This window comes from Cervus canadensis, chromosome 2, assembly GCF_019320065.1.
Source record: "Cervus canadensis isolate Bull #8, Minnesota chromosome 2, ASM1932006v1, whole genome shotgun sequence".
Lineage (NCBI taxonomy): Eukaryota > Metazoa > Chordata > Mammalia > Artiodactyla > Cervidae > Cervus > Cervus canadensis.
In genome coordinates, this window is record NC_057387.1 from 112011967 (window position 1) to 112153360 (window position 141394).

General features: G+C 49.8%; 2 protein-coding genes and 1 non-coding gene across 8 annotated transcripts; 2 read left to right on the plus strand and 1 right to left on the minus strand.

Moving 5' to 3' along the window:
* Nucleotides 1–28375: 28375 nt before the first annotated feature.
* Nucleotides 28376–90099, plus strand: TRAF3IP1 (TRAF3 interacting protein 1). Of its 6 annotated transcripts, XM_043462155.1 has the most exons (18): nt 28376–28638; nt 32005–32073; nt 32453–32614; nt 34340–34483; nt 34578–34958; nt 37195–37266; nt 38284–38359; nt 40963–41064; nt 48131–48193; nt 50435–50455; nt 51465–51582; nt 51987–52070; nt 56249–56372; nt 56580–56616; nt 59024–59100; nt 86976–87199; nt 88261–88422; nt 89764–90099. In XM_043462155.1, exons 1-18 carry the CDS (start codon nt 28516–28518, stop codon nt 89765–89767), a joined length of 2043 nt encoding a protein of 680 aa, XP_043318090.1. In that variant the 5' UTR covers nt 28376–28515; the 3' UTR covers nt 89768–90099. The 6 variants fall into 6 exon arrangements, with proteins under 6 accessions (XP_043318090.1, XP_043318091.1, XP_043318087.1 ...); XM_043462156.1 differs by lacking the exon at nt 59024–59100; XM_043462153.1 differs by having other exon boundaries at nt 28377–28638; nt 88261–90099.
* On the minus strand, nt 46779–46885 carry LOC122437436. The gene has a single exon (XR_006268263.1). It is a non-coding gene; the product is annotated as a U6 spliceosomal RNA (small nuclear RNA).
* An 18554-nt stretch (nt 90100–108653) lies between the features above and the next one.
* ASB1 (ankyrin repeat and SOCS box containing 1) lies at nt 108654–132256 on the plus strand. Its single transcript, XM_043462159.1, has 5 exons — nt 108654–108829; nt 112831–112972; nt 114824–115126; nt 125052–125437; nt 126632–132256. The coding sequence occupies exons 1-5, from the start codon at nt 108790–108792 to the stop codon at nt 126757–126759; spliced, it is 999 nt and encodes a 332-aa protein (XP_043318094.1). The 5' UTR covers nt 108654–108789; the 3' UTR covers nt 126760–132256.
* The last annotated feature ends 9138 nt before the right edge of the window (nt 132257–141394 follow it).

The following is a 141394-nucleotide window of genomic DNA, read 5'->3' on the forward strand; positions in this document are numbered from 1 at the left end:
ACCCTCCCAGTTCAGTTCAGTTCAGTCGCTCAGTCGTGTCTGACTCTTTTAGACCTCATGGGCTGCAGCATACCAGGCTTCCTTGTCCTTCACCATCTCCCTGAGCTTGCTGAAACTCATGTCTGTTGAGTCCGTGATGCCATCCAACCATCTCATCCCCTGTCATCCCCTTCTCCTCCTGCCTTCAATCTTTCCCAGCATCAGGGTCTTTTCCAATGAGTCAGTTCTTCGCACCCTCCCAACCCCCTTTAAATACTGAGAGGCTTGCAATGGTGGGGGAGTTGGGGGTGAGGATGGCTGGAGTGCATGCCCCGCCTGTGGACGCCCACCCACCACTAGTCCACACAGCCATGCCGCCCACAGTGCCTCTCCTGGATGGCAGGACCCCTGCCTTCTGCTGAGCCTCTGCCTGTAAGTTTTCTGTCTGTAAACTGGGGTGGCGACTCACCCTGCGTTACCTGCCATGTTGGCCTTTGCTCACCTGCTTCTCCTTGGTGCACGGGGTAGAAAACACACCACTAGTGCCCAGACCAAACCTCTGAGGAAGAAACAAAGGGTTGGCTAGACCACTCTCTCGGGATGGCCAACATCCCCTCTGGAGGTGGGGATGGGTCACCTGGCTGAGTTGTCAAGCCAGGAGCCCAGGGGTCTTAGCTGTGGACAGCAGCAGCCTTGGGGCACACGGCGGTCCCATTGTGAAAGAGATCCTCAGCGGGAGAGGGCTGCTGTGGGCCCATCTCCCGGCTCCACCCCAACAGATCAAGGGCTGCAAGGGAGGAGGAAGGGGAAATAGGAGACTCCCACCCCAGGACAGTACTGAGGCTTTTGAGGCCCCGTGATGCAGGGAGAAGACCACGCATTGGGGGATCTATGTGGGTGCTCAGTAAAGAGGTGGGGTCCCCCTGGCGTGGCTGTCAGCAGCACCCCAGACTCTCAGGAAGCTGGGAGGGAGAACCAACACTGGTGCTGCAGGGCAAAGCAGAGGGCAGGGGACGGGGCCCTTCCAGGACCCCTGTCCTGGAGTCGGCGGCCTGGACAGACACACCTTCCCACCTCTGTCTCGGAGCAGGAGCTCAAGGAAGTCTGGCACAGCGCCCCCCTCCAACTGGGGGAGCCCCTGAGACCTTAAGATCAACTAGGACACCCCACCAAGGCCGTGGGCTCCCTGACGGATCCCGTGGGAATCCAGAAAGAACCCCTGACTGTGCCTTCTGGAGTCAGAAAACACCAAGTGATTTAACATGATGGGGCCTCCAAGTGGGCGGACGTCCTTGGCTTTGGTCCTCCAGGCCAGAGGCAGTGCCGGGGTGGAATGGTCATCCCAGATCTCTGCCTGAGATCGGGAAGGGGAGCAGAGAGAGGGAGGCCCTGCCACCTCCCAACCACGTGGCTGTGGCTTGGCAACAGAGGGTGCTAAGTAGGGAAGTGATGGCTGGCCAAGCCGTACCCACGGAAGGCTGAAGATCTAGGAGAATGACCGAGGTGCCCGTGGCAGGAGTAGGGAAGCACTCTTGGAAAGAAAGCGTGTAGATGGGGGCGGGTGATGGTGAAGGGGGATTAACAAGCCGACTAGGAGAAAGGGACTGGTGGAAGATGGGGGACCAAGAGAGCTGAGCCTGTCACCCTCACCTCTGTGGCCCACCGGGCACAAAGCTCCTTGCCCCGCTGAAGGCCTCGAGAGTGAAGCTAAGGGCTGGCATGCCACAAGCCGACTACATGGAAAGCCATTCCTGATGGGAACGCTGGTGGCTGTAGGGTCCACCCTGCCAGACTAGTTCCGGCCTGGCCTGTCTACACCCTGTCTGAGTCCTTCAAACCAGAAGATGAGGGCCGAGGTCCTGGCCCTCTTCTCCCTTCAGGAGGGATTGTGGACTGCTTTTCATCTACACTGGAAAGGGTGGGGATCCCAGGCCCAGGGGCCCAGATGGTGCCCAGGAAAGGTCACCGTGGTATCCGCTGTCCTGGTGGGACAACTGAGCTGGACTTGCACTTATCCAGTGGGCGGCAGGAGGCAGGAGACAGGAGAGGGCCAGCTCACCAGTTCCTCACTTCTCACCCTCCGATGGGCAGAAATCCTAGGCCTGGTTTTTGATTCAGCGAGTTCCAGAGAGGTTCACGGGCTGAGCACATGAACCTGCTGACCGGTTCGTGTGTCCCACGTGGCTCAGCGGGAAGCAGAGGTCGCCATGGAAACACCTCACTTGCATTCTCCTCCCTCTTCCTCCACACTCACGCTCTAGAATTGCACCTCCTGATGAAGTGTTATTTCTTGACACCATATGTGTCAAGGGACACATTAGAGACTTGAAACTAAGACCCTGGAGACTGAAAATGGTTCTAGAGAGCAGGCCCTCAGAGTTTCATTCTGAGTCGGACTGCCCATCTGTCTCCAAGCCACAGAGGCCCTGTTCCTAGGGTTAACCCTGCAACAGGGTTCAGCCATGGCTCATTTTGTATGGCCAAGAATGGGTGTTTTAGTTTTGAGCTAAAAACGGTTTTCATTTTTTAAAGGGAAAAGGAAGGGGAAAATAAAAAATCAAAGACAATGCTACAGTGCTCACATGAGCCTGGATCATTTACTCTCTGGCTATTTACAGGAAGTTTGCTAACTGCTGCTAATAACCAACCAGGCAAGAGCATTGCAATTCCTCAGGTGTTCACCTGTGGTCAATTGTAATGGACGCAGGCAGAGAGCAAGGCATTCAGAGATCAGGCAGAGGTGGCGCTTTGTCCGCGGGGCGATGCTATTCATTATGGAGAAGGCAGGCGCCTTCTGTTGGTGCTGGAGACCCTGGAAAAAGAAAAAGTTCACTGCCAACTCGACAAGCTCTGTGAAGCTAAGGCCTCCTTTACAGTCCAGCAGGTTCATGCCTCCCAGAGCCACAGGGTGGACTGGTAGAATTCATGTCTAGATGTTGATTATGAAGTTACCTCCCTTGGACTGCAAAGAGATCAAACCAGTAAGGAAATCAACTCTGAATATTCACTGGAAGGACCAATGCTGGAGATGAAGCTCCAATCCTTTGGCCACCTGATGCGAAGAGCCAACTCATCAGAAAAGACCCTGATGCTGGGAAAGATTGAGGGCAGGAGGAGAAGAGGGCAACAGAGGATGAGATGGTTGTATTTCCTCACTGGTTCAATGGACAAGAGTTTGAGCAAACTCCAGTAGATAGTGAAGGACAGAGAAGCCTGGTGTGCTGCGGTCTATGAGGTCGCGAAGAGTCAGACACGACTTAGCGATTGAATGGTAACAACAAGAGAGCTACAAAGGAGACCATGAGTCACAGCCTGGACAGGTCCCCTCTGTCAAGGTCAGGAGTTACATCCCTATGGAATGATCCTGGGTCATGGGTGGGGGCAACTAGGTAGATGAGCTGGATTTCTCTCTTTTTTTCTTTTAACATGACTTGCATTTGGCTGAGCCGTTCTTAGCCATGGTACACAGAATCTTTGCTGCCCCATGGGGATCTTTCGTTTCAGCGCACAGACTCTAACTGTGGTGGGCTCCAGATTGTGTGGGCTCAGTAGTTACAATACTTAGGCTTAATTACTCTGTGGCATGTGGGATCTTAGTTCCCTGACCAGGGATTGAACGTGCGTCCCCTGCATTGTAAGGCGGATTCTCAACCACCGGACCACCAGGGATGTCTCGAGCTGAGTTTCAAAGCCCCGAGTCCCCAGCAGCCTCCTCACTGTCAGAAACAATCCCTTCCCCCTTCCAGAGAACAGACTGTCCTTGATGGATGCCTCACCTGGAGCAGCAGCCCTGCGAAATGATGCTTGTTCTCCTCAAGACCTAGTCTTTGATTCCAGGCCTTTGGGGCGGCTCAGATGTCAGCACTGAAGCTGCACAGGGGAGATAAGCCCTGCCCTGCTGAGAACCAGCCCATGTGCCGAAAGAATTCAGCAGGCCTGGCTGACACCCACCCACAGGACCGAAGGTCACGTGACGGTGGGTCTTCAGAGTGTTGCAAGGGGAGGAATACAAGGCTAGGTTCGTGGCTGGAGAAGAATTCACTGGCGTGGGGCAGCCTTCTGTGGTTTAAAACTTAATGTTTTGGCAAGAACACCTGCAACTGGTTCTAATCATTTCTTGGGATGACTCCAGTGGTGTGCTGGTAAAAGGTTAACAACCAGGTCCCTGGAGGGGAAAGTTTGTCCTGGTGCAAATATCCCCACTGTGGCCAATTTCCAGCTGCTAACAGAACTCTGTTATGACAGGGGCAAGGCCTACCCAGGCCAACCTGCGAAGGGAAAAGGCCCACCATGGATTAGTCCGGTACAGCTCACAGAAGTGTTTTAGAAAATGGAGTGAATTCGCTCAGTTGCCAGTAGAAATGGGTCTTCCAAAGCTTAACACCTGAAAGGCTCTTTTTCAGACTCTATTTAGAAGACTTAAAGGAGAGGCGATGGTTAGGGACAGTTTGAGCACAGAGGACTCTGCTCCATGTTATATGGTAGCCGGGGTGGGAGGGGAGTCTGGGGAGAACATATGGGTGTTAGCTGAGTCCCTCTGCTGTCCACCTGAGACGACCACAACATTGTTAATTGGCTACACCCAACAGAAAGCTCATTAAAAAGACTGTGAAAGAGAGGCAACTGCTGTCCAATAATCTCAATAAAGTGTTCATCGTGAAAACACTTCTCTGGGCTGTCGAGACCACTGGCTTCTTGTCAGAGGAGTGTGTCCTGAGTCCGTTCATGCTGGACTTGACATCGTGGCTCTCGAGATGCTGCTTGGGGCGGGGCCAGGCCAGGCCTCAGTCATGGCGCTCCTGCTCTGCACGGCCGTGAACCCCACCGTCAGCAGAGCAGGCCGCTCGTGTGTGTGTCCCTGAGTGAGGGCCCAGTGTGTCAGTAGGCCTCCAGTGAAGGAGGGACGGCTGCCTGCGCCCCTGTCTCACCCCCTGGGAGTGACCCCTGCCCCCTGCCTCTCACAGCTGAGCCTGGAAAGCTAGAAGTCTGGGCTGGACTCACCGTTCCCGCCCCCCATGGACTCCAGCCCTCAGGGTCAAAGGTCAGGAGGAGGTCACCGGAAAGTCTCAGTGTCCCTGACAGATATTTTTCCTCAGTTAAATCTGTGTTTTTTCTCATTATAAAAATTCTTCTTATATATAAATGTTGATTATCTAGAATTTAACTTTTATGTATACAAATATATGTGACATGGAGTGGAGTGAATGCCTATTATAGCATATATGAAAGACACTGAAAAGTCTAAAAAAGGAAGCTAATATTGCCCCATTCCACAACCCAGAGGAAAATCACTTAAAAGTCTGGATGTTCCTTTTTGGTTTTCTTCTATGTGCACATTCACACACACAAATATTGGCCTGTGACATTGAGACTTGCACTTTATTGAAAGAATAAGGACTTACCTTCCAGATGAGCTGCACAAGTTAGTAGCCTGTGACTGTGCTTGTGTGAGTGTGTACACAGGAGAACACCAAAAAGGAACATCCAAACTTTACAGTGATTTTTCTCTGGGTTGTGGAATATGGGCAATAGTTTTCTTTTTTATACTTTTCAGGGTCCTTCATATGTACTAAAGTAAGCATTCATTGCATGTTACATATATTTGTATACACAAATTATAAATTATAGACAATCTACCTTTATACATATAGTGTCACTTTAAAATGGCTTGCTTTGTAACTCCAATAGAGAATTGGGACCAGAGCAGTAAAAAGTCAAGATGACTGAATTCTTCATATTGTGAAGTTGCTACTTTTATTTGACTTCTTTCCCCAGTTTTTGTCTTCAATAATCACACAAACATGGGCTTCATGCAATTTTGAGCAAAGATTTACCTTGTCCAAACCTTTGCAGAAATCATACATAGTCTACAGAGGCAGAGTCAGATGACGGAACAATGAACAAACCTCAGAAAACAATGTGACAGACATAAATCAGGTGCAGCCATGAGGACAACACACAGACCACAGAAATAGGAGCGGTGGGCTCTCAGGCGGGACTGAGCACACCTCACATCTGGGGCTCTTAAGAGTCAGGCGAAGACACGAATGCCACGGGAGGTAAGAGACTAAAATGAAATGATGACCTTGGCTGCCTCTGAGAAACCAGAGAAAGTAGAGGTGGCAACATTGCAAAGAGACAAAGCAGGATTTGGGCTTCTGGGGCATGTATCTTATATTGAATACGTGTAACCATATGACGCATACATGTCAATGGGGAGCACAGGGAGGGAAAGCATGGAAGGAACATAATTCGGTCTGGTGGATAGAGAGTGGCTTCCTCACTGACTTTCCAACTTTTGTTTTGCTTGTACAAACAAACAGGGGATGCTAATTCCTGTGCTGTCTTTCTCATCTGGGTTTAAAAAATAAAAACCAATCTTCTAAGCATGTTTGCTTAAAGACCATCATCTTGCACTATTTATAATAGCCAAGATGTGGAAGCAACTTAAGTGTCAATCAGCAGATGAATGGGTAAAGTTGTGAGTAGTTGTGAATACTACTCAGCCACAAAAGAGAATGAAATAAAACCATTTGCAGCAACATGGATGGGACTAGAGATGATCATACTAAATGAAGTAAGTCAGAGAAAGGCAAATGTCATATGATATCACTCCCATGTGGAATCTAAAAAAATGATACAAATGAACTTATTAACAAAACACAAACAGACATAGAAACCAAACTTGTGGTTACCAGAAGGGAAACATAGGGAGGGATAAATTAGGAGTTTGGAATTATCAGATACACACACTACTATATATAAAAGAGATAAACAACAAGAACCTATTGTATAGCACAGGGAACTCTACTCAATATCTTGTAATAACCTATAATGGGAAAGAATCTAAAAAAGAAAATATATGCAATTATATGTATATATACACATATGTGTACATATATACATATATGTCACTTTACTGTACACCTGAAACTAACACATCACTGGAAATCAACTCTCAGTTCAGTTCAGTTCAGTTGCTCAGTCGTGTCCAACTCTTAGCGACCCCATGAGCTGCAGCACGCCAGGCCTCCCTGTCCATCATCAACTCCCAGAGCTTACTCAAACTCAGGTCTATTGAGTCGGTGATGCCATCCAACCATCTCATCCTCTGGGTCCCCTTCTCCTCCTGCCCTCAATCTTTCCTAGCATCAGGGTCTTTTCCAATGAGTCAGCTCTTCACATGAGGTGGCCAAACTATTGAGTTTCAGCTTCAGCATCAGTCCTTCCAGTGAACACCCAGGACTGATCTCCTTCAGGATGGACTGGTTGGATCTCCTTGCAGTCCAAGGGACTCTCAAGAGTCTTCTCCAACTCCACGGTTCAAAAGCATCAATTCTTTGGTGCTCAGCTTTCTTTATAGTCCAACTCTCACATCCATACATGACTACTAGCAAAACCATAGCTTTGACTAGACGGACCTATGTTGGCAAAGTAATGTCTCCGCTTTTTAATATGCTGTCTAGGTTGGTCATAGCTTTTCTTTCAGGGAGCAAGAGTATTTTAATTCCATGGCTGCAGTCACCATCTGCAGTGATTTTGGAGCCCCCCCAAAATAGTCTCTCACTGTTTCCATTGTTTCCCCATCTCTTTGCCATGACGTGATGGGACCAGATGCCATGATCTTACTTTTCTGAATGTTGAGTTTTAGGCCCACTTTTTCACTCTCCTCTTTCACTTTCATCAAGAGACTCTTTAGTTCTTCTTCACTTTCTGCCATAAGGGTGATGTCATCTGCATATCTGAGGTTATCGATAGAGTTGATAAATCAACTCTACTTCAATTAAAAAATGACTATGCATCTGTCATGAGTGAGATTTTGGGGATCGAAGGCAGAGATCTGGCAAGAGGCTCCTCCTGGAGCAGATTCAGGGTAGAGTGGTGAGCTCTCGGGGGTGGGTGGGGGCTCACCCCTGCCCCTGTGTACCACCTGCTCACAGCTAGACCCCCGAGGCTTCAGCGTGCCTCTGGGTCACTCTGCAGCCCCTTCCTCCTCTGACACCCGCAGGCCTGTGTTTGAACATGTGCTGCCTGCTCATGTTCTTCTATCCATGAAGATGGCCCTGGGTGTCCTCTGGGTGGGGACATCAAGCCCAGAAAAGCCATGGTCGGAGCTGGGTGTGCGCTGACTTGAATCCTGGACATCGCCTCGTGCAGGAAGTCTCCACCACCTCCAGCTCTCACCTCTGCCTGTCCTCTCTCGGGGACACTGTGCCCATGCCCACCACCTGTCCCTGATTTCCTCTCCTGCCCTCCTCTCCATCCTCACCTGTCAGGACTCCAGGGTTCTTCTCACACTCAGAACTGATGTCCAACTGTCCCATTCGGGAAAGATTTGATGAGACTCCTGCTGGGGGGCTTTTTTATGTGAGGGACAAAGTTCGTGCCAGCTCAGTCTCTAGGTCTAAGAGTGTTCTCAAATCTGTTTGAAGCTCGCTCCCTGTTTTTCCAAGGACGAGCTCCACTTCGTCCTACCAAAGCTTCTTGCTTTGTTTCTATTGAACTCTTTTGTCTCCAATCTTCCCCTCAGTATTCCCCTTCCTCCCCTTAATATTCAGGTCACCAAGGTTTCAGGCCACATCTGCATCAGCCCAGCGATGAACTCTCCTCTATTCACCCTTGCTACTACTGCTAAGTCACTTCAGTCGTGTCCGACTCTGTGCGACTCCATCCCTGGGATTCTCCAGGCAAGAACACTGGAGTGGGTTGCCATTTCCTTCTCCAATGCATAAAAGTGAAAAGTGAAAGTGAAGTCGCTCAGTCATGGTCGACTCTTCACGACCCCATGGACTGCAGCCTACCAGGCTCCTCCGTCCATGGGATTTTCCAGGCAAGAGTACTGGGGTGGGCTGCCATTGCCTTCTCCGCTATGCTCCCTTAGCCGGCCAATAAAGGAGCTCCCTGAAGGCTTGTACGTGGAGCTCCTGTTACTGGGAATTGTCCTTCCAGGTCCTCGGAGGGTTCTCAGGCTAAGCCAAGTGATTCCTGGAAGAAACATGTCCATCCCCGGTAGCTCTGGGCCTCTAGCTGCATGGCCTAGTGAGGTGTGTGTGTGTGTGTTTGTGAGTGTGTATGCCTATCACCTGGGACTAGCATCTTTCACCAGCATCAAAAGACTGACCCATTTTCCGCAACCACCTTCTTGCAGCTGACGAAGCCTTTGTTCGGTTTGTGTGGGAGACCTGAAAGCCATCTCCAGCAGGCCAAGCTGGTTTTCAGAGAAGTGCTGGCGGCTTAGCAGGTAGGAAGGAAGCTTGGCCATGGCTCTTCTGTAAAGCTCACTTCCTTTCTTTCTGGAAAATTGATAAGACTCTGGTTTCCTCTTTCTCAGTGATAATGTAAGCCCTCTCTTTAGACATGAAGTTGACAGGGCACAGTGGAAATACCCTGAAAACATCACTTCTTGCTGGTACCTGAGATTCAGGCCTGTGAACGCCCCCATTCTTGGTGGTGGTGGACACTTCGCAGGCACCAGGCTCAGCTCTTGCACACGGCAGAGAGCCTCAAGGAAAGACAAGCCCAATGCACTCAACATTTGCTGAGAGCCTACTAAGACCCAGAAAGTGGAATTGGCTTTAGTCCGTTCGTGAAATTTCATTGCATTTACAGTAAGAACAGTTGCTTTAACTCTTCAACTACTCCATGCACGTGGGCCCGCCAGGAGTCTCAGCCGGACCTGGCCTCACTTAACGGCCTGGTTCAACCATGCGGCCCTGCTTTCTTCTAGCAGCTGGCATTATGACTCCTCTTACCTGTCTCACATCTCGAACAGCTGTTGGGCACATACAAGATTCATCTGTTTCGATTGAACAAAGCAGAAGGACAAGACTAACGTTTAAACCATTAGCTGTATCCTGCCTTTCTGAAGGAACACATCACCCCTGGATCTCTGTCTCGGCTTTTTCTTGGCTGTGCAGTGAATATTGTGGGAATTAATATGAATGTTATTTTCCCGTTTCTCTGGCTGTTTTTGTCCTTACAGTGTTGATTTGATTTGTAGGTGAGCACATCAGAAGGAAGGGCATATCAAACCTTGTTTAGAAGGTGGTAAACAGGCTTGTTTGGGGGGATCAGAGACCAGCACGATGGACAAAGTCAAGGAGAAAGACAGGCTGGTGGGGAGGAGGTCAGGCAGGATGGGGGAGGGGCTAAGGGCCTCTGAAGTCTGATCATCAAAATGATCCCCAGGGGGATTTCCCTGGTGGTCCAGTGGTCAAGATTCCACGCTTTCGATGCAGGAGGCATGGGTTTGATCCCTGGTTGAAGAATGAAGATCCCACATGCCACAGGGCTCAGCCATAAAAAAAGGAACCCTAGAAAGTGGCCCGAGAAAAGGGTTGGATAAACGGGCTGTGCGGAGCAGTGGAGGTGGGAGTTGAAGGTCTCTCAGGAGATGCCACCCGAGCAGCTTTGGTTTGCTTTTATTTTTTATCTTATCCTGCAAATGTTTGTTGTGTATACTGTGCAGAATGGTGGCTTGAGTTTCATAGTGCATGTGGCCGAAAAGTCCGGAGTGACCAACTCTCCACCGAGTGGCCTGTGAGATTCCTCAAGGGATGGTGCAAGGGTGGGGGCCAGCTCTGGCTCCTGGTGTTGTTAGCTGAGCTTCAGCAGAGGCTGACTGGTCCAGCCTCGGTGGGCAGGCGCTCGTGTGGCTGGGCCCAGGCCGTCCTATTTCCTGCCACTGTGGCTGACTTCTGAATGGCCAGTGGCAGGGGCATGTTGATTTCAACTGGTCAAACTGTTTGTCTGCCTGGGTGGTTATTGCCTGTTCCTGCTGGGTGTTTTCTGGTGGGTGTCTGCGTGGGAGACAAAGATCATGTCATGACACTCACCAGGGTCGATTGACACACATGCCCTTCCACATAACTCCTTGCCCTCAATCTTTGAATCCTTCCAGGCCCAGACTACTGGCAGCCAAGACTTTAGTCACTGTCCATGGGTTTGCATACAGTCAGGTCACTTCCCTCTCTACACAAAATGAATGACTAAGTGTGCTGCGGTGGGCAGGATCATGACCTTTAAAGACGTTCACGTCCTTATCCCTAGAACCTCTGAATATGTTCATGGCCAAAGGGACTGTGCAGATGTCTTAAGCCAAAGATTTTTTCCCAAGCATGAATTTGATTTTATTTATTCTTTTAACCTTTTTATTTTATATGGGAGCATAGCTGATTAACAGTGTTGTGATAGCTGCAGGTGAACGGTGAAGGGACTCAGCAGTAAGTATATATGTATCCATTCTCCCCAAAACTCCCCTCTCATCCAGGCTGGCACACACCAGTTGAGGATTTTGAGATGAGAAGGAGATCTCGAGTTATCTGTGCAGGCTCAATTTAATCATGTGCGTGCACGCTAAGTCACTTCAGTCATGTCCAGCTCCTCGTGTCTGTAGCCCTCCAAGCTCCTCTCTCCGTGGGATTCTCCATGCAAGAATACTGGAGTGGGTTGCCATGCCCTCCTCCAGGGGATCTTCCCAATCCAGGGATCAAACAAGGGATCAATGTAGTGTCTCCTACACCGGCAGGCAGATTCTTTACCACCAAGCCACCTGGGAAGCACCAACTTAATCATCAGTTCAGTTCAGTCGCTCAGTCGTCTCCGACTCTTTGCGACCCCATGAATTGCAGCGCGCCAGGCCTCCCTGTCCATCACGAACTCCCAGAGTTTACTCAAACTCATGCCCATTCAGTCGGTGATGCCATCCAATCACCTCATCCTCTGTCATCCCCTTCGCCTCCTGCCCCCAATCCCTCCCAGCATCAGGGTCTTTTCCAATGAGTCAACTCTTCACATGAGGTGGCCAAAGTATTGGAGTTTCAGCTTCAGCATCAGTCCTTCCAATGAACACCCAGGACTGATCTCCTTCAGGATGGACTGGTTGGATCTCCTTGCAGTCCAAGGGACTCTCAAGAGTCTTCTCCAACTCCACAGTTCAAAAGCATCAGTTCTTGGGTGCTCAGCTTTCTTTATAGTCCAACTCTCACATCCATACATGACCCCTGGAAGAACCATAGCCTTGACCAGATGGACCTTTGTTGGCAAAGTAATGTCTCTGCTTTTTAATACGCTGTCTAGGTTGGTCATAACTTTCCTTCCAAGGAGTAAGCGTCTTTTAATTTCATGGCTGCAGTCACCATCTGCAGTGATTTTGGAGCCCCCCAAAATAAAGTCTGTCACTGTTTCCACTGTCTCCCCATCTAGTTCCCATGACGTGATGGGACCAGATGCCATGATCTTACTTTTCTGAATGTTGAGCTTTAGGCCAACTTTTTCACTCTCCTCTTTTACTTTCATCAAGAGGCTTTTTAGTTCCTCTTCACTTTCTGCCATAAGGGTGGTGTCATCTGCATATTTGAGGTTATTGATATTTCTCCCAGCAATCTCAATTCCAGCTTGTGCTTCTTCCAGCCCAACGTTTCTCATGATGTACTCTGCATATAAGTTAAATAAGCAAGGTGACAATATACAGTCTTGACGTACTCCTTTTCCTATTTGGAACCAGTCTGTTGTTCCATGTCCAGTTCTAACTGTTGCTTCCTGACCTGCATACAGGTTTCTCAAGAGGCAGGTCAGGTGGTCTTGTATTCCCATCTCCTTCAGAATTTTCCACAGTTTATTGTGATCCACACAGTCAAAGGCTTTGGCATAGTCATAGGTGTCCTTAAAAGTTAGAAGTGGAGGCAGGAGAGTCAAAGTCAGAGAAGGTGTGACGATGGAAGCAGAGGTTGAAATGATGTGATGGCTGGAAAGGAGTCACTAGCCAACAGGCCCAGGTGGCTTCTGGAAGCTGGAAAAGTCAAGGAAATGGATTCCCCCGAGTCTCCAGAAAGAACACAGCCCTGACAGCACCTGGATTTTAGTTCAACGAGACCCATTTTGGATTCCTAACCTCTGGGATTGTATGATGCTAAACTTACATTGCTTTAAAGTTTGTGGGAATTTATCACAGCAGCAACAGTGAACGAACGCATCAAGTGTCTCCTGCCTGGGAGACTGGGATGACTTCCTTTCACCTGTGCCTTTCAGAGACAACTGAGTGAGGCTGGAGTGTGGCAGCTGCTATTCTCAGGCACCTTTTGCCAACCCGTTCCTGTTGGAAACGCAGCTCCCATCCTCCTTTGTGGATGGAGCCATCCCAACCCAACATGGTCATAAGTGGAGGTAAGGTATGGCAATGGGGACAAGAGCGGTGGGTGATGTGAGGGTCTGGCTTTAGGTGGTTTACTTTAAAAAGAATTATTTAAAAAATTTATTTATGTGTTTGTTTAGCTGCATCAGGTCTTAGTTGCATCACGGGGGATCTTTTGTTGGGGCACACGGACTTTCAGTTGTGGAATGCGGGCTCAGTAGTTGCGACACACAAACTTACTTGCCCTGCAGCTTTGTTCCCTGACCAGGGGTCGAACTCAAGTCTCCTGTACGGCAAGGCAGATTCTTAATGACTGGATGACCAGGGAAGCTCTTTGTGTGGTTTCCTTCCGTCTGCTGGCCTTGCTTGTGCCCTCTCCTGAAGTACCACTTTCTTCTTCCGGGGTTTGCTGTTGGCTGTGCCTGACCGTGTGACTCAGAGGGTCTGGGGGAGCCCAGCTCTAGTGGCCTGGTGACCACTTGGCATTTCGTGGTCAGGCGCTCCATCTCTGCTGGGGTACAGAGGCATGCCGGCAACCATTGGTTTTGGCTGCAGGTAGTGTGTGGTCATGCTCCAGAACCCTAGGCTTCTGTGATCCTCCTTCAGGGGCTTGTCATAATGTTACCACAGGCTTAGTCCATCCTAAAGGAAATCAGTCCTGAATATTCATTGGAAGGACTGATGCTGAAGCTGAAGCTCCAATACTTTGGCCACCTGAGGCGAAGAACTGACTCATTGGAAAAACCCCTGATGCTGGGAAAGATTGAAGGCAGGAGGAAAAGGGGACGACAAAAGATGAGATGGTTGGATGGCATCACCGACTCAATGGATATGAGTTTGGGTAAACTCTGGGAGCTGGTGATGGACAGGGAGGCCTGCTGCGCTGCAGTCCACGGGGTCGCAAAGAGTCGGACACGACTGAGTGACTGAACTGAACTGAGTGCTTTAAAGGAACACGGCCTCTTTTCCCAGCATAGGTATCTCTATAACCATAGAACCTTCCAGATTGTATGGAGTAAGTGGTAGGGATGTTTATACCACAGCCTGCGTCTGCTAGAATTTTTTCAGTTCTGGGACCCACTCAGAGGTGTGCCGAGACTTTTCCCAGAGCCACTTGGTAAAATGTTGTTGCTTAGTCATGTCCAACTCTTTGCGACGCTAAAGACTGCAGCACACCAGCCTCCCCTGTCCTTCACTAACTCCCAGTTTGTCCAAGTTCATGTCCATTGAATTGGTGATGCCATCCAACCTCTCATCCTCTGTCACCCCTTCTCCTGCCTTCAATCTTTCCAAGCATCAGGGTCTTTCCTGATGAGTCGACTCTGCATCAGGTGGCCAAATTATTGGAGCTTTGGCATCAGTCCTTCCAATGAATATTCAGGGTTGATTTCCTTAGAATTGATTAGTTTGATCTCCTTGCTGTCAAGGGACTCTCAAGAGTTCTTCTCTAGAACCACAATTCAAAACATCGATTCTTCAGCGATCAGCCTTCTTTATAGTCCAACTCTCATATCCATCCATGACTACTGGAAAAACCGTAGCTTTGACTAAACGGACCTTTGTCAGCAAATATATTTAGGCATTATTCCTACGTGTGGCCCGTGCTGCCTCCAGCATCCAAAGAGGCTACCAGGCATTGTGCATCCTTCTTAGTGGTGCAGAGTACGAGATGTAGTATTTGCCCTTTCTTTTGGAGCAGGCGTTTGCTATGCTCCAAAGCACTGGACTCTTAAATGTTGGCGTTTCAGTATCCAGAATCATCCCACGATTTCTCCTCCACCCTCTGCAGCAGATAGATCTTACCAGTCTCTGATGTATTTTCCTCTTGTTCATCCAGCTTAATTAATATAATTTCATCAATATGCTGGACCAATATGATGTCATGCTGAGTGCCCAGACAGTCCAGACTACACAGTCCAGCCCATGTAGGCAGAGGGAAAAGAGTTAACATAACCCTGGGGCAAGACCACCAGTGTGTCCTCTTGTCCATCTTAATGAATGCAAACTGCCTCTGGTCCTCCTTTTCAAAAGGGATGGAAAAGCGTGGACCATGGGTTTGAGACTGTGCTGACCTGCTCTAGCAAAGACTCCGTGACTGGGGCTGCTGCTTGCTTGGTTTGCAGTCGTCCACTGTCATTGTCCGGGATCCATCTGAATTTTATAGGAGCTAGACTGATGAATGGATATGTGATGGGAAAATGATCCATTTTAAGAGCGGGGTAGAACCCGTTCATACAACCCCCTTCACTCGCACCAGTATACAGTGTCATTTGGGCTTACCCTTGTGGCTCAGTTTGGGGGGGGCCGTATCGGGGCTCCCAGGCAGCCTTCCTCACTGCTGTGGCTCTTATTCCACAGTATAGACCTGGCCAACATGTGGGTTATCCCACCTGGTAATATGTCCATTTCAACTGTGCATTTAAGGGCTTGGGAAATGATGACCAGCTGGGTCAATAGATTCAGAGGAACTCACAAAATCTGAACAAACCTAAACCTAACCTAAGCAAACCTTGGTCTGGACTCTGCTTATCACCAACCCTGAATGCCCTCATTCTAATAGGGGTCAAGATGGTGCTTCAGGTCCCCTGGCCCTGTGTATATCCTCCCCCGGTATAACATTGCCTAGATGAGTGGATTTAGATCAGTATGGAGAAACACTGCTCAGGACTGCAACTGTATACAGTGGCAGTGACAGGAATCTGGGCTTTCCATCAGTCAGTGGGGTCCAAGTCTGAAAAGTAAGGGGCTGAGGCATTTCGTTGGGGCAGATACTCTAAACCTCTGGGTTGTCTTTCTTTGATTGCTTAAACCTCGTTGGCTGCCCGTCCATCTGGCCCCCAGGAACGCTGTGCTCTGTTAGCCGTTTCCATAGCTGTCTGCATGTCAGCTCCTCCTGGCTACCACCCCAACTCTGCCGCTCTTGACTGTAATTGTATCTGCCTTGTTTCTGATCTTTAAGCACTGCTACTTGGCTTCTATTGTTCTGAGAACCCATCATCCCCTTTGTTAGCAGGGAGCCCAGACTTAGAACAGCATCTCCTGCCACAACTGAGTGCATGCCTCACCAGTCATTGCTGCGGTAAAAGAAGTGATGCAGGGGACTACCCCGGTGGTCCAGTGGCTAGGACCCCACACTCCCAATGCAAGAGACCCGGGTTTGATCCCTGGTTAGACAAAGCTATGACAAACCTAGACAGCATACTAAAAAGCAGAGACACCGTTTTGCTAACAGATAAACGTCCAGTCAAAGCCACGGTTTTTCCAGTAGTCATGTGTGGATATGAGAGTTGGACCATAAAGAAGGCTGAGTGCCAAAGAATTGATGCTTTCAAACTGTGGTGCTAGAGAAGACTCTTGAGAGTCCCTTGGATAGCAAGGAGATCAAACTAATCAATCCTAAAGGAAACAAACCCTGAATATTCATTGGAAGGACTGATGCTGAAGCTGAAGCTCCAATCCTTTGGCCACCTGATGTGAAGAGCTGACTCAATGGAAAAGACCCTGATGCTGGGAAAGATTGAAGGCAGGAGAAGATGCGGATGACAGAGAATGAGATGGTTGGATGGTATCACTGACTCAATGGACATGATTTTGACCAAATTCCGGAAGATAGTGAAGGACAGGGAGGCCTGGCGTGCTGCAGTCCATGGGGTCGCAAAGAGTCAGACACGACGAGCGACTGAGCAGCAGCAGGGAACCAGAGACCGCATGCCACAGCTAAGAGTTTGCATACTGCAGCCTAAAGATCTCGCATGCCTCAACTAAGAGTCGGTACAGCCAAAATAAATAAACTAATTAATTAAAAAAAACAGTGTTCCTCCAGGACCTTCCATGGAAACAAGTCAGCTGGTGGGTTTGCTGGCCTTACTTTATCGAATCTAGCAGGACTACTTCTCTGAGCTCTTCGACCCTTTCCTCTACCATCTCCTGTGGCAGGGTTGGTGGTTTTCCTTCACTTAGTGAAGGCCACGGCTTTGGGTAAGCTTTCAAGAACCATACGAATAGCTAAAATGGTTGGTTCCATCTCCCAGGGCCCTTGCCAGGGTCATAAATCCTATGTTGGGAAAGTCTTCCCATCTTGATCAACTCTCCCTCATCCAGCTTTTCATTCTGTCCCCTGATGACCAAGCATGCTGGGATGAGTCCCATGCACGGTCTCCAGGCTCTGCTGGGTCCTGCCGCTCCTGTGGGGTCCAGCCTCTTGCTTCCTTAGCGGGCCCAGCAGGCCCAGATGGGAGATGTTGTGACTTGACCCTAGTGAGTGGTCTGGGGCCAGCAGGGGGCTAATGGGGAAGACCCTGAGAAAGTCGTGTGTTGTCTTGCTTGATGTGAAGGGACCTCTGTGTCGTCTTTGAGCGAAGGGAAAACTCTAGCCCTTGGCAGGGACGAGTGCACCACTTCTGGAAGACCAGAAGATTCCGGGGGCATGCAGGATTTTAGATATTTGAGCACATCAATCCAGATGTCTTCGTCTTCAAAATCTCAGTCCCGTTCCTTCCCAAATCGGATGCTTCCTCTTGGCACACCAGACTTCCTGGAGTTGAGAAACAAACCTTCTCTGGAGCTGCACTGCCTTTAAAATGATTTTTGAACCAGAGCCTCGGCTATTTCTGACCTTTGGCTTCAAGAGACAAGAGTTTTAGTTTCTCTACAGCTTGCCAAGCAGGTCCTCTGACTCTCAGCCCGGGGCTTCACGATCTTTATCCACTGTCCTGGCAACCCCTGGCAACCACCAACAGATAGGGGGGTCCTTTCAAGTACTGCAGATAACGCCCCCTGCTGGACTCCCATCCCTCCAGCGCTGCGGTGATTTCTCACAGGGCATCACTTCTGCACCAGATGCTCAGCTCTCCCTCTTATGAAAATTGTGACCATTTCAGTTCAGCTGGCCAGTTTGACTCAGCTTCAAACTCTCAGGTTACGAGCCACTTCCTCAGGCACCTGACAGCAACTATATTAGGCGGCGGTCCCCGGAAAAGTGGGTCTGTATCCCCAACTCTCACGTGGACGCCCTGGAGTCCTCCCAAGGAGTGAGGTTAAGCCCTTTTGGTTAAGTCTCCCCAGAGAGGAAGTCAGCCGGGAGCCATAAGGACCAACAGTCCTGCGGAGCAGGCTTTGGGTGGCCGTCCACAGCGTCCACGTCCGTGGGTCCGGACTTTGGCTCCGTTCAGCCGAGACTCACCGTGCACAGCGAGGAGACAGTGGAACCGGCTCCTGCCTTGTGTTCTAGTGTGGAGGAGACACTGTACACCCAAGCTACACAGTTCTCACTGAAGCACCGCCCGGAGGAAGCTGACGGGTATCTGCATGCCCCCTGGCAAGGCACCGTGGAATGCAGGTCCGAGGAGGCTCCCCGAGAAGGGACCCACAAGCCAATGAGAGACCACAGGTCATGCGGGAGTGGTAGGCTGGCATAGTTCCGGGGGAAAACTCTAAAGGCTTTATATCAAGCCTTTATAAAAGGCTTTATATAATTCAGACAGAAGCTGTGCGCTTCAACTCCTCCGTCAGGTGTAGTTGGTAAGCTCTGTGGAGGGCTGGGCATGGGGAGGAGGTGGCGGCGCCCCCCCCCCCCCAGCTTGGCACCTGCCCGCCTGCCCTCCTGTGACACCTACCCTGGCAGGAAGCCCCGAGTCACATGTGTGCCGTCCTTGCGCTTTTGGGCATACAGAGACAGACTCTGGACACTAGTTAACCAGACTTTTCTGGAAAGGGCTTGCTGGGGACTCTGGCAGCAGCTGATTCCTGCCCTTCGTTTGAGAACCAGCCCTCCCCTGGGCAGATAAGATGGCAGCCATGAACCCCCACTCCAGGAAGGCGCCCCCGTTATTCTGTGTGTGTCTTCATGGATTCAAGGTCTCTCCGTCAGCTCCCTTGTGGGAATATCGGTGGAATCCTGGCTCTGCCTGGACTCTCCTGTGGGGCGTTTCTAAAAGGGTTTGTCTTTAGGGATAATTATCGGAACAGGTGTTTGAACTTGAACGTGAAAAAAGTTGCTCAGCCGTGTCCGACTCTTTGTGACCCCCATGGACTATATAGTCCATGGAATTCTCCAGGCCAGAATACTAGAGTGGGTAGCCTTTCCCTTCTCCAGGGGGTCTTCCTGACCCAGGGATGGAACCCAGGTCTCCTGCATTGCAGGTGGATTCTTTACCAGCTGAGCCACAAGGGAAGCCTGTGTTTGAACTTATTTGGTTTCAATCCCTTACTTTCCTGGTGAAATAGAGAAGGATTTAAAAAGCCAGAGTGGATGAAAATCACAGTGCTGGTTACAGGTAAAGTGGCAGCTGGTCACTGCTGATTTGGGGAACTCACCACAGGACCAAGTAAACACCAGTCTCATCGTGACCCTGATGGACATGGTTCCATGTGAACGGGGTAGAAGAGGCCATCCAGGGCATTTACCAACAAGGCATCAATACTGTGCTTCCCCCTAAGAGGGGGCCTCCTCCAACAAATTTTAACTTTTGTTTTTTATTGAAAAGCTATTATTTATTGAGAAATACGTCTAAATCACAACAAAGTACAAAGAAGCAGAGGAAATGTCCCATGACCTCAACTCTGAGATCACGTCTGAAACGTTGAAACTGCTGGACTTATTCACACACTCACACAGGAGACACTTAACATTACTAAGATCATATGGTCTACATAACACATTACTTTGACTTTTTCGTTTAAAATTGTGCTATAATCAAACCATATTATTTAGAGCCCTTAGGAAAGAGCCATTTTACTAACAGTATAATCTATTCAGCATTTGGCAAATAGGTATTGAGTACTGTGTATGTCTGACAGTGTGGAAGTAAGTGTAGGGATTCAGGGCTGGGCAAATCGACCTGTCTCAAGGAACTGAGTTTCTGGGGGTGATTGTGTGGGAGAGAAGACAGAAAACAAAAAGGCAGATATGAATAAAAAGTCACTTCCAGAGAGCAGTAAGTACTTTGAAGAAAATCAAGATAAGCGGCTGGAGAGTTCACATGTGGTTTACTTTTTTTTTTTTTTGGCCATGCCATGTGGCCTGGGAGATCTGAGTTCCCCAACCAAGGATGGAACCCGTGCCCCTGCATTGGAAGTGCACAGTCTCAACCACTGGATCGCCAGGGAAGTCCCAGATGTGGTTTGCTTTCGCCATCTCTGAGACCCAGACAATGGCAAGGATGCCACCATGTGAATATCTGGGGCATCACTGTTATTCAACAGAAAGGATCTGCAAGTTACCAAGGTCCTGGGGCAGAAATGATCTTAGTAAGTTTAGGAACAGATAACAGGTTTTGTCTTCCAAGTTCAATTGGAGAGGAGGGGACAATGCCTTCTAGGCAGGCCCCTCGGGTTTCACAGAATGATGTCAGTTACCTTGAGGTCTCAATGTTGGAGTACACAGCGAGACGCCTGGCTAGCCATACAGAGTGATGCCCGCTCTTCTGAGCCTGTCGGGGCCCCAGGCCTGGGGAGGCTGTCCCCAGGCTCCAGCCACTTCTCCTCTCCTGGTACCTGCCTCCTGGCCTGCCCCTCTGGCTGACCTACATTCTGGGCTCTTCTCGGATGTGCAGCTCAGGGGTGTGCCTCTCTACCTCTGTGGGCCTTTGTCTCTAGGAATGTTTGCCTCTCTCAGGCAAGGGGAGGTGGGGCTGGAAGCCACCTGGCTTTGTGGACTTTCTCTCCCGGGGTGAGTCATGGCCACGGCTATCTCATTCATTCTTTCAGACACTGCTGATTTCAGAAGCATCTCCTGCCAGGCTTTTATGTTTCAAACACTTTCTCAGCTGTTATTTTCTCGAGTTATTGATATTTAATCAATTATCTTTTGTTATGAGTGACACTTTAAAAAAAAATGTTCCCTGCCCTTTTTCTCTAATCCTTTCATGACTCTGAGGAGCTTAGAGGGAATTCAGGTTACAGACAGCCCCCCACCCCTGCAGCCAGCTCCCAGAACTGGGGGCTCCAGTTGGCCTCCCACCCCCTCCTCCTGCCTCCCCTACTCCTGAGGCCCTGGTTCCAGGTGTCTTTCTTGTTGTTGTTCAGGAGTCCTCAGCTGCATCGCTAGCCCTGCTTCCCCAGGGCCGGCCTGCCTTTGGGGTGGGGCGGGCGGTGTGGACTTGCCTAGGGACAGCGTTAAGGACACGACCCACAGGGACTCACGTACCCTCCACAGCCAGCTCCCCCGGGACAGGCCCTCAGTCGAGTGAGGCGAGCCTGCCTTCTGGTCTCAGACCTCCTCAGATCTCACGCCCTCTCCTGTGGCCCCACAGGAAGCAGCGGGACCTGTGACCTCAGGCCTCTAGGAGGCCTCCTCAGCCTGGAAGGCCACTTGCTATCCCCAGGCTGTGGGAGAAACTGGAGCCAGGACTCCGCCTTGGGTGGCACTGGCCGGGCTCCTCGGGGGACCCGCGGGGCCAGAGGGCTCGCCACCGCCCCGCCCGCCCCCCACTCCTCAGACCACTCGGTAACGGGCCACAGCAGCCCTGCCTGCTCCGGGGCCCAGAGGAGGGCTCCGCCCGGCGTGGACTTTCTGGGCATCAGGCTGGGGAGACTTGGGGTCAGAGAGCTCCCTGAGTGCCCCCTTTGCCCCCTGCTCAGGCCAAGCACAGCCGGGGTTCAAAGCTCAGAGGAGGGGGCTCCCAGTTTGGCCACGGGGAGCACATAGGGGAGAGGCTGGGCCACGCTGTGCCAGGGATGCCCCTTCCCTCTCTCCCTAACACCTCAGAGCATGGGACCAATCTTCGTGAACTAAGGGCCCAGCCAGGAAGAAATGCACAGCTTCACAATGGCTTCCCCCTTAATAACAGACTTTCAGGGGGGACCCCCGAGGTGGGGCCAGGTGGTGGGTGGGGAAGGGGAAGGAAGGGGGTGAATACTGTTCTTCACTGTCATGTGAATTATTAGCATCAGTGTGGGTGAGGATGCTCAGAAATGAGGAGGCGGTTTGGGAAACTATTTTATTCTTCTTCAAGGGGCTTGATGGACTGTTTAAGAAGGAAGGTTTGTTTTGGGGAAGCACAGTATGTGTGTGATAAAGATGATGTGGACAATCAGAAGGACAGCAGGAATCTGGGAGCCCTGGACGGAGCCTAGTTCACAGTGAACACCATCACCCAAGGGACCAAAGTGCCGAATGCTGCAGGGACTGCTCTGCTGAGGCTCTGGGATTAAAGTTTGGATTGAAGAACCCAGACTCCGGGAAGTGTACGGCTGGGAGAGCGGGAATGGAAGGGAAGACAACAGCTGCCTTGGGTAGAGAGTGGGGTTTCCTGGGAGACAGGGAGATTTGATAAGGCAGGTTTCAGAGGATGGAAGCGTCCTGGCAAAGGGGGGACCTGGAAGTTGTAAAGCAGGGTTAATAACCAAGGGCCACCCAGGAGGAAATCTCTCTGAGAGTGTGGTTCTCCAGGAACTTTCTTCCCCATGGACCATGGAGTACTTCTACACGTGCAGTGTTATTGATTGCCTTCCCTGGAGGGCTGTCAACTCTTAGGCTTCTCTCAGCCTCTCAGTAAAATCGCTAACAGCCAGCCCACTTGCAAAAATCTCCAGCATCTAGATAGCCCTCAGCACATAGCAGTTATTTAATAAATGCCTAAATGACATTTGATGGGCTCTCTTCACCAGATATATATCAATGTCCAATAAGTACATGAAAAGTGCTCAGAATCAGTAATCACTAGATAAATGCAAAATAAAATCACAATAAGATACCATTACATACACACTAGAATCACTAGAATTAAAAGGACGGACATCAGGTGTTGCGAGGGACAAGGGGTAACTGAAAATCCCATATGTTGCTGTGTGTATGTGCATGTGTGCTTAGTCATGTCGGGCTCTGTGACCCCATGGACTGTGGCCCGCCAGGCTCCTCTATCCATGGAGTTTTCCGGGCAAGAACACTGGAGTGGGTTGCCATTTCCTACTCCAGGGAACCTTCCTGACCCAGGGATCGAATCCACGTCTCTTGCGTCTCCTGCATTGGCAGGCAGGTTCTTGACCATTGGCACAACCTGGGAAGCCCATCTGTTGCTGATGGGAATGAAAACTGGTGCAGCTCCTTTAAAAACAGTATGGTAGTATTTTGAAAGGTTAAGCATATTCTTCATGCACATGTGTGCGCATGCGCGCACACACATATACACACACACACACACACACACACACACACACCATATAGGCCAGCAATCCTATTCCTAGGTATTTATCCAAGAGAAACGAAAACTATGTTTATGCAAAGACTTGTATGTGAATGATCTTCGTAGTGTTAGTCACAAAAATAAAAAGCTACAAGTAACTCAAATGTCCATCAACTGGTGAACAGATAACTAAATTGTACTATGGAATTCTACTCAAAAGGAATGACATATGAATGAATCTCAAAACATTATAAGAGAAAGAATTAAACACAAAAGACTATGTACTGCCTGATTCTATTTATATGAAACTCTAGAAAAGGCAGGGCTTCCCAGGTGGCACAGTGGTAAAGAATCTGCCTGCCAATGCAGGAGATGCAGGAGACTAGGGTTCCATCCATAAGCAGGGAAGATCACCTAGACAGGAAATGGCAACCTGCTCCATTCTTGCCTGGAAAATTCCATGGACAGAAGAGCCGGGGGGTGGGGGGCAGTGGGAGGGCTACAGTCTAGGCAGTCGCAGAGTCAGAGATGACTCAGCACACTAGAAAAGGCATGGGCTTTTTAAAAAAAAAATTATTTATTTCTTCTTGAAGGATAATTGCTTTAGAGAATTTTGTTGTTTTCTGTCAAACCTCAACATGAATCAGCCACAGGTATACATATATCCCCTCCCTTCTGACCCTCCCTCCCACCTCCCTCCCCATCCCACCCCTCTAGGTTGATACAGAGCCCCTGTTTGAGTTTCCTGAGCCATACAGCAAATTCCCATTGGCTATTTATTTTACATATGGTAATGTCAGTTTCCATGGTACTCTTTCCATATATCTTACCCTCTTCTCCCCTCTCCCCATGTCTACAAGTCTATTCTCTATGTCTGTTTTTCCACTGTTGCCCTGTGAATAAATTCTTCAGTACCACTTTTCTAGATTCCATTTACATGCATTCAGACTTCAGTTGCTCAGTCATGTCGGACTCTCTGCGACCACATGGACTGCAACATGCCAGGCCTCCCTGTTCATCACTAACTTCCGAAGTTTACTCAAACTTGTGTCCATTGAGTTGATGATGCCATCCAACCATCTCATCCTCTGTCATTCCCTTCTCTTCCCGCCTACAATCTTTCCCAGCATCAGGGTCTTTTCAAATGAGTCACTTCTCATCAGGTGGCCAAAGTATTAGAGTTTCAGCTTCAACACCAGTCCTTCCAGTGAATATTCAGGACTGATTTCCTTTAGGATGGACTGGTTGCAGTCCAAGGGACCCTCAAGAGTCTTCTCCAACAACACAGTTCAAAAGCATCAATTCTTCGGCACTCAGCTTTCTTCATAGACCGACTCTCACATCCATACATGACCACTGGAAAAACCATAGCCTTGACTAGACAGACCTTTGTTGGCAAAGTAATGTCTCTGCTTTTTAATATGCTGTCTAGGTTGGTCATAGCTTTTCTTCCAAGGAGCAAGGGTCTTTTAATTTCATGGCTGCAGTCACCATCTGCAGTGATTTTGGAGCCCCCCAAAATAAAGTCAGCCACTGTTTCCCCATCTGTTTGCTGTGAAGTGATGGGACTGGATGCCATGATCTTAGTTTTCTGAATGTTGAGCTTTAAACCAACTTTTTCACTCTCCTCTTTCACTTTCATCAAGAGGCTCTTTAGTTTTTCTTCACTTTCTGCCATAAGGATGGTGTCACCTGCATATCTGAGGTTATTGACATTTCTCCTGGCAAGCTTGATTCCAACTTGTACTTCATCCAGCCCCGTGTTTCTCATGATGTACTCTGTATATAAGTTAAATAAGCAGGGTGACAATATACAGTCTTGACGTACTCCTTTCCCTATTTGGAACCAGTCTGTTTTTCCATGTTCAGTTCTAACTACTGCTTCCTGACCTGCATACAGATCTCTCAAGAGGCAGGTCAGGTGGTCTGGTATTCCCATCTCTTTCAGAATTTTCCAGTTTACTGTGATCCACACAGTCAAAGGTTTTGGCATAGTCAATAAAGCAGAAATAGATGTTTTTCTGGAACTCTCTTACTTTTTCAATAATCCAGTGGATGTTGGCAATTTGATCTCTGGTTCCTCTGCCTTTTCTAAAACCAGCTTGAACATCTGGAAGTTCATGGTTCACATACTGTTGAAGCCTGGCTTGGAGAATTTTGAGCATTACTTTACTAGCGTGTGAGATGAGTGCAATTGTGCAGCAGTTTGAGCACTCTTTGGCATTGCCTTTCTTTGGGATTGGAATGAAAACTGACCTTTTCCAGTCCTGCGGCCACTGCTGAGTTTTCCAAATTTGCTGACATATTGAGTGCAGCACTTTCACAGCCTCACCTTCTAGGATTTGAAATAGCTCAACTGGAATTCCATCACCTCCACTAGCTTTGTTTGTAGTAGTGCTTCCTAAGGCCCACTTGACTTTGCATTCCAGGATGTCTAGCTCTAAGTGAGCTATCTGGGTCGTGAAGATCTTTTTTGTATAGTAGTCTGTGTAGTCTTGCCACCTTTTCTTAATATCTTCTGCTTCTGTTAGGTCCACAATATTTCTGTCCTTTATTGAGTCCATCTTTGCATGAAATATTCCCTTGGTATTTCTCATTTTCTTGAAGAGATCTCTAGTCTTTCCGATTCTATTGTTTTCCTCTATTTCTTTGCACTGATCACTGAGGAAGGCTTTCTTATCTCTCCTTGCTATTCTTTGGAACTCTGCATTCACATGGGTATATGTTTCGTTTTCTCCTTTGCCTTTCATGTCTCTTCTTTTCACAGCTATTTGTAAGGCCTCCTCAGACAGCCATTTTGCTTTTTTGCATTTCCTTTTCTTGGGGATGGTCTTGCTCTCTGTCTCCTGTACAATGTCACGAACCTCCGGCCATAGTTCATCAGGCACTCTATTAGATCTAGTCCCTTAAATCTATTTCTCACTTCCACTGTATAATTGTAAGGTATTTAATTTAGGTCATACCTGAATGATCTAGTGGTTTTCCCTACTTTCTTCAATTTAAGTCTGAATTTGGCAATAAGGCGTTCATGATCTGAGCCACAGTCAGTTCCCAGTCTTGTTTTTGCTGACTGTATAGGGTTTCTTCATCTTTGGCTGCAAAGAATATAACCAGTCTTATTTCGGTATTGATCATCTGGTGATGTCCACATGTAGAGTCTTCTCTTGTGTTGTTGGAAAAAGGTGTTTGCTATGACCAGTGCATTGTCTTCACAAAACTCTGTTAGCCTTTGCCCTGCTTCATTCCATATGCCAAGGTCAAATTTGCCTGTTACTCCAGGTGTTTCTTGACTTCCTACTTTGCATTCCAGTCCCCTATAATGAAAAGAACATCTTTTTTGGGTATTAGCTCTAGAATATAATATTATCTTTCTCTTTCTGACTTCACTGTGTTTAATAGGTTCTAGTTTCATCCACCTCATTAGAACGGACTCAAATGTGTTCTGTTTTATGGCTGAGTAATATTCTATTGTGTATATGTACCACATCTTTATCCATTCATCTTTTGATGGGCATGGTTATAATGACAATTGCAGTTGCCTGGGGTTCATGGGGGAGGAGATGAAGGGCAAAAGGGCAGGAGAAAATGTTTTAGGGTGCTGGAAATGTTCTGTATCTTGGTTGTGGTGGTGGTGGTGATAGAACAACTGTATATAATTACCAAAATGCATCAGGTTCTACATGTAAAATGGGTGAATTTTATTGAATGTCAATAATAATCAGATATGAATTTTAAGTTAAAAACGCCACATCTAGATACATCATGAGCAAAGAACACAAAGTATGGAGCACTTCGAAAATGGCAAAAATGAATGTAAATAAAAACTATAAAGGTTTCCATCATGCTTAATCGCTCAGTCGTGTTGGACTCTTTGTGACCCAATGGACTGCAGCCCACCAAGCTTCCCTGTCCATGTGGATGCTCCAGGCCAGACTACTGGAGTGGGTTGCCATGTCCTCTTCCAGCGATCTTCCAAACCCAGGGATCGAACCCAGGTCTCCCGCATTGCAGGCGTTATTTACCATCTGAGACACCAGGGAGGCCCAAAGGTATCCAGGAGGAGAACTAAAGAGAGGCCACAAAGCGTGGGAAGGACCTACTGCGAGCCTGTGCTCGGTGGGTGGAAGACACATGGGACACAACCACAAACACTCGGCAGAACACGGGCGTGGCTTCCTGCTGGTTACACAGCCCTGGCACATCATTTGGTCCTCACCTCCCTGGGAGCTAGGTAGGCTGGCACGGATTCCCCTGCTTTATAGAAACAGAGGCTCAGAGAAAGGGAGTTACTCGCTCAGTTCATTACCGTCGCTCAGTCGTGTCCGACTCTTTGCGACCCCATGGACTGCAGCGCGCCAGGCCTCCCTGTCCATCACCAATTCCCGGAGCTTGCTCAAACCCATGCCCATCGAGTCGGTGATGCCATCTAACCATCTCATCCTCTGTCGTCCCCTTCTCCTCCCACCTTCGATCTTTCCCAGCATCAGGGTCTTTTCAAGTGAGTCAGTTCTTCGCATCAGGTGGCCAAAATATTGGAGTTTCAGCTTCAGTCCTTCCAATGAACACCCAGGACTGATCTCCTTTAGGATGGACTGGTTGATCTCCTTGCAGTCCAAGGGACTCTCAAGAGTCTTCTCCAACACCACACTTCAAAAGCATCGATTCTTCCGCGCTCAGTTTTCTTCACAGTCCAACTCTCACATCCATACATGACTACTGGAAAAACCATAGCTTCGAGTCGACGAACTTTTGTTGGCAAAGTAATGTCTCTGCTAGCAGAGACATTAATATTCGCTCAGGAAGCCGTATTAAGTAGCACACAGGAAAGGGCATGCGTCGTTCGAGAGAACTTAGTCCAGTCCACCTTAAACCTGAGAAACAGGTCCCGGGAATCCTGGAAGCGCTGCGGCCGGCGCCCAGTCCTCCCGCCGTCTCCTCAGTCTCGCCGGGAGAAGCATCTTCCTCTAGCGGCGGCTGAGAGGGTCGGGGCCTGAGCGCTGTCACTCCGCCGGCACGTAGCCCCACCCGCGTCGGCGCCGCCGCGTGCGCGCGCAGCCGGGCAGGGGGCGGGGCCCCGCGGCGCGTCCGTTGCTAAGGCCGCGCCGCCCCTGGCGACCGAGGGCCGCGGCCCGGCGCACGCGCCTGGGCGGACTCCGGTGCACTGTGGGATGGGAACCCGAGCGGCGCGTCGAGGCCGGAGCGGGCGGCGGCGGCGGCGGCGGCGGGGCCGGCGGCGGCCGGGGAGCGGGGCTTAGGCTCTGCGGCTGACGGGGCGCGGCCATGAACGCGGCGGTGGTAAAGCGGACGCAGGAGGCTCTGGGCAAGGTGATCCGGAGGCCGCCGCTGACGGAGAAGCTGCTGAACAAGCCCCCGTTCCGCTACCTGCACGACATCATCACGGAGGTGAGCGCCGGGCCGGGATCGGAACAGCGGTGTGGGCCGGGTCCCCGTGCGCGGACCGGGTGCGGGCTGGGGTGCGGGCTAGGGTGCAGGTCCGGGGGTCGGGGCCCATGTGGAGTGTCGGGGTGCGGGCCGGGAACCGGGATGCGGATCGGCGGTCGGTGTTGGGGTGGGAATCGGAGAGCGGGGGCTGGGGGATTCGGACCAAAGCTGGCGTCGGGATCGGACCTCGCGTCGCCGAGCACTGCCCTTGCCCGAGGATCCCGGCCTCAGGCGGACGGATGACCCGCTGGGCCACCGTTCCCGGTAGTGTCCCGGCTCCTGGGGAGCATTCTTATGTCTTCCGTCCTGCCCCACTCTTCTTAGAGCAGATCTTCCATTCAGCCTGGCAGGGCTGTTTCTGTGACTTTTCCCCCCTTGCAGTGTCTGGCACATGGAGAGTGCTTACAAATCCCAGAAGAAGGACATTATTTTTTTGTTAGCGCCCCACCCAAGTTTCCCTCCACCTGCTCCTGCTGTGGTCACCTCATTGTTGTTGTTCCGTCGCTAAGTCCTGTCCGACTCTTCGCAATGCCATGGACTGCATGCAGCACCGCCAGGCTTCCCGGTCCTTCACCATCTCCCTGAGCTTGCTCAAACTCATGTCCGTTGAGTTGGTGATGCCATCCAACCATCTCATCCTCTGTCATCCCCTTCTCCTCCAGCCTTCAATCTTTCCCAGCATCAGGGTCATTTCCAATGAGTCAGCTCTTCCCCATATTAGATGTTTAATCAATGCCTGTGGGTGGATTTATTGAAGGTGGTTGTTGGGGGACTTGGAAGGATGTAACTGTAAAAGAGCAGGGCTGTATTTGCTGATGGATGGCAGAGCATGCCTTGAGATTAGTTGTCTCACTCTCTTGCCCGCTGGCTGGTGGGTTCCTGAGTGATGGAGACTTGTTTGTTGGCACGTCCCGGGCACGGTACACAGAAGGTGCGCAGCAAACACTCACTGCTGAGTGGAGTCAGTCCAGTGTCAGCGCCCATTTCCATGGTGCACCCAAGTGTGGTGTTGCCCTTGGGAACCCAGGCATGCTCTCCGGACTTCAGGAATCAGGTTCAACTTGCAGTTGTCCTGGGCTCCTACTCTTGCCCATGTTGGTCCTTAAACTTCACTTCTCAATCCTTCCAACAGGTTTGGCATCTTAGTCTTCCACAAACTGTGCTTTACTTGTCTTTGCTCTCTTAACTTAGCTTATGATGCGGACCTCTCTGTGCTCATAAGCTGTGCTTAAAACTCTCAAAACTGACCCACATCCCCAGGGCTATCTTGACTGGCCTCTTTGTTCTCCTCCTAAGCTAGTGCAGCACCTAGACTGCCCTGGACAGTGTCTGGGGAAGGGACAGGGCTCTGTAGGGAGCCTCTGGGGGGAGCCAGGCCTTGAGTGGCATCTTCGTGTGAAATGGGTAGGTGGTGTCCTCTGACCCAGGAGGGATCCAATCACTTAGCCAGGTGGTGAGTGGCTGACCGCACCAGTTGCTGCCCCAGCCTGACACTTTGATTTTCTGTGTTAGTCCTGTTTTCTCACTGAAACCAGAAAGCCAGGAAAGAGGCTGGGGGGCCCTGCCTCTTTCTGTGGGTCCTGGTGTGGGCTTATGGTGGCTGCTGTCCCCACCTCCTGCAAAGTTGGAGGGGGGAGGAGAGTTCAGGCAGCAATCGACTCCGTTGCCAGGTAGCCAGACTGTGGGGAAGGAGTTCCGTGTTCCCCATCAGGATCTACTGGTCTGCTTTTTTGCTAATCTAAGGTCAAAAGTATTGTCTCTACCTGTGTAAAGAAAAGTATGTTAATTGTCACTTATTTGATAAAGATGTTAGAACAGTTGACATATATATGGAAAGCGTTTTCAAATAATACATGCTGATTCTCTTAGCAAAATTCTTTACTGCTCCTGAGTATTGTGTTCAAATTGCCATATTTTAGAATTTTAGTTACTGCTAAGCTAACTCTGTATCTTTCATAAATTGAAGCATTGATCCTGTGAAATTAATGCCTCTTGTTGCTGGAAATGATTGCTCGCAAGTTTACACTGTCAGCACACTAGAAAAATCTCAAAAGGAGCAAGATGAAGAAGTTCTAGGAATATTAGATGCTTTTAATATTCTACTTCATACACGAAAGCCTGGCGTGCTGCAGTCGTGGGGTTGCAACTTAATGACTGAACAACAACAACTCTTATGTGCTACCTGTCTTATTAGGGAAAATAACAGCACAGCTGTTGAGCAGTTTGAGGAGTATAAGCTGGCTAGTTGTAGCTTGGTCTTAAAGAAGGAACTTGGTATTAGTGTGGCACTGTCTTTTCTTTTTTTTTTTTCCTAAAAGCATGTCTTATAGTAATAAGTAGTCTTTATAAACGCCAGGACACACACTTATAGGTATACTCATCCTTACTACATACAAGGGTAGTCTGATATTTTCCGATCTGTTTTATTTTTAAAAATAGGCTTACTGCTACCCATTACATTGACTTTATAGTGACCTGCCACAAGAGAACCTCTGGTATGAGAGGACCCAGGGCCCTGGTGTGTCTGGGGGTGGGAAGGGGCAGAAAGCATCACCACCCCCAAACCTGACTAAGGGGTAGCTGGAAGGTGCAGGTTGACTGGGGAGAGGGAGTGGTGAAGGCACCAAAAAAAAGTGATGTGGCAACAGACCACCCCCCAGCCCCACTGGTCCCAGGAAGCGATTGATGCAGTGGTGCGGAGAAACCCAGGCCGGCAAGTCCCCTTTCTTCCCCAGATCCTTGCTCTCCACTGCTCTGAGTGACCCTCAAAAGATGCCTGTTTCTGCTTTTGGACCTCTTGGGGCCTCCTTGTGGTCCTGAGGCTGAGTCCGTATTTCCTGATGGCTTCGAAGGCCATCTGGGTCAGGCCCTTGCTGGCTCCCTGGCCTCAGGCCTATCCTGTCGAAGGCCATCTGCCCCTTGAATGGACCCGCTTGGCCGAGGACCTTGTGGGACTGTTTGTCTGGCCTGGCATGTGCTCCCCCATATCTGCTCTGGTCTCAGCTTGAATAGGCTTTGCTCCAGGAAGTGCTCCTGGACACTGCGGGCCCTCCTACACTTGCATCAGGGGAGATCCTGTGCCCACTTAGCGCCCTGCAGGTCCGTTGTGTTTACGTGTCCTCGCAGCCAAATTGACTTCGTGAAGATCAGGCGGACTCTGCCTGGGACAAGGCCCCCGCACGTGGCAGACGCTGGAACAAGTGTCATGTCAGTGGACGGATGACGTCTGGGTGTGAACAGAGCCTGGTGCCAGCGTGGGGCGGTGGGTGCAGCTGAGCCCCAGGCTGTCCTAGGGTGCTGACCGTGGCCTTGCCTTTTCTTTTGAAGGTGATCAGGATGACGGGCTTCATGAAGGGCCTCTACACAGACATCGAGATGAAGTCTGACAACGTCAAGGTAGGTGGGAGGCGTTCTCCCCACGGACTTCAGAAGCTGTTGCTCCTGGGCTGACCTGGGACTGGAGCACAAGGCTGGTGGCTCCAGGAGTGCCCCGTGCCCTCCTCACCTCAGCTTCCTCCAGCAGCTGCATAGCACGTTATGTCAGCCTTCAGAAATGCAGCTAGTGTCCCAGAGGGGGGTGCCAGCCCATCACAAAGCTTTACTAAACTTTTATTTGGTGGTGGTGGTTATAGAGAGTCAGGAGTTCTAAATCGGACACGCAGCTAAAAATAGCTTTTTGTCCAAACAGGAAATTAGGCCTGTTGAACATCCTTAGGATAGTGCAAGCTCTTTTTCAAATATTTTAATATCTGTCTTTCAAATGGAAATCTTTCAGGATAAAGATGCAAAAATTAGCTTCCTGCAGAAGGCCATAGATGTGGTGGTCATTGTCTCTGGAGAGCCGCTGTCAGCGAAACCGGCTCGGATCGTGGCGGGGCACGAGCCCGAAAGGACTAACGAGCTGCTGCAGAGAATCGGAAAGTGCTGTCTCAGCAAGGTAGCGCCACCTGCCCCGGAGCTGGGAGCTGTGCACCCCTGGGAGGGAGGGCGACCAGGTGGGGTAGGCAGGCCACCGGCAGGCAGGCCAGCCCGGGCAGTGCGCAGCGTTGGAGGAGGGGGTTTAACCCTGTCCCTGCTGTCTGATCCCCCCTCTCCTGGAGCCTGGGGGTTACAGCCATGGTTTAAAGCTCCGTAGTGAACAGATGATGGAGAAGCCAGTGGCACCCACTCCAGTACTCTTGCCTGGAAAATCCCAGGGATGGGGGAGCCTGGTGGGCTGATGTCTATGGGGTCGCACAGAGTCGGACACGACTGAAGTGACAGCAGCAGCAGCAGCAGTGAACAGATGAACAAGTGCTGCGCGCGGGTTCCCTGAACTGTCGGTGTGCCCTGGGGTGCCCCAGGCACCCTGCCGGGGGTACATGGCTGGAGGCTGCATGTCCAGCCTTCCTCCTCTTGGGCCACCTTTCAGGGCCCGTGAGTGTTTCCAGCTCAGGTGGCGGGGGTGGCCAGAGGAGCTGCTTTCCTCCGTCTGTGGGGTTTACTGGGGGTGTTCCTGTTCTCTACTGGCCTTTACAGCCCTGCTCCGCTTCCTGTCCTCCCCTCTCTCTCCCTGGAGGGGTGTGTGAGGAGCTCTGCTGCCTTCCGAGAAACCCAGAAGCCCTCGTGCGGGGGCTGGATTTCCTGGGGTCCTCACCACCGGCTGGAATCTGGGCCTCTCTGGCCTTGCTGTCCCTCTGGGGCCATTGGAGGAGGTCTTCCCCCCGCCCCGGGTCCTCCTCCTTCCTGGGATCTGAGTAGCTCCCAGTGGAGCAGAGCTGGACCTTTGTCAGGGGCATGGCGAATACAGCCCTTGATGGGCTGGAGGCTGGGGGCTCGCCTTCCACGCCCTGAGGTGGGAGAGGCGGGTTCCAGCCCACACAGCAGGCAGGGAGTGGGGAGTGGGGTCAGACTGGCTCCTGGGGCCGCAGGAGACTCCCGCCCGGTGGGTCCAAGGCTTGGCGACTCAGCTGCCCCAGATCCTGCTCGACGCCCCCTTTCCAGAAGCGGATCTGACCAGTGATTCCCGCCGAATCCTCCTGGCGCCTCACGAAGCCCCGCCCCTCCGGTCCTCGCCCTCTTCACGCTGCTGGTTTCTCAGGGCCAACCGAGCTGCCTCCCCGGCAGCCTGTGGGGTCGGCTGCTCCTCCCGGGGTCCCCGTCACGCCCCCCCGGCACGCTGCACCGACTTGGCTGTTGTGTTTGGCCGTCTCGCTGGTGCGCAGCGTGGCCTTGGCCCTTGGTCTAGTGCCCAGCGTGCTACGGCACTCAGCGCAGGCTTGCGGAGAGAGGAAGTGTGTGGGCGAGGGGGACTCCGGGGGCAGTCAGGGGCGCTGCCTGGGGGATTTTGGCGTCTGATGGGGCTCCAGTGAGATGGTCGCTTAGGCCGGGCTCTGTGACCCTGTGAGAGGTGTGGGGCAGCTTCGACGCCCTTGACAGCACACATGGCCACGCTTGGGTGGAGGGAAGTGGGGTGCGCTTAGCTTGAGTGGACTCTGGTGTTAAGGATTGGAAATGCTGGAGGGGACAGTTCTAGGCGATGCCCTACGTGGTCTGTGATAAAATTCATTTTCTTTAGGAGACAAAGAGTCCGTTTAATGAGCAGTCTTTGCTGACACTCAAGTGTATTACACGAACTCATTTCATTGCAACCTTGCATTTTATCTCCTCCCGTTGGGACCAGCTCTCCAGTGATGACGCGGTGAAGAGGGTGTTGGCCGGAGAGAAGGGGGATGTGAAAGGACGGCCCTCACTGACGTCCAGACCCCAGGAACTGGATAATAAGAACGTGAGGGAAGACGAGTCCAGGGTCCGGAAAGACAAAGAGGTGAATGCAGGTTACGTGTGTCTAAAATAGCGGGGCCTTTTGTGGTTCAGGTAGAGAATTTATAAGTGACGCTGTTATTTGGCTTTTTTCCCAGGATAGAGGAAATTCTGAAATAAACGAGAGAAGTACAAGCAGAGATCAGAAACAGAAAGAGGAATTAAAAGAAGAAAGCAAGCCCCGGGAGAAGGAAAGGGACAAGGACAAGGCCAAGGAGAACGAGCGGGACAGGCACAAAGAGCCGGAGCGAGACAGGCACCGCGAAGGGGACCGCGAGCGTGCCAAGAACCGGGCGCGAACGGACAGGGAGAGGGAGCGGGACCGCGGCCCCCGGGAGCGCGACAAGGACGCGGAGCGCCGGAGCGATGGCGGGAAGGAGAAGGAGCGGGAGCGGGAGCGGGAGCGGGAGCGGCGGCGGCTGCGCAACGGGGAGCCCGAGCGGAGCCGTGAGGGCGAGCGCAACCGGCCCGAGAAGAAGGTGCGCGCCTGGGGCGGGGGGGGGCCCTCCGCCGCCTGCCCGCCTGCAGAGGGCACGGGCTCCTCTCTAAGACTCATACCGCTTTTCGCTGCCGTGTGACAAGGAAACGGCATTCGTTATGTCGCCCAACCTAAAACCACGGCCAGCCCACCACGGCCAGCCCGAAGCCCTCCAGAACCCAAGGGCGCTGTCTGCCGTGCGCACGCGTGTCGGGGTGTTTTCTGGCCGTCGGGGAGCGGCGGACCTCGTGGCCTCGTGATCGGTGTTCCGAGGCCGCCCTCCGTGTGGGGGGCTCTCCCCGGGCCGTGGGCCTGGCCCCCAGCGTTCAGGGTGAGGGCCGCTTTCTAAGTCTCAGAGGCATTAGCTGCTGAGTACAGTGAGACCCCAGCATACTGAATTCCTGCTCAATTCAAGTTCTCCGGTAAATTTAGGATTTTCCAGAAAATTCGTTTGGTTTCAGGCAGTGTGTGTGTTTTTTTTTTTCCCCCTAGGTGTTCAGGTTATTTTGGAGTCTCTGTAGATAGGGTAAGCCTCCTGTTAGGGCTGGCATCGTGGACTCTGGTTCTTGGGGGACATTGCATAACTGTAAAGTGTCCTGGAACCGCCCTGGAAATTCTCCAGCCACTGGGAAGGAGAAAGCTGAGGTCTGGACCAGTTCAAGGTCCACCGGAGGGGTTGGCAGGTGGCGAGGGGCCAGGCTGAGCCCCTCTGTCCTGCCTCGATGGCCATCTGGTTTTGTGAGTTGGCATCCCCAGGGTGTGGCTCTGGGAGGTGAGCAGGCTCCTGGGACCAGCCCAGCGCCGGGCCTGGAAGCTGGTCTTTTTGGTGGTTCTGTTGGTAATGTTAGCACACCGCCTGGAACCTTGGGGTCCTCCCAGGAATGTCCAGAAGTCAGGTAGCCCGCCATGCTGTGTGTGTCATAAAAAGCGAGACACCCCCCCATTTTTGCCTCTGTTTAAATGGGGTCTAAGGAAAGTCTTTTCCTCTGACCTGGCTTTTTGTGGCGCTCAAACATTCTCGTGCATTTTGCTGTACAAGGCAGCCCCTGGCTGGGCACCACCTCTGCCGTCTGGGCCTTCAGACCCGGGGTCCCCCCTGTGATGTGCCCCGGGGTTGCTGGTGGTGTGCCTGCTGCTAGGGGTGGACTCCCGGGCCGTGCTGGACAGTGAGTGAGCTTCTGAGACAGGGTGATGGGACCGATCCTGCTCCCAGCTGGTCGTCCTTGGCCCGAGTGGGTGTGCACAGACCTGTCATGGTGATCCTGCTGGCCTGGCTCCTCTGTGTCTGTCTGGGGCTCCTCTGTGGAGCAGGGTTTGGGGGGGGCAGGCAGCATTCTCCCCCGGGAGTCCCCCAGAGGCCCGAGCTCCAAGGCTTCTGTGAGGGCAGCTCTGGGAGGAGGAGATGGCTCTCACTCAGGTCCTGCTGGGTGGTCTGATTGGATCCCTTGACGTAGAAGAGACGCTGGTGAGATGTTCTTAGCCTGTGAACCCCCAAGTGTGTCCTTGTGTGACAGTGGAGGTGTGAGGTTGGAGTGGCCACATCGGGGTGCTTCCTCCTTGTGTGTCTGTGGGCAGCTGAGTGCTGTGGGTGGGGGACCCGGGCACGGAGCCTGGCCCACACAGGAACTGCTTTGGATGCAGTCTGCCGCTTCATAATGAAGTCGTGAGGACACTGAATTGTTGAAATATTGAGCAGGCACCCATCGCTTTTCACAGAGGAAAATCTCAGCAGCTGTGTCCCTCCTCCTTCTGTTGACACGTGTCTGAGAGTTGACTTAAGCGCGAGGCTTCCTAAGGTGTTGCTTTAACCTCTTACAGTTTTCACGTCATGTTTGTCTTGAGAGTGCATTCCTGTTGCAGAGTCTGAAGCCTTTGCTCCATCGGGAAGTGAGAGTGGTTTCTTCTTGGAAGCTGGGATGTTGCCCTGGGTGTCGGAGCTCCTGTCCGCACCAGATCCCCTGTGTGTCCCTGGAACGTTTGCGGGAAGCTTGGCCTGGCAGAGTGACTGGGGTCCGGGAGATGCTGCTCCCTGCCGTTGCCCCCTGGGCCCTGCCTCTGAAGCCCGTGGCCTCCTGGCTGCCCCGCCACCGCTGGGGGTCGGGGCTGGGGCATGGTGCTGGTGCTCCCGTGTGAGGGTTTTGTCTTGCTGTCTGTCAGCCTTAGAGAAAGCGTCTTGATGCTTTTTTAGATGTTATGGACTTGAGTAATTCTACAGTTTGAATTTTTTTTTTTTACAGTCATCAAGCTCAGGAGAGATGTCTAAAAAGTTATCAGATGGATCTTTTAAAGACCCCAAAGCCGAAACAGAGGTAAAATTTGAAAAGTAACTACAAGAGATGTAAACCCCTAGCTGTGCTGAAACAGGACATGCCGTGCCGTGGTCCTCCCCGGAGTCCGGAGCCTCACCGCGGGGGCCCACGTTTGTTCTGTTGTAAGAGGAACGGTGTCGGTGGTTTCCTGCCTGTGGAGTAGATGGGGCGTGTACATCCTCTGGGTTTCTGGGGCAGGCTCCAGGGCCTCCTCGTACCTTTGTTTAACAAGTGTGACGGGCGGCGTGCAGAGGGACCGGGTCATGGTGTGGGAGTAGGTGGGGTGGCTCTTCAGGTCAGTGTGGGGGGATTAAGTCACCAGGCAGACGGGGACGGAGGGCTGGCTGGAGGGGCCTGTCCTGCTGCGCCTGGCCCTGGGGGACCCTGCACCAGGCTCCCCGTGGATGGGGTACGGTCCAGGCCGTGCCTCCTGGGGGTGTTTAGACTCCCCCTGACTTCATCATCCACACTGCATCTCAGAAAGTGTATCCGGGCAGCCACAGGGAAGATGGACAGGTGTGGAGTGGACGCCGCGGGGCTGGTTAGAGGTCCACATGGCAGCTTGAGAGAGGGGTCGGGTGGGGAACTGCACCAGCGGCCAGCGGGGCAGCCTGTGCTGTCTCCTGTTTACACAACGTTGAGTAGGCTTGCACTCTCAGAGTTGTTCACAAGCACACTGAAATAATCAAGCTTGTATCGACAGAGGTTGAGTCCTCATAAACTCAGCTGATAAGACAGAGATTCTCAAGGGATGGTCAGTAGGTGGCTGACCTTTTTAGGGCTGTACAAAAAATGAGGAATTCTGCGTTTAGAATGAAGGAGGTTTCAGCTTCCTTCTGATCCCCACTCTCAGGTCCTGCCTCACTGATTGCCTTCAGCTCACCTCTCAGAGCATCTGGGTGTTGCCATGTTTCCTATTGGCTTTTTCCTTGAGCTTGAATAATAAATCTGCTCACGATGCATGATGTTGCTGTGTGGGGCATCAATTAATTTTTTTTTCCTTTTTTTTTTTTAAAGACTGAAATTTCCACTAGAGCATCCAGGTCAGTGACAACAAAGACGTCAAAGCGGCGATCCAAGAATTCAGTGGAAGGTACTGCACGGTTTATCATATAATGTATCTGAAAGTATTAGACTCTTGGCCTTAACCACAGCATCCACTAGGGAAAAGCTTTTGTGGATAGAAAGCAGTTTTGCCTTTGGAAGGCATGAACAGAGACTGCAATAATGATGCAGATGTGTGGCTTTCATACCCGCACGCACGTGTGTGCACCTGCACACGTGTGAGCTCACGACACCAGGGACAGAGGACACTCTTTGCTGGAGAGCTGTGTTCTGATCTAAAAGATATGATTCAGTGTTATTTTTCCAGAAGTATCTGTTAGTCTTCTGTGTCTCTCTGGCTCTTCTGAATGGGTAGGCTAGTTTCGTCCTGATACAGGGTGGACATGGAGAGCATCCTGCCCTTAGACAGGTGGTGTTTATGGGCTGTCTAAAACAGTGTTTAAAACAAGAGCAGAAATTGTACCTAGGGGTCATGCTGAAAGCTGGAGCTGACGCAGACGAGCCTGGCCTGGGTTTGCCCGAGGGTGGTGCCTTATGACAGACCAGGGAAAGAGTGCCAGTCTGTCCAGGGCGGGGAGGGACAGATGGAGGCTGGCAGTGCTGGGGACTTTGAGTGGAAGCATGGAGTAACTTTGAATGAGCAGTAGTGGTTCCTGAAAAAGTCATCTTTTTCCTAAGTTGTAAAACTTAAAAGTAAGTGTAGTAACGATGTAGTAGTTGAAATTCTTCACTGAGACGTTAAACTTAGATGGTACGTTTCAGTCTTTGACATTGATAAAAGCGTTAGTGAACGTTTTTGTGCCAGGAACTTCGTCTGTCTTTCGGGCCATCTCTGTGGGACAGGTTCCCAGGTGTGAGTCCTGGCACAGGGGCCAGCATGGACATCCTGAGGCTTCAGCTGCGGTGGGCACTGTCCCTGCCCTCTCCCCCACACCTTCTCCCAGGGTTTGTTTTGAGCCCTTGCTGATTTCCATAGATGGAGTCTGAGTGTTCTTAATTTGTGTGCTCCCTTAATGTTACAGACATCTGCCAATTTTGGGGGGCTTCCCTGATAGCCCAGTTGGTAAAGAATTCGCCATTTCCTGGGTTGGGAAGATCTGCTGGAGAAAGGTTAGGCTACCCACTTCAGTATTCGGGCCTAGAGAATTCCATGCACTGTATAGTTGCCAATTTTTAAATAATTATTTGTTTCTTGTATCTTTTCAGTTTTTTAATTCTAAATATGTTTGGTTTCTGACTTGCCTAGGTGTTTAATTTTTATGCACTGGAATTTTTATGTACCACCAGTCTTTTTTTTTGTGTGGTTTGTCCAGAGATTTGAGAGATGAAGATTTGTGTTTTCTCATGTGTCTTAATATTTATACTTTTTGATTATCTCTTTAATTCATGATATAAAACGAGGCTCTGAATTTGTTTTTTCATAATCACTCACCAGGTGTTCCAGGGTCACTTCCTGACTAATTATACCTTCTCTCCTGCTCTGTGCTCTCCCCGCAGGCCTTTTGGAGTCTGGAGCCTGGTGTTTTTGTTTTTGTTTTACTCTACTGTTTTCTGTTTCACTGTCAGTTCCCTGTCATTTTTCTTCTCAAAAAAAAAAAAAAGAAAAAATTGCAAAGCCATTTTATTTGCTTATTGTTGCAGAGACATTTTCCAGTCACTTGAGTTCCATGAGTCAGAGATTCCCACCTCCCACGAAACAGACTTGTCAGGAGGCGCCTGCACTTGGGTGAAGCCTAGGTTTTGTTCTTGGGAAGCCTGGATCCTGCTGCTTTCAAGTTAGATGGGGGTTCCCTCTCCAGAAACGTGTGTGCGGTACTTGGGTGTGTCTGCCAGTCAGGGATCGCTCAGTTGTTTTGTTTTCAGATTTCTGGAAATGGTATCATTCTTCTCCTCATTAATTTTTTGGTGATCATTGTTGGAATATACATAGAAGCTTTATTGATTTTTGTGGCTGTCTCTTCAATCTAGCCTGTAGTGAATCTTGATGCAGAGTTGTTGCATTGGTTCTTCTCATTTTCTAAGCTGACGGTCATGTCATCTGCTTTTCTTTTCTAATAACCCAGGATGTTTGCATCTGAGTTGATCAGTAAGCTTGTACTGTAAGGTTCCTTTTATTTGGTCTTTAAGAGATTTGGTTATCAGAGATTTGCTGGCTTTATGACATTAAGCTCTGCTGAGCTGTTGACAAACTGGTGAACTCTTTTTCTTCCCTGCCCACTCGCCGAGCGCGGACCTGATAACCCCAGGTCCTCACCCAGCATAGTTGGCACTGCCCTCTCTTGTAACGGGTCGCATTCGGGCAAGTGTCTGGCGCCCAGGAGGTGTGAGAGACACAGGCGTTCTGTGTTCCTGCTGAGAAGAGAAGCCTTGAGTTTACTAGAAGCGTGGGGGTGGGGAGAGTATCACGTTTGTTAGACATACTGAGAATCCGAAAGTCATTCCAGAATCTCTAGAGGATCCAAAAAGCATTCTGCCTAAGAATATGAGAGTTTGTTTTTTTGCTTATTCTTAACTGGTGAATTGTAGCAAAGTGAAGCACTTTCAGCTAGTGAATGCATTTTAATTTCATTTGTTCAATAATATGCAGCATTACCAATTAATACATATTTTCATTGTGCAATTTCATGTCAGGAAGAAGGGACTCTAGAACCAGTGAAAACAGTCTTTCCCCTGAAAAAGAACATAACTCTTCCTACAGTAAAGCTAAGAAGGAGCATACCGTGAAACAGTTCGGTAAGACTGAGTGAGCCCCAGGGGAGGCTGAGAGTGCGCGCTGGCGAGCTGAGACCTTTAGCTGCCGGATCCTCTGCTTGGTCATGGAGCAGACGGAGCCCTGTGGCTGCTGCAGCGGAGATGCACCTGCTTGGCTCTGGGAGGGGCCCTGGCGCTGGAGCACTGCCCTCGGGCGGCCGGGGCGGAGCGGGGCAGAGGGGCCGCCCACCCAGGGGTCTGAGCCACAGGGGGCCTCCACACCCCTCAAGTGAAGGTTCCCTGCCACGGCTCAGGCCCTGGCCCGTGATCCACTGGAGCCTTCCGTTGTTCTGCAAATGTTTGTGGGGTCCTTGTGCTCATGGAGAGTATGCTTTAGAGGGAGAAGACAGATAAGAAGGAGAGGTCAGGCGTATATCTTCTGTTAGATAATAAGGAGAGGTCAGGTGTATACCCTCTGTTAGATAATAAGGAGAAGTCAGGGTGTACACCTTCTATTAGATAATACAAAGAGGTCAGGGTGTACACTCTCTATTAGATACTAAGGAGAGGTCAGGTGTACACCCTCTATTAGATAATAAGGAGAGGTCAGGTGTATACCCTCTATCAGATAATGAGGAGAGGTCAGGTGTACACCCTCTATTAGATAATAAGGAGAGGTCAGAGTATATACCCTCTGTTAGATAATAAGGAGAGGTCAGGGTATATACTCTCTGTTAGATAATGAGGAGAGGTCAGGGTGTACACCCTCTATTAGATAATAAGAAGAGGTCAGGGTGTACACTGTCTATTAGATAATAAGGAGAGGTCAGGTGTACACCCTCTAGTAGATAATAAGGAGACGTCAGGGTGTACACCCTCTGTTAGATAATAAGGAGAGGTCAGGTGTACACCTTCCTATTAGTTTAGCAGAGTCTTTTGAAGGGAGAGGAGGCCTAGGGGAGTGGGGGGGGGGGGGTGTCTGCACAGAGTTGGCCCGGGTCGCTGAGCGCATGAGCTGAGGGTGTCCAGGGTTGGCCAGAGGCCCGTCGCTGGGACAGGCCTGCCTGCCTGCGAGCCTGGGAGCCAGGTGGAGAGGCTGGAGCAGAGGGCAGGTGACCGGAGACCGGGCTCCCGTGTGGCAGGCTGATGTCCTCGGGGGTTGCGTCTGCCGGACGGGCTGTTTAAGTGTGAACGCAGCCCCTGGGGGTGTCCAGCAGGACGGAGACTGGCCCGGGCTTGAGAAGCACCCCCATTAAAACTGCAGGGAGCAGGAGTGAGGCGGAGAGCCACCGGCGGGCTGTGGCTGTGTGCGGGTGGCAGGCTGTGATGGTGGGGCTTAAGGGTCCCCGCCAAGAAGACCGGGGTGGGGTGATGGGCGTGCTGACGCAGCAGGCCGCCCCTGTTCACGAGGAGAGGAGTCAGAGGGAGGGTCAGTCCTGGGTTCCGGAGCCTGACCCTAGATGGTGTTGCTTATGGATGCGGGGAAAGCTTTGGGAGAAGCTGGTTGGCGGATGGGGTGGCTGGGCCAGGATTTCTGTTCTGGAGGCCTTGCGTTCAAGGTGCCCATGAGACAGCCGGGTAGAGGTGTTGGGACTGCGGGTGGGCTGTGGCCTGGGGTTCAGGGAGAGACCTGGAGAAGCCGGCGTTAACGTGAAGAAGCTGCGGGTTCCCAGGGTGGCATAGGACCTTCACGTAGGGCCTCATCTCGGGGAGCGGGGCACCCAGGATTCTCCCCTCCAGGGAGACTCGGAGAGGAGGGGGCGGCTCTGGCAGAGGAGACACAGGCCAGCACAGTGGAGGGGAGTTTGGAGAGCGGGTGTCCTGAAGCCAGGGAAGGGGCGTGTATTACCCAGCATCCCATGGAGTCAGAGAACCGACCATTGAGTGGACGGGACAGCTAGTTGGTCACCTTGGCAGAAACCCCTGTAAATCCCAACAAGCCAAAGCAACTGGACGCAAAAGCCTTTGCAGTATTTTAATCTGTTGTTAGCTATTTCATGTCAGCAAGAAAGGACAATAACATTTCAGCTAAAATTTTAGACCCCATAGTGTCTGGATTAAATAATGAACCAGATCAGGAAACTATAACTTCAGAAATAGGTGAGAAAAACATATTCTTTAGTTTAAATTCTTCACTGCATTGATAAGAAATATTTACATCTCAGTGTGGTTTTCATTTTTTTTATAATTATTCCCACCACTTTAGTGTTCATTTGATTCTTTTCACAATGTATTGAAGACCCGAAATGACTTGATATTCTGTTTGCTTTCATCTGCTAAGTTTTACGATGAGAAAGAGTAACTCAGCTTGACATTAACCTTTTCACTGAGGTTAACCTTAACATTGACATTGCCTTTTTATGTGTGACACTTCTGAATCTAATTCAAAGTGCTTTCTTTTATCTTGCTGCTGGAATTTTATGAAATGGTGTGGATAGATAGAGAATTATCTTTCATTTCTCCAGACTGTTCTGTTGTGTTCTATTAAGAAAATGCTCCACAATAAATGGGCTTCCCCCATGGCTCAGCGGTAAAGAATCTGCCTGCAATGTGGGTTCCATCCCTGGGCTGGGAAGACCCTCTGGAGGCGGAAATGGCAGCCCGCTCCAGTCTTCTTGCATGGAAACCCCCTTGGATAGAGGGGCCTAGGGGGGTTGCAAAGAGTTGGACTCGACTGAGCATGCACACGGCCTTGCTGCAGTAAATACTTAAAGATGCCTGCTCGGAGCACCTGGGGGCGGCGTCCCCGTGGCGCACCCTTTACGTTTGAGGGACGGTGTCCCCGTGGCGCACCCTTTACGTTTGAGGGACGGTGTCCCCGTGGCGCACCCTTTATGTTTGAGGCTGGCAGCATGACGTGTGCGCACGTCCTCATCCTGCTAATATGGTGAGGACAGATGTGCGGATTTGGAATTTCAGTGGAATCATCCGAGATGACAACTGAGTGTCGTCCCCTGTGATAAACTCAATTCTTCAGAAATGTGGCAATTCTTGAGTGACATTTAAGGGAGAAAATAGTGTAAATCTTGACTTCAGGGAAAGGTAAACATTTTTCTGGGCTGAGATGGCCTCAGCTCTGTCTGGTTTGTAAAAACTCAGTAATTGTAACTAGAGTAACAGCAGGCCCGTCTTTCTGTGCTTGCGTTCTACTTTCCTCGTTTTTTTGCTTTTCTAAGAGATGTGTATGCAAGCCTTCTGCTCCATCGTCAGTTCAGCAGTGACGATCCATGGTGGTTCTGTTCCAAGTAGGTCAGCGCTGTGCGGTGTATCTGGGTCTTGAGCAGTGTGGGGGATGAATGACCTACATCGGGGCAGGGCGCTTTCTTACGGATGGACACCCCGTTCTCAGTGACCCCACGGGTGGTGCCGTTCAGCCGCATCTCGTGATGGTTTATTTCACTTCTGCGGGAGCTTTTCTCAGCTCCTTGGGGGTCCCAGAGCCGCGGGAGTGGGGAGCAGGCTGGGGGTGAAGCCGGAGTGAGAGGTTGCCCCGTGCGGGCAGCTGGGCGGCCCACGTGGACGCACCTCGCCTCCAGACCCAGACCCGTGTACCCGCTGGCCTGGAGCGAGCTGCAGGGTGTGCTCACTGAGCCGGCGTCTCCTCGTGGGTGCCGGCTGTGAGGGGACCTGCCTGGGGGCCCGTGCGGTGGCTGCCTTGTCATGGGCATGCCGTGCACAAGGGCTTCGGTGCTGATCACCTATCCAGCTGCGGAGCCCCCAGGCAGGGTGAGCCAGCGCTGTCCGGAGAGGGTGTGATGGGTTTAAAGTCACGTCGGAGAGCTCTTCAGCACTGTACGATCTTTGTAGACCTTTATCTTCAGCTGTGAAAATAATGGAAGTTGCGTGTTGAAGGAGCACAGAGCGCTGGCCGGGGGCCTCAGACCAGTGCTTTGTGGAGATGAGGGGAAGCCTGGTGCCACCTGCTGGCCACAAGCCGAGTCCCATGCGTTCGCTGTGCCTGGGTGAGGTCCTGGCGACCTGGGCTTGGGGGGCCCTGCCCACAGGCCCTTCCGCCCTCGAGCCTGTCCCTGCGCCCACCCCGGGTGCCCGTCATCACATGTGTCATCCTGCCCCGGCCGTCCCTGGACTCTCGGAACCCAGGGCTTGCCAGCCGGCAGTTAAGTTCCTGAAGCCTCCAGGTCCAGTGGCGCTGGTCTCTCTCAGTCCCCGTCCACTCCCGGCCAGTGCTTCAAACTGAAGCTGTGCCTCGTCACGCTGACCGCTCCCGGGCCAGCCAGCCAGCGTTGTTGTGGGGAGTCCCGAGAGAGTGCATGGGCTTGGTGGTTCTTATTTGCCTGTTCAGTTCAGCTGCTCAGTCGTGTCCAACTCTTTGTGACCCTGTGAACTGCAGCACGCCAGGCCTCCCTGTCCATCACCAACTCCCAGAGTCCACCCAAACCCATGTCCATTGAGTCGATGATGCCATCCAATCATCTCATCCTCTGTCGACCCCTTCTCCTCCTGCCCTCAATCTTTCACAGCATCAGGGTCTTTTCCAGTGAGTCAGCTCTTCGCATCATGTGGCCAAAGTATTGGAGTTTCAGCTTCAGCATCAGTCCTTCCAATGAACACCCAGGACTGATCTCCTTTAGGATGATCTGGTTGGATCTCCTTGCAGTCCAAGGGACTCTCAAGAGTCTTCTCCAACACCAGAGTTCAAAAGCATCAATTCTTCAGCACTCAGCTTTCTTTATAATCCAACTCTCATATCCATACATGACCACTGGAAAAACCATAGCGTTGACTAGACGGACCTTTGTTGGCAAAGCAGTGTCTCTGCTTTTTAATACGCTGTCTAGGTTGGTCATAACTTCCCTTCCAAGGAGTAAGCGTCTTTTAATTTCATGGCTGCAGTCACCATCTGCAGTGATTTTAGAGCCCAGAAAAATAAAGTCAGCCACTGTTTCCACTGTTTCCCCCTCTATTTCCCATGAAGTGATGGTACCGGATGCCATGATCTTAGTTTTCTGAATGTTGAGTTTTAAGCCAACTTTTTCACTCTCCTCTTTCACTTTCATCAAGAGGCTCTTTAGTTCTTCTTCACTTTCTGCCATAAGGGTGGTATCATCTGCATACCTGAGGTTATTGATATTTCTCCTGGCAATCTTGATTCTGACTTGTGCTTCTTCCAGCCCAGCGTTTCTCATGATGTGCTCTGCATATAAGTTAAATAAGCAGGGTGACAATATACAGCCTTGACGTACTCCTTTTCCTATTTGGAACCAGTCTGTTGTTCCATGTTGTTTGCCTTTTCAGGCAGATTGAAAAGTTCATCAAAAGATTTGTCCATTTATTTCTCAAAACACAAGCACTGTCTTTCCTGGCTCCCATTGTCATGCAGGCTGTCTAAGGAGACTCAGTCCTCCTGCAGCCATTTGACAGTCTGCGATCTCCTGGAGCCTTATCCATCCATCTCTATTTTGCCTGGGTTCCCTCATTTCATGTTTTTTTGTTGTTTAGAAGTTTTCATTATGAAAAATATATGAAAGTAGGATAGAACGATTTGCACCTGTGTGCCTCTCACCTGGACTCGGTGGTCCTAAGGTTCTGGCATGTTTGCTTCATCTATAATGACATTGTTTTATGAATGATTTCAAAGTATGTAAAAGATATTTAAATACTTTTAAGTATTCCGCCTGAACACTTCGGCATGCACTTACGGAGCCATGAAGTGACTGTCGCACCTAACACACTGATCCCCCTGGAGCGTCTGAAACCCAGGCTGCAGTCTCCCTTTTTTTTTTTCTTTTTTTTTTAAATTTATGGAACGCTTCACGAATTTGCGTGTCATCCTTGCGCAGGGGCCATGCTGATCTTCTCTGTATCGTTCCAATTTTAGTATATGTGCTGCCGAAGCGAGCACATGCAGTCTCCCTTTTTATCCTCTTTTTTGTCTCTTCAACCTCTTTGAATCTGGAATATACCACCCCCCCACCAACTTTTGTCCCGGAACGTTGACTTTCCAGAACGGTGTGGTTGCTGGTCGGGTGCAGCGTGTCTGTCCGCTTGTTCCTCGTGGCGTCATTTAGCTTAGAGCAACCCCCCCCCCCACCTCCCATATTTCCCTTCGATCTAAAGGCCTGATCAGACTTGGGCTGAAGAGCGTGCTTGCCCTCACCCTGCGTAGGTGACACTGTGCCCTTTGCCTTACGTCCTGTCAGGATGCACTCAGCATCTCTGCACCCCAGGATGCGAGGCTGAGGCTGATCCCTGTGCCAGGCTGCTCCCCCGGTATAAGTCCTGGGTGTCTGCGTTTGCACTTAGATACGGTCTGTGGCTCTGTGTGGCTAGACGCTGCCCAGAGTCCTGGCAGAGAGCGGGGCACTTGTGATGTGCTGCGGGCCACGTGCTGGCTGGGGCGTTTCTGGGAGAGTAGCGAGATCAGTCCTGGGTGTTCATTGGAAGGACTGATGCTGAAGCTGAAACTCCAATACTTTGGCCACCTGATGCGAAGAGCTGACTCATCTGTCTCCGGATCCCTCTTAGATGTGGGGGGGTCGGTGCTGTAGTAATGGGTCAGGTTTCTCCCTGGTTCTTGCCACAATCCAAAGTGTGTCCCCTCAGCCCCCCTGCTTTTGTTTTTAATAGGAGAAATATTTTATTTCTCGGGTACTTGATATTTTTTTCTATTTTGGTCAACATTTGCTCGTCAGTCAGTAAACAGGAGGCAGGCGTGCCGGAGCGTCCGACGTGTAGGCCTGTGCAGAGCCAGGGGCGTTTTCCTCTTGCTCCTGCCGTCCTGAAGCTGCAGCCTCAGGTCATGATTCCCAGGCCGGGCCGTCGTGGGGAGACCAGGGGGGACTGGCGGTGTCAGGCTGTCCTGGAAATGGGGGGTGCCCAGCCTCTGCCTCGGCTGAGTGGGTAGGGCCTGCCCACTTCCCGGCTCCCCTTCCCCACTCCTGATCCCAGAGCCAGGCTTGAGGGGAGCGGTCCAGGTGCATCCTCTAGAAAGCTGCCCCAGGTCATCCCTGGCGCGCTGTCGGTGGGGAGGCACAGACGTGTAAGGTGCCCCCCGTGACCCCGCTGCATGCTTCCGTCTTAATCACCCGCTTTAACTGTCTGACGTCAGGAACGAAAGAAGCTAATACTAACTCAGCTAGTATTTCAGATGACAATGCAGCCAGTCTGTGGAGAGGCAGCGCTGAGTCAGAGCCAGCCGTGAAGCAGAAAGGTAAGAGGGAGGCTGGTCACCCGCGTGTCCCCCACACGGGGTGTCCTGGGGTCATAGCCACAGCCACAGGCTCCCAGGCCTCTGACCCCCCCACCCTCCTAGGCCCAGCCCCTTGTCGTCCACACTCAGGACTGAACATGGCTGGTGACTTGCTCTTGCCTGTATGATAAACTAGAGGAGCACGTCCTAGACCCAGCCCGAGGGCAGCAGGCCATCCTGTGTCCCGAGTTCCCCCTGAGCCCAGAAGTGTCAGGGTGACCCAGGGACAAGCCTCAGTTGCTGCTGGGGCTCTCGGAGGCCGGGCTGCAGCCCCAGGTTTCCCGTCCGAAGAGGACTTCCCAGCAGCTCGGAGGCTTTCTCCACTGTGACTTTTCTGTGATGTTCTCTGTCTCAAGTCCTCCCTCTCTAGGGTTCTGCTCTCAAGCATGATTTTCTTTCTCAGCATTTAAAAAAAAAAGTTGTAGTAAAGTTATACGTTCAGTATTTGCTTTTCTTAAGAAAAGGTTTTTATTGGAGTACAGTTGCTTTGCAGTGTTGTGTTAGGTCCCGTGGTACAGCACAGTGAACCGGCTGTGCATGCACACACATGCCCCGTTTTCTGGACCAGCATGTCCTTCTTCAGCCCTGGAGCTCCTGCCGGGTGCGGAGGGGCGCCCTGCCTGCAGCCCCCAGGCCGTGCCCTGGCGCCGGGGCCGCAGGGGTGTGGGCAGGTGAGGGCCAGTGTTTGCCAGCCTGTTCGGCAGAAAGTGTCTGTCGTAGGCCTGCGGTGCGCTTGGCCCTTGGGCAGAGAGCGCCTGAGTGAGCTGAGGGGTAGGCTCAGCAGCAGTTGCTGAGGGTGGTCTGCGGGGAGACGTCACACCAGGGTCAGGGAGGGCCTCGGGGCCTCAGGGCAGAGCATGGGTGGTAGTTGGGGCCAGTGGCCGAATTGGGAGCTTAGAGACAGGACGCTGATGCCGTTTTTAGGGGTGAGTGGCTTCATGATGCTCAGCTCATGTGGGAAGCGTAGCGCGTGGTCCAGAGGCCAGACCGGCCTGGGCTCTGGGGCGATGGGGTGGGACAGAGCAGCGGGGTCGCCTGGAGGCGTGTGGATGCCCGAGGGCGGATATGCCCGAGTGCAGAGGAGGGACTGGCAGCCTTGACCAGGGCGGTGGTGCGCTGGCCAGGGACGAGGGAGGAAGGGAGAGGGGTGTCCGGGTGGAGGCCGGGTGGTGCAGGCGGGGCCCAGGGCCGGGGGCGTCCACGAGGCGGGGCACCGCACTGTGCTGGGGGCAGGCCGCCTGTGTGTGCAGCACCCGGGGTCAGCTCGGGCCTCCGCCGCCCTCGGAGCCCCCGGTGGCCCACAGCCCCTCCCGGCTCTGAAGAGGGCCCAGGGCCGCGGTGTCTGGGCCTCGGGGGCAAGGCAGCTCTCGCGCCGGTCCCTCCCCCAACACCCTGCGTGTCCTCCCAGGCGGCCCCGTCTTCCAGACTGCCCTCTGTGGGGCCGGATCTCTGGGAGGCAGGTTGTCCGAGGCCCAAGGCCGGGCCCTCCGCCCCCAGAGCTGGCCCCTTTGGGGCAGCGTGTCTGTGGCTCTGACCTCGGTGTCCGCAGGCCACCCTTGCGGTCTGGCCCTCCCCACGTTGACGCGTGTGTCCTCCGGGTCACCTGGGCCGTCCTGGCGGAGTCTGTTCTTGTCCTGTGTCCAGGGAGCTTTGGCTCTTCCACGCACGTGTTTGTGCATTTTAAGAGTGTAGCACAGAGACCGTCCTGGGTCCACCCACCCCATGGCGCTTCCCTCCTTGGTCGTGGCCTCGGCTGTCACGTTTGTCCCCGTAACGTGGCACTTGAAGGAAGAGTCTGGGGTGACGACTGCTGAGGGCAGACGCCCTCCCATCTGGGAGCCAATGGAAAGACATTCGTGACTGACTGACGTGAGACGGGCCCCGTTTGCCTGTGGCTGGCTCTGTCACCTCCCGCCTCTGTGTCTGTCACTCATCTCCGTGACTGATACACTTTCTCCTCATTCCTATCTCCTGTTTTCAAGGAATGATATATTATGATTTGTGGTTTTGTTTGTCTGTCTCTCTCTAAAAATAAAACAGTGGCAGTAGGAAGCTGGAAAAAAGACTAGGAGGAAATGACCATTTTTCCCCAATGGACATCCAAAGTTATTACTAATATATTTTTCTCAAATCCTTTTATGATCATTTAATATACTGAAGTTTTCTGACAGAAATTGATTCTCTGATGTACTTTTTTTTTAGGTGACTGTCCTAGTGATGCAGGTAAGTAATGGCCTTAAATAGATCTGTTTGGTATAAATTGTGTCCATCTGTACAGATTCTAACATGTACTCTCAGATTTATGTTTTATACATTGTATTAGTGAAAGTAGCTTAAGGAAACGTAACCACCAATTTAAGATTTAACTTTTTATGTTTTAAAAGAATGTATTTCAGGAATTTTTTTCTTGAGTATAAATTATATTTCCAATAATCAAATTCTGGTGTTACTATTTTCTAATGTATAAAGCACTTTTACTTTAAATAGTAGAGTAAATTTAATTGTCTTAATAGTTTGGGTTTATTGTTTACTGATGAAATCTTTATCAAAATGGACAAAACTTTATTCAGATTATAAAAATAATATGGTACAGAGCCAAAATAAAAAAAAGTTTAAAAATGCAGAAAAACATGAAGAAAATGAAAAGCATTGGTAATCCCAGTGCTCATAACTTGAATGAAAGTCCTTTTAGACCCCCATCTATGCTATGTAACATACATTACCCACTCCAGTATTCTTGCCTGGAGCATCCCATGGACAGAGGAGCCTGGCGGGCTACAGTCCGCGGGGTCACAGAGAGCGGACACGACTGAGCGACTGGGCGCCGCACGCTATTGATTACGCGTGTATTACGTGATGACTGCTTTACCCGAGGGTGTGACCCGGGACCAGACCGCAGTTTCCTGAGTTTCCTCGTGTCTGTCCCTGTGGTGATGATGGCGGCTGAGCATCCTGACACGTGCGTGTGTGCACATTTGTGTCCACGTCTGCCGTTAGGCTGTATTTTCCTTTCAGCTACTTGACAGACCTACCTGTTGAGTTCTGTTTTCTTGAGAAGCTGACCCAGTTTGTATTTCGAGTTTGCCCCTGTCCCCACACACCTACCCCAAATTTAGATACTAAGCGTCTGTTTTAATTTCATCAAAATGATGAGGAAAATTTCATTCATATTTGTTACTGTTTTGATGGCTGTCTCTTCACACGTTTACTTGTTGTTTTTTTTTCTTTCGAGAATTTGCTGGTGGGCCCGCTGCCTGTCCAGAAAGAGACGTTGGAGCTCCCGGCCAGGAGAAGAGCGAGGCGCCGGAGAACCCCGAGCCCCCGCCCGGCGAGCTCCCTGCAGCGGTCAGGTCTGTGCACCCCGGTTCCGCCCCCGCCTCTCCTTGCCGCCCCAGCTCGTGTGCTGCTTGAGCTCAATCGTGAGCAAGTGTTTGTTCAGAGACAGCAAAGCCCACTTAATCTTGTACCTGAGATGCACCTGACTCCTGTAGAGCGTTTCAGAGACTAAGGGAGATTCGCACTCACGGCTAAATTTTGTCACAGGTTTGATTCCTGATACTTATGTTTACCATTCTTTTTACCTTCATGAGATTAACAGGTGGGTGCTTTTAGACTTGTCAGGTTAGTGGGATATTCTTAATATTCTGCAGATCATGTCTTAACTGGCAGGTTGAAGGTGGCCTGGAAATTGGCATTAGCGTGGCTGTTCTTCTGTCCACTCGGAAACGTGCAAGTGTTCTGTGTCTCTTTTTAGGCGGATACCTCGGCCTGGGAGCGCACGGCCCGCGCCTCCCCGGGTCCGACGGCAGGAGAGTGTGGAGGCGCTGACCACGGACAGGTGGGGCCCGGGCAGCCACGTCGGTGTCTCGGCACCTGGAGTCGGGGAGGGGCTTCCCTAGCGCGGGTGGGGCTGGCGAGGGTGGAGCACATGCTGAGGCGGGGAGCACAGCACCTGTGGGGGCCCTGACCTCTAAGCACGGGCCAGACCACCTCCACACAGGGGTTCGTGCTCTGCAGTCACATCTTTGCCATGATGCGGAAGGTGTGTGCCTTCCATCTCTAGATAAGAGGATTTTCTGAGCATGAAGACAATCAGGGGGGAAATGGGATAAAAGAATTTAAAGGCTTAACTGCACAAAAATTAGAAACAAAAGATAGAAAGTCACGAGCAGTATAAAGACAAGCCACACGCAGGGCTTTTATAAATTTTATGAATCTCCCTGTGGATCCAGTGTGGACACAGTACAAAACATCAAAACGAAGGAATAGGAAAAGGAGAACGGGCCTGTCGGAGTGGGCTTCAGCTGGGTTGGGAGGCGGGGCCTGGAGGCAGCGTGGGTGTGTCTTTTAAGCCTTGTTGCCCAGGGAAGGGAAGGAATGAGGCAGCAGGTGGTGGCGGGAAGGCCCCAGAGAAGTTAAAGAGTTCCTGTTTTTTTTTCCCCCATTTATTTTTATTAGTTGGAGGCTAATTACTTTACAGTATTGTAGTGGTTTTTGCCATACACTGACATGAATCAGCCATGGATTTACATGTGTTCCCCATCCCGATCCCCCCTCCCACCTCCGTCTCCATCCCATCCCTCTGGGTCTTCCCAGTGCACCAGCCCCGAGCACTTGTTTCATGCATCCAACCTGGGCTGGAGATCTGTTTCACCCTTGATAGTATACTTGTTTCAGTGCTATTCTCTCAGAACATTCCACTCTCGCCTTCTCCCACAGAGTCTAAAAGTCTGTTCTGTACATCTGTGTCTCTTTTTCTGTTTTGCATATAGGGTTATCGTTACCATCTTTTTAAATTCCATATATATGCGTTAGTATACTGTATTGGTCTTTATCTTTCTGGCTTACTTCACTCTGTATGATGGGCTCCAGTTTCATCCATCTCATTAGAACTGATTCAAATGAATTCTTTTTAATGACTGAGTAATATTCTATAGTGTATATGTACCATAGCTTCCTTATCCATTCATCTGCTGATGGGCATCTAGGTTGCTTCCATGTCCTGGCTATTAAACAGTGCTGCAATGAACATTGGGGTGCATGTGTCTCTTTCAGATCTGGTTTCCTCAGTGTGTATGCCCAGATTGGGATTGCTGGGTCATATGGCAGTTCTATTTCCAGTTTTTTAAGGAATCTCCACACTGTTCTCCATAGCGGCTGTACTAGTTTGCATTCCCACCAGCAGTGTAAGAGGGCTCCCTTTTCTCCACACCCTCTCCAGCATTTACTGCTTGTAGACTTTTGGATAGCAGCCATCCTGACTGGCGTGTAATGGTACCTCATTGTGGTTTTGATTTGCATTTCTCTGAAAATGAGTGATGTTGAGCATCTTTTCATGTGTTTGTTAGCCATCTGTATGTCTTCTTTGGAGAAATGTCTGTTTAGTTCTTTGGCCCATTTTTTGTTTGGGTCATTTATTTTTCTGGAATTGAGCTGCAGGAGTTGCTTGTATATTTTTGAGATTAATCCTTTGTCTGTTTCTTCATTTGCTATTATTTTCTCCCAATCTGAGGGCTGTCTTTTCACCTTGCTTATAGTTTCCTTTGTTGTGCAAAAGCTTTTAAGTTTCATTAGGTCCCATTTGTTTATTTTTGCTTTTATTTCCAATATTCTGGGAGGTGGGTCATAGAGGATCCTGCTGTGATTTATGTCAGAGAGTGTTTTGCCTATGTTCTCCTCTAGGAGTGTTATGGTTTCTGGTCTTACATTTAGATCTTTAATCCATTTTGAGTTTATTTTTGTGTATGGTGTTAGAAAGTGTTCTAGTTTCATTCTTTTACAAGTGGTTGACCAGTTTTCCCAACACCACTTGTTAAAGAGGTTGTCTTTTTTCCATTGTATATTCTTGCCCCCTTTGTCGAAGATAAGATGTCCATAGGTTCGTGGATTTATCTCTGGGCTTTCTCTTCTGTTCCATTGATCTATATTTCTGTCTTTGTGCCAGTACCATACTGTCTTGATGACTGTGGCTTTGTAGTAGAGTCTGAAGTCAGGCAGGTTGATTCCTCCAGTTCCATTCTTCTTTCTCAAGATTGCTTTGGCTGTTTGAGGTTTTTTTTGTATTTCCATACAAATTGTGAAATTATTTGTTCTAGTTCTGTGAAGAATAGTGTTGGTAGCTTGATAGGGATTGCATTGAATCTACATAATAAAAGCTATATATGACAAACCCACAGCAAACATTATCCTCAATGGTGAAAGATTGAAAGCATTTCCCCTGAAATCAGGAACAAGACAAGGGTGCCCACTCTCACCACTACTATTCAATATAGTTTTGGAAGTTTTGGCCACAGCAATCAGAGCAGAAAAAGAAAGAAAAGGAATCCAGATAGGAAAAGAAGTGAAACTCTCACTGTTTGCAGATGACATGATCCTCTACATAGAAACCCTAAAGACTCTACCAGAAAATTACTAGAGCTAATCAATGAATATAGTAAAGTTGCAGGGTATAAAATTAACACACAGAAATCCCTTGCATTCCTATACACAAATAATGAGAAAACAGAAAGAGAAATTAAGGAAACAATACCATTCACCATTGCAACAAAAAGAATAAAATACTTAGGAGTATATCTACCTAAAGAAACATAAGACCTATACATAGAAAACTATAAAACACTGATGAAAGAAATCAAAGAGGACACAGATGGAGAAACATACTGTGTTCATGGATTGGAAGAATCAATATTGTCAAAAAGACTATACTACCCAAAGCAATCTATAGATTCAATGCAATCCCTAAGAGTTCCTGTTTTTAAGGTGGGACCAGCAGCACGTTTCTCTGGTGGTGGGAATGGCCCAGTCGGGAGGGGAGACTGGAGACACAGGTGGTGTGGGTTGGGGGCGGGGTGTTGTGGGAACAGAGAGTGGGTGGACGGACTGGCCTCATGGAGAGGAGGCTGGTGGGCTGGTGAGATCCTGGGCGGTGAGCTCCTGGCTCTTTGTCTTTCTCCTGAGCTGACGGTAAGTCTGGGGATGGAGGTGTGGGGCTCAGAGGAAAGAGAGGAGGGGCTGGACTGGACCGGTGCCGAGGTCCTTGTTCAGGGCTGCCCCGGGGATGTCTTGTGGCATCGGGACTGAGGAGGACGTGGAGATGAGGCTCCCGGCATCCAGCTGGGCTCGGGGCTAGGGGTGCTGCTGAGCCTCCTGCCGAGAACAGGCCGCCCACCCCAGAGGTCCGCAGAGCGTGGAGAGGCAGGGTGTACTCACGGGCGCCCCCAGGACATGAGGTGAAGGATCCAGTCAGCTTCGCGTGGACTATTCTCCAGCCAGAGATGGGAAGACTCTGGGGTGGGGTGGGGTGGTCACGGAGCAGGGGCTTGGATTCGGGGCTGAGCGTCTGCTGTCCACAGCGGTGACCAGGCCCCGCCGTAGGCCTGTGGCTGAGAGAGGGATGCCAGAGCATTTGGGGGCCCCAGAACCCAGGGACTGGGTGGGGCCTTTCCAACTCTGGGAACCCCCTGGAGTTAGGGCAGCAGCCCAGAGCGCAGCGTGAGCCCCGGGGCTGGTGGGTGAGGGCGAGAGTGCTGGTTTTCAGAGAAGCTCAGTCAGTTCAGTTCAGTCACTCAGTCGTGTCCGACTCTTTGCAACCCCATGGATTGCAGCACGCCAGGCTTCCCTGTCCGTCACCAACTCCCGGAGCTTACTCAAACTCATGTCCATCACGTCGGTGATACCATCCAACCATCTCATCCTGTGTCAAATGACAGATGACATTAATCTGTTGTCAGAGAAGCTCAGACAACACGAAATTCATAGTTGGCAGATTTTAGGGAGCGTAGTCTAGAAGCCACTGTAACATAAGGAAGACCACGACCCTCCCCTGCACCTGGAGAGTAGAGGCCTGAGGGGGAGGTCAGCTGCTGCCTGAGGGCTCTGGGAGGCCTCCCAGTGCATGTGGGTGAAGACGGGGGGAAGACTTGGGGAGGACTGGAATACAGTTCCAGGTGCCTGGGGTTGATGGGGGCATGTGACTGGGAGAAGGTTTCTAACGGAACCCAGTATCTCTTCGTTTAGGACGGGGAGTGGTAAAACTGTGTCCAACGTGATCACCGAGTCGCAGAACTCTGACAATGAGGACGACGATCAGTTTGTGGTGGAGGCCGCCCCGCAGCTCCCTGAGATGTCGGAGCTCGAAATGGTGGGTGAGGCGCGGTGCGCACTGGGGCATCACACGCTGGGTCGAGACCTCCCATTCTGAGAACTGTGTGCGCGGAGTTCTCCTCTGAAGTTTGAGTTAGTTTTCCGCCCTCTTTCACCCAGTCCCCATGATGAGACCCACGCGGGCGTGGTCTTGAGATCTCAGCAAGCCTGAGCCTCCGTTTTCTCTGCTTCCTCTCCCGCTCAGGCCCAGGCAGTGGAACTGGAGGAAGACGAGAAGCACGGTGAGTTGTGGGCCGGTGTGCGTGCCCCGGGGGGTGCTCTCTGCTCTGGAAGGACCTGGTGAAGTGAGCTTGGTCTGCACTCGGGGGTCTGAGTAGCAGTAAAGAGGACGCCGTGGGCACCGACGCATCCTCGGCGTGTGGTTCATCCTGGAGATGATGCAAGCTGCTGGGGGGTGCGGGCAGGACCTGGAGGTCAGCGGTGGGCAGCTGTGGAGATGTTGTCCCTTCTTACCCGCACGGTTAGACTGTGGGATGGGACGGCTCCTGAGGCCTGCTCCAGGTCGACAGTTCTCTATTGCTGCTTTCTTCCCAAGCACGGTGTCTTTTTTTTTTTTCTAGCTGTGCCACGAGGCATATGGGATCTTAGTGCCCCCGATCGGGGATTGAGCCCCTGCTCTTTGCGTTGGGAATGCAGAGTCTTCACCCCTGCACCACGAAGGAGGTCCCCACAGTGTCTTCTTTTAGTTCAAACGTTCATAAAGGCTGAGAGAGTTGTCTGGCGAGCCCTGGGCTGTCATGCAGCTTTTGCAGTCAGTGGTCATCTTGTCTTACCTCGGTCTCCACCTGAGGTGACCCCCCACTCCCCACACTTTTCACGTCTTGGAGAGCATCATTTCTGTTGTAAACATGTTCTTTTTTTTTAAAAAAAGAACAATATCCATATTTCCATTATTGCCTATAAAAAGCAGTCATTCCTGCTTCTTGTATCATCTAGTGCTTGTTTTTTCCCCCAGTTGTTCTGTGTTTTTTCCTGGTTCCTTTGAGTCAGAATCCAGGTGAGGGCCCTGTGTGTGCAGCTGACTGGTCTAGCTCTGAATTCTCTCTGTAGAATCCCCCCCTCCCCCGGCTCATGCCCCTGTGATTTATTGTTGAAGAGGCTGGCTGCTTGTCCTTCAGGGTCCTCACAGCTGGCTGTGGCTTGTTCCCCCTGGGGTTGTGGGTTTTTCTTTTTTTTTTTCCTTTTTCTTCTGTTCCTGTGAATTGGTTCTGGAGACTTGGTCAGGTTCCGATTGTTTGGATGAGGCGGTGGCGGCGGTGTTGGCTCTTCATCACGCCTGCTGCCTCTGTGCTGGGACGTGGGTCTCTGTTGCTCTGCAGGGGTTGTGGGGAGTGGCCTCTCGTCCCCGCCCCCCCAGCACATTTTGGTTGGTGCCTCCACGTCGGCAGGCTTTCCCTCCCCAGGCATTTGCTGCTCCACGCTCCCCCTTTACTGATGGGTTTTCCTTACAGGGCACTTGTCTCCTGGCACCTTGAGGGGTGACTGATGAGGGCTGTGCCGGTGCTGGTGATGGTTTTGATGTCTGTCTGAAGTCACAGCTTTAACATGCTTGGTGGTTTTGTCTCGGTCCATGTGCATTTTCTCCATATCCTTCTGCCCATGTTTGCCCAGTAGACTCTGGCTCCCTGGTTTCTGGTGGGACAAAGGTTTTAGACTCCTTTGTGTACTTCCTTCCCTCCCCGTATCTCCAAGGAGCCTGGTTGCATGTCACTTCTGGGTTGGTCATTGTATCTAGGGATTTTCTAATTTTTTTTAAGAAAGTTAAATCCTGAGTTCATGTTGGTATTTTCACTTTAGATTTATGATTGCAGGGTTTTTCCCAAGTTCTTTGATTTGTCCGTGGACATCTCTGCTTGTGCCAGCAATTATGGTTCCCAACAACGTCAGCCGTATGTTTCTTTACCCTGCATTTTGCACGCTCAGCAATTTAAAACAGCATTACTAGTGGTTAATTGGAGAAGGAAATGGCACCCCACTCCAGTATTCTTGCTTGGAGAATCCCATGGACAGAGGAGTCTGGCGGGCTACATACAGTCCATGGGGTCGCTAAAAGTTGGACACAGCTGAGCGACGAAGCCCAGCACGGAACCAGTGGTTGACAAATGTGTGTCCACTGCGAACACGCCAGGGTGTTCTTGGGTCTGATTGCCTCTGGTTCTTAGTAGCCACCCCCTTAGGGATGCACAGCCAGTGACTCTGTTTTTAAATGGTCAAATAACTGCTCTGTTAGGTTATGCATGCCGATATGACACTGCTACGTTTGTAGTTTTCTTTTGCTTTCGCTCTTTAGGCTTTAAAATTTTTGATTTAATTTTGTTTTATTAATGTAAAATAGTCACATGGTTCTGAGGTGAAACGTACCAAACAAGGTATATTCAAATGACTTTTCATATGGTATTTATCTCATGAGTTGATGGCTCTTTCCCCAATATAAAGAAATATTAGTACTTAGTCTATAACAGACCGAAAGAGTTGCTTTGCTCTTTTCTCTTATAAACGGTATTTGAAACTGTTTCAGTATAGAAAGAGAAAGAACCTTAGCATTCCTCCTCACCCCACCCGCACTTAGTAAGCTGGCTTCTTAGGGCAGAGAACTGCTTTAACATGAAACCAACTGATTTCCAACAGGAGGACTTGTCAAAAAAATTCTGGAGACTAAGAAAGATTATGAGAAGTTGCAGCAGTCATCCAGACCTGGAGAGAAGGTAACGAAATGACTTCTGTAAACACTAGTGTTTAGCCTCTGTCTCACACATTTGCTTTCAAGGACTAGGCGCACCCTTCACATCCTGTGATTGTCAGTGACGTCAGTGGGTGTGTTCACAAGCCTCCCCCACTCCCCACCCCCAAGTTGGCAGGATAGACGACGCGGGGCTCTGGGGGCCTGATGTTGCTCCTCTGCACCCAGTCCCATCCTTGGCCTGCGCTGACCCCGTGCCAACCCCTTCCTGCCCGGCCCACCTCTTCTCTCTGCGCCGTGGGGGCGGGCAGGCTGTCCGTCCACGTGACCCCAGCTAGTGACAGAGTGAAAATCTGGGAAGTTTTCAGATCTGACTTTTGAAACGCGCGTGCCATCTGTGTCTGGTCTCCCTGCTGTCTCCTGTCCAGGTGTGTGCCTTGGCTCTATTAGGACCCCTGCCTGCCTCCCACCAGCCCCTGCCCTGGGGCACGTGACGTGGGGCGAATATCTGCAGGTCAGGTAGTGAGCCTCAGATGCCACCAAGAGCTTTCCGTCGTAGCGCCTTAGAAGTATAAGAATAAATCTTCACTTTTTGGTTTTTTAACCTAAGTTTCTGGGTTTCTTAGCTTTGTTAGGAGCCAACAATCCAGTAAGTTTACATGCAGACACTCAGGCAGCCGTTTCTCTTTCCTTCTAGTTGAATTAACGGTTACTTGTTTTAGATAATTCTGCTTAATGTGTCCTGGTTTGTCACAAAGATCTGGCCCGAAGCAGCTTCGAGGAGACCTGTAGGGCTGACACCCGCCCCCGTTAGAGGGAGCCCCTCACACCACTAGCGGGAGGAGAGTGCTCTGCTCAAAGGGGACAGGCCCTTCCTGCCATTGGTGGTCTGTCGCTGTGGAGTTTCACTGTGTCACCGTCCCTCTCGTGGGCCTGGAGAGTTTTCCGCTGTCCTGGCAGGTCTGTGCGGACCTGTCGGGAACCTCCAGTGTGTGCGCCTCAGGCTGGTCCTGTAGGTGGCCTTTGAAACGTCAGTTGGTTTAAATTTTATAGCTCTTTGTTTTTATGCAGAGCGCACTAGGCCTGTGTTTCAGTTTCCTCTGAAAGTAAATTTGAGATGGGTAGATCCCTTGCCTTCAGAAGATAAAAGGGAAAAAAATTCCCTTGTTCGGTGAACACTTGCTGCTTTGAAAAGTATAGTTAGCATTTTTAAAGTTGGGGGTGATGTGTATTACAGTCAGATGGGAAAACCCAGGAAGTTTCTCTGCTTTTTCTTCTTTGGTGTGTTATAGACGTCACATTTAAATTTAACTTGTGGGTCTTCTAAAATATCTTAATTAGATTTTTAAACAATAAATGAAAATGTGAAGGAAAAATTGAAGTCCTTTCTGGGCTAGCCGCAGTCCTGGTCTCACCATAGGGCGGCCGCTGACGGGGATTCGGTTGATGCCTCCTCCTGGGGGTGTGTAACCTCATCTTGTTGTTGGTCTGCTTGCAGCTTTCTTCAGACAGTATGGAGTTTCTGAGACCCTGCCCGTTTTGATGCCTGTAGGTCTAGTTTATTCATTTTAATTGGTGAATGGTATTCCAGTGTTTGTTAGTAATCAGTCCCTTCTCTGATGGGCACTTAGGGTTCTCCAGCCTTTCGCTGTTGTGCAGAGCACTTCCGTGGGCTCCTTTGCGTGTGTCCTGGCACACAAGAGCCAGTGTCGGTCTCCAGCAGTGATCAGCAGATGTTTTCTGTAGAAGGCCAGACAGTGAATACTTGAGGCTTCACAGCCACATGGTGTCTGCCGCAGCCTCTCAGCTCTCCTGATGCCTCCGTAAGCAGCTGTTGCGTGGACACTAGTACACGAAGGCGTGTCTGCGTCCCGATAAAGCTTTATCACAGCAGCAGGACCTGGCCTCGGCCTGTGGTTTGTGGCACCCCTGCCCCCCCAACTCTCGAGGCGGTGCCAGAACTGGAATCTCTCTGCCAGAACACGGGCAGGGCTTCAGTTTCACCAGGTTCCGTTGAGGCTGTGCTGACTTGTTCTCTCAATGGAATGAAAGTCCCTGTTTTCACACATCTCTGCAGCCACAGCCGAGATAATGAACATGCCCACGGCCCTCAGAAGTGGCCCGTGTCCTCCATCACTCCTCCCACCCGCCCATGTCCTCCCTCCACCCCGCCATCCGCAGCAACCGCTCGCCTTCCTTCTGTTGCTGTAGTTTAGTTTGAGTTCCTAGAATGGCATGTGAATGGACTCATCTGGCATATACTCTGTTGGGTCTGGTTCCTTTTACCAGCCATAATTATTTTGCAGCGTATCCACGTTGCAGCGTGTGTCAGCAGTTCACTTCTTCTTTTACCGCTGTATGGATGTACCGTGGTGCGTTTACCCTTTTATCAGCTGAGGGGCATTTGGGTTGCTTCTAGTTTGGGGTGAGTCCAGATAAAGCTGCTGTGAACAAGTCTGTGTGAACAAGTACTTTCATCCAACTGGGTAAACACTTAGGAGGGGACAGCTGGGTTGTGGTAAATGTATGTTCAGCTTTTTAAAATAACTGCCAGGGTGTTTTCCAGAGTGGTTGCACCACTTAACTTCCAACCAGCAGTTGAGTTCCAGTTCCTCCACGTCCTCATCAACACTTGATTTGGTCAGTTTTAAAAAATTTCTTGTGGTTTTGATTTGCATTTTCTTCAATACTTTGGCCACCTCATGCGAAGACCTGACTCATTTGAAAAGACCCGGATGCTGGGAAAGATTGAGGGCAGGAGAAGGGGACGACAGAGGATGAGATGGTTGGATGGCATCACCGACTCAGTGGACATGGGTTTGGATGGACTCCGGGAGTTGGTGATGGATAGGGAGGCCTGGCATGCTGCAGTTCATGGGGTTGCAAAGAGTCGGACATGACTGAGCAACTGAACTGAACTGAACTTAACGATATTAAATATCTTTTCCTGCTTATTTTCCATTCTTTATATCTTCTTTGGTAAAGTGTCCACATTTTTTTTGCCCCTTTGAAAGTTAGGCTGGTTGTATTCTTACTGTTGAGTTCTGAGAATCCTTCATATATTCTGGACATAAAACTCTTACCAGATACAGTGCGTAAGTGTTTTCTTCTAGTCCATGGCTTGTCTTTTCTTTCCCTTAAAAGTGTCTTTAAACAGAAATTTAAAGTTTTAAAGCAGTCAAATGTTGGTGTTGTATCCAAGAAGTCTTGCCAAACCCTTGGTCACAGAGGTTTCTTCTTGTATTTTCTGGAGATTTTATAGTTTAGGTTTTATATTTTGAGTTGATTTTTGTATAGAATGCAAGGTATGGATTGAAGCTTATTTATTTTTGCATATGGTAACCAGATGTTCCAGCATCATTTGTTAAATTGTCATACTTTGCAATTTTTCTTGGCTGATCAGAGAGATGTGCAATTGTATCTTTTTGTTTCTTTAGTATTAATATAAACTCACATTCGTGGCTGCTTCCTTTGTGCTAGGGGGACTTTGTGTTCATTGCTGTGGTCCTCACAGCAACCCTCTGATGTTGGTTCAGCCACTCCGTTGCTAGTTCCTTCTCTTCTTGCTGTTTTCTTAGTATCGGAGCCTCTGAGTTGCTAGCTTTTCTGTTCTCCCAAACTAATCCTTTAGACTGTTTAGTGGAATAATGCACCCCACTTCAGCTTTCATTATATTGGTCAGATCTTCGTCGCTTAAGGGGTCTGTGAAATGACTTCTTAATTCCAGGCATCCATGTGCTTAGCTAGCAATGAGAGGTTCCATTATACAGTCCAAAACTTGCCAGATTTTCTCACTGCTTGGCCTGGGCAGAAAACGACAGCTTTGCAAGGCATGTGGGTTAAATGGCGGAGGCCGCCTGCCTGGCTAAGGGCTGAGAGTTCGGAACCGGCATGTCTACCACGTGTGGGCTGCTCACAGGGCGGGAAGCTTTGCTGTTGAGAAGGGAGATCAGTACAACTCTGCCTCAGTCAACAGCAAATAAACCAAAAACCTCACCAAAAAAAGAGGAAAGAAGGGCGGGCAGGCACGGGGGCCAGCCAGCAGTCCCTTCCACAGTGTTCCTCTAGGAAATTGCTATTTCATGCCCATTTTGCAAAGTCATGGCAAAAAGATGCCTCAAGATAACTTTTGTAATTTAAAAAATAGGTCTGTAGTTCTTCTTCTTCTTCTTTCCGAAAATTTTGTATTTTTTTTCCTTTGATAAGACTTTGAAAAAACTTTTCAAAGAGACACTGTGTAGCAAAGCATCAGCTTTTGGTTCTGTAGACATTGACTTCTGTTTTCCTTTCATTGATTTCTACTCTATTCTTCCTCTTAATTTCTTCGGGGGTTTACTTTTTCTAGCCTCTTGAGTAAAAGACACTTAACTCATTTGTTTTTAGTCTTCATCATTTTCAACAAATAAATTTAAGACTATACATCTCCCTTTAAGCATGTTTTATCCTTAAATTTAAAATTTTTGAATACTGAAAACTACTTGAATTTTAGTATGAAGTAGTTGGTTGTTATTTCTTCTTTAGCACATGAACTATTTGGGAGTTTGGTTTTTAGCTTTTAAACATAGAGGTTTTTTTTTTTTTTAAGTTTTTTTTTTCTCCCCAATATCTAGTATGATTGTATGTTCAAAGAATGTGGTCTCTGTGATGTTGATTATTTGGAATGGAGACTTTGTTTGTGGCCTAGTTTGTGGTCAGTTATTATAAATGTTGCTTTCATGCCTGCAGAGTATGTCTTCTTTCTCTTTTTGGGGTTGGTGGATTCAGTGTACACAGTGGATTTCACGGGGAGGTGATTGAAAGACTATCTGTTTGTAGGCCATATCTACCTGTGGTCACTCTTGATTTATATGTATTAATCATAATATTAATTATTTATCTTCTCTAGCTCATTCAAAAATTCAAATAGTGTTTTCTCTGCTCTCACATAGCTTGTAGTGTGCCCTGAGTTTCGGCACTTTGTACTTTTTTGAGGGAGCGTTTTTTTTCAATGCTAAGGAAATACATATTTGTAATCTGGGCATCCCTCCAGCCTGTCTTTGAAGTTGTGTTGGAAGAAAAGCCCTTTCTTATTGTGCTAATGGACTTGAGGAATACATTATGGAATAAATATGTGAGTCGGATTGCTTTGAGCGTTTTTCTCCTCATCCGGACTTACTTGCTCTCTTTTCAAGAGGAAATATAAACTTTGTTAATAGGAAGATACTGGCTCATGCCAAGCATTTTTTTTCCTTCAGATTTATGAAGTTTTTGAAAAAACAACCAGAAAAGCAGTTTTACTACAGTGTTTCTTATTCTTTAAAAATGCTTGCTTTTCAAGCTTTATAAATGAAGACGGTTTGGAGTAATAACAGTGGTGTCAAAGACGGTTCACTCACTTTAAAGCACTGTTTAAAGATTTCTCACTCCTAGTTTTTCAGTCTCCTTTTATACAATCTTCTCTCGGGTGATATTTTTTTTTTTTCTTCATTTTATATCTGTTCTGTGACTGTAAACTTCAGCTGCTTTTTCTTTTCATTTAAATTCTTTATTTTGAAGTAGGCTCAGAGAGTCTACTTCTCTTTGTACATTTCCTTCTCTTCATGTATTTAAAGTTTTGGTGGGTTTGTTCTCTTCATCTTCTTGGTCACATGAACCACGTGTTGTTGGGGCTGCTAGAAGTCACATGTCTCCACAGACAAGAACCTGAGTGTGTGCTGAACTGGACCTCCACATGTTGTTTTGCTGCTCTTCTGAAGAAAAGCAGTCTTAAGGGCCCATGTAACACACACACGTCAGTAGAGACTGTGGGTGACTGTCTCGAAGAAGCTGTTATCTGGGAATTTGAGAACCTCTGTATCATGAAATGTTTCTGTTTTTTTTTTTTTTAAATATGGAACACTTCATGAATTTGCGTGTCATCCTTGTGCAGGGTTGATGGATAAAATGACCATGTCACAAACATGTTATATTTTAACTGTAATAAAGAGAATATAGCTAACAGTAATTACCTAAACTCTTATATAAAAGTCAGGGGTTTGGGTCATATTCTCTTTTACTTTGGTGATCTGAATAGATCTGAAATAGTTATTTCTTATTTTGGTGGCTAGATGGTGCAATTTCATTACAAATTCCATAACCCTGTTAGAAAAAAGCTATTCTACAACCTCACTTAACTGAAGTCCTGCACCTGATAAACGTATTTTTTGTTTGAAAGTTTATGGTCCTAGTCTTATTGAATGTTCTTGTACTAGGAATATTGTTCCCATTTAAATTTCTGTGGTAGAAATAAAAGGGACATGTGCTGCGATATGTCTAGACTGATGAGACTTTTAATAGCTGAACTGGGAAACTACTGAAATTAATTTTAATCGTGAAGGGTTACAGGGTTTTTGTATTTATTTATTTACAAATAAGCTGATAGTTTTATGTTTTCTAATACGCAGGCTGGAGATTTTGGGTTTTGGGTATAAAATTGAATTGTCACCACAATTATCAACAGTATCGCTTCAGAATATTTACAGATATGTGCCTTGGTTATATTATAGACCACAAAAATGATTTGTTATTCAGTCGCTAAGTCATGTCCAACTCTTTACAACCTCACGACCTGCAGCACGCCAGGCTTGCCTGTCCTTCACCACCTCCTGGAGTTTCTCTCCGCCTGCCTTGGGCGGCCCGCTGGTCCCTGTGGCCCCACGCAGGGCAGCCTCACGGGCAGGTCTCCGTGTCTCTGCGGGCCCGGGGTAACAGAGGCCGCGAGCCCTGGTCCCGCCTGCGTGTCCTGTCGTCTCAGCACTGCCCTTGGAGCCCTGCCCAGTACCACTGACAGCTTACACTGGGCCCTCTGCGCCCGTGGGTTCCGAACCCAGGGATCCAGCCAGCCTCAGACAGAAGGTATCTGGAGGGAAAAGTGATTCCAGAAAGTTCCAAAAGGCGAAACTTAAATTTGCGGTGCTGGCAACTGTTTATGTAGCATTTACACTGTATTAGGTATTATGAATAATCTAGAGGTGATTTAAAGTATATGAGAGGATGTGCTAGGTTATGCAAATACTTGAGCGTCCGAAGACTTTGAGGTGTGTATGGGGGCCCTGAACCCATCCCCAGATGCCCGGGGAGTCCGCCCTGCTGAGGGACTTGGGGTCTGAGTGACTGCGTCCTCGGCCGAGGTCTCCCGCCCCAGGCCCGGGTGCGAGCTCTCCCTGCCCCCTTGGGCGGAGTGTTCGGAGGCGGCAGAGCTTGTGCGTGGACTGGGGACCTGTCCCGGGCTCACCAGAAGCTGCCCGCCCTGCAGGGGCCGGGCCTGTGCCGTGTGCATGAAGCAAAGCCGCCTGCTCCCTCTAGAGCCGTTTGAATCCCGAGGTCCTGTAATTACTCATCATTCCTTGAAACAAAGAGGTGTATTTCCCGGCAGCTATTCTTATTCTTAGTTATTTTTGTCCTTCCTAAAACATGCCCAATCTGTGCTTACTGTTTTAGGTGAGAAACACTTTTATTTTTCTGGTCCCATCTCTTTATCATTCCTTCTGACTTGAAAACAAAGCAGCTCCCGGGGAAGCGCTGTTGCTGGAGGAACCAGGCCTGGATGCACGAGTTAGGTTTTCTTGAGTTTTTAATGTAATCCAGGCAAAACGGCTGTCTTGGAGGGACTGAAGTAGAATATGGCCCAAGGGCGCGGCTCTGTCTCTGTCTCCGGGGTCCAGGTCACAGGGATGTTTCAGAGTTGAGGAAAACTAAAAAGGCTTGGCGTTAAAATGCTTCGATTTCTTACTTTATAGCAGTAGTGCATGGACAGTTTTTCATATTGCAGCACTATCAAGGTGTTGTGATCAAATCTCCAGAACGTTCCTTCTGGCTTCTGAAGACCCCTCCCCACCAGGTGGAACCCTCTGATGACTGATAAAGCCTGTCCGCATTGCTGTTGGCACAGAGGCCAGGACCGACGGCCACTTAGTGGAGGGCCTGTGTTGTGTCAGGGCTTTGCTCTGTGTAAGCTATACATTTTTAGAGAGTACTCTTAAATCCCTTAAAGAGAGAAAAGATGTTAAAGCAGCAATGTGTTTATTTTAGACATTGCTATGTATAAATTATTTACAAATAAGATACACTGTGTCTTAATACTCTTTCAGGTATACTCCATACGTGTTATAAAAGGTTTATTTGTTAGGTTTTGGTACTCAGGAGTAATTTCCACATATTAATAGTTTGGGAACTGGTTGGGTTTCTCAGTAGCTTTAAAAAGCTTGATTGTACTACAAGTAGGGTCATTGGCAGTGAAAAATGATGGATGATTATATTGTAATAGTACAGCCGAGCAAAGCAAAGCAAATGCTTTTAAACAATTTTAAAAGCTACTTGTGAAGAAAAGCAGATTTAGAAGCAGGTCAACCGTTTAAGGTTGTGAGGGGCGCTTTTGAGAACTTTCAGATGCTTCAGAGATGACCGACAGAGGAGTGTCATGTGAGAAAGGAGCGTGTGTTGTGTGAGAAAGGAGCGTGTGTCGTGTGTGAGTGTCGTGTGAGAAAGGAGCGTGTGTCGTGGTCCCCCCGCTCGGGCCCCCCTGCCCCACCCCGCTCTGCTCCTCTGGTGAGTCTTGGCTTCACCTCCAGCCCCCGGGAGAGTGAAGCCAGCTCGGGTTCCAGGGAAGGAAGGCCTTCTGCGAAACCCGTCCTGGAGGTGGTGGCGGTGATCACCAGGTCCCAGAGCTGGTGGTCTTCTGTTGGTGCTCCAGGCCCCGAACATGTGCCTGTATGGGGCCGCAGTGAGTGTCACAGGACTCTTTCACTTAGAAAAGTTGCATGTAAGGGACAAAGAAATTCTGTGCTCTGAGAACAGATTGCAGGCATCACCCCAGATACGCTCCTGAACAGGGCCCTTCTCCATCCGTGCAGCAGGGCCCCCCCGCCCAGGAAGTAAGCGCGGGCACCTCCTCAGCATCGTGGTCCTCCTGGGTGGGGACCGCCCAGGAGGGAGGCCTGCTCTCCTCGCCGCGTCCCGTCACACGGCACGTGTTCTAATCTGTCCCGTTACGGCTGGCGCGCCCTTGGGTCTCTCTCCACTGTCCCGTTACTCTGTGTGATTAATGCTGCATAGTGGGGAAGTGCTTCCAAACCCCGTAGGTAACCTGTTCTTCACTAATTTTCAGTTTGATTCTTTATATCACTGTAGGCTCACCACAGTTTCTGGCTTTATTCTATCATTAATTTTACACTCGAACTGCCTCTGATTTGATGCCCAGTGGGGCTCCTTCAGATAGGCTCCTGTGACCTTTCATTCTGCCCGTGTTGTTCTTGGAGCCCTTTCTTACTCTCTGGCCCACCAGGATTTTCCAGGCTTTTCTTGTGCTGTCCCAGCCCTGGCATGAGCCGATTCCTCCTGGTTCCTTTCAGTGGAGAATGGTGTTTAGAAACCATGGTCTGTTCCTAGGGGTGCTCACTGCTTTTCAAGTGTTTCTTCTCTCAGGCCCTCTCGTTGGGTCAGAGCCGCAGATGAAATGTGTGTGTGTGTGTGTGTGTGTGTGTGTGTTTATGTGTACCACACATGGCAGGGTTTATTCCTCTTGTGTGTGTGTGCGCGCGTGAACATGCACGCGCCAGTCTCTTCCCTTTCTGTATTCTCCTTTCTCCAACAGTGTGAAACCTGGCTCCCATTGTCCTGCATAAATGAACCTATTACATGAATCCCCCTTGTATGGAACCCATCTCCCATTGCGGCTGTTACCTAGCCTATGTGGCTTCACCCACCTTGGGCTCCAGTGACCCTCACTGGAGCACCAGGGTGACTGCTCCCCTGCGGATGAGCTCCCGGTCACGCCTGGACTAGACTGTCTCCCTGCGTGGGTGCCTTCTCTACACAGTCAGTACTGGTTATTAATTTCTTTTAAATTATCAAGCTTATTGCAAAGAAGCTTTTGATAGAATTTGTTTAAATGTCTGCTTTATTTGTAGTTTAGTTCTGTTCTTTTTTTAAATTAACAATACCACTTGCTTGTGCTTTTCTATTTTTCCAGAAATTTGTCTGTCAGTCTCTTAAAACCACCAGCTTGTTTCTTTGTTCTCCTTTTCAGTGAACTCTCCAGTTTTCTTTATTTCCTGCCTTTTGTTCTTTGGGTTTATTCTGTTGTTGTTGTTTTAAATTAAGTTGGACTCTTGTTACCCTTGTTTTTGTTGTTCAGTTGCTCAGTCGTGTCCCACTCTTTGTGTCTGCATGGACTGCAGCACGCCAGGCTTCCCTGTCCTTTACCGTCTCCTGGAGTTTGCTAAACTCATGTCCATCGAGTCGGTGATGTCATTCAGACATCTCATTCTCTGTCGTCCCCTTCTCCTCCTGCCTTCAGTCTTTCCAGCATCAGGGTCTTTTCCAATGTGTTGGCTCTTCACATCAGGTGGACAAAATATTCCTTCCAAAGAATATTCAAGGTTGATTTCTTTTAGGATTGACTGGTTTGATCTCCTTGCTGTCCAAGGGACTCTCAAGAGTCTTCGCCAGCACCACAATTTGAAGGCATCAGTTCTTTGGTGCTCAGCCTTTTTTTATTGTCCAGCTCTTACATCTGTACATGACTACTGGGAAAACCATAGCTTTGTCTATGCAGACCTTTGTAGGCAAAGTGATGTCTCTGCTTTTTAATACACTGTCTAGATTTGAGATTGCTTTTCTTCCAAGGAGCAAACATCTTTTAATTTCATGACTGCAGTCTCTGTCCACAGTGATTTTGGTACCCAAGAAAATAAAGTCTGTCACTGTTTCCATTGTTTCCCCATCTCTTTGCCATGAAGTGAAGGAACTGGATGCCTTGATTTTAGTTTTTTGAATGTTGAGGTTTAAGCCAGCTTTTTCACTCTCCTCTTTCACCTTCATCAAGAGGCTCTTTAATTTCTCTTTGCTTTCTGCCATAAAAGCAGTGTCATTTGCATATCTGAGGTTATTGATATTTTTCCCCTCTATCTTGATTCCAGCTTGTGCTTTGCCCAGCCTGGCATTTCACGTGATGTACTCTGCATATAAGTTAAATTAGCAGGTTGACATTATACAGCCTTGACGTACACCTTTCCCAATTTGGAATCAGTCTGTTGTTCCATGTCTGGTTCTAACTGTTGCTCCTTGACCTTGACCTTGATTCCCACAGTTACTGGTTTTTACTTAGCCTCTTTTTAATCTTAATGTTAACTTGTTTTGTAATGATAAGTTATCTGGTTTTAAAAGTCAGTGTTCATTCACTCATCAGCCACTTAATTCATCCCCTGCCGTATCCTGGGCACTGCTCTAGATGTCTCATCAGAAACGGATGCTAACTGTTATCAGATATCTTTTGGCAGCTGTTGAGATGATCACATATTAATAGAGTTCCTGATGTTGAGCAGTTCTTACATTCCTAAAATGATCTTGGCTTTGTTGTTCAATCGTGTCTTTGCTTGCTCATAGATAATTATTTGTCCCCTGCAAAACTATATTCACTTTGCTGATATTTTCAAATGGAAGTTTATATCTGTGTTCCAGTGAAATTAACCTGGAATGTCTGTGCTCCTCCCACACACGGGGCTCAGCTCGCCACCCCACCCTGGGAAGCCCCGGAAGGAACTCTGGGCCAGCTGCCCCAGGAGTCTCAGCGGTGTCCCAGAGCTGAGGTCTGTCCCTCTGTGCTTGCTCGAGTTTTGTCCATGGGAGGCAGGGCAGGGCGGCTGTCTGGAGTGTACTGTCCTGCGACCAGGCCTCCTCCTCCCCTGATTTGTGCAAGTGGCCTTGGCTGCGGGTGTCTGAAGACGATCCCGGCCTCTCGGGCCTGGTGGGCCGTATCAGGACCTGTCAACAGAAAACCCCCAATCGGGTCCCTGCCCACATGTCCCCTCTTCACAGGGGTGTTGCCTGTCTGCTGGCTACACTGGTCCTCCATGCAGCCATCACCCACCAGTCTCCGACCCGACTATTCTCTTTGTGATGTCAATCGCCATGAAGGATGCAGGAACTGTAGGGTGAAATTTGTCGTATTCTAGGGTGTATCTTTGGGTTGACTTTTGGTTGCTGGAGGCACAACTAATATTGAGTCCCAGCTTGAGCCCAGTCTCACCAAGACGTCTGCATCCGTGCTCCTGCCCCAAGGGTGTGTGGGACCCCACTTCCTGTATCTGAATGTGCCTTGCTCTTCCTGGCCTTGGGCACACTCCTTATGTTCACTGTTAATTCTGTGAGGGTCGTTTCCTGCTGAGATCGCTGACATTCTGGCTGCTTCCAGTTACAGGTCTTACTTCTTCTCCAGCTCACATGCCAACCAGGAAATCCACTGGGGTTCCCATCGCCCAGTCACGGCCTTTTGGGATTAATGGTTAATTTGGCTGTGATTGTTTTATCTGGTATCTTTGGAGCTGTGGTCTGAATTTAGAAGTCCAAATATATAAAAATGAAACTAGAGCCGAACTTGTAAGAAAAGATTGGATCAATAGGCTCCATAGAAAAATGATAAATATTTTAGAAGACATTTAAAATGGTGGATTCCACTAGTTAATAGAGGGATGGAAAGGAAAAGCAAAATAATTTAATAATCCTTATGGGTGTTGCCAGCTATGATTGTGGAGAGAGAAAAATACTTTAAACGTGTATTTTTAAACTTAGGTTCATTCGCTTCCACTGCCTGTATCATGGGAGGCAATTGTAAAACATACAGCAAGTGAACTTTAGAACCTTGTATCCTTTGAAATTTACTTAAGGTACATCTGCTCAGAGCAGTCTGTGCGTGAGACCCATCCAGAGAGAGTTTGTTAAATATTGGTGCTGGGTCTGCCCCAGACCCATGGGTCAGTCTTTGGGCAGGATGCTGGGGTAGATGTGTTTAAAACATTCCCAGGTGATTCAGAGGCACAGCCAGAAACACAGGCCCAGGGCCGTCATGCTTGGGAAGGAAGGAACCTGTCCACTCCCTCCATCCTCCTGGACCTGGCTCATTTGAGTGGGGAAGGGGAGCTCTGCGCTTGAGGCAGACCTAAAGCAGCATCCTGACCAACAGCGCGCACCCCGTCCTGCGCTGTGTCCCAGGAACGGCATCTTCGTCCTGCTGCCGTGCAGGCGGTGTGTCGGCCCAGCCTGCTGTGTCGGGGGTGGGGCAGGGCTGTGTCCTGTGGGCCCCTCCACCCTATGCGCTTACCCAGGGCACTCCCCGCTCGCCCAAGGTGAGAGCATCCTAACTGTGTTTTTTTTTTTTTTCACAAGAAATGCCTGCACACACCTTTTTAATCTCTGAGCTCCCGAGAAATCTAAATAGCAAATACAGGATTGTAAAGAGGCTAAGGGAATGTGAGATGTAATGAAAATGGCATAAAAGGATGTTAGTAACTTTGTCATTGAGGATTTATCAGTTGCCTCTTTAAATGTGGGCACTGCGGCCATAGAGATGCCATGGGTGGAAAGCGTGGCCCTCCTGGGAATGTCTTCTCTAGATTTAAATTCCTCTGCGTGCTCGATTCCAGTTTTCTCTGCCTGGCACCTCTGGTCTGATTTTCTGAGAGTACTCCCGGAGTCATCTGTCCTCTTTACAAAATTTTGGGCCACAGGTTTTCTTGCCTCGATGGCAGGACTCAGTAGGAGGCTTGGCAGTTTTCCAGAATTCTGTTTCCATGGAACTTCTAGGTCAGGTGGGCAGCTTGGAGCCCAGGAGTTTGCCTTGCCCCCTCCTATTAGCGTTTTCTTACTCTATTTAGATGCTGCAATGTTGGGCACATATGTATGTGATTGCTGTAATCCCTTGATGAGTTGACCACTTTATCATCATATAGTGACCATTTTTGTCACTTGTTACAGTTATTTGCTTAAAGTCTATTCGGCCTGCTACAAGTACAAATACCCCTGCTCTCTTTTGATTTCTATTTTTGTGGAATATCTTTTTCTGTTCCTTCACTTTGAGCCTCTGTATGTCTTTACAGGTGAAGTGAATCTCTTGTAGGGGGCAGATACCTGAGTCTTGCTTTATCTATCCCACCCATTCTATGCCTTTCCCCACCCCCCAGTTTACTGAGATGTAATTGACATATAGCACTGTGTACTTTTAAGGTGTACAGCATAATGACTTGACTTAAATATATTGTGAGATAATTGCCAGAACAGGTTAGCTAACATCCATCATCTCATATAGATAGAAAAAAAGAAGGAAATCTTTTCCTTGTTGATGAGAACTCTTAGGGTCTACTCTCCTAACAGCTGTCATATATAATATACACTGTTCACTGTAGTCATCACTGAACATCATATTTCCAGTATTTATTTGTCTGATAACTGGAATTTGGTGCCTCCAGTTCGCTCTCCCCTCACCCCCTATCATACAGGACTTGTCTTTCTCTTGTCTTTTTGATTGGGGAATTTAATCCATTTACATGTAGAATAATTGTGCTGTTTCAAATCGTAAAAGATGATGCTGTTAAAGTGCTGCTCTCAATATGCCAGCAAATTTGGAAAACTTAGCAGTGGCCACAGGACTGGAAAAGATTAGTTTTCATTCCAATCCCAAAGAAAAGAAGGAAAGTGAAATTGCTCAGTTGTGTCTGACTCTTTGCGACCCCATGGACTGTAGCCCGTCAGGCTCCTCCATCCATGGGATTCTCCAGGTAAGAATACTGGAGTGGGCTGCCATTTCCTTCTCCAGAGTATCTTCCTGAACCAGGGATCGAACCCAGATCTCCTGCATTGTAGGCAGATGCTTTACCATCTGAGCCACCGGGGAAGTCAGTCCCAAAGAAGGGCAATGCCAAAGAATGTTCAAACTACTGCACAATTGTACTCATTTCACATACTAGCAAAGTAATGCTCAAAATCCTTCAAGCTAGGCTTCAATAGTACATGAACCAAGAACTTCTAGGTGTACAAGCTGGGTTTAGAAAAGACACAGGAACCGGGGTCAAATTGCCAACATCCATTGGATCATAGAAAAAACAAGAGAATTTATTGGTTATGCCAAAGCCTTTGACTGTGTGGATCACAACAAATTGTGGAAAATTCTTCAAAAGATGTGAATACCAGCCCACCTTACCTGCCTCCTGAGAAACCTATATGCAGATCAAGAAGCAATAGTTAGAACTGGACATGGAACAATGGACTGGCTCCTAATTGAGAAAGGAGTGCATCAAGGGTGTATATCGTCACCCTGCTTATTTACCTTATATGCAGAGTACATCATGCCAAATGCCAGGCTGGATGAAGTACAAGCTGGAATCAAGATTTCCAGGAGAAATATCAATAATCTCAGATATGCAGATGACACCACCCTTATGGCAGAAAGTGAAGAGGAATTAAAGAATCTCTTGATGAAGGTAAGAGGAGAGTGAAAAAGCTGGCTTAAAACTCAAAATTCAAAAAACTAAGATCATGCCATCCAGTCCCATCACTTCATGGCAAATAGAAGGGGAAACAAAGGAAACAGTGACAGACTTTATATTCTGGACTCCAAAATCACTGTGGATGCAGATGGCAATCACGAAATTAAAAGACGCTTGCTCCTTGGAAGAAAAGCTATGACCAACCTAGAAAGCATTTTAAAAAGCAGAGACATCACTTGGCCAACAAATATGTGTATAGTCAAAGCTCTGGTTTTTCCAGTGGTCATGTATGGATGTGAGAGTTGGATCATGAAGAAAGCTGAGCACCGAAGAATAATTCTGTCAAACTGTGGTGTTGGAGAAGACTCTCGAGAGTCCCTTGGACAGCAAGGAAATCAAACCAGTCTACCCTAAAGGAAATCAGCCCTGCATGTTCACTGGAAGGACTGATGCTGAAGCTGAAGCTCTAATACTTTGGCCACCTGATGCAAAGAGCTGACTCATTTGAAAAGACCCTGATGCTTGGAAAGATTGAAGGCAGGAGGAGAAGGGGGCGACAGAGGATGAGATGGTTGGACGATGTCACGGATTCAACGGACCTGAGTTTGAGCAAGCTCTGGGAGTTGGAGAGGGACAGGGAAGCCTGATGTGCTGCAGCCCATGAGGTCTAAAAGAGTCGGACACGACTGAGCAACTGGACAACAACAACAAAGTACTTACTAATGCCACCCTGTTGGTTTTCTGACTTTTTGTAGTTCCTGTGTTCCTTTTTTCTTAATCTTTTTTGCCTGCCTCTGTGAATTCATGTCTTTCCTTAGTGGTATGCCTTGGTCCTCTTCTCTTTATCCTTTGTGTATCTATTGTAGGTTTTTGCTTTGTGGTTATTCTGAAACTTACATAAAACATCTTGCAGATATAACAGTCTATTTTACACTGATAACAGGTTAACATCAGTTGTATACAAAAATTCTATGCTTTTACTCCCCCTTCATATGTTTTTACTTCCCCTTCATATGTTTTTGATGTTATGGTCTACCTCTTTTTATATTTATTTATTAGCAAAATTACTGTGGCTTTAGTTATTTTTAATACTTTTCCTCAAAGCTTCATACTAGAGTTAAGTGCTTAATACCTCCATCATACTATAACATTAGAGTATTTTGAATTTGACTGTATACTTACCTTCCCCATTATGTTGTATGTTTTCTTCTTACTAATTAGTATCCTTTTGTTGCAGCCTGAAGAGGTCCTTTCAGTGTTTCTCCTAAGGCAGGTCTGGTAGTGATGAACTCCCTCAACTTTTTGTTTGTCGGGAAAGTCTCACCTCTCCTTTATTTCTGAGAGATAGCTTTGTTGAATAGAGTATTCTTTATTGGTCTTTTTTCCCCTTCATCTCTTTGAATATCTTGCCCTACCCTTTTCTGGCCTGTAAAGTTTCTCCTGGCAAATCTGCAGATTGCTTTATAGCAGGAAGTTACCAGCTGCTTTAAGAGTCTCTTCTTGTCTTTGATTTTTGGCACTTTTATTATAATACATCTTAAAGAAGATCTCCTTACGTGTGTGATAAGTTGCTTCAGTCGTGTCTGACTCTTTGAGACCCTGTGAACTGTAGCCTGCCTGGCTCCTCTATCCATGGGGATTCTCCAGACAAGAATACTGGAGTGAGTGGCCATGCCTTCCTTCATGGGATCTTCCTGACCCAGGGATCCAACCCACGTCTCTCATGTCTCCTGCATTGGTAGGCAGGTTCTTTACCACAAGTGCTACCTGGGAAGCCCAAGATCTTCTCACGTGAAGTTTGTTTGATGAACTGTGAGCTTCAAAACTTGGATGTCCAAATGTCTTCCAGATTTTGGAAGTTCTCAGCCATTATTTCTTTAAGTAAGCTTTCTGCCTCTTTCTCCCTCCATTGCTTGCATAGGCTTACTTCACTCTCTTTTCTTCACTCTTTTCCCCCCTGGACTGGATAATTTTGAAGGTCCTGTCTGCTACTTCTCACATTCTTCTTCCGCTTGAACTGTTTTGTTGCTGATGCTCTTGTCACATTTTTCATTTCATTCACTATGTTATTCAGCTCCAGAATCTGTGTTTCTCCTTGTGAAACTTCTCAATTTTCCCCTGTGTTATTTTCCCTGTATTATTGTTGAATTGTCTGTGTTTTTTTGCAGCTCATCAAATTTCCTTAAAATAGCTATTTTGGGTTCTCTATTGGCTGAATTGCAGATTTCCATGTCTTTGAAGTCAGTCACACTGGAAGTGTATGGGTGGTGCTATATTTTCTTGATTTTTCACGTTCCTCGTGCCTTACGTTGCTGTTCTCATATTTGAAGTAGCAGCATCCCCTCTAGTCTTTACTGACCGACTTGGGAGATAAATACTCCACCAGCACGCCTAGGGATCCCGAGGCTTTGTCACCTCTTTTGGATGCACTCACTCCCTGTTTCCTGCTCCTCCCTTGCAGACTTCCTCAGCTTTGGTGCCTTCTCTGTGTCCTGCAGCTCCATGCTGGGTACTCACAGCCTCCCTCTGCCTTCCCAGGAGTGGAGCTAACGCTGAAGGTGTGGTTTCTCGCTTTGCAGACTCAGGGTGGCTTTCTGCTGGAGTTGACCAGCCGTCCATCAAAGCTCACTGTCACCACCGTGGGGATCACTCACGGGGAGCAACTAGAGAAAGCTCTCGCGCAGCAACAGAGACCCAGTGCAACAACAGCCGCAAAGGGAATAAATGGCACTGCAAACTCCATGCCCATTTTTACATTGCACTTGAAGCTTGCAGTGAACTGGGGCAGGAGGGTCCTTCTGGCTGCAAGAGGGAGAGGTCCTGCCTGGAGCAGTCAGCATCCTACACAGCAGGACGGGGCTGTGGGTGTCTCCATGGAATTCAGGAACAAGGACGTGAAGTGAGACCTGGGTGAGATACTCTGGAGGGCTAACTGGTGCAAAGAGAAATGTGACTGAATTCTGGAAAGGAGACGGGGTCATCATCATTTGCAGATGACAGCGGTCTATCAAGTCAGTCAACCCCTTAAAGTTTAAAAAATGTTAAAAAAATTTGTAAGGTGGCCAGGGACAAAATAAATACACAAAAGTCAGTATTTTTCCTATATGTCAGCAATAACCAGCTGGAAACAATGTGTATCAAGCTCTTCCTCTAGAACTGGAAACAAAAATGTAAATTTCCAAAGCATGTGTGCATTTAGTAAGAATTTATAGTAACTGTATTGAGAAGCCACAGAATTCTACCAAGAAATATAAAAGGCTTGGAAAAAGTCATGAGAGACATTGTGTTCTGCATGGAAACTCAATATAGAGATGTCACTTCTCTCAAATTAACTTGTAAGTGTAATGCAATCCCAATAAATGTTCAATGGATGTTTTGGAATTTGGTGAAGGATGTTCTCGTTTCTGTGAGGAGCTTCCCTGTGGTCCAGTGGTTAAGATTCTGCCTTCAGTGCAGGGGGTGCAAGTTTGATCCCTTACTGGGGAACTGAGATCCCACTTGCTGCGCAGTGCAGCCAAAAGAAAAACTTTTGTCTGAAAGAATAAATACATGGTCATAGCCTTTCATAAAAATGCTTGAAAGGACCAGTTTTAGGCCAGCAATGTATTCTTCACTTTCATTCCTTTAAGTAGAGAAGGAATCTCTTTAGCTAGGAGTCTGAGTTCCACATTTCCCTGTTACCTTCTCTGTTGGTGTCGTTTTGATCAGTCTTCCATGTGACAAGATGATTTTTTAATTATTTCCATCTTGGGGTCAGTCAGAAAGACCAGTCCGAAGTTGCATCTTCTCTGTTCTGTGCAGTAACCTCAGGCTTCAGCTGCAGTGAACTCACCCAGCCTTCCAAGAGCATTCCTTGTTCCTTTCCAAGGACAGTAATGTTTGTAGAAGTAGCTGACATTTAATGATCTTTTGATTTCTCTCTGCACCAGGTGCTAGGTGGTTCCATATATGCATTTCTTCTCCTGTAGAAGTTTACTCATTAGCTGTTCTCAGTTGTAGATGATATAATCGTTATAACAACAGCTGACGTCAGTAGAGCAATTTCTGTCCCTAAGGAATTGCATCCATCGCTTCATTTAATTCTCACGGGAACTTATGAGATAGGTGTCATCCCCATTTCCTAAGTTTGGCAACTGAGGGACCAAAGTTACTGTGTCTGAGGTTACATAGACAGTCTCAAAGGGAGGAGGTCACCCTAGGCCTGCCTGCATACAGTCTGGGAGTTAGCCTCTTACTATTTAGCTTCTCACCTGTGCATTCTGAAGGCTTCCTGCTTGTGTTTTCTTATCTGTAGTGGCCTCAATGAGCAGGATTTTTTTTTTTTTTTGGCTGCCCGGGGTCTTTGTTGCTGCACCCTGGCTTTCTCTAGTGGTGAGCGGGGGCTGTTCTTCATGTTTGGTGCGGGGGCTGCTTGCTGCTGTGACTTCTCTTGCTGCCGACCACAGGTTCATGTGGGCTGCAGCGCTCGGGCTCAGCAGTTCTGTGGCCAGTGGGCTTAGGCGCTCTGCAGCATGTGGGATCTTCCGTACCAGGGATTGAACCCCTGTCCCTTGCGTTGGCAGGCAGATTCTTAACTACTGGGCCAAAAGGCCACAAGGGAAGTCCCCGTGAGCGATTTTTAACCATCGGGGGTTTTTTAACAGCATGTCCCTGACTTGGAGCAGTGGCTTTCTGTCTGCTGCCCGTGCTCAGCGGTCGTTACCTGCAGCGGTCAGGGTGTGGTAGTGCCGTTGGAGTCAGTGCTGCTGTTGTTTTTCTGTTATTCTCTTTATTCCTTGACAGATTAGTTACAGATTTCAGCTTTTCAGTGCCACCTGTGGGTGAGTTAGAATAGTCACAGCATCTTGCTAGGGCACCGTGCCAAAGAAACAGGGCATCTGGGCCCACAGGTACCAGCTCTGGCATCAGAGCACAGAAATACAGTCCTGGCTGGTGAAAAACACTTGATGTATGTTGGTGCAACCACGTCGTACAGCTCTGTGCCGTGACGTCACACGGCTGAGGACAGACGTACCCGCTGACCCAGCAGTGCCGCTTCGCGCCACATGCGCTGGAGGGTCTTGTGCGTGTGTGTGCTGGGACACACGCGCAAGACGGCTCGGAGCCGTGTGGAACCACCGCGTGTCCACCAGCACTGGAGTGGATGGGGACCTCGGTGTATTCACATGGCCACGTCAGCATTCAGCAGTGCCGAGGGACAGAGGCCAGCACACACGGATACAAGAGTGTGTGTGTGTGTGTGTGTGAGAGAGTCCTTCCATCCACCCTATGTACATGGAACAGGCAGGCGCGTACGCAGACAGCACAGCTGGTCACGCAGACCCGGGACTTGATCCGACAGTGGCCCCTTGGGTTTGCTGTCCTGACCCCGGCGGTGGCTGCAGGAGGCGCCGTGTCCTGTCAGGTGCTATCCTGTATGTTAAAGGGTAAGCTGTTTGGTTCCAGACCGTTGTCCCGAGTGTTCACTTTGACCCACACTGGACATGAATGTGTGCTTTGCAGAGAAGTCTGATGATGGAGTGTCTCTGGGTGGACAGGACCCTCGGAATAGTCCTCCTGGGGGTCTCTGCTTTCCTCGTGTGGCTTGGATGCAGGCATTCCTTGGTTTAGGAAGAAAAGGAACTTTTGACAAGCTGTATATGAATCACTTCCTGAGGTCATGGGGGAGCGTGCTATTGAAAGCAGATGCCCACATGCTCTGATTTATTGCCCCTTCTTCGATTCATCAGGTGGGTTTCCTTAACGTGGGGCAGAGTTCTCCCAGGAGGGCCTGGGACCCCTCAGATCAGTGGCCGAGCAGAGGGCAGTGCTGTGCCTGCTCGTGCCCCTGAGAGATTCTGGCGAGACCTGCGGGTCAGGCTTTGCAGCATTATTTTAACGACATGTACTTTCTTCTCCTGAAGCCTAGTGTTGAAATGGAAAGAAACAAACCTCTCAGGTCAATGCCTTTTACGTGTATGACTTACAATAATAAATAATTACAAATTTAAAAAGTCACTATAAACACAATTAAATGCCCACACTTCTGGGGACAAGTACGTGTGGGGTAAATGCAATTAATATTCAGTCCCAGAGGTACCTGTTCCCCTGAAAGATCCCGGAAAGTCACTTCTTCCGAAGCGCGCGTGTGAAGTGCCCAGCCAAACGAGGAAATGCTGTGCCAGAGGTCCCCGCTGCCCGGCACGAGCGGAGGCAACAGTCTGCAGCCCGCGGGAGGAGGGAGCCCGCGTCACCTGCAGCGGCCCCCAGCTCAGCTCCGCGCCCAGAACCGCAGCCTTTCCGTGAAGGGCTTCAAGAGCGCATCTCATGGTGTGGGCTGTATGTGTTTTAGAAAGTGACGACAGGAAGCGACGTGTCAGGGAGGAAGGTAAACGACGCCCCTACAGGAGAACTCGTCCGCCCGAAGCCGGGCGAACGCCGCGTGGGTTGGCGCTGACCACACAGCACGCGGGTGTCGCCGGCAGGAGCGACATCTGCACCCTCTCCCGAGGCCCGGCGCCCTGCCCTTCGCGGCGGGGACATTTATGACGACCGGGGTTCGTCCAGGGTTTACTATGTGCGAGGCGCTGAGCTGCTTGCCTTATGTTATCCCATCTAATCCTGCCTGCGGGGTAAATGTTAGTATTTCCAGTTTATTGTGAGGAGACCGAGGCAGGGCAGGTCAGGCCGCGGTCCGGAGGCTGTAAAGCTGGAGGTGGGGAGGCGGGCTTGTTCCCTGCGGGGCACAGGGTCCTGACCGCCCACGTCCACCCCGAGTCCGCCCACGTCCCAGCGGGTTGTAGGCACTATTTGGGGGTAATGATACAGTTTCTGTTATTTTTTTTTCTCTTTCATTTTCAAAAATTAAGCATATTTCATATGACTAATTCCTGTGTGGTGAGTACAGTGGTGGATTCTCAGATTTTACTGTACATATTAAAAGTCTATAAAACTGGGGTTTATAATGGTTGCGTTTGTCTGGAAAGTTGCTGATACAGCAGAACGAGCTGTGTATAAATCAGAGCCTGTCGTCAGTGGGGGTGCTTTTTAAAGCACAGAGTCAGTCTTGACTTACCCACTCTACCTGCTGCTTTAGGTGAAAGCTTGGAAAATGCCAGAGTTTTGATATTTTGCAGCAATAGGAAAAGCCTCTCCCAGCTATCATGATCCTAGCCCCAAAGCCTCTTGTTTTAAAAGTCCCTAACCTCTCAAAAGTGAGACTGTGAACTTCAGGCTGTGTGTGTGCCCTCTGCCACTTGGTGCCGGCACAGATTCCTGAGGGGCTTGGACAGCCCCGCAGTGTGCCTGTCCCAGGCGGGGCTCGCCGGTCTCATAAGACGCTGTGCACGCTAGTCTCCATCCTGAGTTCTCTGCTCTGGACAGTTTTGTGTTAGAGGCAGTACGATGCCAGATACATAGGAGTTACTTCACATCATTATGAGTGGGTTTAACTAGAATTTTAAACGTCTCAACTAAGTCAGTCGTCAGTATGGTCACTATAATAAAGTTCAGTTTAGTACAGTCGATCAGTCCGACTCTTTGCAACCCCATGGACTGCAGCACGCCAGGCCTCCCTGTCCATCACCAACTCCCGGAGTTTACTCAAAATCATCTCCATCGAGATGGTGATGCCATTCAATCATCTCATCCTCTGTCATCCCCTTCCCCTCCTGCCTTCAATCTTTCCCAGCATCAGGATCTTTTCCAATGAGTCAGTTCTTCGCATCAGGTGGCCAAAGTATTGGAGCTTCAACTCCAATATTCAGAACTGAATTCCTTTAGGATGGACCGGTTGGATCTCCTTGCAGTCCAAGGGACTCTCAAGAGTCTTCTCCAATACCACAGTTCAAAAGCATCAGTTCTTCTGTGCTCAGCTTTCTTTATAGTCTGACTCTCACATCCATACGTGACTACTGGAAAAACCATAGCCTCGACTAGACGGACCTTTGTTGGCAAAATAATGTCTCTGCTTTTTAATATGCTGTCTAAGTTGGTCATATCTTTTCTTCCAAGGAGCAAACATCTTTTAATTTCATGGCTGCAGTCACCATCTGCAGTGATTTTGGAGCCCAAGAAAATAAAGTCTGTCACTGTTTCTATTGTTTCCCCATCTATTTGCCGTAAAGTGATGGCACTGGAAGCCGTGATCTTGGTGTTTTGAATGTTGAGTTTTAAGCCAACTTCTTCACTCTGCTTTCACTTTCATTAAGAGGCTCTTCAGTTCCCTTTTGCTTTCTGCCGTAAAGGTGGTGTCATCTGCATATCTGAGGTTATTAATATTTCTCCTGGCAAGCTTGATTCCAGCTTGTGTTTCATCTAGCCTGGCATTTTGCATGATGTATTTTGCATATAAATTAAATAAGCAGAGTGACAACATACAGCCTTGACGTACTCCTTTCCTAATTTGGAACCAGTCCGTTGTTCCATGTCCAGTTCTAACTGTCGCTTCTTGACCTGCATACAGATTTCTCAGAAGGCAGGTAAGGTGGTCTGGTATTCGCATCTCTTGAAGAATTCTCCACAATTTGTTGTGATCCACACAGACAAAGGCTCTAGTGTAGTCGATAAAGCTGAAGTAGATGTTTTTCTGGAACTCTCTCGCTTTTTCAATGATCCAGTGGATGTTGGCAGTTTGATCTCTGGTTCCTCTGCCTTTTCTAAATTCAGCTTGAACATCTGGAAGTTCTCAGTTCATGTACTGTTGAAGCCTAGCTTGGAGAATTTTGAGCATTACTTTGCTAGCATGTGAGATGAATGCAATTGTGCGGTAGTTTGAGCATTCTTTGGCATTGCCTTTCTTTGGGATTGGAATGAAAACTGACCTTTTCCAGTCGTGTGGCCACTGCTGAGTTTTCCAGATTTGCTGGCATATTGATTGTAGCACTTTCACAGCATCATCTTTTAGGATTTGAAGTAGCTCAGCTGGAATTCCATTGCCTCCACTAGCTTTGTTCATAGTTATGCTTCCTAAGGCCCACTTGACTTCAGGCTTCAGGATGTCTGGCTCTAGTTGAGTGATGATACCATCGTGGTTATCTGGGTCATGAAGATCTTTTTTGTATAGTTCATAATAAAGTAGTCAGTATGATAAGGACAGCACATTTTTTCCCAGGAAGTAATTTATCATTGTATTGATTCATATTAGTCACTTAGCATTTTAATTCAAAAGCACTTTAATAGCCACTACCTTTTTTGTTTTTAATTGAAGTTATTTTGAGATAACTAATTTCAAATGTAGTTGTAAGAGATAACAGAGACCCCGGGGACTCCTGACTCAGTTCTCCCCGCTGATGACATCTGACGAAGCTGAGTGCAGTGTTGCACCCAGGATGCAGACCTTGATGCCGTCAGGATACAGGACATCTCCAGCATCCCAAGGATCCCCCTTGTTGCCCTTTTATAACCACACCCACCCTCTGCCTTCCACCCCCCCCCCGCCCCCGTCCCGAACCCCTGGCAACTGCTCATCGTTCTCCATTTCTATAGTGTTAGCATTTTAGACTTTATGGAAATGGAATCACGCAGCATGTATATTTTGAGACTGGCTTTTTTTCACTCAGCATAACTCTTTAACTCTTTAGCAGGCCCATCCAGGTTGTTGTATGAATCAGCAGTTTGTTCCTTTTTTCTTGCAAAGTAGTATTCTGTGATATGGATGTAGCATAGTTTATGCATTCACTCCCTGAAGGGCATCTGGGTTGTGTCCAGTTTTTGACTGCTCTGAGTGAAGCTTCCATGTGGAATGAAGCTTCCGTAAACATACCTACACAGGTTTTTGTGTCAACATGTCTTCACTTCTCCGGGATCAGTGCCCAGGAGTACAGTTGCTGGCTTGCATGGCACTTGCACGGTTAGTTTTAAAGACCTGGTCAAACTGTTTGCAGAGCAGCTGAACCGTTTTTCATTCCCACCAGCCGTGAATGAGGGGTCCAGTTTCTCTGTATTCTTCCCAGCGTTTGATGTGGTCAGTGTGTTTTGTTTTAGCCATTCTGATAGGTGTGGAATCACATCTCATTGTGTTTCTAACTTGCACTTCCTTGATGGGTAACGATTTTGAGTATCTTTCACGTGCTCTTTGGCCGTCTGTGTGTCCTCTTTGGTGAAATGTCTGTTCTTTTGTCCATTTGCTAACTTGATTGTTTGCTTTTTTGCTGTTGATGTCTGGGAGTTTTTACACCCTGGGTCCTAAACCTTTGCCAGGTCTGTGATTTGAACGCATATCCTCTCGCTGTCTAGTTTGTCTTGCATGCTGTCAGCAGGGTGTTTTGCCCATGGGCAGTTTTTAATGGTGACAGAGCCCATTTATCAGTTTTTCCTTCAACTGATCATGCTTTTGGTGTAAAATCAGAACTGTTTATTTACCTGACTGTAAATCCCAAGGACTCTCTTCTAGGTTTTTTCCTCTAGAAGTTTTATGGTTTTATGTTTTACATTTAAGCCCACGGTCCGTTTCAGGGTAGTTTCTGTGTAAGACGTGAGACTCGGGTCAGGTGTGTCCAGTTGGTTTTATGTTTTACATTTAAGCCCACGGGTCCAGTTTCACTCGGGTCACAGTTGTGTCGGTCCGTTTCAGGGGTTTCTGAGACTCGGGTCAGGGCTCCGTCGGCCCGTGTGTCCAGTTGGTTTTATGTTTTACATTTAAGCCCACGGTCCGTTTCAGGGTAGTTTCTGTGTAAGACGTGAGACTCGGGTCAGGGCTCCGTCGGCCCGTGTGTCCAGTTGGTTTTATGTTTTACATTTAAGCCCACGGTCCGTTTCAGGGCAGTTTCTGTGTGAGATGAGACTCGGGTCAGGGCTCCTTTGGCCCGTGTGTCCAGTTGGTTTTATGTTTCACATTTGAGCCCATGGTCCGTTTCAGGGCAGTTTCTGTGTGAGATGAGACTCGGGTCAGGGCTCCGTTGGCTCGTGTGTCCAGGTGCTGCAGTGCTGTGTGTTGGAAGTCTGCTTCTCCCCGCTGGCTTGCTGTAGCACCTTTGTCAGAAATCAGGTGGGTATGTTTGTGAGGAGGACCTGGGTTCTCTGCTCTGTCCCCTGGATCTGTGTGTCCACCCTGCCCTGACCACACCATCCCGAGTGCTAGCGCTCTGTGGTAAGTCCTGAGATCCGGTAGCCTGATGCTTCCCGCTAATTTCTTCTTTTTCAAAATGTTTCATCCATGCTAGATCCTGTGCTTTTCTGTATAAGTTTTAGGACAATCTTGTCCACATCTACAAACCATTTGGCCACTGTGGTAGGAATTGTATTAAACCTGTGTATAAATTTGGGGAGAATTGACATCTTTACTGTGTTAATCTTGCAGTTGATGGACAAGGTTTGGCTCTCTCTTTGTAGACCTCCTTTGATTTATTTTATCCACGTTGTGTAGTTTTCAGTACACAGATTCTATATGTATTTTGTTAGATTTACGAATAGTACTTCTGTTTTCTGAGTGATTATAGATGGCAGTGTATTTTAAATTTTGGTAGCCGTGTGTTCATTGCCAGCAAATAGAAACAGCTGATTTTTGTATGTTTATCTTGTATCCCGCAACCTTGCAGAACTCACTCACTAGTTCTGTGGGCTTTGCCTTTTGTTTGTAGTCCTATTTGTTTAGTGCTACTGTGTGCCAGGCATTGTGTTAAGGCTTTCCACGTGTTTGCTAAAGGCCAGAACACAGTGGAGCTCAGATCTTGACTCATAAATCTCTTACTCACTTCATATGTTCATTTGGCAAGCATTTAAGGAGCACTTACATGGACCAGACGTAGGTTCCTGCCCTCTGGGGTCTTGATCTGAAACCGGATTAGAAGTGACACGTGCAGTTATGTGTCACTTCGTTAAACAAGTTTAGAAATAAAAGAAGTTGATCAGTTATAAGTTAATGCATCTGACTCATGCTGTCCGTGGGTAAAGCAGGGGCATGTAGTCAGCCTGTGTGGAGTGGGAGCATTTGTGGGGGGGGGGGGTTCCTAAAGAGTGTTGATTTCCCCAGGAAAGGTCCCCAAGCCAAAATACCTGTTGGTTCTTGAGATTCAGAGATGTCAGTGGTAAAGTCTCGTACGAAGAGAATCCTATGTATTGCTTGTGTCAAAGAGCCTAAGAACCCCTGGCCAGAACTGAGTGAAGGTCTCCAGTTGCCTCCCTCCTCCCCTGCTTCAGCAGTGGCCGTGTGAGCCGCTCTCCCACTGACCCTGCCCTGGGGCCCCAGGCTGGCCAGCCCAGGGCAGCGGGCCTGGGCCTCACTGCTGCCCTGTGGTGGCCCGGCCACCCCCCGCCCCCGCCCGCACACTCTGACTCCTCCCTCTGCGGTGATCCTCCCCTCCCCTCCCCTCCCCTCCCGCCCCCTCCTCTGCTGGCCGGGCAGGCGGGGCTGCAGCCCTGTGAAGTGGGGGGTGGGGCCCTCAGGGAGTGACATGCACCCTGGGGCCCCCTTTCCTTTGGGGACCGCCCTCTGTGTCCCTGTCTGAGCTCTTGTAACAAGAACAGCTGTAGGTTTCTGGTCAGTTGGGAGGTGAAGGTCTTGCTGTACCAGCCCTCACGGGGCGCTGCGGGCCGAGCCGCGGGGTCACAGGCATGAAGCCCTGTCTGCAGGCCGGCGGGTCCCGCACCCATGCCCTCTGTGCTCAGGAGTGAGCGTGCTCCTCTCCCTTCACACTCCTCCCAGGAGAAGCTGCTCGTCTTCGAGTCGGCCTGGAAGAAGGAGAAGGACATCGTCTCCAAGGAGATAGAGAAGCTCCGGGTGTCCATCCAGACCCTGTGCCGGAGCGCCCTCCCCCTGGGCAAGATCATGGACTACATCCAGGAGGACGTGGACGCCATGCAGAACGAGCTGCGGCTGTGGCACAGCGAGAGCCAGCAGCATGCCGAGGCCCTGCAGCTGGAGCAGAGGTGGGGGAGGGGGGAAACACAGCCCAGGGCAGCCAGCGGAGACCCTGCAGCAGAGCAGAGGTGGGGGGAGGGGGGGCTCTGTGGGCAGGCAGCGGTGACCCTGCAGCAGAGCACAGAGGTGGGGGACGAGGGGGGGCGGGGGATGTGGGAGGGGGGGAGCGGGGAACACGCCCTGGAGCAGCAGGAACTGCAGCAGAGCAGGAGGTGGGGGGGGTGGGGGACCAGCCCTGGGTGCAGCCAGGCGGGGGAACCCTGGAGCCAGAGGCAGAGGTGGGGGGGCGGGAGGGGCAGGGGGGGGGGGGGAAACAGCAGGCCCTGGGCAGCCAGCTGGGGAAGACCCTACGCCCAGCAGAGCAGAGGTGGGGAGGGGGCGGGGGAGGGGCGGGGGAGGGGCGGGGGGGAGGGGGGAGGGGGGGAAACACAGCCCAGGGCAGCCAGCGGAGACCCTGCAGCAGAGCAGAGGTGGGGGGGGGGCGGGGGAGTGGTGGGGGAGGGATGGGGAAACACAGCCCAGGGGGAGACCTCTGGAGAACCGAGCCCTCTCAACCCTCTTTCTTACCTCCTCCCCCAAGGAAAGTACATTGCTTCTTCATTCACAGCATAATGTGCATTTCTCCGTAGCAGCTAGAAAAGAGCTGCTCTTGGTGTTCAGAAACACGAGATTTAGACATTTAAAACTTTGCAGTTTGGATACCATGTTTATCATGTGTCTTATCAAATCCCCAAAGTTTTGTGACTGTAATTTGAAAGTATTTTAAATTTTTTACTTGAGAAAAGTACATTTATATTTTTATCCTTTTTGAAATTATTTTCCCCCTTTGGATACAATGATTAATTTACTTTTGTTACCTCCCTTTGTTTTAATTAAGAAGCCAGTGTAGAGACTTCCCTGGTGGTCCAGTGGTTAAGACGCCACACTCCCAACTCAGGGGCCCTGGGTTCAGTCCCCAGTCGGGGAACTAAGATCCCCGCATGCTGCACGACGATGATGCAGCCAAAAAGAAAAGCATCAGATGGGAAAGGAGAGGGGTCCTCATGAGCCCCGGCTTGTGTCCCGGCAGCATCACGGACAGCGCCGTGGAGCCCCTGAAGGCGGAGCTGGCGGAGCTGGAGCAGCTGGTCAGGGACCAGCAGGACAAGATCTGTGCCGTGAAGGCCAACATCCTGAAGAACGAGGAGAAGATCCAGAAGATGGTGTACAGCATCAACCTGAGTTCCAGGAGGTGAGGGCTCAAAGCTGCAGAGACTCCAGGGGGTCCCTCAACTTGCACGTAAGGAGGAGGCTGGCACTTCGCTCCCCATGCGAGGTTTCAGTCTGAAGGCAGCCGTGAGCAGCTCACAATGTCATCCTCCTGGTTTTCAGAGCTTTACCACCTTAGGCACATTTGGTGTAGGCGAGACCGTGTTTCCCTGCCTTCCTCCACTGGAAACTTGCTAGTTATAAGCGAGCGGCTCTTGCAGACGCCGCCGGTGTGAGACGTTTCTCTGCAAGCCTGGTCTCTGCTGTCGGCTGTTGGGTTCTGTGCCAGTCTGTCCAGCAGGCGAGCGGTGCTGGGACCGCCTGGGACACGGGAGTCCGAGACGGCCAACTCCGAGCCTGCTGACAGGACTGCTGGAGCCCCAAGTGAAGGCTGGCTGCACATTTTGACAGGAGCCTTATAAATGCAGTGAGGCCTGAAAAGCAAAGACTTATATTTTTAGCTCACTCCCACTTGCAAAGAGTTCATTTCAGCCCGTGTCTTTATAAAGTACCCACAAACTCTAGTTTTTAACCTCTCTGTCATTGCGTGTACCTTAACACAATTTTCTTTTTGCTCCTTATTATGTTTTGCTTATTTTTCCAACCCTTAAAGTTCATACATTTAAAAAGGAGATTTGACTGCGGCCTTCGCAGGCATCGTCTGACCTGAGATTGTCATAGGCCACATCCTCACTTTCTTCAACATCGAACCCCTGGGCTTCCCTGCGAGCACATCAGTGCAGCTGCGGGATCCCTCATCCTCTCTAGAAGCGAAGCTTGCTCTTCAAGCCAATGGCCCAGGCCTGTTCCTTTGCCCAGGTGTAAGCACCTGTGCGCCTCAAAGACAGGTGGTTAGGAAAAGCCTCCAGAAGGAAGACTTAAAAGGTTGCACAGATTTGCAAAATTTTTTGATGTTACCATTTTTTTAGAAATTTTTTTTAAAGCAAAAGTTGTTTTTTTTTTAAACACAGTTTATATTTAGTTTTTCACTACATATAATATTGTAAATACTGAAGTCTTATATTTGTGTATAAAGGATTTCACTGTTTGGAGACATACTTATGGGTCTTAAAGTCTGGGTCCTGACACTTGTATTCTAGATACTGTTATTTATGATGTAACCCAAGCAGTGTCATTTTAAATGTTAGAATTTCTTCAGCAAGTTTTGTTTCTTTAAAAGATTAGCACAGTTAAGTTTTTCCTTAGTGTAATTTCCAAAATAAATCTGTTACAAAGGTCGTTCTATGATTTTTGAAGTGAAGTTCAAGATTGGATTATTAAGACGTGCCATTGTGAAACATTGGTCTTTTTCTCCTTTCTGTAGCTAACCATAAAATTCTGTCTGCTGAGATGACACTAAATATTAACACGTCATTGGAGGAGGGGAGGTGTACCAGTTACCCAGGTCTTCCTCTGTCCACAGTCTCTCTCCCACTGACTCAAGTGACAGCCACCACCCCAGAGGGACCCTGTTTTGGGTCAGGTTAAGAAGTCTGCCTTTTATGAATTTGTATGTAAGACTAGAGTTTTTGTGTTGCAAAAAAATCACACACATTGTATGTGAGTCAAATTTTGTATGAAATAGTCTCTCAAATTGTATCATAAAATTTATTTTTCTTTTATACATAAATCATTAAAAACAATCACCTGTTTTTTCCTATCAGTGTATGGGGTTGTGCAGTTCAGTTCACACCTGGAAAAAAGCATTTGGATTTTTAAAACTTCAGCATGTGTGCGGTTTGTTTTTCTGTGAAGACAGTTCAAGGAAATTTATATTTTCACTCATGACACCCCTTTTCTGTATAAATTGGAGTCTTACATAAGGCAGGTAAACACTTTTCAGGAATTTTAAGATCATTCATGAAGTCCTAGGAAGTTGCTGCATGTGGTTATGGCTGTACCTCGACACAGATTAATAAATCCTGTTATCTATGATTTCGATAAAATATGCAAATGAGATTATTAAATGTTTTCCTCTGTTTTGGCGTGTTAAGTTTTCCGGAAGCACTGGAGTCATACTTTAGATGTTTTAATTAAAAACAATTGAGCTGATTGAACTGACACATTTATGTTTAAAGGAAATACAGCAACCTTTGAAAAAATAACTTGGAGACTAAAATTCAAGCTTTCTGCTTTGATATTCATACTGATTTTTCTTCTCAATAAGCAACTTGAAAACTAGTAACTGGAATCTAGGAAGAGAGGTGGTGGTCTTTAGTGACAGTGTAAGTGGAGTTGGGGGCTTGGGGGGTCTGGAGTCCTCAGTCTGTCGACAGGTGCCCCTGAAGTGTTCCTGGACTACTTCTCCAAGCCGCCCTGAACTGGCCGGGATGTGTCTTCTGCTGACGTGTGCAGCGTGGGGGGACTTGAGTGAGAGGAGGGGTGGCTAGACCTCTCCCAGCTTTTGAATAAACAGCGCGGTGTCCCCAGGCACAGGCTTAGGGTGACCAACCCACTTGAGCTCCCACAAAAACCAGGTTCAGAATGAGACTGCCTTTGGATGTATCTTCCCTGAAAGTTTATAAAAACAATCAAAAAAGGAATAAAGATATTCAGTTTCTCCTTTTTCCTAAAAAAAAAAAAAGGATGATATTGCCCGTAGGACCCTGTGCTCAGGCGGCCCACCCTGAAGGGTTTCTGCACAGACTGGACTCCCCTCCCAGCCCCAGGATCCTCCACCCACTCGCAGGGAGGCAGAGACAGGTCGCCTCATTCCTCATGGCCCCCTGCGTCCTCTGCCCTGCCAGGAGCCCACGGGCCAGAAAAGCAGGTGTGTGAGTCCCAGGGCTGCCGAGACAGGAGGAAGCCCCCAGCGCGTCCACTCCCTGAGCGAGCTCACCTCTGTCCCATGATGCTCTTTATTAATAAAAAGGCTGCGTGTTTTTCTAAAAAGTGTCTTGGCAAGCACAGTTTAACACAGGCTTTACCGGCGGGTGGAAGGAAGCTCCTGAAAGAACCCCCTTCTGGTTATGTGTGTTTCCATGGATGGAAGTTGAAGAGGACCTTGTTTTTTTTAATTCATTGACAGAAATGATATTTAAATGGCTTTTGAAGCTATAAAAACTAGTGTTTAAGTCCATATTTAGAACAGAGTTCCAGATTGATTATCAGCTTCTTGAACCGAGCAAGTTGGTCTTTCTGGTAAGAAGATGGGGTTCAGAGACTTGCCTGGTGGTCCAGTGGTTAGGACTCCACAGTTTCACTGCCGGGGGCTCAGGTTCAATCCCGAGTGGAGAAACCAAGATCCCACAAGCTGGCTGCAGGCAGATAAAGAGAGCAAATGGGGTGCAGAAAAAAGTTAAGGCTGTAATCACAGAAGGCCGTGCCGGCCAGCAAGGAGGAGTCGGCTTTGAGGACCAGCGTGGTCCAGCGTGTACCCCTCAGCCAAGGTTCCACGGCTGCTCCCCGGCGACCACTGCTGCCAGCGAGGCAGGGCAGTTTGGAGCACTCTGCAGCACCGGTTCTCAGCCACACGTTGTTGGTTAACTCACAGCATCCGCCTTGTTCCTTGGTGCACTCTTGGATTCGCCATCCAATGCTCAGAAAACGCTTTCAGCATTGTCACTGCGAGGTAACAAACCAAAAAGACGCATCTCTGCCCTTTACAGTCCTCATCAAGGCCGGCCCTATTCCTGGATAACAGGCAGCAACTATAGACCTCCCTTGCTGGGCCCTGGCCTGAACACAGGTGGGGCTGGTTCCTGGGTCTGGCTCTGAACTGTAGATGGAAAGGCCCCCAACAGACCCAAAGATCGAAGCTTGGGCCTGGACACTGACTTGCTCCCATCAGTGGTCTCTGTCGGGTCTGTGGGTCATACCACAGTGTCTCGAAGCCCAGGCAAGGCTCATCATGGACAGCAAGGGGCAGATGGGCCAGTCGTTGAAGCCGGGGGTGGCCTGCCGGCCAGGGGTGCATCTTACTGGCCGCCGGGGTTATGGCCGGGATGTGCCCCCCTCCCCCTGTGGCTCCTGGACCTTTCCCCCAGCCCACTGACCGGCGGAGAAGGACCGGGGTGCACCATGCGGGGGAGTGCAGGTCCCGCTCCCGGCCAGACCCCACCTCTCCGGGTGAATTCTGCCCTCGTCAAGGTGTCTCCTCTGCTCAGGCTCTTCTTTCCCCTGAACCCCACAGGCGAGGCAGGAAACTTGGTGGGAAGGAGGCCAGGGGTCTGGGGAGAGCTCGGGACTTTGGGTCTGTGTGACCTGGACGCCTCCCACCCCACCCCTGAGCTCAGATGCCAGGACAGGGTCACCAACCCCTCAGCATCAAGGGCTTCTCGAGAGTTCTGGCTCACACGGGGCTCCTGCCCACCCCTCCATCCTGCAGGGCAGCTGGGCCCCATCCTCAGCTTGGCAGGGGGCCCCGCATCTTCTTCCTGCCCCGTGGAGCGAACGTGCCCCCGATGCACGTTAAGTGGGACTGCTCCCTCTCCCGTGTGTGGAGTGCCGGCTGCGTGCGTTTTCCTGTGAGAGACCGGAACCGTGCTGAGAGCCGAGGCGAGTCCTGCCCAGGCCTCCGCCCGAGGACACACAGGGCTGGACGCCACAGACACGTCTCTGCCTCGGCCTGTGGCCGCTGGGGGGCCTCGGGCCTGCTCTCTGCTGGTGCCGAGGAGGGAGGTGGTCCCAAAGCCGAGCGTGGGGCCCTGCGGGGCTGAGGGTTCTCCGTAAAGTGCATCAAGCCCTCTGGCCTGGGCAGGCAGCAGCCAGCACCCTGAGCAGACGCTGGCAACCCTGCCTGGTGGACAGACAGATGGGGCCAGGCGGGCACCGGTCTCCCCAGGGCCCAGCCGTCCTCCTGGTCCTAGCCACGGAGCATGGAGGGATGGGAGCAGGCAAGGGAGGGTGCCCACGCCCCCCCCCCAGGATGGGAGGCTGCAGACTGGACCCTTGGGCACCTCTGCCCGGGAGGTGGAGAAGGGGGCCGCGGAGGTGGGCCCGGGCGCACCACAGGGCAGGGCCCGAGAGCAGGCAGGCCTGCGTGCTGGGTGGGTGCAGCGTACACGGAGCGTGCCGCCCTCGGGGACACACACCGACCTTTCTCCCCAGTCCAAACTGGAGAGGAAAGACAAAACCCCCGTGACGTTACTGAAGGAGTGTGAGCTGGTGACGCACTATAACACTAGGAATTAAGCAGAATGGTGCTGGAATAGGACAATGTAGATTAGCCAATGAAAGAGCATAGGAACCCCCAGCCAGGCACAGAAATTCTCGGAATTTTAACTTCTAATAAATGTGGTACTTCAAAGCAGAAATAACTCAGATCATTGTCCAAATTCATGGCATTGGAACATGTGGTTCTCCATATGGCAAAGAATATTACATACAAAAATTAATTCCAAAAAATTAAAGAGTTCCAAAAATATGAGAATACCAGAAGAAAATAATCGGAGAATACGTATAGCATGTGTAAAAATGTTTACATAATATATTGATACATGCTTTATACTATTTATAAATTTATTTGTGATAATCTAGTTTGTGAGAGGCAGTGTGATACATGGGAATAAAGCCCTGGAGGAGAGCACAGGAGAGCCTGGTGGTCCAGGGGCTTAGGCTCCGCGATCCCAATGCGAGGGGCGCCGGTTGGATCCCTGGTCAGGGAACTAGATTCCACAGGCCCCAGCAATGAGTCCGCATGCTGCAACTATGGCCCAGCACAGACAAATAAATAAATAAATATAGACATATGAAAAAGATGAGAGCATACGAAGTGCTAAACATATTTTAGGGTGAAAAAGAACTTCCTTTTTCAGAAGCCATAAATGAAAAAAATTATATTGATACTTGGCTCTGTAAGAAATAAAAACTATGTAACCAAGCAAAAGTAAAAAATGGCTCACTGGGAGAAATATTTGCAATATCTCTAACAAAGAGTTAATATCCATAATATTCTTTAATAAGAAAAATATGTATAGCCCAGTAGAATGACAGTAGGAAGATATAAATAAGCAGTCAATTCGTGGGAGAATCCGGAAACCAACATTTGGCCTTATTCTCCAGGAATAACAGGGCAGAGAGTTTGGGAATCCAGGCTGGAGAGAGTGACCGGAATTGGGACCCCGACAGGTCAGGGTGCCCCAGCCCTCAGCCCAGGGAGGGCTCATTTGTTAGCTGGTGACTTTGGGCAAACAGCCTACATTTCTGCCTCACTTTTTCGCCTCTGTTTGGTTGGGTTCATCCACATGGTTACTGCTTCATAGGATGTTGTCAGAGGATAAATGTGTGACTGGTTATAAGGTACAGAGATCAATGATTGGCTCTCTATAAGCGCTGACTAGTATTCATGTCATGTTGGTGATGGACAGGGAGGCCTGACATCCTGCAGTCCATGGGGTCGCAGAGAGTCGGGCACAACCAACACACACACTTTATCCTGTGAGCCTCTCCGGGGCTGGGAGTCAGGCCTTAGCGACCCATTCTGCAGATGAGAAAACCGAGGCCGTGAGAGCACAAGCCTTGGCCAGGTCTAAGTCCCAGGCATGTTGTCTGGTGGCCTCTGGGGTGAGCAGGCCTGGGCTGAGTGTCAGAGCATGAGGCTGGCTCCGGAGCCCAGCGAGGCAGGCAGCTCAGAGGGCACCGCTGGCCTTTGGGCTGAGAACACGTGGCCTGCGGGTCCCCGGGGTGCATTCCTCTTGTTTGTTCTGTCATCTGGGTGAGCACATGGCTAAGAAAGGGCGGGTGGGTGTTCTGTCTGGTGCCACGGCAAGGGCAGCCCCGGCCGCTGTGCGCACGGTGAGGGTGCTGTGACCAGCCGCAGCGGCCTTGGGTCACCCCCTGTCCGGCCTCAAAGCGGACACCAGAGCCCAGACCTTAGTGCCTGGCCCATGCGCCTGTGGGCTGGACCCACCGACCCATCAGGCACAGCGCCAGCGCTCATGGCGCTTCTAGCGGCCCAGGGAAGTGCTTTCTTATAATAAAAAATTAACTTTCAGGTCAGAGTAAATGTTTAAGTGTGTAACAGTTATATATCTGCCCTTATAGCAATGTGGTTGTAAAATAGAATTTTTAATATATTTTTTTTTTTTTGTGGAAGAAGGGCCCCCAGAGGCTCAGCTGCCGTGGGCCCTCGTGCAGCCTGAGGCCTCCCGGCCGCTGGGACTCAGGCCGTCCCGGCCCCCGTGTGGCTGGACCCACCGCGGAGGGGACCTCACCCCCATGCCACCCGGACGCGCCCGGGAGCAGAGCGGAGCCCCGTTCTTCCGGTGGGTTTTCCATTTCCAGGGATTAGGGCTCTGAAGGAAAGTGTCTTTGGGGCAGTTTCAACACAAACACCGGGATGCACTTAAAAATAGAACTTGCAAATAGAAACCCTGAAACCATGGCTTTCAGGCAGGCATTAAGTGCATTCAGCTGGGGGCAAAATCACACCTCCCCGCCTGAACGTGGTCCCTGCAGCCCGCGGTACCAGGGAAGGAGCCTGTCCCCTTAGCGGTGGCTTCTGTGTCCCTCTGCCAGCGTGCCCGCCAGACAGGGCTTGTGGACCAGCCTCCAGCACCCACCCCCTGGAGACTCTCCTCTACCACCTGTAAAACTGCGCGCCCCTCTCAGGGTCCCCCCTATTTTGACACCTGCCAAAACACCGTTTGTGGTTTTAAAGTGAGATTCTTAGACTCCTCAGCGACAAAAGGAAAGGGTCGCAGTTTCTAAAGAGCAGCGAGGTCTCCGGGGTGAGCATTCCCCTCACTGACCCTCCAGGAGGAATCTGGCAGGGCCCTGCCCAAGAAACCCCTCTGGACCTCCAAAGCCCCCCACTGCAGACACTGGCATTGCGAGGGCCTGAGCACAGGTCAGGGGGTACAGAGTGGGCTGAAGCTGCCTGCACGAGTGATTGCTAAACCTTTCAGAACTCTGAGGTGTTGTGTTAAAAATGAAGGAAGTGGATGCTGGAAACTCACTGGATGCTGAAAACTCATCGCCGCTTAGCTTGATTATTTGATCACTTTCTGCTCTCGTCTGCACCTTTGGGGCCACCTGTCGGGTGTGTAGAGTATAGACTATCTGTACTTTGCCTGATCCGAAGGCAGCTGTCACTTTGGGCTAAGGCTGAAGTATTTACATCAGGGAAACTGGAAGATCTGACCGAGTGAGAGTGTTAATAAAGCGTGTGTATCTGCAGCCATCCCACATGGAATAGCACAAAAGAAATTGAGGCAGTTCATCCCAGTATTCAAAAATGATCATTCAGTTCAGCAGAGTAATCACTCACGTCATTGCCGAACAAGCTAGGATCCTCTGCAGAAACTGGTTGAATATCTTTCCTCTTACTCGTGAAAACAAGTGAAACTGTTAACTCACATTCAGGCCAGAGCTACATTTGGCAATTGCAACCGTAGGTTGACTGTGAACACAAGTGTTCAGCAAAAATCCACAAAAGCATTCTATGAGACTTGATTATCGACCTATATGGCATTTATAACAAAGAGTATTGTGTATTTCATAGGGCTTCCCAGGTGGCTTAGTGGTAAAGAACCCACCTGCCTATGCAGGAGACCTGGGTTCCATCCCTGGGTCGGGAAGATCCCCTGGAGAAGGAAATGGCATCCCACTCCAGTATTCTTGCCTGGGAAATCCTGGGGACTGAGAAGCCTGGCGGGCTACAGTCCATGGCACCACAAAAGAGTCAGACATAGTGACTAAACAACATTGTATATTTTCTTATTTGTAAATTATGTGCTACACATATTTACACCACTACCATTTTGAGAATATATTGTTGCATATTGTCTCACTGATGCTATTTGTCATTCCCCTCCCTCGAATCAGGAGAGGAGAGGTCTCCCGTGTGGCCTCCGGTTCTGCCTGGGCTTCCTCAAAGTTCTGGGCCTCATCCCTGCGGAAGGCAGGGGATCTGGGCTCCAGGAAAGGTCAGAGGCTCCCACCCCTGGGCAGGTCTGCAAACCCTTCTCAGGAGCAGTGACGGCGGGGGTGGGGCTGTCTGTCCTCCCTCCCAGACCCGACCTTCCGCAGCGGGGTCTTCAGGCTGCATTTCTGCCGGGCCCCCGGGTCCTCGTAAGGGGCCGGTCTGCTGGAGCTGCAGGGGATGCAGGGGAGGCGTGCTGATTGCTTTCTAACTGACCACACCTGCCCCACTTCCCGACAAAACAGCCTCTTGAGCTCACGGCTCCTCCAGGCTCTGCTTTCTCAAACACACAGACTCAGGGACTTTGGGTGTGGGCCCCTGCCCCTGGATTTCGTGGGCACAGGGGTTCCGAGGTGCTCCCCGAGATCAGCTGGGTCTCCAGGATCAGAGGAGAGCCGGAGGACTTGGGGGCGGGGTGGGGTGGGGGCACTGTGGCCACATGGACGCCAGGGGCGGGTCCAGGCTGCCCCCACCCGGGGTCCCGCCTGTGGCATCCCGCACCTGTGAAGGCCGGGGGTGGAGGCGCAGGTCTCTGACCACCCAGTGCCCTTCCACTGATCCTGCTTGAGTGCTGGTCCCGGGGACCAGAAGGCGGCACTGGGGGTCCTCTGTGCTCTGCTCACACGGCCACTGCTACACTTTGCCTTAACGGCCTTCACTGTTTTAGCTTTCCGCCTGGTTACTGTTTGTTTACGGACTTCCCTGCTGGCTCAGTGGTAAAGCATCTGCCTGCCAATGCAGGGGACACAGGTTCGATCCTTGCTCCAGGAAGTCCCCACATGCTGTGGGGCAAATAAGCCCACGCATGGCAAACACTGAAGCCCGTGTATCTAGAGCCTGTGCTCCCTGACAAGACAAGCCGCTGCAGTGAGAAGCCTGTGCATCGCAACAAAGGGTAGCAACTCGACTGTCAACCTATATGGGATTTATAAAAAAGAGTATTGTACGTTTATTGGGTGGCTCAGTGGTAGAGAATCTGCCTGCAACGCAGGAGACATGGGTTTGATCTCCGGTTCCGGAAGATCCCCCGGAGAAGGAAATGGCAACTCACTCCAGTATTCTTACCTGGAGAATCCCATGAACAGAGGAGCCTGGCAGGCTATAAACCATGGTGTTGCAAGAAGTCGGACACATCTTAGTGACTAAACAACAACTGACTATGATGATTGATTTCTCCTTGATGTATTTTTTCATCCTTTGCTTTTAAATCTTTGTGAATTCTTACATTTTAACAGTGTCTCTTGTAAACCCTCAAGCTGCGTAGCCTTTGTTTTCACTTGGATAATTTACTCCACTTGGATTTATTATTCTGTCTTATTAAGAAGCCTCTACTTTCCCCACTCTTTTGGTTTTGTTTCTCTGGCCTTGTTTTGGAAACAGGAAAGTGTTTAGCCTCTTTTTCATTTTCAGTTTTCCTGCTGCTGCTGCTGCTAAGTCACTTGAGTCGTGTCCGACTCTGTGCGACCCCACAGACGTCGGCCCACCAGGCTCCCCGCTCCGTGGGATTCTCCAGGCAAGAACACTGGAGTGGGTTGCCATTTCCTTCTCCAATGCATGAAAGTGAAAAGTGAAAGTGAAGTCGCTCAGTCGTGTCTGACTCTTAGCGACCACATGGACTGCAGCCTACCAGGCCCCTCCATCCATGGGATTTTCCAGGCAAGAGTACTGGAGTGGGGTGCCATTGCCTTCTCAGTTTTCCTAGAGCTCTCTAATTTGGGAGTTACGCACTTAATTTGATATCTAATCTACTTTAATCCCACTAAGTTTGATCAATATCTTTACTTTTTTCCAATAATACAAGGACAACCTCAATTTAAATACTGTATCATCTGATTTTTAGCTTTAACCTGTTGTTTTTTGCTCACAAATTGTTTTTAAAGCTTTTTAATTTTTAAAATTTTATAGATTTCCTTTTTTAAATTTGTTTTTTATTTTATACCAGAGTTGATTTACAATGTTGTGTTTGTTACATGTACAGCAAAGTGATTCAGTTATACATATATATACATCCATTCTTTTTCAGATTCTTTTCCTATATAGGTTATTGTAGAATATTGGCTAGAGCCCCCTGTGCTATATGGTAGGTCATTTTTGACTATCTACTTTATACAGGGTATTGTGTATAGGTTAACCTCAAACTCCTAATTTATTCCTCCCCCTCCCTATCCCCTTTGTTAACCTTAAGTTTGCTTTTGAAGTCTGTGAGCCTGTTTCTCTTTTGTAAATAAGGTCATTTGTATGTTTGTTAGATTCTGCACATGTGATATCATATATTTGTCTTTGTCTGACTCAGTTCACTCAGTATGATAATCTCTAGGTCCATCTCTGTTGCAAGTGGCATTATTTCGTTCTTTCTTACTGCCGAGTACTGTTCCATCGTATGCATGTATCACATCTTCTTTGTCCATTACTCCGTTGATGGACATTTAGGTCACCTCCATGCCCTGACTGTTGTAAATAGCGCTGCAATGAACATCAGGTGCATGTATCCTTTCAGACCATGTTTTTCTCTGGTTTATTTATGCCAGGAGTGGGATTGCAGTGTCATGTGGTAGCTCTATTTTTAGTTTCTTAAGGAACCTCCCATACTGTTTTCCATCTCAGCTGCACCAATTTACATTCCTACCAGTAGAGCAAGAGGGTTCCCTTCTCTCCACAGCCTCTCCAGCATTTATTATTTATAGACTCTTGATGACGGCCATTCTGACTAGTGTGAGGTGGCACCTCATTGTAGTTTTACAAATTAAGTATTTTGTTGTTGTTTAGGCAGCCAAGGTTTGTCAACATTCATTCATGAATTTACCAATGTCTGCTCATCATTCCTTCTTGCATCTTAGACCTTCCATCTGGAACCATTTCCTACTTTCTATAAGTGTCCTTTTTAAAAACTGGTCCTTCAAAATTTCCTGTAAGGAACCCATGATGCAGCAGGCAGAGCTGGGTGGAAATAGCCCTGCCATCTCACTAAAGCTTGACGAGCCAGTGGGAAGCACCCCGCCCTCCCTCACTTTGCCTCCTTTCCGTGGGAGGTGGACCGCTCACCCAGCGTACCCCAGCATCCCCGCCCATGACATCGCCATCTCTGAGGCTGCTGGCCGCCTTCTCAGGACCCCTGTCTTTGTAAAACGTTGTGCTCAAAGTGGGACTTAAACTAAACAGACTTCCTCTAGGAAACACACAGAATCACACTGCCGCGAACGTTGCTTTTATGGACATTTCCCTGAGAAATATTTCTCTCTGGAAAAATAAATTCACAGGATGTAATTAAAACCATTATATGTGTATGTTGGCCTGGACGCGTCTTAAGTGCTTCACCAAATGGGCCACCAAATAAAGAAATGAAGGCCGGCTTTGTTCATGTCTAGGAACAATGAGCTTTATTAACTGTAACCCAGGGCGTTCTTCTGTTCCTTTGTGGATTCAGAAGCAGCCTTTCATCGGGACCCTGGTGCAGGGCACGTGCCTTTGGTCCTGACCCCGGTGTGACCGACTGCTGCCGGGAAAAGCAGAGCAGCCCGCGCGGTGTCACTAGGATGAAGGTGACTGTTTCAGGGTCCACGGACGGTTGAATGGCTTGTGTTTTCTGACTTGCCACCTTTGACAAAATAAAATACATTCACCTTATCTTCAAACATCATAAATTCTAAAGGAGGAAGTGACCAGAGTCATAAGCCTTGAGCTACGCGGCTTAGGGAGCGACGTGGTGTGTTGTCTCCGTTTAAAAGATTTTTTTCATTTATTTATTTTTGGTTGTGCTGGGTCTTCCTTGCTGTGTGAGGGCTTTCTCTAGTTGCGGCGAGCGGGGGCTACTCTCTATTTGCGGTGTGCAGGCTTCTCCGGCTATGGAGCACAGGCTCTAGGCTTAAGAAGTTGTGGCTCTGGGGGCCCAGTTGCTTCGTGGCCTGTGGGGATCAAACCCATATCCCCTGCATTGACAGGCAGGTTCCCAACCACTGGACCACCAGAGAAGCCCCTGTGTGGGCTCCTTTTTCCAGTTTGCTGGGGAATTCTTCTTCATCCCAGTGCCCTGGTGGGGGACACAGCCACGGGTGTGCACCAGGCCTTATGGTGGGCGTGTAGCCCAGCAGGCCGGTCAGTGTTCTCCGGGATGGGTGTGTGACGCAGGCCGAGAGGTTTCTCCTGCAGTCACTGAGTGAGGAGCTTGAAGGCCTGTGGGGATGCAACAGAACAAACATGGAGGAAAGCAAGTCTGAAGAAGGATGAGCTCTAGTGCCAGACCCTGAGCTCCTGGATCCAGCTGTGCCTGAAGACCATCCCATCCTCAACTTCCCATTCTAGAGATGTCTTGGTGGGGGTGATGATTCAGTTCTGTGTGTTGTCTTGGCTAGGTCATGATGCCAGTTATTTGGTCAAACACCCGCCTGGGTGTTTCTGTGAAGGTATACTATAAATGGAATCAGCATCTACAATCCACTGACTTATTTATTTAAACCTTTTGTCTGTGCCATGAACATGTGGGATCTTAGCTCCCCAACCAGGGATCAAGTCCATGCCCTTTGTATTGGAAGCACAGACTCCCAAACACTGGACTGGCCAGGGAAGTTCCCCTTTGACTTTATTTTATTTTGTTTTTATATTTTTTTTTCATTTATTTTTATTAGTTGGAGGCTAATTACTTTACAATATTGTAGTGTTTTTTGCCATACATTGACATGAGTCAGCCTCCCCTTTGACTTTAAATTAAGATCACCCTGAATAATCTGGGTGGGTCTTAGGCAATCAGTCAAAGGACTTAAGAGCAAAAACAGGTTTCCTTGAGAAAAAGGAATCCTGCCCCAAGACTGCAGCACAGAAACCCTGAGTGTCCAGCTTGCTAACCTGCTAAAGAGTCAGACAAAACTTAGTGACTGAGCAACAGCAACAGTTTGCCTTTGCAGACTCTGCACTCAACACCCTCTCCTGTCTGAGTTTCTGCCTGCCAGCCAGACTTCAGACTTGCCAGCCTTCACACAGCAAACTCCTTGTCCCCAGGACAGACCCCGAGGCAAGGATTGTGTGTACGTGATTAAGGGTGGAAATGGTGGATTCTGATTTTGGCTGGATCCTGGGGGCTCTGAGGTGTGAGCTACAGTGAGTTTGCCCTGCCTTAATAAGGGCTGCCACTCCCAGGGCCTCCTCTCTCTCCCGCTGCAGACGTTCCAGAGCCCGTGGGCTACAGCGGGCCAACAGAGTCTATTGTCCTTCACTGGTCTGAGCAGAGCCTCTTCTGACACTCCCTTTGTGAATGAGGGACACCCTCACCCTCACCTATAGACCATGCCAAAGGCTTTTAATTATTCAGGAGGCCAGACTCTGCCGGGCAGCATAGCCTTTGGAGTCCAGGCTTGGAGCAGTGGTTCCTCGGCCACAAGAAGCTGACCATGGCCAACTGGCTGGCTGGGGCTCTGTCCCCAGAATGTCCACACACAGGGGAGGTGGATGCCTGAACTGATGGCCATGTAGGGTCAGGCTGGAGTTTCTCACACAGTGAGACTGAGGGCTGCCAGGGCAGAAGCTGAGAGACGGCCAGCCTGGGGAAGTCCATCTGCAGAAAGGGGGTGGGCATGTGTCCGGCAGAAGCCAGCAGAGAGACAGGGAGGGTGCTGGAGAGATAGAGAGATGGAGAGACAGAGAGCGAGACCCCAAGCATCAGGGAAACAGTGAGAGACAAAGAGAGAGACAGAGAAGGCGAGACTGTATGACCCCAAACAGCTGCAGCAAAATACATCCCCTCTCACATCTTTGCTCTGGAAGTGACACTGACATTCCTGCACACAGAGATGGGTGGGGTCCGTGCTGGCCCCCTGACCTCGGGTGGACATCGGTCACTTCTTGGACCAACAGAATGTGGCGGGAGTGATGCTTGCAGCTTCCAAGGGGTCATAAGACAGGCGTCCCCCCAACTCTCTCCCTCTCTCCCCCTGCCTGCTCTTCTTTGTCTTCCCCAGCCCCAGACCTCCCATTGAAATCCAGTAACCATGCTGTGAGGAGCCCCAACTGTGGGTGTTCCTAGTGCAGCCCCAGATTTGAGACTTGGACAGAGTGAGAAGGCCGTGTGAGCAGACAGAGCCTGGGGGGATGCGGCCACAAGCCAAGGAAGCCGGGACCACCAGGAGCTGGAAGAGACGGGAAGGGTCCTGCCCGAGAACCTCCATAGGGATCATGGCCCTGAGGACACCTTGAGTTCAGACCTCTGCCCCCAAACTGAGCAAGAACATGTTTCCGTTGGTTTCTGAGTGTGTAGTAATCATCATGGCGGCCACAGGAAGCGCACACCCAGAATCACTGATCCCCTGGGATGGAGGGCTGAGAAGGATGGAGTGAGCCAGGGAGCAGGGGGCTTCCGTGGGAGGCAGGGAAGGTGCGAAGTTAACCACAGAGAGGAGGCCTTGCAGCCAAGAGACTGGACAGTCCACAGCCAGCATCAGCCTGTGAGCCCTGTCCCTTCAGACGACCCCACCCCAGCCTGGGGGTCTGCCGGCCGAGGCCTCAGTCATGAAGCAGAGACAAGCCGCTCCTGCTGTTCCTGTCCACACTCCTGTCCACAGAAACCATGTGCTGTGACACGCGGTGACACCTGCTGATTGTGGTTTGAGGCTGTGGCTTTGTTAGCCGGTGACACAGAGAGACACAGACTCGGCAGGTCAAGGAGAGAGACATGATCAGAGAGGCTCCTGGGTCCCAGGCAGCCAGGCTTCCGAGGTCAGCTCGGCCAGACGCCCTGGCCACCCTGCATCCCCAGACCAAACCAAAGGCTCCTTGGACTTGAACCAGCTTTAGGGGACGTCTGTTCTGTGTTTTGTCACCTGACTGTCTCTTGCAGGACAAACTCTTAGCTCACAGGGATGCATGCAACCACCCAGTGTTGGACGTGGGGGCAGCGGCCCTACGAAGGCCCTCAACTTCTGTTCCCTTGGGTGGCGTGGCTGGCAAGGTCACCTGGGTCTCTCTGGAGTCCCCCACCCTGCTCTTCCTTGATTTCCCAAGCAGTCAGTGTGGCTCACCCAAACCTGGGTCAGATCACAACACTGCTTGGTAAAGCCCGGCGACACAGGACAGGACTGGGCATCCTCCGGCCCACAGAGCCTCCCTCCTGGGTTCAGGAAGGGCCTCTCCCGCCTGCCTGGTCCCTTGATTTCGAGGCCTTTTTCTGTGGTTAACTCCCTACACCTTGCCTCCTGTTCCCCCGCCTCACTCCATCCTTGGCCCTCACTCCCAGGGTGATTTGTGATTCTGGTCCACGACTGGGTGTGAACTTCTTGTGGCCGCCGTGACAATTACTACACACTCGGAAACCAACGGAAACATGTTCTTGCTCAGTTTGGGGGCAGAGGTCTGAACTCAAGGTGTCCTCAGGGCCATGATCCCTGTAGAGGTTCTCGGGCAGGACCCTTCCTGTCTCTTCCAGCCCCTGGTGGGCCCGGCTTCCTTAGCTTGGGCCCACATCCCCCCAGGCTCTGTCTGCTCACACGGCCTTCTTGCTCCATGTCCGAGTCTCAAATCTCCCTCTTCGTTTCAGACTCAAAGGCCTGTTGGATTTAAATTCAGGATGACTGAGATCAATAAGTTAACTACATCTGCAAACCCCCTTTCCTGCAATCAGGTCCCTTTCACAGGTCCCAGGGGTTAGGAGGGGGGCCTCATCTTTTTGGAGAACCCTATTCAATCCCTCACTGGACCACAGGCTCCGTGGTCAGCGTCCACTCTGGCTCACCCGCACCAGGCTGAGTGGCTGTCACTTTCTGACCATTTCAGTTCAGTTCAATTCAGTTCAGTCGCTCAGTCATGTCTGACTCTGTGAGACCCCATGAACCGCAGCACGCCAGGCCTCCTTGTCCATTACCAACTCCCAGAGTCTACCCAAACCCATGTCCATCGAGTTGGTGATGCCATCCAACCATCTCATCCTCTGTCGTCCCCTTCTCCTCCTGCCCTCAATCTTTCCCAGCTTCAGGGTCTTTTCTAATGAGTCAGCTCTTCCCATCGGGTGGCCAAAGTATTGGAGTTTCAGCTTCAGCATCAGTCCTTCCAATGAACACCCAGGACTGATCACCTTTAGGATGGACTGGTTGGATCTCCTAGCAGTCCAATTTGTTCAATATCAAGTCCCGACGAGCTCTTGTGAGGGAATTAAGACATCTGTCTGAACAGAAACAGCTTTCAAGGGAGCCACGTCTCTGTCCGGAGAGATAAGACGGCTCCTCCCGAGCTGTAAGTCAAGGTGAGAAGAGATGGGGGCCCAGAACGTGCGGTTGGAGGCTGGCAGGGAGCCCAGGCACCCAGCTGGTGGGGTGGGGGCTGGGGGAGCCTCTGGTGAGCTGGTGGGCAGTTCCCCCGGCCAACGGTGCAGACAGGGGGCGCCCGGGGTGCGCAGACAATTTCTGGTTACGGATTACGAACATTTTATGCCAAGCTACCTTCCAGAAAGATTGGGCCAGACTTCAAGGAGGCGTCATCTGGGGACACTGGGTGTTTTATTTTGGGGACACAGATGAGTGGGTGGCTGTGGGGCAGCCCTGAGCTGCCAGATGGCAGCAGGAGCCGATGGGGGTGGGAAAAAGCTAGCGTGCCCCTGGGACCTGGACGGGGCAGGGACAGCCCCCACTCTGCCAGAGGTAGCGCTGGCCCTGCGTCCACTCAGGACAGCTGTGCCCAGGGCGGTTGCATGATCTGATGATTCTGTCTGTAGATCCACCCGCAGCCTGGTGTTGGTGGGTGTTTTGGGCTTTCTGGACCCTAGTGGGAAGGGGAGGCCTGAGGAGAAGCTGCAGAGCTGGACAGTCCTGGGTTTGAGCCCCGGCTGGACCGCTGTGTGTTATGGGCACAGCACCGAGCCTCCCTGACCTCAGGGCCCTGACAACCAGGGTGAGGGTCAGTGCCACCTCCAGTCCCTGCTGGTGTCGAGAGCTCCAGGCCCAGCAGGCAGTTAGGGGAAGGGGTGGGACGCCTCTGATCCAGAGGGATCTCAGGTCTATCTAGAGAACAGACAAGAACCCCAGGGCAGCCTCAGAGCCAGGCACACAGAGGAAGTGACACCTGCTCAGGCCGTTAACCCCTTGGAGCTCAGGCCCTCATGAGGGGACAGGGGGCTGGGGGACAGGGTTGCTGAAGCTGACGGGGACAGAGGTTGCAGCCTGGCTGCATGAGAATCACCTGCAAGCCCCCAAAATCCCCATGCCCAGCCCACACCCGACATTGCCTGCATCAGGATCTCTGGGGTGGGGTGGTACCAGGCCTGCTTTTTCAAAAAAATAACTGTGGTAAGATATACATAAAAAACTTGACCATTTTCAGTTCAGTTCAGTTGCTCAGTCATGTCTGACTCTTTGTGACCCCGTGGACTGCAGCATGCCAGGCCTCCCTGCCCAACTCCTGGAGTTTATTCAAACTCATGTCCATTGAGTCGGTGATGCCATACAACCATCTCATCTTCTGTCGTCCCCTTCTCCTCCCACCTTGAATCTTTCCCAGCATCAGGGTCTTTTCAAATGAGTCAGTTCTTCGCACCAGGTGGCCAAAGTACTGGAGTTTCAGCTTCAACATCAGTCCTTTCAATGAATATTCAGAACTGATATCCTTTAGGATGGACTGGTTTGACCTCCTTGCAGTCCAAGGGACTCTCAAGAGTCTTCTCCAACACCACAGTTCAAAAGCACCAATTCTTCGGCGCTCAGCTTTCTTTATAGTCCAGCTCTCACATCCATACATGACTACTGGGAAAACCATAGCCTTGAATAGACGGACCTTTGACCATTTTAACTGTAGCGTACAGTTCTGTAATGAGTACATTCAGACTGCTGTACAGCCAACTGCTGTCTGGATCGTCATCATCTTGCCAACCTGTAACTTGTGCCCATTAAACAACTCCCTCTTCCCCCAGTCCCTGGTTCCACCATCCACTTTCTGTCTCCATGAACTGACTCCTCTAGTTCTTGTGAGTGGAATCAAGCAGCAGTCTTCAGCTTTGGTGACTGGCTTCTTTCACTCAGCATCGTGTCCTCAAGGTTCATGCATGGCCTCCTATCTGTTTGGATTTCCTCCCCTTTTAAAGCTAGTAATAACCCACCCTGTGAGAGGCCACACTGTTTACTCAACATCTCTGATGGACACTTGAACTGTTTCCAGGTTTCCCTGTCTTTCAAGCTCCCAGGTGTTCTGAGGTGCAGGCCTGGTGGGTCTGGACATGCCCCTGGCTCCCTGGAGCGTAGCATGTGGGCACCACGCCCAGCCCTCCTGACACTGGTGCTCTCTGGTGTTATCAAGTCCAAACAGAGCTGGAGGCAGCTCCCTTCCCCCCAGCCAACACCCTTGCAGACCTGCAGCCTGGTGGTACCACCTAGTGCATTTGAGTAACCCCCCTGGGATCATCAGCCCCGCTGCTGTGGCTCCCCTTACACCGAACTGGTCCAGTAATCACAAAGCAGGGCAGGCCAGTGGGTCACAGCACAACTGCTGGGGGTCTCCAGTGTCACCTGTCCTCAGCCATCTGCCCTCCCCCCTCCCCCTCCCCCCTCCCATTCTGCTGGAGACCTTCTCCACACTGGGTGGGAAGCATGGAAGGAGCCAAAGGAATCCATGCTTACAAACCAAAACTCAGGTCTGACAATATTTCAATAAGTGAGTGTGCAAGAAAATGATCACCTTGTTCACTAATTTATTCAATAAGCACTTTGTGTCAGGCACTGGGCTATACGTTGATAGATAGATCCTTGACTTCAAGGAAGGAATTAGGCTTCCCGGGTGGCTAGTGGTACAGAACCCGCCTGCCAGTGCAGGAGACCTAAGACACGTGGGTTCGATCCCTGGGTCGGGAAGATGCCCTGGAGGAGGGCCTGGCAACCCACTCGTGTTCTTGCCTGGAGAATCCCATGGACAGAGGAGCCTGGCGGGCTACAGTCCTTGGGGTCGCAGAGTCGGACAGGACTGAAGCAACCCCAGAACACTGACCCATCAGACTGGCTCCCCTGGGATTCGAACCCGGAGCTAGACCCTCCCTCGGTCCCGCCCATATTCTCGGTGCAGAAGGCCACGCCCTCCCAGTGGGGGCGGGGACGGGCCCGACTAACCCGAGTTCCCAGGAGATGCAAATTAGGCCCCGCCCCCAGGCGGGCATGTTTTCCCAGACTCCTCCGCTTCTTCTGTGGACCAACACAGCCCTGACGAGGCCCGACGGCGCGCGGCTCCGACAGCTCGCCCCGACCCCTCCGCCCCACCCCCATTCCCCAGAGCTCGTCCGCGGCAGCGCGCGCCCAGGCGCCGGCGCCCGTTGGGCCTCACGTCGCGTGCGTAGCGGGAGCGGGAGGCTCCAAAAGCCTTTGAGGGAGGCGCGCGCCCGCCGGAGGCCTCGTCCCCGGCACGGCCACTGCCCGCGGCGCCGGAAGCGGTCGCGCGCGCTGTGGCTCCGGAAGTGGTTCCGGCCGGCGGGGCGCGCTCGGAGGCGGGCCGCGAGGGGGGAGGCGGCTGCGGAGGGGCCGGAGGCCGGAGCCGATGGCGGAGGGCGGCGGGCGGGCCGGGCCGGCGCCCGCAGGTAACGTGCGCGCGCGGCTGCCGGGCGGTGGGGGCGGTGGGGGCGGTGGGGGCGGCGGGGTGGGGGGAGCCGAGGCCGTCGCACCCAAGCCGCGTCGACTCGTGACCGGCAGGGCCTCACGGAGCCGCCGGGGTCTGGTCAGCGCGGCTCGCCGGGGCCCGGGTGCTCGGCTTCCCCTCCTGTGGAGCTTGCCTGGTCACTGTCTGCCCGCTGGCCTGTGGGGTTGGAGGGGACACCCCCAACCCGCCCCCAACCGTAAAGAGAGGACGTAGGTCATTCTCCAGTTCTGAGCGCACCCAGAGGTGTGGAAAGCCCCAGGGGTCAGCCCCTGAGAGGGCGGGTGACCTTTTCTCCATGCTGCTCCGACTCCAGCCCTAGCACGGGCAAGGGAACGCGATAACGCTACCCCCAGCGAGCTGTCAGTGACACAGCAGGTCCGCTGCAGGGGCCCTTGCCCACCTCCTGGGAGGCAGCCCCGACAGAGTTTAGTTTAGAGGGCTAGAAAGGCTCACGCCCACTGCCCAGAATAGCCACGGGACTGGGGGTCTCCACCTTGAAATCTTCGTGCTGTGCAGGTGTGAATCTGCAGGGGGAGAGCATTTGCTCGCGTTTGGGAGCGGCTTCCTCTTAACCTGTGGGCTGGGGTGGGTGGGTGGCGGTTCCCCTCCTTGCCTGTTTTGAGTTGCCTCTGGGTACCAAGCGCTTCTGTGTGCTGCGGTCGGTACACGCACATTCAATGAGACACCCTTCCACAGAGTTCATTAGTTAGTAATAAACTAAGAATTTTTTTACCCCTTACTCCTAAATGTGCCAGAATTTAAGATATAATGTTGATTTGGAGACAGGTGCAACTTTTCATCGTTCCCTCCATTCATTCATCCAATAAACGGTTCATTGAGGACCTGATACCCCAGTGAACAAAAACACAAACAAAGCCCTTTCCATCCCAGGCTTTGGTTGGTATCGAGTAGCCCCAGGTACAGCCAGACCTTAGGGTCCTGGACATCTCCTGTGAGAGTGAGGGAAGGACTGAGAGGTGTCAAGTAGGAGGAAGAGGGTTGCCTGCTGCTTCCTGGTGTGGAGGATGGTCTGGTGGAAGGCAGACTGACTCTGCCCTACACATAGGCACTCTTTAATGTCCAGGCGGTGCTGTTTTAGCATTTACTGTGTTGCCGGCCTGGGAGTAGAGGAGTCAAGGTTGATGCTTAAGTGGTGTATTGTCGCTGGAGAAGCTGATCAGAAAAATGCAAACCTAAAGTTATGTTGGATCTGGAGCTGGGCAGGTGGTGGGTTGGAAGAGGCCAACGCAGGGAGGCTTGGAGGAGAACTTAGCAAAAGTGTGTCAGTCTCCTTATACCTTCTGAATCTTATTCCTCCTTCGAACTTTTCCACTCTGTTGGTGAATAACTCAGTGGAGAATAACTTCTGGAGGAGGATTGGCCTGGGGGCCCAAGGGCTTCTCGATGCCTTCTTGTTGATCTATTGAGGCCGGGTCGTGGCGGGTGCTTGAGGTACCCTCCCTGCTCTGCCCAACCACCTGGGGCCTTTGTGTCTAACCTCTGCTAATGAACTGTCAAATCCTGGAGTGTACTGTGGCCCAGCCTTGTATACAGTAGGTACTCAAAACATTTGATTTGGATATGAAAAGGAACTTCAGGATTGGAGAGCCCACCTGTGGCGGGGTCACATGCTAGGCCACCTGGTACTGTGGGGACTTGTTGAAGCAGTCTGAGTTCATGTTCTTTCCTTCTGCCTCCTGTCTGCGTAGTTAAGTTTATAGAACTCTTAATTATCTGGAGACATTTAGGGCTCCACGGTGAGGTGAAGAGCTCAATTACAGTTGACCTTTGACAACCCAGAGGGTTGCCAGAGCTCTGCCACAGTCAGAAATCCTTCTCTGACTTCACAGCTGACCCTCCATATTTGAGGTTCTGCATCCGAGAACTCAGCCAGCCATGTATTATGTCGTATAGTGTGTTTTTAGTGAAAAAAACTGGTGTGTGGGTGGACCCACGTAGTTCAGACCATGCTATTCAAGGGTTAGCTGTAGGTATGTCACTGTACAAAATTTGTTGACTACAGTTGACCATTGGGACAACTTGGGGGTCCTCTGCATCTGAGTTTCCTGGACATCTGGGGATTCCACCAGGCACCGACCACGGTGCAGTGTTGTGGTATTTACTGCTAAAAATATCCATGTATAAGTGGACCCCTTCAGATCCAACCTGCATTGTTCAAGAGTGAACAGTACTTGTGGTCTAGTCCATTCAGGATGTGATAGCAGAATAGACTGGATGGCTTACAAACAACAGAAATTTATTTTTCACAGCCCTGGTGGCTAGTAAGTCCAGGACCAAGGCATTGGCATATTTCGTGTCTGGTGAGGGCTTCCTGGTTCATAGATGGCCGTCGTATTGCTGTGTCCTCATGTGGCAGAAGGGCCATGGAACTCTTCAGGGTCTCTTTTATAAAGGTGCTAATCCCATTCATGACAGCTCCACCCTCATGACCTAATTAACCACTAAGGTCCTACCTATCCCATAATAATCACCTGGGTGTTAGGACTTCCAGCGTATTATTTGGCAGAACATTTTGGGAGACACGAGCATTCCATTTATAGCAACTACTCTTCCCATTCCTCACTTACTTTGATGCCCCTTTCTTACATATAATGTTATTTATGCTAAGCTCTTTTCTGGGCAGTTGATTGTTTTATTTATCTTTATATTCTAATGAGAGGTAATTTCTACTGTCTAGTAGGGTAGATGTCTTCTCATACATACTGAAAAAGCTGAAAGTGTTTCTTATTTTTATTTCCAAATAAACCTTTAGAATATTTTAGTCACATCTTGTTTAAAGGCCCCAAAGAGATTTGTTAAACCCCTTAATTTATTTGGTATCACTTAAAATTTTCCTAGCATTGACTCTCATCAAAATACACTGTGTGGTTTTCACCATTCATTCTAGCCTTTGTTGTTTCTCAGTTTTATAGTCTTCATTATATTGGTCTGGCTTTCTATTTATATCGTTTTATTTTAAAATTTTTTCCTTTTTACTGAGGTATAGCTTATATTCAATAAAGTGTACCCATCTGAGGTACCAAAATGTGTGTCACTCACGGGGACTCCCATGTGGCAAGGCTGTTACCTAGATCAGCATGGCAGAGTCATTTGTGTTATAAGGAGCAGTACTTTTTTTGGTATTGAATTTTGCTAAATTCAAGCATCTTTTTGTAATGTAGGAGAGGATTATATGTTTTTTTCCCCCAATACTGACATTCTTGGAATAAATTAGATAAATAATAAATAAATAATAATAAATAATTAATGAATAATAAATAAATAATTTTATGGTGACTTATTTTTTATTTTTTGGCCACACTGAGGCATGTGGGATCTTAGTTCCCTGACCAGAGGTGGAACCCAGGCCCCTTTCAGTGGAAGTTTGGAGTCTTAAGCACTGGACCACCAGGGAAGTCCTGTGGTGACTTTGATGTATATTTTAAAGTTCACTTCGCTAATATATTATTTAGGATCTTCTCTTTTCTTTTGGTGCCTCACCCCGCCAAAGTTTTAAACATTATATTCTTGCCTGGTTTGATGTTGGGCACATGCTAGCTTTATTCGGGGAGATTTTCTACCTCTCTCTGGCTCTGGAAGTTTCTGGAGGCAGGGGAATGATGTACTGTTGAGAGTTGGAGAGCACCCTCTTGGTGGGAAGAGCTCCCCTGGTGGCTCAGGCAGTAAAGAAACCGCCTGCAGTGCTGAGACGTGGGTTCAGTCCCTGGGTCCGAAAATCCCCTGGAGAAGGGAGTGGCAGCCCACACCAGTACTCTTGCCTGCAGCGTTCTGTGGACAGGGGAGCCTGGCGGGCTGCAGTCCGTGGGGTCGCCACTAGTGGGGCACACTGAAGGCTGACCCTTTCCTGGGTGGGCGGCGCCCCCTGCTGGTGGGCCCGGCAGGGCCGCCTGGAGCTGACAGGCGCCCCTCTCTTCAGTGCAGGTCCTAATCTGAAGGAGTGGCTGAGGGAGCAGTTCTGTGACCACCCGCTGGAGCACTGCGAGGACACGAGGCTGCACGACGCCGCCTACGTGGGGGACCTGCAGACCCTGCGGAGCCTGCTGCAGGAAGAGAGCTACCGGAGGTGAGCACTGCCGAGGTGCGGAGCCCCTGGTGCTTTCCAGCTCCAGAGGGTGGGGGCAGAGCGCACTGAGGGAAGCACCATCAGGCTTGGGGGCGGTAGTCAGAGAGGGAGGGTGGGGACACCCCAGTTCAGGTCCAGCTCCGTCAGTGACCGTCTGGTGCTGTCCGGGTGTCCGCTTCCCTGAGGTTACCTCTGGTGCCAGCCTCGTTACTTTTTCAGCAGCGGCCCTGCCCCTTTGCGAGTCTCGTCTGGCTTTTATCCTAAGTTGGGTACAGAAAGTCTCCTTGAAGTATTGCATCGGGTCCACCATGTATCCAGCCTTCCTGACGGCCCACTCCTGACATGCTCTCCCTGGCTTCTCAGGGCCTCAGGCATTGGCCTGCAGGGCCCAGGGCTCAGCCTCTGGCCCGCTGTCTCATCGCCCAGGGAGATCTGGGTGCCCACCTTCTGGCTCCTTTGGTTGATAGTGCCCTGCCTGTTGCCTTGCCATATCCTGTGACCAGTGCAAGCCCTTCCTTGATTAATAGCATCAGAGTCTTGCTATCACATCTCCCTCCTCGAGACACCCGGGGGAGCACAGAGACTGTAGGCTGTCTGTGTGTCTGAGGCTGGAGTCTCAAATAGGTTTGAAGCTCATCTGCAGCTGGAAACTGCAGGCTTTTTCTGTGTGTCTGTTTCCCCTTCAGGCCTAGGCTGGCAGCGATTTGATGGGAGAAATGCTTGTGTACTGATACTGATATTTGTACCCTTTTTGTGGGTCATTCCTGAGAGGAGGATTTCTAACAACACAGAAATAGGTTTCTTCCTCTGCTCCTAATGTCTTAGCATCATTTCATTAGAACGGGTATTTTATTAAAAATAAAAAAGTTTCAAATACCCGGAAAGGATCATCATACAGAACAAATAGATGGATTGCACTTGAATATTTGATATCAATGACTCAAGTCCGAAGAAAACATTAAATTTTTGTGGTACTGCAGATATAACAATAGAATAAAGGAGAGTTAAGCTAGCAGTTAGACCAGGTAGTTTCATATTGCTTTTTCAAGGACTGTTTTTGTTTCTTCTAATAATTGGGTTCTGTGAATCTCTGGTGTTTTGATGGTATTTTTCTTTTGGGATGTGTTTCTTTGGTGATGAGTCCTTGGAGCATTCCTTGGCCTCCTTGGCCAGTGGAAGCTAGTCACAGCTGAAGGAGGAACCCTGACCTGCTGCATGTTTCTGGGTCACTGCTTCGGTGATCTGGATCCTGGGGCTTTGTTCAGAGCTGGGAGCTTGAGGTGACGTGTGCCTCAGCTGGTGATGTGGTGGGTCCCGTGTACTGCACGGCCGTGGCATTCCTTGACGGGGCTCTCACTCTGAGTGCCACTTCCCATGCGGGCTGAGCCTGGACCATGTCCCTCTGCTGCTGCTGGGAAGGGTGGTGAATCCCGCAGGCCGTCATGTGTGCGGTGTTAGGTGGAAGGACCACAGTGGTCACCTAGCCCCAGGGGGGATATCGAGTCCCGGGGAGCAGTCCGACCTGTACCTTGTCCCAGGTGGCAGCTGGTGACCAGGGGCCTTGGGGCCCTGTCCTCCATCCTGCAGCCCCCTCCCTGGGCAGGCCCTTCTCTTTGTAGAGCACAGAGCTTTGACAGCATGTCCGGAAATTGGCGCTCTTAGCTCCGGTGCTGTCTAGCTGTGCCTCAGGTTTCCTTGTCCGTGGGATGGGGGCTTCTGCAGCGGAGCACCTGGAGGCGTTCTTAAAGTGAAGGCTGCCCCCTGCTCCCAGCCTCGCAGGCCACCCGGGAGAGGGCGGAGCGGCCGGCCTGTCCTGCACCTCCCAGCCTGGTTCCCTGTGCTCTCTCTCAGCCGCATCAACGAGAAGTCCGTGTGGTGCTGCGGCTGGCTCCCCTGCACGCCCCTGCGCATCGCCGCCACCGCGGGCCACGGGAACTGCGTGGACTTCCTTATCCGCAAGGGGGCTGAGGTGGACCTGGTGGACGTGAAGGGACAGACGGCCCTGTACGTGGCTGTGGTGAACGGGCACCTGGAGAGTGCCCAGATCCTCCTGGAGGCCGGCGCCGACCCCAATGGAAGCCGACACCACCGCAGCACGCCTGTCTACCATGCCTCGCGGGTGGGCCGGGCGGACATCCTGAAGGCCCTCATCAGGTCAGTGCTGAGAGGCTGGGCCCCGCTGCCCATAGCGGCCACTGCAGGGCCAAGGCTGTCTGCCGGTGCCTGCAGCCACCTTCTCATTCCTTATTTTCTCCTGATCTCAAAGTAGACTTGTGACAGGATTTGTCTGTTTTGTCTTTTTATTTATTTTTTTTCCATTTATTTTTATTAGTTGGAGGCTAATTACTTTACAGTATTGTAGTGGTTTTTGCCATACATTGACATGAATCAGCTATGGATTTACATGTATTCCCCATCCTGATCCCCCCTCCCACCTCCCTCTCCACCCGATCCCTCTGGGTCTTTCCAGTGCACCAGCCCCGAGCATTTGTCTCATGTGTCCATCCTGGGCTGGTGATCTTGTTTTGTCTTTTTAAAGTTGCTTCTTAGCTTTATCAGTTCTCTTATTTTCTTACTGGTTAATTTCTATTTTTATATATCTTTTCCCTGTTTTCCTTGATCTTACTTTACTTTTTCTTTAACTTTTTGAGTTGCATGCTTATTCATTGTTTTCTTGATTAACAATGTAAACTTTTAAGGTTATTAACTTACCTTTGCCTAGAGCTTTGTTTTTGCTAAACTTGTAAAATAGGTATAATTGAAGTTGATTTCCTCTTTGTTTTTATAGGTTTTGAGGCTCTTACTGGTTTAATAAAAACTTCTGTGAACTTTTAACTTTATTGTATTGTGCCCAGATAATACAGACCATAGAATGTTCATGTTGAAGATTCTTTTTTTAAAAAATTATTTTTTAATATCAAACTGCTTTGTTGTGGATCCTTGTAACAAAGTACAAACCACAGGTGTTGTAGTTTCATAGTACAAGATTGTAGCCTCAGTTAATGCTATTCAGAGTCCCTGTCTCTGTTTTTTACAGTTTTAACTGTTGGATCTGCCCCAAATTCAGAGAAGTCTGTTAGTATCTAATTACTGTTGTGATTTGTCAGTTTCCTCTTGTATTTCTCATAATTTTGCTTACTGTATTTTGATGCTAATTGGGCTCATAAAAATTCTTGCCTATGGATTATGCCCTTTATGAAAGTAAGAGGAAACCACTGGTTTCATTGAGGGCTCATTTACATAGCATTCTGTCACTTTTAGTTTGAATCTTGTGGGTTTAAGTAACTCTTTGTGTGCTCACTTTTACTATTTGACCATCTGGGATTCTTTGTTTTTTAATACAGTTAACATTATTGCCATAGCTGATGTTAGGTCTGTTTCTGTTATCTTTCTGTGTTAACTATACCTTTATTTTATGTCTGTGTTCCATGATATGTGTTTTCTTTGCTTTCCCTTTCTGTTGTTTTAGATGGTTTATGGTCTTACTTTAATTGCACTAATGATTGTCGTTTAATCAGTTTGGACGAGATTGCATCTTTAGTCCTGTGCTCCAGTGAGTTCTTTCTACCACGGATGCTTTCTTTCCCCTCCCTTGCTCTGGAGGCAGTTTGTTCTGTGGTTGGACTGAGTGGAGTTTATATAGCCGGTTGTCTGTGTCAGGAAGGACTGCGCAGGAGGACTATAGCATTGTTACAGGCCACAGTGGGGGGTTCTGAGGGCATCTAACCCAGTGCAAAACATGGTTTTTAAATATAGGTATTGAGAATAGATTTATTATATCAGAAGGTTTTACGTATCACATGGCTCTGGAATTGGCTTTTGGAAAGATAAATGAGGGTGACATGGTGGTTATGTTAGAGGGATAAAGGAATGCAATGCTTTTTGCCCCCTTTCTTTTTAAGGATTTCTAGCCCAAGAGTCTAAGCCACTTCAATCCCATGTCTTTGCATCTTGGAGAATGTAAGTCATTAATTTGGAAATGTATCCAGTAGGGTCAATCCAGGGCTTCGCTGGTAGCTCAGCTGGTGAAGAATCTGCTTACAATACAGGAGACACCAGTTTGATTCCTGGGTCAGGAAGATCTGCTGGAGAAGGGATAGGCTACCCACTCCAGTATTCTTGGGCTTCCCTTGTGGCTCAGCTGGTAAAGAATCCGTCTTCATTGTGGGAGACCTGGGTTCGAGCCCTCATTTGGGAAGATCCCCTGGAGACGGGAATGGCTACCCACTCCAGTATTTTGGCCTGGAGAATTCCGTGGACTGTATATCCATGGGGTCGCAAAGAGTCAGACACGACTGAATGACTTTCACTTTCAGTGATAAAGAACCCGCCTGCCAGTGCAGTAGATGTGAGTTTGATCCATGGGTCAGGTAGATCTCCTGGAGGAGGAAATGGCAACCCACTCCAGTATTCCTGCCTGGGAAACCCCATGGGCAGAGGAGCCTGGCAGGCTACATACCATCCGCAAAGAGTCAGACACAACTGACGACTGAGCACAGGCATAGGGTCAATCCGTGAAATTTCGTCCTGGTTCCAGAAATCCCGTGGGGCACTTGAGTCAATTCATGATGCACTGCTGCTTTGAATTAGCCTCAGGCTTGACTCTGAGATACATACCCAGATGCTCTTCTTGATAACACGTTATTCAGACATTTGTTCCCTGCCGGAGCACGGGATGTTACTTGTGCTGTGAGGCGCCGAGAGCATGTACTGTTCTGTCGTAAAGCTTCCTATGTGCTAAGTGACCCGGTAATTGACTTCTGAAGAATGGAGTTAAGTTACTGAACAAAGCCTATGTGTAATCCAAACGCAACTCCTGCCTTCCCTATGTCACTGTCCCTCATGGGCAGGGCTCTCTGTCACTGTTGTGGTCTGATATCCCTTTGCAAGCAGCCTCCGTTTTGTTACTTCTCATTTCCCTTGGTGTTTTGTTTTATAAAGGTAAGGAGTGGTATTTCTGTGTGTGCAAAAGTTATGTTGATTTATGCAGTTGTCCCATGGTTCCTGGCAAGCGATATTAAAAGCAGTACGGGAATTTTGGAAAATACTCAGGATTAAAATTAACTGGATCCCAGCCAGTACGTTTTTATGAGCGGATGAAGGCTGTCTTTCCCACAGCTCAGCTAATACCAGATTGTCGTGTTGCCCAAAATGACAAACATTCTGGAAAACATCTTCCTAAGAATAAGGAGGAAAAAGATTTCAGTGCTTGAAATCTGGGTCTCTTAATTGGTTGTATGAAATGAAGCAGCAGTTTCTACCTGGTTTGGTTTGTGTGTCAGAATGGTTCTCTAGTCGCTCCTAGGACAGTTTGTAGGACGGGTGACATGTGCATCTGTAGTGGCTGATGGTGCTCCATGGTGTCAGTGGGGGAGCAGGCTGTCCTGTGAGCCCGTGGGTCCGCGTGCCTCAGCTCTTCCTCAGCTCTGTCGGTTCTGGGGAAGAGACTGATGATGAAACAGGCTTGCCGGCTGGGCTGTGAGTGTTGGCCTGTGTGTTTACCAAGCCCTGGACCCCTGCACCGCACGGCGGACCCCGTCGTCATCCCTCCTGCCCTCAGATGAGACAGACTGTGCCGACAGCATCTGTGGGGCGTCCTGGGGCTGGGAGGGCGGTGGGGCTCCGTGCGCAGTGCTGCCGTCCAGTGTTTGCTCCAGGGCGGCGGTCTCAGAAGCCAGGCTCTGTTCTCCGTGCATGCGATCAAGTGGCGCCTGGTTTCATTGGTCCCAGTACTGCTGACGTTCCCTTTTGTTCTTTGACCAGGGCGGTGTCTGCCAGGTTTCTCTGTTGTGAAGCTCCTCTTTTTCCCTCTGTGATTAATAAATACTTTCGTGGATAGGTACTTTGCAACCATGTATGTATCTTATTCCTCATCAAATTTTTAATCCATTTATTTATGTTTGACTCATGGTTTCCTGTGGAGTTAAACTTATCCTAGGCTCATAAGTACTTTGCCTGGTTCAGCCCTGGGCTCTGTCATTTCTCCAAGGAGAATGATGTTGAAAAGCCAAGATCTGGACACTGGGAGTGGTTATTGCTTGTCGGTGTTGCTGCTTGCAGGCCCTCTTACTGGACACATTTCCATCTACCTTCCTGTGTCCATTATGCACCGATGGTTAAAGAGTATAGCCCAAGGCCTTAGTCCAGTTCAGCACCTGGACAGCCATGAAGGTTAGTTCAGGGCTGGGGAGAGCACTCCCACCTCTGGGGCTGCTCGAAGCTGCTCCGTGTCATCCTGCTTTTCTCCCTCTCCAAATTTATGATTTTGACATTGAGAGACCTGGTTCTCCTTACTTTTTCTTTTTCCTCCTCCTTTGGCCACACATCACGGCATGTAGAACTTCCCCAACCAGGGATCGAACCTGCACCCCCTGCAGTGGAAGCAGTCTTAACCACTGGGCCGTGGGGGAAGCCCTCCCCTTACCTCTGATGTGCTTGCTTCTTATTCCTCGGTGTACCCAGTTCCTGTGCTCCTGCCCCTCCCACACATGGCTCCTCACCACCCGCACCAGGCAGCATCCTTAGCAGGCACCGTCTTGACTAAGCCTGGACTCCGACACTGAGCCAGGCCACCCTCCCTGCTGTAGTCAGTGGCCTCTGCTTAGAGTGAAACGACCAGTAGGTAGTTTGCGCTTGGCCTGAGAGAACTTTACATGCCTGATAGAAAGCCATGTATTCGGGTGTCTCTGAGCTCAGTGACAAGGGCAGGTGCCTCGAGGGGATCATGAAGGCTCTGGTGGATAATGAGGTTTCCAGGTCAGGTGGCTCCTGTGTCTGCCTGTGTTCTGTTCACCCTCACATCCAGGCTGCCTCTGAGAGTCAGGAGAGGAGTTCCTGGACAGCTGTAAAGGTTAGTTCAGGGCCGGGGAGAGTGCTCCCACCTCTGGGGCTGCTCGAAGCTGCAGGCCTTGCAGGCGAATCTGGTGCTCAGAACAGTCTGGCTGCTCTCAATGTGCCATGGACCTGAAAGAAGAGCCAGCTTGGTGGGCAGGACAGACGGGCATCAGCTGGACCCACAGTTGGGTTAAGGTGTTTCCTTTTGCTTTCCGTTTTTAGGAATTGCTGTTTAGTTTTTTACATTGTGTATTTACATGGTTCCAAAGTCACATCTGTAAAACAAAGTGTATTAAAAGAAGTCTAGCTTTTGTCCTCACCTGGTTCATCCCTGCCCTGTAGAGAGCCACTTATGAAGTTTTGTGGTTTATCCTTGCATCACTGAAAACTAAGCAGACCTGCCTGTGTGTCTAGGTGTGTGTCATGTGCGCGTTGATCGTGGAGCCTTCATGCCAAGGTGGGCGGTAGCACACTGCCTGCTCCTTGTCCTGTGTTCCTCGCTCGCCAGTGACCTGGAGACCGTCCCAGCGCAGCACCTGCCCTACCCCTTGTCCCTTGTCGGACGGTCCACCTGGGGTTGGCCACCGATCACTCAGTCCCTCCTGATGAACCTGTGGGTTGTCACCTGCCGTCAGCTGCTGTGGATGCTGTTTTAATGAACTGCCTTGTGTATACGGCTTTTCAGAGTTTTGCAGATGTTACAGATTTCTCTCTGCAGGGATTGCTCCATTTTGTATGACCCTCAGAAATGGATAGGACTTCCTTTTTCTTTAAAGCCTGGTCAGTAAGCTTTTGGATTTTCTGCAGTCCGAAAGGTAAGAAGTGATATCTCTGAGTAGTTTTAATTTGCGTTTCTGTATGAGCGAGGCTAACCATCCTTTCCTCTGTCTCTGGCTCATGTACCTGTAGGACTGTTGATCTTCTCCTTTCAGAAGGTCTTTATAGAGTAAGGATGTTAACCCTTCGTTACCTTTTCTCCAATTTTTTCACTTATTGCTGTTTTTTTGGCATGAAAAAGTTTTTCTTTAATTTTCATGTTAAAAACTTTGTTTTTATATCTTGTCCTGTTTGATCTTCCAAGTGAACTTTATAATCAACTTATTTAGCTTCAGGGATGTTATTTTTATGTATTTATATTTATAATCAACTTATTTAGGTCTAGGAAGAGTATTTTCATTTGTATTAATAAACTTACTGATCTCTTAATGAGGTTGGGTGTTGTTATCCAAGATTGTGGTATGTTTTTCTTGCTTGTGTCTGCTTTTGTGACTTTCAAAAAAAATGTTTTTTTTCTAATTATAAAATACAGTTCTCATGCAAACTTTGGACATTTACTGTTACATTTATGCTTAGCTATCTCACTTTAAAGTTTATTTTGCTGTTAGAAATGAAATATCTGTCACTTTATCTTGTAACTTGTTTTTGTTTGAATATGTAAAGACTGTTGGTGTAAAACCTGCTACTTCATTGCTTCTTAATTGTATTTTCATTAATTATTTAGGGCTTTTCAGACATAGTCATGTCCTCTGTAAATAGGAAAAAATACCTCTTCCTTTCCAATTTTAATCAGCTATTTGCTTTCTCTGTCTAATTACACTAATACTTTAAAAGAAAAACACGCCTTTAGAAATAGTGGGCCAGAAAGTGGGACCGTGTGTCTTGCTCCTGGCTGAGCTGCTGCTCATGTTTGCCCGTTAGGTGAGATGCTGACTTCTGGCATGAGGAAATATTTTTCATCATGTTAAGGAAGTATTCTTCATGTTCTATTTTATCAAGTGTTTTTAAACATGTCTAAGTGTTGAATTTTGTCATATGCCTCTTTTGAGTTTGAGAGAGAATTATGGCCTTTTCCCCTTCAGTTCAGTCGCTCAGTCGTGTCTGGCTCTTTGCGACCCCATAGGCTGCAGCACGCCAGGCCTCCCTGTTCGTCACCAGCTCCCGAAGTTTACTCAAACTCATGTCCATTGAGTTGGTGATGCCATCCAACAATCTTATCCTCTGTCGTCCCCTTCTCCTCTCACCTTGAATCTTTCCCAGCATCAGGGTCTTTTCCAGTGAGTCAGTTTTTTACATCAGGTGGCCAAAGTATTGTAGTTTCAGCTTCAACCTTAGTCCTTCCAATGAATATTCAGGCTTGATTTCCTTTAGGATGGACTGGTCGGATCTCCTTGCAGTCCAAGGTAGTCTCTACAGTCTTCTCCAACACCACAGTTCAAAAGGATCAATTTTGATGCTTTTATAGGTGCTCAGCTTTCTTTATAGTTCAACTCTCACATCCATACATGACTACTGGAAAAACCATAGCCTTGACAAGACAGACCTTTGTTGGCAAAGTAATGTCTTTGTTTTTTAGTATGCTGTCTAGGTTGGTCATAACCTTTCTGCCAAGGAGTAAGTGTCTTTTAATTTCATGGCTGCAGTCACTACCTGCAGTGATTTTTGGAACCCAGAAAAGCAAAGTCTGCCACTGTTTCCACTGTTTCCCCATCTATTTGCCATGAAGTGATGGGACTGGATGCCATGATCTTAGTTTTCTGAATGTTGAGCTTTAAGCCAACTTTTTCACTCTCCTCTTTTCACTTTCATCAGGAGGCTCTTTAGTTCTTCTTCACTTTCTGCCATAAGGGTGGTGTCACCTGCATATCTGAGGTTATTGATATTTCTACCGACAATCTTGATTTCTTGATTCCAGCTTGTGCTTCCTCCAGCACGGCGTTTCTTGTGATGTACTCTGCATATAAGTTAAATAAGCAGGGTGACAGTTTACAGTCTTGACGTACTCCTTTCCCTGTTTGGAATTAGTCTGTTGTTCCATGTCAAGTTCTAATTGTTGCTTCCTGACCTGCATGCAGATTTCTCAAGAGGCAGGTCAGGTGGTCTGGTATTCCCATCTCTTTGAGAATTCTCCACAGTTTGTTGTGATCCACACAGTCAAAGGCTTTGGCATAGTCAATAAGGCAGAAATAGATTTTTCTGGAACTCTTGCTTTTTCAGTGATCTCGCGGATGTTGGCAATTTGATCTCTGGTTCCTCTGCCTTTTCTAAATCCAGCTTGAACACCTGGAAGTTCACAGTTAACATATTGTTGAAGCCTGGCTTGGAGAATTTTGAGCATTACTTTGCTATCGTGTGAGATGAGTGAAACTGTGCAATAGTTTGAGCATTCTTTGGCATTGCCTTTCTTTGGGAGTGGAATGAAAACTGACCTTTTTCAGTCCTGTGGCCACTGCTAAGTTTTCCAAATTTGCTGGCCTATTGAGTGCAGCACTTTCACAGCATCATCTTTTAGGATTTGAAATAGCTCAACTGGAATTCCATCATCTCCACTAGCTTTGTTCATGGTGCTGCTTCCTAAGGCCCACTTGACTTCACATTCCAGGATGTCTGGCTCTAGGTGAGTGATCACACCATCGTGATTATCTGGGTTGTGAAGATCTTTTTTGTACAGTTCTTCTGTGCATTCTTGCCACCTCTTAGTATCTTCTGCTTCTGTTTGGTCCATACCATTTCTGTCCTTTATTGAGCCCATCTTTGCATGAAATGTTCCCTTGGTATCTCTAATTTTCTTGAAGAGATCTCTAGTCTTTCTCATTCTATTGTTTTCCTCTATTTGCACTGATCACCAAGGAAGGCTTTCTTGTTTCTCCTTGCTATTCTTTGGAACTAATGTATTCACATGGGTGTATCTTTCCTTTTCTCCTTTGCTTTTTACTTTTCTTCTCACAGCTATTTGTAAAGCCTCCTCAGACAGCCATTTTGCGTTTTTGCATTTCTTTTTCTTGGGGATGGTCTTGATCCCTGTCTCTTGTACGACGTCATGAACCTCCGCCCATAGTTCATCAGCACTCTGTCAGATCTAGTCCCTTAAATCTATTTCTCACTTCCACTGTATAATCGTAAGGGATTTGATTTAAGTCATACCTGAATGGTCTAGTGGTTTTCCCTACTTTCTTCAATTTAAGTCTGAATTTGGCAATAAGGAGTTGATCTGAGCCACAGTCAGTTCCCAGTCTTGTTTTTGCTGACTGTATAGAGCTTCTCCATCTTTGGCTGCAAAGAATATAACCAATCTGATTTCGGTATTGACCATCTGGTGATGTCCATGTGTAGAGTCTTCTTGTGTTGTTGGAAGAGGGTGTTTGCTATGACCAGTGTGTTCTCTTGGCAAAACTCTTATTAGCCTTTGCCCTGCTTCATTTTGTACTCCAAGACCAAATTTCCCTGTTACTCCAGGTGTTTCTTGACTTTCTGGTTTTGCTCCAGTCCCCTACAATGAAAAGGACATCTTTTTTGGGTGTTAGTTCTAGGTGGTCTTGTAGGTCTTCATAGAACTGTTCATCTTCAGCTTCTTCAGCATTGCTGGTCGGGGCATAGACTTGGATTACTGTGATATTGCATGGTTTGCCTTGGAAACGAACAGAGATCATTCTGTCATTTTTAAGATTGCATCCAAGTACTGCAAATTCCAACTCTTTTGTTGACTATGATGGTACTCCATTTTTTCTAAGGGAATCTTGTCCACAGCCGTAGATACAATGGTCATCTGAGTTAAATTCACCCCCTCCAGTTCATTTTAGTTTGCTGATTCCTAAAATGTTGGCGTTCATTCTTGCCATCTCCTGTTTGACCACTTCCAATTTGCCTTGATTCATGGACCTAACATTCCAGGTTCCTATGCAATATTTCTCTTTACAGCACTGGACCTTCCTTCCATCACCAGTCACATCCCTCAACTTTTCCTTAGTTCTGTGAATATGATGGGTTACGTTAATAGAGTTTCTAATATACGAACCACCCTTGGAATAACCCCCATGAGGTCATCATGTGTTGCTTTCTTAATGTTTTTGGAGTCCCTTTGCTGACATTTTATTGGAGGTTGTAAGTTGATGCTCCTAAGTGCAAGTCACTGGTAATTTTTCTTTATGGTATGACCTTTGTTTGGTTTCGGGTTTATTCTATTGTTAATTGCATAAGATGAATTTGGGGATTTTCCTTCTTTATCTTTGCTTGACATAGTTAAAATAGTCTTGGGATTGTTGGGTCTTCACAGGTTTGAAAGAATTCCCTTACGAGTTTTCTTGTGTGAGAGGATCCCAAGGTTCTGAACTGCCGTGGTGCCTGCTGGGAGTCACGGGTCCACTGCAAGCAGGGGACTCTCCGGTGCTTCGGGCATCGGGCTGTCCCCGCAGGCGCGGCTGAGATCTGCTGACGGTGCTGGCCTGACTGTCCGTGTGTCTTCCTGCAGGTATGGGGCAGACGTCGACGTCAACCACCACCTGACTCCTGACGCCCAGCCCCCTTTCTCACGGCGGCTCACCTCCTTGGTGGTCTGCCCGCTGTACATCAGCGCTGCCTACCACAACCTGCAGTGCTTCAAGCTGCTGCTGCAGGCGGGGGCGAACCCGGACTTCAACTGCAACGGCCCTGTCAACACGCAGGGTTTCTACAGGGGCTCGCCCGGCTGTGTCATGGACGCCGTCCTGCGTCACGGCTGTGAGGCGGCCTTCGTCAGCCTGCTGGTGGAGTTTGGAGCCAACCTGAACCTGGTCAAGTGGGAGTCCTTGGGCCCAGAGTCGAGAGGCAGGAGGAAGGTGGACCCCGAGGCGCTGCAGGTCTTTAAAGAAGCCAGAAGTAAGTGGCCTTAATTCAGCTCCGCCTGGCAGTCTCTTTAAGTTGGTTGAATGAACCAAGTTGCAGCAGTGAAAAAAAACCTCCTAATTAGCACTTGGTCAGAACCTTCAGCTAGGACTAGGAATTTTTTAGAATGGTCTTCCAGATTAGTTTCTTTTTAAATTCCTGGACACCAGGGGTTAATAGCAAGGAATCTGTAATAATACATGTTCTCAGAGTTCCTGGGATTATGTTCTCTTTACTCCTTTTCTCTACTTTGTGATCTGAAATTCTTTCACTCATGCGTTTATGGCTTTTAAGTGTTTGCTTTACAATAGATTTCAAGTTCTTCCTTCTCTAGGGTGCCTCACTCCCCCTTCTTCAATTCCACTCAAATACCATCATTCTGGATTGTGAATTAAGCCTGATTTTTGCTAGAATTAAGTCTGAGGTTTCTTATTTATGAAGAAGGGCTTTGCCAGGGAATTAAGTTGATGCACAGGGAGTTTGGGGTTGATCCGTGGCTTGGTCTCGTTATCATTCTCCGGGACTCAGGAGTTGACCCTCGGTGCTCCCTCTGACCTGCCCACACCTGGCCTCTTTCCCACCTGGGTCTTGAGGGCATCTGAGTGACCACCTTTCCCCAGTCCCTTACCTCTTCAGAACTTCTGTGTGTTGTGTTCTTGTTACTGGCTTTCCCTAATCCAGTCATTAAAACTTGCTCCTGTTGAGAGTTGGTTACTGGTCAGTTGGAGCTATGCTGATAGTTAGGCTGCCTGTGTTCATGCCTGTTTGACGAGGCAGGGACACAGTGAGGCTTTTTTTCACCCAGAGTAAAATTCTCAGCCTACCTTCCTCTGTTGCTTGGTCTGTTCCCCTCAAACCCCTTTGGAGCTTTGTGGTGGACCAAGAGCAGAGGCTGACAGAGGGCAAGGGTCAGGGCTCGCAGTGGTCAGCTCTAGTTTCTCTGCCTAGGGAACTCAGCAGAGGTGAGCAGATGCTTGGATAGTGAAGATTCTGCTCCTTGTGCAGATGAAGGAGCAGGTAACAGTCCTTTGTCACCAGAGCCAGCTCTCCTCTGAAATTGGGATGCTGGCAGCAAGCACTGGTGTGTCCTGCCTGCCGTCCCCACCAGCCTCTGGTCTGAGGCGATAGGGGAGAAATGGTATTAACCCCCCCTTCCTCTGTCTTTGCCTTTCCTCCCCCGCGTTCCAGGTGTCCCCAGGTCCCTGCTGAATCTGTGCCGTGTGGCTGTGAGAAGAGCACTCGGCAAATACCGCCTCCATCTGATCCCCTCGCTGCCTCTGCCAGACCCCATAAAAAAGTTTCTGCTTTACGAGTAGAATTCTGGAGCGCCGTTGATTGCAGTGAAGAGGCGGCGGTGACCTGCAGTGCAAGTTGACACCGACTCTCGCCGCGTGACCACATCGTGTGCTGCCGAGTCCCGCCTGGCTGCAGGTGAAGCAGGACTGGCTTTGTTCCCCTGGACTGTGTTCTATCTCAGGTGTTTGGGCATCGGACAGTCTTGGGGTCATTATCAGTATCAGCCAGGAGGCTCCTACACAACTTGATTTTGTGCTTCCTCAGTCTGTTTGGAAATTAGTGCAGTGGGCCTTGAAATGTGAGCAAGTTGGGGCCGAGGCTGGAGGCCTGTTGATGTCCTGAGTGGAGAGGACTGGCATCTTCCAGACTGCTTCTGGGTTCACTTCTCAGCTTGGTGGCTTGACTGCAGTCAGATGAAAAGGGAGTTTGTAAAAAGTAGAGTACAGAAATGCAGTTCCTGAACTTGTGAGTTTGTGTTCCCAGCTCCTCTGTTGAACATGTGATGTTTACACACACACGCTTTCCTTGCCACCTCAGTGTTCTCTCCATCTGGTGGGGGCATCGTGTCAATTGGCTTCATTCAAGGATGGTTTCCTGATCACTTGGGTTGGCTTTATGTCTCAAGGTCAGTACCTGCAGTGCTCACAGTCTCTTTAGGTAACGCTCAGAGCTCGACACCTAGCACCACACCCAGCTGTGCCTAGCATCATGCCAACAGTCTCACGAGTTCTCTGCCATTTCACTCTGGGGAGCTTCCAGAAGTCCACTGATTTCAGGAGGCCCACTGCCTCCACTCGGACCAAGGACCGTCCAACAGCATCCACTGCCAGTTCTAACAGAAGTCTGTGCACGCACTGCGAAATAGAAACTTCACTCATCTTCTGGGTGGTTCAGAGCTTTCAGTTCTATGGTGTCCTGTGGACAGAACATCTGGTGTTTGGTTGATTGCGCTTCATTTGTTTGGACCTAATGTCTTGGTAATTGCTTCTAGAACTGAAAAGGGGGATAGCAGTGAGGTTAGAGGTCTCCTGTGGCCTGCCGGGGTTTGGGGGAAGGGAGAGGGATGATCTGGGTTATCACCCAACAGCTCAGCTGTGGGCAGGGCTGCGTGGCCGGGAGTGTGTCATGTCGGCACAGGTGGGCCGGTGGCTGCCTCTTTGAAGCGTCCAGGTGCCGCTGTTTGCAGGGAAATCACATCTGTTTGTTGAGGCCTCAGGACCATTGGGTGGATCCATGGAAAGTGTTTAGAGATGGGCAGATTTCACATCTGTGTTTAGATTTTCTGTAACAGTTGAACAAATGATATGGGTTTATTTAATTATCAGCATTATTGTGTGTCTTCACTGACCAGACAGGCAGTGTCTGGTCATGGTCTTCCGTGATTGAGGAATTCTGAGTACACCTCCTGGCATGGATGGATGTGTGTTGGAAGCCAGGCTGGCCCATGTGCACAGGAATGAGGTCTGAGAGGAGAGAAGTCATCAGTGATTCAGAAGGGAAGATGCAGCCATTGGAGCTCATTGCAAGCTGAGGCTGCGGCCTTGGAGGCTCAAAAGCGGGCTGTATGCTGCCACTTTTGGCTTCGAACCTGCTGGGTGGGTTGCGTTCAGAGTTCTGGGTTCCACCTGCAGCAGGAGAGGCGTCCTGAGAGAGGAGGGGCCGCCAGCAGGTGGCTGATGGTGCCTTTGCCACCAGATCCAAGCGCTGCGGGGAGTTGGTTCGGGAGAGCGACAGTGTGCCCGTGGCCCTCGTGGTGGGACTCACCAGCTCTGGGCAGTGGTTTCGATTGCAGCTGTTGGGGGAGGGCTCTCCCTGGTATAGAGGAGGGTTGTAGGATAGCTGGAGCCGCAGGAGGGGGCGGAGCCGCCAGAGAGGGGGCGGAACCACTGGAGGGAGTGTCCCTGGGGCGCAAGGCAGCACGTCGTGTCACTTTCTCAGTCTGGCTAGAGGAGTCTCAGGAGCAGTCACTCACCTCGCTTTACGCTCCTGCAGCTGCCCTTTGGCCTGGATTCCCTTCCTGGGGGCCGTGCTGCAGGCTCGCAGGACCCTATGGGGTTTGTTTCCTGCAGGGGTTTGTTAGGGACAGAGCCTCCCTGGGGTAGGAGGTGACTCTGTTCACAGGCCTGGAAAGCAGCATCAGGGGCGCTGCCAGGCAGGAGTGTCGGGCTGCATGGAGGCAAGGGCCCCCTGCTGGCCTGGCGGGGTGGCTGTCAGGCTGCTGTGCGGGGTGATGAGTGTAGGACTTGTTTCTGGGGTCCTCTAGAAGGACTGGACTGAGTTGATCCTCATTGTTGGGCCTGGCCCAGACCTGGCCAGGGAAGGACTGGGACTGGGGAGGACTGGGACTGGGGAAGGACTGAGCCAGGGAGTGGGGCCCCCCCGCACCACCCCAGAGCGAGGTGGGCTCAGGGCCAGTCGTCCTTTATAGAGGCAGGTTGACTTTCTGTGTTCAGCCAGCCTTTAGATAATTTTTTCAGAATCCCAGCAACTGAGGTTCAACCTCTAGTTAGAAATTCCATACGTGCCAGACAAGACTCTGAAAACAGCATAGCTAGATACTTAAGGCCATTCCTCCTTGTTTTGAGCCTCATGTTACTAAAGCTCCCTTTTTCTGTTGTTGGCAGGGATAGGTAGGGTTCAGACTAGGAAGGCGTCATTCTCTCCACAGAGCACTTTATAAAGCCCAGGCTCCAAGCCCCGGGGTGCCCCCTGCCACGTAGCCAGCAAACGTGGACTTGGGTGATGAGGTTGTGGCCCAGAGCACCATGCCCACGGGGCAGGGCACGACAGACCGGTGGGCAGGAGCTGGGGCCCCCAGCCTGGCTCAGAAGTGTCCTCACTGTCCCTGGGGCGCCTGAGGGCCATCGGGCCGAAGGAATCCTGTGCTCACGGCCTCGGCTGCAGTGGACGGGTGGGGGTGGGGCTGGGGATGTGGGGCGGCGCTGAGACCTTGGAGAGGGTTCCGCTTTGGCATCCTGGTGGGAGTTCCCGAATGTATTTCCGAAACCCTTCAATGTCATATGTATCCGTGCCTTTTCATATTATTTCTGGTATTTATGTATTTATTTATTTATGCCCTGCCGTATTCCAGGAAAGGGTTCAAGGTCGGCATGCTTAGTTTTGATGTTCTCTTTTGACGTTTGATAAGTTTTAGTCAACATGCGCTTGTTAAACAGGACGTTTTAAAAAGAAAGGACAATTTTTTTTTTCAGTACAACTTCCTCATGTTGAATATGTTTCTGTTATCAGGCCTACGTGCCATCATTTTTCCCCTTTCTTCTGTGAATTGACTCTTCAAATGGAAGGGTCATGCAGGAGTCTAAGAGAGGAGCCTGCAGGCAAGGTTGGACCGAGCCAGGGAAAGTCCGCCTTGGAGAAGAAGGCTCTTCTGTGCTGAGCTGCCTGCTGCCTGGCCCTGAGCGGGCCCGGCCCTGGGGAGGCCGCCTTCTGACGGCAGGACAGGCGGACACGCGGGAGAATGTCTGTGAAAGCACTGGCACGTGAGCCATCCTGGTGAGGTAGCAGCGGCTGTCTTTGTGCACGTGGTCCCTCTCCTCAGTGGGTGTGCCTTTGAGGTGCTGACGGCCTGTGGCCTTGCTGGTCAGCTGGGCTCTGTGCCCCGGGGACAGCGAGAGTTATGGCGACCGTGACACAGGCCTCCTGCACTGGTAAGAAGGGCAGGGACACGCGTGAAATAACATAGGAAGTCAAGTTTACTCCATTTAGAGGGTTGTCTTTTAATCTGAGATTATGTTCTTCCTAATTTGGGTGATAAAATGTCCTTTTATGTAATGAAGGTGATAATAAAGGGCAACATTGTTTTTTTTTATAAGCACCTGGTTGCAGATTAAAATGTTGGCTGCCCTTCCTCAGATCCCAGAACTTCTTTTTTATAAGTTGGTCAGGCTCTGAGACCCAGTGTCGGGACCCACAGTCTGTCTACAGCCTGTGTTCATGACTGAGGAGTTCCTCCTGGAGTCTCTAGCGGCCTGTCTGTGGCTGAAGGAGAGCCCATGGCTCCACTGCCTGGTAGTCCAGGCACAGGCCCTGCAGTCCCCAGGCGGGTCAGGAGCACGTGCTTGTGTCTGCCGATGACAGCACTGTCCCTGGGAGGTGGGCCTCTGGCCACCCCCGAAGAACACTCCCAGGAAGCTAGCGTGGCTCCTCAGTGGGGCTGCCGCTTACCCTGGGCACCTGAGGCACCTCAAGGCTTGGCGCTGGCGGTGGGGTGGGCCTTCGGGTGCCAGGGCTCAGGCTATTCCCCTGCCCCTGGGGCTGCCTGCCAGGCACTCAGCAGCCGGGCCAAAGGGGTCTGGGTGCCCCACCAGCTCGGCTCTCCCTCCTGGAAGTGTCTGATTCGGCTGCCTGGCATCTCTCCCTCACTCACTTAGGCCTCACTCCCCTTCTCACGCTCCCCATCCTCCAACCTGACTCCTTTGATGTGGAATAAAATGACTGAAATGCACACGAGTGGTCAGTGGGATCCTGTCCTCGGAGAATTCCGCGGGAGGGACACGCAGGTTCTAAAGTGCAGTGGTCTGTGGAATATACGCCGTAAGTTGTAGGGAGACGGTTGGATGGGGAAGTGAGCGAGGGTGGAGGTGGCTTCTGTTGCCTTAACTCATAGTTGCTCAGTGTCTGGAGGGCATGAGGATCCTTTCTTTATTAAGTTGCATGGATCTCAGACCTCTACCATGTGATGTGTGCGTGTGCACATGTCCAGGTCTGTGTGGTGTCTGAGCGTGGCTCTCCCGTGTGTCATCACCTCAGTTTGCTGCTGTGGTTTAGCCAGCAGCACCCCTGCTCCTCCCTGCACTGTTTGCACAGCCCCCGTGGTTTCTGTCTGGTGTTGTGCACGTGCGGTGTGACATGCCCACGTGCTGTGGGAGCGCTGGCATCAGCCCTGGGTCTTTGCTTTCTCTTTGGTAGTGACCACACTTATCTGCAGCAGCTGGGACCATGGCTGTTGCTGCACTTGGGCCTGGTTAGGCGCTTTCAGAAATGGGATGGACATCTTTGGTAGGTTATTGTAACTGTAATGAATGCTTTACTCCCCGTTGACTCCCCCCAAATGCCTTAATTCTGTGTACTGTTTATCTCATTGGAGAGAAGAATTGATCACGTGACATCTTTGTATATGCACTTCAGGTAGAGGCAGTGGCTCTCTGGAGAGCTGCTCATGATTTGCAGAGAGGGGCATCTGTAAATGGGAGTCTCAACGGCTTCTCTCCACTGCTTGGGGGCCCCCGTGCTCCAGGGAGGCACTCATAGTGTTGCACAGGTTTAAACTGGGATGAGCCTGTTTTATTTAGTGGGTTTTTAGTCTGAAGAGAAAGTGCCTCTAAAATGTTTGAAACACATGACTTTCCATCATGGTGACACTGTCCCTACAGTGCTCTCTTGGGTGGGGAGGTGGTGGGGACTGTGTTATATGTGACTTATTTGACAGTGGGAGGGTGAGTTGTGAAGCTTCGGGAATGAATGAACTAAATAAAGCATTTATTCATTTCTCCATGACACATCTCTGTATTTGCTATTAATATTTCAGATATTTCCTTCGTTCCTCACACCAGTCCCCAAGGCCCACCCGCAGACGTACACGTCTCCTGCTCTACTGAAAAATGGCCTCACTTTGTCTCAAAAACCAGCTGCCTGTGTGGCAGGGATTGCTGGTTCTCCTTCACTATCTGTTGTCTGTGTCTGTGATAACAGAATGCACAGTTATAGCTGGAGACTTGAATCCTCTGAATAAAGTCTTCACTTCCCAGACTTCTAATAACTACATGTGGTTGTTTATCATAGTTCCTTCCTGAAATCCCATTAAAATTACAGGGAATTTTAATTTTTTAAAAAAGCATCAATCCACTAGGATGCCTATAAATGGCAACAAAGTTTTGGAAACTCTCAAGAAAATAGATGAATGGTAAGTGACTTAGAAGTGCCTGAGAAAACGACTTCGTAGGAAAGAAACGAGAACAGTTGAGAACCTGGTTTTACTGCAGAGCTCCGGGAAGCTATGGGGTTGGCAGTTCCAGGCACCTCTAGAAGTGGATGTGAGGAGTGAAAGCAGCAGGACTGGCCAAAAGCCAGTTTGGAAGCAGCTGTAAGTCTCCACTGCACACAGTCGGGCACTTGTTGCTGCCCTAGCCCATTGGGAGCTGAGACATCAGCCTTCAGTACGTAAAGTCCTCAGCACAGGAAACAGGCCGTGTCCTCCAGGCAGGAAATAAAGGAGAAGGAGGCTTCTTAAGGAGTCTTACCAGCCTAAAAGGAAACACTCAAAAGATACCAGTACTGAATGGGACCAAAAACAAACATACACTTCAAACAGTGGATACTGGAAAAGAATTCGAGAGAATCCTGAGAATGAAGGCTGTGTCTCCAGATTACAAGGATCAGCTAGTACTAACTATGGCACGTGACCAGCCCTGACACATTACTGTGGGATTCCGAATCACTGGGGAGAAAAGATTCTATAACTCAGGGGTCCCCAACCTCCCGGACTAGCCTGCGGCCTGTTAGGAACTAGCTGCACAGCAGGAGGTGAGCGGCAGGTGCGCGAACAAAGCTTCACCTGTATTTACAGCTGCTCCCCATCACTGGCATTACCACTTGAGCTCCACCTGCTATAAGATTAGCAGAGGCATTAGAGTCTCATAGGAGCTCAAACCTTACTGTCAACTGTGCATGCAAGGGATCTAGGTTGCATACTTCTCAGGAGGCTCACCACCCCTGTGTGCACCATCCTGCGTTCTCCACCATCCGTGGAAAAATTGTTTTCCATAACGGTTTCTGGTGCCAAAGATGTTGGGGACTGGTACTATAATTTCTGGAGAGAACAGGACGTACACAGGTTGAGTGAGTTGAGTTCAGCCACTCAGTTGTGTCCAACTCTGCAACCCCATGGACTGCAGCACGCCAGGCCTCCCTGTCCATTACCAACTCTCAAGAGTTTACTCAAACTCATGTCCATTGAGTCGGTGATGCCATCCAACCATCTCATCCGATGTTGTCCCCTTCTCCTCCCGCCTTCAGTCTTTCCCAGCATCAGGGTCTTTTCCAACAAGTCAGTTTTTTCCATCAGGTGGGCCCAAGTATTAGAGTTTCAGCTTCAACATCAGTCCTTCCAATGAATATTCAGGACTGATTTCCTTTAGGATGGACTGGTTGGATCTCCTTGCTGTCCAAAGGACTCTCAAGAGTCTTCTCCAGCACCACAGTTCAAAAACATCAATTCTTTGGGGTTCAGCCTTCTTTATGGTCCAACTCTCACATCCATACGTGACTACTGGAAAAACCATAGCATTGACTAAATGGACCTTTGTTGGCAAAGTAATGTCTCTGCTTTTTAATATGCTGTCTAGGTTGGTCATAGCTTTTCTTCCATGGAGCAAGCATCTTTTAATTTCATGGCTGCAGTCACCATCTGAAGTGATTTTGGAGCCCCCCAAAATAAAGTCTGTCACTGTTTCCATTGTTCCCCATCTATTTGCCATGAAGTGATGGGACCAGATGCCATGATCTTAGTTTTCTGAATGTTGAGTTTTAAGCCAACTTTTCACTCTCCTCTTTTATTTTCATCAAAATTCTTCACTTTTCTGCCATAAGTTTGGTATCATCTGCATATCTGAGGTTATTGATATTTCTCCCTGCAATCTTGACTCCAGCTTGTGCTTCATCCAGTCCAGCACTTCTCATAATATACTCTGCATATAAGTTAAATAAGCAGGGTGACAATATACAGCCTTGACATACTTCTTTCATGATTTGGAACCAGTCTGTTCCATGTCCAGTTCTAACTGTTGCTTCCTAACCTGCCTACAGGTTTCTCAAGAGGCAGGTCATGTGGTCTGGTATTCCCACCTCTCAAATAATTTTCCACAGTTTGTTGTGATCCACACAAAGGCCTTGGCATAGTCACTAAAGCAGAAGTAGATGTTTTTTTGGAACTCTCGCTTTTTGATGATCCGATGGACGTTGGCAATTTGATCTCTGGTTCCTCTGCCTTTTCTAAATCCAGCTTGAACATCTGGAAGTTCTCAGTTCATGTACTGTTGAAGCCTGGGTTGGAGAATTTTGAGCATTACTTTGCTATCATGTGAGATGAGTGAAATTGTGCAGTAGTTTGAGCATTCTTTGGCATTGCCTTTCTTTGGGATTGGAATGAGAACTGACCTTTTCTGGTCCTGTGGCCACTGCTGAGTTTTCCAAATTTGCTGGCATGTTGAGTGCAGCACTTACACAGCATCATCTTTTAGGATTTGAAATAGCTCACCTGGAATTCCATCACCTCCACTAGCGTTGTTGGTAGTGATGCTTCCTAAGAGGTCCGCTTGACTTCTCATTCCAGGTTGTCCGGCTCCAGGTGAGTGATCACACACCACTGTGATTATCTGGGTCGTGAAGATCTTTTTGGTATAGTTCTTCTGTGTATTCTTGCCACCTCTTCTTAATTTCTTCTGCTAGGTCCATACCATTGCTGTCCTTTATTGAGCCCATCTTTGCATGAAACATTCCCTTGGTATCTTTAATTTTCTTGAAGAAATCTCTAGTTTTTCCCATTCTATTGTTTTTCTCTATTTCTTTGCATTGATCACTGAGGTTATCAGGACACAGGTTATCAGGAATCCAAATAGCTTTGGAACCCTCAAATATGACATCGGACAAAACAGGAATCAGACCCTTCAGAATCCTCAAAATTTGGAAGGAAATACATACAAAAGTCATGCTAAAGACTTGTAGTTTTTTTGAAAATGTCTGTTCCACTCACCCTTTCTTAAGAAACTTGGAGGATGTACTCTTCTAGACGAAAGAGTACACGAAGAAAGGAGAAAACCTAATATTCAGGAACTGTGGATCCAACACAAAAGAGGAAGGTGAATCCAGGAGCATAGTGAAAGCTTTGGGGATGGCAGCTGTGTGTTTAGGCCAGAGGCAAGGGGCTGAGACCCCAGAGAAGACATCCTAATTACTAGGATACCTGTCGTTTCTGAACATATTTAGATAGGAGTTCGGAGTGACTTATTGACAAATACCTGAGAAACCAGGGGACATAACTCTAAGGAAAAGAAAAGGTTGGGGAAGAAAGAAAAAGTTACCATGGTAATACTAGACACCTCAGCTGTGATTAGTGTTCACGTAGTCATACAACATCCACCTACGACCATAAATGCTCTGGGTAGGGGGGGGTGGGGATGGAGGGGTGGGGACGTGCGTATGAATGAAAGCTAAAAAAGAGCAGAATTCATTACAACCAATGGCGGGCAGCAACAAAGCCCAGTGTTGCTTCTTTCTAAAGAAAATTGATACACCTCCATAGAAGGCAAAAAGGGCATTCAATTCAGTTGCTCAGTCTGCCCGACTCTTTCGACCCCATGGACTGGCAGCCCACCAGGCTCCTGTGTCCATGAGATTTTTCAGGCAAGAATACTGGCATGGGTTGCCATTCCCTTCTCCAGGGGATCTTCCCGACCCTGGGATCGAACCCGGGTCTGCTGCACTGTAGGCAGATTCTTTACCGACGGAGCTACAATTTAAAGGGCAATTTTATAAATTACGTAAAAAGACAGGATATATTACAAACAACTTTATGATAGTAAATGTGAAAATGCAGAGGAAACGGACACATTCCCAGAAAAATAGAACTCTTCTAATTTAAGGAGATGTTGGGACAGCCACCCGGGCGGCCACCACTGGAAGGAAGCGGTATTGGAGTCCTTACCGCGGAAATCTCGGCTCGTCTCCTTTAAGAGAAAGTGAAGCCCCGCCCCATATGGAAACACTTCTCTGCGCTGTTCCGGTAACTTTCCGACTGGGCCGGGCCAGGAAGGACCCAGGAGGGGCGTGTTTTCGTGCGTGCGGCTACGTAGGGGCGGGGCTTCCTGAGCCGTCCTCTGGTGACGCGGCCCGTACTTGGTACGGCCATGGTCCGGTTCCTGAGAGTTGGGTGGGGCCGTTCTGAAGTGTTCCCTGGTTGTAGGGCGCGTGCTCCCTGAGGACGTGGGCCGTGCTTCTCCTGCTGCGGGCCCTCCTGCGGGGAGGTGGGCCGGCGGGGACTTGCTCTTGCGTCCCCGGCGTGGTTGGTGTGGAGCAGAGCGGGAGGCCGCTCCCGCGCTGGGCGCTTTTGTAAGAGCGTCTCAGGTCTGGACTGCCCCGCGCGTGTAGCCCGCTCAGGCCCGGCCTGTGAGAAGTGTGGCCCAGGCTGGAAAGACCGGCTGCCCCTGGGCTGAGCGCCGGGAAGCCGCCGTGGGCAGGAACTACGGCGGGGAGGCGTGTGGGAGAGGCTCCGGTCCGGCCTCCGCCTCCCCGGCTCCTGAGCGGACGCGGGCAGGGGAGGGCCTCGAGGCGAAGCGCTGTGGGGTCCACGTGTCAGAGAAACCCTTAGTGCTCGGGGAGGACGGCCCCGGATCGCCGCGGGCGGGGGGGCCGTTCACCACCCCCACCCCCCACTCCCCGGACAGAACAGCAGGTGTGGGGAAGCCCACGGCAGCCACACCGGAGGCAGGTGTGAGTGCAGTAGCTCCGGCCTCTTTTTGACACCAGAGAAGCCAGGCTGGAGAAGAGCCTTCTGAGCGCAAACTGTGGGGAGGATGCGTTCAGAGAAGGATACACGTTCTTTTTTGCCATCAGAAGCTTCACAGCAGAAAGGCCTGATGAATGCAGTAACTATCTGAGAACCTTCAGTCACGTGTCTAAGCTCATTCAGCAGCAGGAAGTGTATACCAGAGAAAACCAATTTGAGTTCATGGAATGAAAGCTTTTTTCCAAAGGTGTGCCCCGATTTACACTGGAAAGTTCACAGCCTGGAAAAGCGCTAGGAGTGCAGCGAACGTAGGAAAGCCTCCCGCCCAAATGTCCAACTTGTGCTGCACAAAAGCTTGGTAGGTATGACCAGTGGAAGGAAGTTTGAAGTTGTAGGTCCAACCTCATTCACCCCTGGCAGGCTCACCGTAGATTAAGGCCAACCAGCAGCAGATGTGAGAAAACCTTCCACAAAAGGCCTCACCTTGTGAAGCATCAGGAAGTTCGTGCCAGAGAAAGGCCTGAAGTATGCAGGGAACGTGTCTTCTCCTTCAGCGGAAGAGGCTGTGTGTCAGCCACAGCTTTGAAAGCCTTTGTGAAGATGCTGGATGTTGAGCTTCATGTTGTCAGACGCCCACACAGGATATTCCTAAGGAGTGCTGTGTGCATGGGGATCTTTGAGGTGCAGCGTCAGACTTGCTCACCTCGCTGGGGCTCTTGCCAGAGTTCTCTCACTGTCAGTGTCTGTGGCAGAAGCCATACCACCTCTCTGCTAGTCGGGAGGGACTTGTTACCTGTGATCCTTCGGGTCCTTGGAGGCCCCCATTAGCAGCTTGAGCACATGGATGGGCTGTATCCCCTTCCTGACTAGTTCAGGCATGGGTGTGACCTGCGTAGACCAGGAGGACCTCAGCCGGCCTCTCTGGCTCTCGGGATGGTTTTCCTTTTTTTTAGGGACACTGTTGTCCTCAGGTGACTGGATAAATCTGTCCAACTTCTGACTTAAACTTCCTGGGAACTCTCGCTTCCCATTATTCTGCTGGGGTGGAAATAAAGGCATTGTTGTTTAAGCCACCTTGAGCCTGGGAATTTCTGCTTACTGTGTAGGGTGAGCTTAGAACAGAGTTGGGGGCTGTCAGCATTAAGGGTGCAGGTGAGGGAGGGGAAAGAAAATGAGAGAACTCTCTCTGCTTTTGGCCTGGTTTGTATTGCTGCCCAAGACCTCCTGGGAATGACTGAAGCTTTGAGGCTTAGTCCTTTGGTCTTTAACCAGGATTGTTTTTGGACAGAAAGGTCACCCCGAGTTGGGATGGTTGGTATGACACCCCCAGTGCCTCTCAAAGCTGCCTGAGTTTGGTCCCTTGAATGCAGGGTGTGTCTCGCATTCCCCAGCACTGCTGACGGGAAGCTTTTTCCTAGTGCTTGCCTAGGAGCCATGTTCCCTGAAGTTCAGAAACCGACAGGTGTATGTCATTGGCCATAAGGCCTGCAGGGCTGTGTAGGAGCCATAACTAGTGCAGAAACACTAGGCATGATAGTAGGGAGTAGGGGAGAGTGCCAAAGTTGGGGGGCATGTGCCCCTTTTAAATGGATATTCACAAATGTTTGGGTAACTTTGGCTCTGAAAAATGAGAGTGTACAGCAGTTCTCACGATCTCCAGATGGCATGTCTCTCCTACGACCAAGCTCACTGTCAGTAAATAAAGTTTCTGCAGTGGCTGAGTGCCTAGTCCAGGGCAGAGAGATTCACTGGGCGGTCCTGGGCCGCTGGGCCAAGGCTGGTGGGCGGGAGGCCACCTGTGGGCGTGCCCAAGAAATCCGCCAGGCAGCTGCTTGCAGGGGCTTCTGCTGAACTTGTTGGGAAGCTGGTGGGAGCAGGCCAGACTCCTGGGGAGAGCTGGGAAGCTGCCTGTGGGGAAGTTGAACTTGGTGGGAAGCCAGTTAGGATTCCTAAAGACCCCAATCAGGAAGCTGCCTGCTGGGTGCTGCTGGGAGTTGAACTCCACTGATGTCTCATGGCAACCAAGCACCGAGGGAATCAGAGAAAGTGAAGTGCAGTGGAACCACGAAGAGAAATGCCCTCCTTCCCAGCATCCCTCCAGCAGCCACTCCTGACAAGCTTCACATTGTTCCAGCTGGCAAGTTAGCAATGCTCCAGGCTCACAGCCGAGCAGTGGAGCTTGGATTTGGGAAGCTTTGGAAGAGGATTCATGTAGTGTTCTCGAGGCAACGTGGCAGGCTTCTTCCTCCAGGGGCCCCAGCCTCCCCTTCAGTCAGGGAGTCTGGCCTGTGAGTTGAATTAGGTCCGGGCACTGGGTGAGAGGTAGTCTCTATTACAGTTGTGACTTAGGTCGGGTGTTTGACTGTTTCCTGTTTTATAGATTAGCCAGTGCTCATAGTCTGAGGGTTTTTTTTTTTTTATTGTTTAGTCACTAAATCATATCTGACTCTTTGTGACCCCATGGACTATAGCCTACCAGGCTCTTCCATTCATGGGATTTCCCAGGTAACAATACTGGAGTGGGTTGCCATGCACTCCTTCAGGGGATCTTCCCGACCCAGGGATCAAACCCGAGTCCCTTGTTTTGGCAGGTGGGTTCTCTGCTGAGCCATCTGGGAAGCTGATTCTTGGGGTACCATGTTCAAGTAACTGCTGTCAGATCCCTGTGGATCAAGCTGTTTTGATTATGGGTGCACATCTGTTGTCTTTCTTAGCAGACATGCCCGCCCGCCCCCCGCCCCTGGCCTTTGAGGGTCAATTCCTGCCATTTGGGCTCTACTCGTCTGGAATCTCATCATCTCTGTTAAAATTGGGGAGCCCATCTCGGTGCAGCAACCCCCCATCCCATCTGCTGCTGAGGAGAGCAGCTGCGAAGCTTTCCAAGGATATGAGCGCTCCTCTTCCTCATGTTTCTCAGCGCCTTAGTCTTCCTGGATCTCCTGAAGGCTGTAGCTGGGAGATGGGTGTGCGGGTCACACAGGCTGTATCCAGTCCAACCGTCCTGTGTCTCTAGGTGTTTGGATTCCCTTTTCTGTGCCAGGGCAGCTCTGGCATCTCAGTCTTGCTAAATGTAGACTGTTCCTGAGTAGCAACTTTGCCAGACAACCAGACATGTTGTTTAGAAACACCTCCAGCTGCTCGAGTGCCCTAAATCTGGACTCTAGTCACTTCACCATCCTCCATGAATTTGGCCTCAACTAGTGTTATGTTCCACCCTCCGTGGTTTGACATCCTGAGTCCACTTGACATGTTTCCCATGTTTTTGATATACGTTCCCAAGATGTATATTAGAAAGGGCTTGCTCATTGGGAAAGACACTGATTCTGGGAAAGATTGAGGGCAAGAGGAGAAGGGGGCAACAGAATGGGACAGTTAGATGGCATCACTGACTCAATGGACATGAGTTTGAGTGAGCTCTGGGAGATGGTGAAGGACAGGGGAGCCTGGCGTGCTGCAGTCCATGGGGTCGCAGAGTCGGGCATGACCGGGTGACTGAACAACAACACTTTTCTAGGTGTGTAAGCTGTTCTACCTGGAGTTACCAGGTGTGTTCCTGGCCCGCTGGAACATGTGATCTGACCTGTCACGTGTCTGGTGGCAACAGAGCGGTGGCTGTGGGTCTTGAGACCCACAAGGCCCCTTTCAAGGCATCTACCCTTGGCAAGGTTTTGCAAACAAAGGAAGAAGAATCTTTTAAGACGTAATGGACAAATGACTTCTCCTGGTGAGGGAGGCTAAGGACAACTGTTGGGCTTAAGATGTTCAGTTTTCCTGGGTCCAGCCAAAGGTCCCCATTCCCAGCTTCATGCTCCCACACTTTCCCAGTCAATGTCTGATTTTCCCTTGAGACACTGGTGAGACTGAATCCAGCTGTTGTTCACAAGCAACATAATGAACTTTTCTGTATTATTTTTAGAGTTATCAGCCCTGTGACTGCAAGAAAAGAGATCATTTTGAGAATTGAAGTATTCTGGTCCTCACTGTTGCTTGTCCTGGAAGTTGAGTCTCCATGACTTGTTAATTTTTCTCCGTGTACACTCTTGTGCCCTGGAGGCTCTGTTCCAGACTGTACCCCGTGTAGTCATCGTTACTACCATTTAGGAAGAAAAGAGAGCCTCAGCTGTCACAGGGGC

Bases quoted from the DNA above. Each gene is read 5' to 3' on its own strand.
- ASB1 (XM_043462159.1), top strand. From the start codon at position 108,790: ATGGCGGAGGGCGGCGGGCGGGCCGGGCCGGCGCCCGCAG. The intron at 115,127-125,051 runs GTCAGTGCTGAG...GTCTTCCTGCAG, and splicing joins ATCCTGAAGGCCCTCATCAG to GTATGGGGCAGACGTCGACG. The intron at 125,438-126,631 runs GTAAGTGGCCTT...CCCGCGTTCCAG, and splicing joins GGTCTTTAAAGAAGCCAGAA to GTGTCCCCAGGTCCCTGCTG.
- TRAF3IP1 (XM_043462152.1), top strand. From the start codon at position 28,516: ATGAACGCGGCGGTGGTAAAGCGGACGCAGGAGGCTCTGGGCAAGGTG. The intron at 48,194-50,434 runs GTAAGAGGGAGG...CTTTTTTTTTAG, and splicing joins GCCAGCCGTGAAGCAGAAAG to GTGACTGTCCTAGTGATGCA. The intron at 56,373-56,579 runs GTGGGTGAGGCG...TCTCCCGCTCAG, and splicing joins AGATGTCGGAGCTCGAAATG to GCCCAGGCAGTGGAACTGGA.